This window comes from Miniopterus natalensis, chromosome X, assembly GCF_054644295.1.
Source record: "Miniopterus natalensis isolate mMinNat1 chromosome X, mMinNat1.hap1, whole genome shotgun sequence".
NCBI classification, from domain to species: domain Eukaryota; kingdom Metazoa; phylum Chordata; class Mammalia; order Chiroptera; family Miniopteridae; genus Miniopterus; species Miniopterus natalensis.
In genome coordinates this window covers 6,910,661-7,054,839 of record NC_142103.1, presented here as the reverse complement: position 1 = coordinate 7,054,839, position 144,179 = coordinate 6,910,661, and the positions used below count along the sequence as shown (strand labels likewise).

Below are 144,179 nucleotides of genomic sequence, written 5' to 3'. Positions count from 1 at the left end.
GAGTGGAAGAAGAAATTTTAAAGTAATGGAAGAAGCCAATTGATTTTATATTAAAGTTTGGAATATATTCTCTGTCAGCAAAAAGTGAAGTTGTTGGTATATATGAAATGGAAATACACACACACGCACACACACACACACACACACACACACTCACACACTTCTTTATCCATTCATCTGTCAATGGACATTTAAGTTGTTTCTGTATCTTGGCTATTGTAAATAATGCTGTACTGAATGTAGAGGTGCATATGTATTCTCAAGTTAATGTTTTTATAATCTTCAGATAAATACCCAGAAGAGGAATTGCTGATCCATCTCTTCACTTTCATTCTATTTGTATCTTTGAATATAAAGTGTGTCTCCTGTAGACAGCATATAATTGGACTTTTTAATCCAATTTGATAATCTCTGCCTTTTGATTGAGTTGTTTAATATAGATTATTAAACAAAACTTAATCTTGTTTTGATATAATGTTTTGAAATTTAAATTTCCATCAAAGTAGCTTGCTACTGTTATTTTAATAATACTAATATGTAAAGATCATTCTGCATTTAGATCTCAAATCATCCATTTCCAACCCACATTTTACTGCATACCAATATTCTTTGACAGAGCTGAGGAAAGCAAGGAAGGGGTGTGGATAAGAGGATTTGAGCCACAGGGGGCTCTCAATGAAGAGAAGGGTCTAGGATGTAAGGGGAGCAAGAGTAATAGAAACTTCTCGTTTATCCTTATATTGACTGTGAGAAACACTATTTGATGGATATTTGGGTTAATTTCAAGAGAATCCACTTGAAACAAACATAAAGACTGCTTTTGCTGCTTGCCAACCTAGTCAATTTCCATTTTAATTTGAAAATTTCAACTGAAATTATTTCAGTAGTTTCATAACTTCTACTTTTACCTCTCCCTCTTCACTTGGTACTCAGTAGTAACATTTCTGTTTTAATATGCCAAAACTTTATGAAAATTTACTTCATATTTTGGCTCTAACCTAATTAAATCTATTATCAAAATAGAGACAGAAGTAATTTAATGCAGTGATTTCAGCACAGAATTGATTCCCTCTCCTTCCATAGATTAGAGGAGAATAGTTTTGAATTGAGCACAAAAGGATGTTCTCTCTTTTCTGTTTTCTTCTTATCTTTTAAAACAGTCTTGTAAGAGATTCCAGGTGAAATAATAGTAATTAAGGTGGAAGTAAATATTAACTGGCTGTATGTCCAAAATATCATCCTGAACCCTGGAAAAACTGTTGATAACCCAAACAATTATGCTTTTCATCTTTCTAATGACCAGGATATCCAATACCAAAGCTCGATGTGAGCTTTCCATTGGAGCACAGAGAAGAGGCATGGGTGAAGGAACTACAAGATTCCAAAGAAATTAAACAATTACTTGAATCCAAGATAGGTAAGTAATTGTTCACTGATACTGGAGAAGAAAGAAATGAAAAATTCATCCTTAGTCAGGGTAAAGAGTTTTGGATTCTATTAAGTAATCTATATATCCCTACTGGTAGCTTAATATAAATCTTCATTTACCCTCATGTTCTTTTCTTTGTGGGACACAGTGACATCTGCAGTTTCTGTTTCTTCTCCCAGGTTTTGAGATCGGGATAGACAATGAAGAAGATACATCGAAACAGAAAAAACTGGAAAACATGTACCCATTTCTTGTTCCTTTAGAGGGGAATGCTCTCCCTGATCCCATTTTGCAAAAAGACTATGTGCAGTTAGAAAATCAATGGGAAAAATCCACAGAGGATTTACAGACAGATTTGACAAAACTTGTAGATCATCAGAATCCCTCTACAGGAGAGAAACCTGAGAGCTCTAGCTTGGAAGAACCTCTCAACCCTAGAACCCATAAGAAAAAGAGTCCAGGAGACAAACCTCACCGGTGTTCTCAGTGTGGAAAATGTTTTGCCCGGAAGTCACAACTTACAGGGCACCAGAGAATTCATTCAGGAGAGGAACCTCATAAATGCCCTGAATGTGGAAAAAGATTCCTTCGTAGTTCAGACCTTTATAGACACCAACGGCTTCACACGGGGGAAAGACCCTATGAATGCACTGTGTGTAAAAAGCGATTCACTCGGCGCTCACACCTCATAGGGCACCAGAGAACCCATTCTGAAGAAGAGACATATAAATGCCTTGAGTGTGGGAAAAGCTTTTGTCATGGATCAAGTCTTAAAAGACATCTGAAAACTCATTCGGGTGAAAAACCTCATAGATGTCACAATTGTGGGAAAAGTTTTAGTAGACTGACAGCTCTTACTTTGCACCAGAGAACTCACACTGAAGAGAGACCTTTTAAATGTAATTACTGTGGGAAAAGCTTTAGACAGAGACCAAGCCTTGTTATTCATTTAAGAATTCATACAGGGGAGAAGCCATACAAATGTAGTCATTGTTCTAAAAGCTTCAGACAGAGAGCAGGCCTTATTATGCACCAAGTCACTCACTTTAGAGGACTTCTTTAAGAATTATTAAAGGAAACAGGTCATACGGAAATTGGCACTAACTCAAAAAAATCTTAACCTGAAGCAGTCTGTTTGTCTTGGAAGAATCTTTTTTGTTTGAGCTTATAAGAACAGATTTTTTTTTTTTTTACTATTAAAAACCTATCTCCCAAGGCATGTGAATTCTAGAGTATCCACTTACTCTTGCAACTTTCCTAGATTTGATGTATTCTATCTTTACAACTCATTTTTTTAATGAAAATGAAAAGTTTTGTGTCTGAAACCAACCGTATCACACATGAAAGCATAAAGCATATAGGGTAGGGTTGATATAATGGATAATCTTGTCTATCTGGCATATCTATTATAGCAGAACCATAATTATTCTGCTGTCATTATTAAAGGTGGTTATATTAGTTTAAAGCTTTGTTTGTGTTCCAAGTGGCAAGAAAGGAGACAGTGTGTTTTGTCAAATAATAAAAATGTGTCAGGAACATATGGATAAAGAGGATTTTATTTGCCTCATAAGAGCTGGGTTATTTTCATTGACAATTTTTATGTTTAAGAAATTAAGATTTTAACTGTTTTGAATTTTGCAAAGTTTGCTAATCTGCTTATTTGGCTGTTTGGGGTAATGCGGCTTAGAGCTATTAATTTAATGATTTATTTTGTTCACAGAATGAGTAAGCTCTATGTGGAAGACTCCATTCGACAGTTGAAGTCATACAAGTACAATCTAATTCAAATTAGATTGACTTGGAGCCAGTGTCCATTGCTTTTTATTCTCCTTTGGTATTCAAACATATGTCTCTCAGTGCTTTTTAAATTTTACTCATTCTTTAATTTGATGTCTCTCTAAGTGTGTGTCATAGAACACTTAGTTCTAAAAGATATTCTGCAAATAAGTTTGGGGTCCCTTCCTGCTATTTCCCCTTTCTAAATTCACAGTGCACATCAGAGTATGAGAATCTCTGACAAGTCCTTCAGTAAAGGCAGAAAAAGCACCTCTGTTGGCTCAATGTTTTGACCCTAGAATCCTTTTTCATGTGCACCCAAGTAATAACCTACAGAACTAGTGTTCTGCAAATATTCCTTGGAATACATTGCCTTTAACATATATTTCTGTATTTATCAATATAGTCTTATTACTCCCAAGCCTAGTTATCTCCAGTCATTTGAAGGGTGTTATGAAAAAAATTTTTAGACATATATGTTTTTTATGTAATACACACATAAACATACATATTTTAAGGAGGTGAGGCTCACTCAGATACATTATAAGTTGCTCAGTGATTCTCAACCTCTTCGAATTTTACTTATAATCACATACACACACATTGCTACTTATATAAATGTTCTCATATAATCGTAGTAATGACTCAAACTCCTGTAGAAAGGGAAGAACTCTCTTTGTCAGTTAAAGCTGTTAATATGTGAAAATATTCATTCAGCCTAGTTCCTTGTTATAAAATATAAGAAATAGGACATTCAAGTATTTTCCCTTTATGAAGATACCAGTCATCCTTTCCTTAAACTAGAATTAGGGAAAGTATATTTTTTCTATTCCACTGAAGTTCTTGGAAGTCATATTTAATATAAGTATTTTGGGAGTATCTACTTTGTGCCTAACTAGTCCTGTCCTAGGCTTAATGGAAACTAGTGAAGAAATCAATTCATGGGCCAGGTTCATAAAGAGTTTATAATATCTTTAGTTAAACAAGAGTTGGGAAACAAATGGAGAACAATGCAAGAGAGTTTGTATTAAGTGCCAAATCATATCAAGTGCTCAAGCCAGGATGTGTCTTTAATTCTTGTCATCCCGGTCCCTGTATGATGCTGCTATAAATGTGGGGTTAAAATTGAGATCCTAGTAGCAATAAAATGTAACTTGGGAGGAGTCTGAATGTAGAAATGAAAAACACTGAATGTAATGGCTTCTCTTTTCTCTCTTGTGGAATTGCATTCCAATCAGAATAGTGCCTTAGAATGGATGTGCCCAACTGCTCTGTATCTATGCAATATTTTAATAAAGTGGAAATATATATGCTCTTTCTGCTTCAATCACATTAACTAAATTGTTTGCACAACTTAGAGCTGCTTCCATGAGCAGTGGCAACAGGCACCACAATTGACTCCTGTCCCTAAGCTGGAATCACTTTACTCTCTGCCACCATGATGCTGGGTTTATGTATCATCTTTAGCATTTAATACAGTCAATTCTTAGCTAGTAGGGTGAGTTGCAGTCATAATATGAGCTCATCCTCCCCCTCATCTATATAATAAACACACATTACTGGATTTTACAAGGTAGAGAACATCCCTATTTATTCGTGGCACTGAATCAACGAATATGTGAAATAGTTCTTGGAAAAAGAGATCATAGAACATTGTGTGGATGTCCCTAATTTTATTTCAAAAAGATAAGGACAAAATACAGTACCTACCTATCTCGTGATATGAAGAGCAAAAACAGTACCCACCTCATAAGTACTAGGAAGATGAAATGAAATATATTTTGCTCAGACCCTACACAGTGTAGGCTTTCAATAAATATCCAGCGTATTGTATTTTACTTTTGGTTGTTTAATGATGAAAGAATTTAAGGATATGGACTTTCCTCTAAATGCAGCATTGGTCACATTCCATAGTTTTTATATATAATGTTTGTATCAATATTCTCTAGAGAAACTGAAGCATATATATATATATATATATATATATATGGAGAGAAAGAGAGATTTTTTATAGGAATTGACTCATGTGGTTATGAATATTGAGAAGCCCCATAATATACTGTCTGCAAGCTGGAGAAAAAGGAAAGCCGATGGTATCCTTCAGTCTAGAGTCCGAAGAACTGAGAACCAGGGGATCTGATGGTGTAACTCAACCAAAGGCCTGAGATCTGGAGGCGGGGGAGGGGGCATGTAAATCCTGAAGTCCAAAAGCCAGAGAACCAGAAGCTCTGATATCTAAGGGCAACAAAAGATGATGGTCCCAACACAAGAATCGAGGGAATTCATCCTTCGCCTTTTTGTTCTATTCTGGCTCTCAATGGATTCGATTGATGAGGGCAGATCTCTGTACTCATCAAATGCTAATCTCTTTTGGAAGCATCCTCCCAGACATACCCAGAAATATTTTACCAGCTATTTGGGCTTCTCTTAGCCCAGTCAAGTTGTTATATAGAATTATTCATCATTGTTATTATTGATAATTTCAAAATTGTTTGTTATTATAGTTTTCATTAATACTTCTGACCCAAGAGCTGTACAATATTCCCATTTTCTACTTAGTTTTTGCTTTTGCTGCATTGTGATTAGAAAATGAGGTTCATTCTATTTCTGCTTTTAAAGTTCATTTAGTTTTATAAAGACATATTGGATAAAATTTGGTAAGTATCTCAAAGACCCTAGAAAATAAGGATTCTTTTTGTAAGGCACAAGTTTAGAATACAGCATTGGACCTCTCAATTAGGTTAATGTTTTTAGGAGTGTCCTTGGTGCTTATGAAGGGGCAGTGACACAGAATAGATGACCTTGCTCCCCATTCTGAACACCTGCATTCTTGTATTCCCCATTCCCCTCTTAAGAGTTTTATATTTTTGACCCATTTTATGGATGTTTTATAGTAATTACTAATAGCTTCCCAGCTATCAAAGCTGGCAGTTAAAGCTGGAAGCTAAAGGACCGAGGAGAGACCTAGCCTTTCCACACCAGACTGAGAAAGCTCTCCCTTGTGAGTTCATAGTGGTTTGTACTGAAAGCAGAGAGAACCTGCAACTCTGTAGCAGTGGTCCTCCTGAATCAGCAGGGGTTGTTTCATAGTGTGGAGGTTGTCTAGGCTAAAGTCAAGGTAATCAGGGAACATACAGGTGAACCAGTCCCCCAGTGGCTCACCATCAGGTCGGGTAGGAGAGACATTACACTCTGCCTTCTTGCATTTGCAGTCACCATGACATTCTGAAGAGAAACTTTCTGGGCACCTCCAGGAAACTGCATGGTCTTTGTTCCTGAAACCCTCTCTCATTTCTAGCCTCATCATATGAGCTGAACATTCTTATAAAGAACCAAAGCTCACACTTAAAACTTGGGCAGCCCCTGATTCTTTTTTTTTTTTTTAAATAGGAAGGGAGAGGGAGAGAGAGAGATAGAAACATCAATGATGAGAGTCATTGATTGCTTCCTCCTACACACCCCCTACTGGGGATTGAGCCCACAACCCAGGCATGTGCCCTGACCTGGAATTGAACTGTGACCTCCTGGTTCATAGGTCGACACTCAACCACTGAGCCACGCTGGCCAGGCCTCTGATTCTTTTCTAGTCCTCTGTGACAGATAAAGAACAGATGGGAAAGCAGCTCATCTCTTAGTTTTTCCTTAGTATTAGTAATCTGTTTACTTATCCCCCCAATTATGGATTTTTAACTACTGAGATTGGGCATGGTGGTAGATTCTTTTCTCACCAGAGTGATGTATAGGTTAGTCTCTATCTAGCCTTTCCCAGCTTGCATTTTCAGACAGGACTTCTCAGACGTCCAGGGAGGCCTAAGTTCACATTTTTAAGAGTCCAAAGATATTAAAATCTTGTATATATTTCTTCTGAATGAGTGAAACCCATTTCAATCCCCAACAGACATGATACACTGATTTTCTTTTCTTCTTCTTCTTTTTTTTAAATATATCTTTATTGATTTCAGAGAGAGGAAAGGAGAGGGAGAGAGAGATAGAAACACCAATGATGACAGTGTCATTGACTGGCTGCAGCCCACAACCTGGGCATGTGCCCTGGCCAGGAATCGAACCCTGATCGCCTGGATCCTAGGTCGACGCTCAACTACTGAGCCACGCCCGGCTGGGCAGACTGGTTTTCAAAAACAAAATTTTACCACCAAAGATTACCTGAAAAGTTGATTCATATATTAGACAACCAGTTTACATTCAAAAGATATGTAACTACTGAGTCACTGAAGAATTCCATTAGATTTTTGTTTGAAATGAACAATATGAGTAGTCCATTTTGACTGTGTGACCTCTTACTGCTGCACTCAGAATTTCCTTTCAACAGAGCAATGAATATTCCATCCATGATCTTCCCTCTCCTGGACACTCCTGCCACCACCTTCACCTTTCAATATGGTCTGCATTTTGAAGTGCTACATTCTGAAAGGAAGAATGTCCAGGATGAAAAATACTCTGTACTTCATGCCAGACTCTTATATTTCTTAAACTACTCGCTTCATACTCCCTTTCAAAACAAAATAACTTTACTCTCCAGTCTTACCCTGCTCTGACTCCTACATAAACTGACCCAGATTTCATGCTTCTAGAGAAGTGAAGAGCATGAAATAGAGAAAGCAAACCATTCTTCTGAATGCAACTTTGGCCTTATCCTTCAACTGCCCCAGCTGCCAAAGAACTATGGAAGTTGAAAATATCTCTCTGTGTTTGCAACACCTTGCATGAGAGTGATGAATTCAGACCTGGATGCTCCCTCTGTCTAGCTCAGCAATCTTCAGGTTCCATATAGGCCTCCTCCTTGACACACTGAGTTCTGAACAATAGAATCTCTAAGTTTTGGAGTCTGGTTTCCCCTTAGGGAGCATTATCTTAACTTTCTCACAGCACTACATTCTGATTTACCTCCTTAAAGGCACCTGATGTTCAGTGGAGTAAGTTTTAACGTTTGTTGTGAGACAACAAGAATGATAATACCTGGAATTGTTATTGGTCAGGATGTTACTGAACTCAAGGGGATTGCCACTTGGGGTGGTCTATTCAAGAATAAGATGTGGCTGTCATTGTTTTATTTATTTGTAATAGGTAAAGGAGACAGGGGATTCACATCCAAAGCTCTGCCTCTCTGAAGGTTAATTACATGTTGATTTCTTCTTTGCAGTTAGCTAAACTTATCCAGTTGCAATTCCAGTCAAGCTCATCAGTTTCAGCTGCATCTGCAAAATACCGCACTACATTTTAGCACTTAGCAAGAATAGCACTTCGTAAGAACTGCCCAGACCTTGAGACTCTTGTCCTATCTAACAAGGAGACAAGAAACATTAAGACAAAGACTCAAATAATGTTAGTGCCCAGTGTGTGTCATAAAAAATGACTGCTACTGGTCCCATCTAGGCAGAGAAGCCAGCTGCACAACAGAGGTGACTGGGGTCCATTTGGGGCCAACTGCAGTAGGATGCTGGGTGGTGGCGAAGCTCCCAAGGGGCAGTGGGCTCATCATCTCCACCCCTTCCCGTCTGTAATCAGTGGGGTGGTCCATTACAGAAATGACATAACGGAGGGTTATATGAAGGAGGAAAGAGGGAAGGAGCAAGGCATTGACTACAAATGTCTTAATATGAGCAAATGTGGCAGGAAAAAAAGTATTAAGACAAATGATCATGGAAATAATTGAATGCCAGCAGAATGGAACAAATTCTGTGTAACATTCTGTGATAGAGAGCAAATCTGCTCATATGCAGACTTAGACTGATCAAAATTCAATCTCTGATTTAGCTCAGGTTTCTGTAGCTAGATCAGGTACCAGAAGCGGCTTCCCAGCTATAACTCTAATGCAGTTGCCCTCAGGCCAAACCCAACAAGTCTGGGGAGTAACTGAGACAACATAAACATTGGTTATTTAGTTGCCACAAATACAAACTGTTCAGGTAGCAGCAATTGGAGAGACAGATGAATCTGCAGAATCAGAAGGTGTAATCAAATTTCATAAATGTAGAGGAATCATTTCATGAAGACCCTTTATAGAAAAGTACTGAATGAGCTTTCTTCCCATATGCCTCCTGTTTCCAAGATTGAAGAAGAAAAATCAGAGGAACAAGGAATGCCATCTAACCTCATTACCATGGCAATACCAACTAGCATATATCAGACTAGCAGGAGGTAATACAGTATGTATGTTGCAGTAAGATATGATACAGTGCTAGCTGTATTCTCCTCTAGTTATAGTAAAGCAACACAGGTTTTACATTCAATTGTCCTATTTAAAAATGTGTCATTAATACCTAACCTGTGTATTATAAAATGAAAAGTTTTTTTTGTTAAAGAGAAATTTTTACTGATAGCTGTCATATACTTTTGAAAAGTAAAAATTTTGTTACTGAATATAGAAGACAATTTGGGGTAAAAATAAGGGACAATTTTTCTGTTTATATGTTTATATTTGTGTCTTGTAAAAGTTTAAAACTTATTTTTTGTTATCTTTATGATGCATGCAAACATGATAAGACACAAATATCTGTATTTGATTCTTGTTGGGTTTTGTTACCAAAACTTATATATCATACTAATCTAAAGGAAGTGCATTTGTTTTCTAAATTATATTTTAAATGTAATTCTGTTTTCACTACTCTCTACTGAGTTCATTTGTGTTGCAGTTTTTTCCTAAAAGAAAGTGGGAAAATGCTTTTTTTACCATAGCAATCAGACAGATCATTTTTACTTAAAGTATTAGTCACTAAACAGAAGCAGCCACATTTGCTTTTTTAAATGACTTATATGAATTAATATTAAGATTCAGAGTGAGACAACAAGTACAGATGACACTTGGAATAAAGTTAGTGTTCAGTGTTTGATAACAAGCATATAGATCTGACTATGGAATAATTTTAGGTTCAAGCATGAAACAACACATTGGAGCAAAGTTAAGATTTTGTTTAAACCACAAGCACAAAGACAACTACCTGTTCCATGTGAGACAAAAACAGGAAATTTTCACCAGGAAAGGTTATGGTTCAGTGTGAGATACCATGCATGAAGGCTGACGAATCTCAGAGGGAAGGTAGGTGGGTCAGAAGAGATTAACTGAAGAATTTATACGCATATATACATAACCCATGGACTCAGACAATAGTGTGGAGAAGGCCTGGGGCAGGGGGTGGATGCCGGGTGGAGGGGATCAATGGCGGGGGAAGGGGAAAGGGGACATCTGTAATACTTTCAACGATAAAGATACACTTAAAAAAAAGACTGCTGGAATGAGGCTGTTCTCAGTATGAGAGACAATCCTGAACATGACTGTTGGAATGAGGGTAAGGTTCATGGGACAACACAAGCAATTTGATGGCTGCTCAAATAAGATTATGTTTCAGTTTAACACAACAAGCATAACGATGAATGCCAGAGTGAATTTATTCATCAGTGTGAGACAAAAAGCATCAAGCTGACTGCTGAATGAGGTTAGGTTTGGTGTGCAACAGGAAGAAAAGAAACCACTGGGGGAATAAGTTTAAAATTCAGTGTGACACAATAACCATAAATACGACTACTGGAATGAGGCAAAGGCTTAGAGTGTGACAACAAGCTAGAAGATCACTGTAGGAGTAGGATAATGTTCAGTGTGGCACAACAACCAAGAAAATGACTGACAGATTATGGTTAAAGATCAGAGTGAGACAGTAGTGTGACAATGACCACTGGAATAAGGTTAAAGTTTAGTGTGAGACAATAAGCATGATGATGACTGCTGGAATAAGATTAATGTTCAGTGTCAGATAATAACTATGATATGAGGATGACCACTGGAATAAGTTTGTTTCAGTGTATGACAACAAGCATGACGATGAATGCTGAAAAAGTCAATTATTAAGTGTGAGACAACAGGCACAAATCGACTACTGCAAATAATTACACTGCAGTGTGAGAACAAGAATGAAGATGACCACTGCAGTGAAGTTAAGAAATATGGTCTCTACTATGGAGCAAATCAGCAGTGCCCAGGAGTGACCCAGCCACTGGTGGTAGTCCCTGTTTCTTAGAGACCCAAGAAAGGGGTTTCAACACCATCTTTAATGATGGCACAGGGGACGAGAGAAGGGGGGCTGTCCTTTGCCAATCCCTCCACCTCACACTACATGGGGAGTCACTTACTTGTCTGGCTGGTCTTGACAATTAGTTCTGGTTCCACTCTCTTCATGTTACAAGCCCATGGGCTGACCAGTACTAGACTTTTCCCACCAACAGGTCTTAAAATAGATGACTGTTGTACATGCTATGCACATATGATTATCTCTACATGCTACATGCCCTAGAAGGCTGACACTTATAGACTGTATTACTTGGGCTCCCATACCCTCTGGCTGGTAGTTGGGTTTGACCAGTGGTAAGTGACTTCATGAAATCCAAGGTGGAAGGAGAGAGGCCAAGTTGTTTACTCCTTACTGCAACTCTGACTGGTCAGTCTGTCTCTGACAGTCACTGTGTCCCTCTACAACTGTACCTCCTGACGAGTGGCCCTTCCTCCATGAATCTTTACTGACAGAAATTAGATTAGTAGTTGCTTAGGTATAGAAGGCAAGAAAAGATGGGAGGAAAAAATTACAAAGGGGCATGAGGAGACTTGAGGGTGATGGATGTATTCACTTCATTGTACTGATGGTTTCAAGAGGGTATACCTATGTCAAACTTATTCAATTACACAATATAAATATGCTCCATGTATTGTATGCCAATTATTGTATGCTTCAATAAAGGTGCCTAAAAAATGAAATGAACATTGTCTCATCTCATGTTATACATACACAATTTTTTTAAGCTGGAGCAGGAAAGTTCTCTCTCTGTATGCAGACACTTCCTGCAGCTCCACTCTCCTACTCTCGGGCATTGTGAGCCAGAAGCCACCATTCTGACTTGTTAGAGGAAAACTAAAAATTATTTTGAAACAGACAACAAATCAAAATGTGAAACTAAAACCATAAGATTTCTAAAATAAAGCATAGGAGAAGATCTTGGTAACTTTGGGACAGGCACAGATTTCTAACCAGAAAGGAAATTATAATATAAGGAGGATGGGATTTCAGGAAGGAAGGCAAACTGATGGAGTGAGTAAAAGTCAGGGCAAATATAATAGAATAATCACCACATATGAGTTTTTAAAATCATGTTCTATGGTTAAAGCAAAAACTATAACATCATCTGATGTTGGTTCAATGTACATAGAAGAAATACTTGTTATTCATATAGGGTGGAGCAAAAGTAGGGAAAAGAGTTTATTCTTGTGTCATTATTTATTAATTATTGTATTATTTTCCCTATAAACAACTGTAAACCCACTTTTGCCCCACCCTGTATTTAAAAGGGAGGACAAAACGACCTAAATGGAAGTAAAATTTCTTTACTTCCCTCGAAGTGGTTACGTGCTGACACACCAGTAAACTGTGATATGTACATATGCATATTGCATTTTTTAAAATTATAAAATAAATAATGAAAATATAGAATAAAATAAAAATGATAAAAAGCTATACAAAGAGCTATATTCAGAAACATTATAACTAACTAAAAATGGAATTACTGCCTGGCCAGGTGTGGCTCAGTAGTTGAGCATCGACCTAGGATCCAGGCGATCGGGGTTCGATTCCCGGTCAGGGCACATGCCTGGGTTGTGGGCTCGATCCCCACTCGGGGACAGGCAGGAGGCAGACGATCAATGATTCTCTAATCATTGATGTTTCTATCTATCCCTCTCCTTTCCTCTCTCTGAAATCAATAAAGGTATATTTTTTTAAAAAAATGGAATTACTATTGGAAGGCAAGAAAAGGAAAACAGAGTAATGAGAAGCAGAATTAACAAACAGAAAATAATGGCTTTCTTATACTCTAACATATTAATAATTACTTTAAATGTAAAGGTTTAAGAATAGCAATTAAAACACAGAAATTGGCAGAGTAAATTTTTAAAAAACATCATCCATCTCTATGCTGCCTACAAGAACTTCACTTCAAATTTTTATGTGATTTTAAAGATTTATTCATTTTAAGAATAGTTTTCTTTTTTTATCCTCACCAGGGAATATGTTTTTGTTGATTTTACAGAGAGAGAAAAGGAGAGAGAGAGAGATCTATGTGAGAGAGGAATATCAATCCGTGACCCAGGATCAAACCCACAACCTAGGTATGTTCCCTGAGAATTGAACCCACAACCTTTCACTGTATGGGACAACACTCCAACCAACTGAGTCACACTGGTCAGGGCATCATTTTAAGCATAGTTTTATGCTTCTTTACAAAAACATTTTTTCCAAATACAAAATAAAATGACTTAATTTTATAATGAGCATAAATATTAGTGAACTTGGAAGCAAAAGAGCCTGGAATTGTAAAGGCTCTTTCAGGTCCTCTACTTTAATGGCTCCATCATGGAAAACTTAATTTAACAATATCCCTGACCAATAATTAAGTTCCAAGTGGTGCTAAGACACTGAAAATGACAGCAGCCTCATTGCTTCTCTAGGTTGTCCATTCCTTAAGTTGGCCTAGGACAGTTTCACCCGACTGGCCTAATTTCCAAACCACAGAATGGTACTGTGGTAGTTTAATCCCTCTCCAGCATAGTAGGCCTTCAAGTATTTGAAGGAGATCTCATATCTCTTTCTTAAGTCTTTGTTCTCTAAACTACAAATGTTTCAAACATTTATCACAAAGCATAGATCCAGTTCTTTCATCACTCACATCGCCTTCCTCTGGAATCACTCCAGAGGAATCCTCTTCTTAAAGCCATAAAACAAATCTAAAAATATCTAAAAGAATTGAAAGCATACAGAGTTTGATTTCTGACCACAAAGGGATCACACTAGAAATTAATAATAGAAAGATAACAATAAAATCCCCAGCCTGGCCAGAGTGGCTCAGTTGGTTGAGTGTCTCAACTGGTTGAGTGTCGTCCTATGCTCCAAAAGGTTCCTGGTTCAATTCCTGGTCAAGGCACATGCCTAGGTTGTAGGTTCTATACCTGGTCTGGGCACAGGTATGGAAGGCAGTCGATTGATGTTTTTCTCTCACATCAATATTTCTCTCTCTATCTCTATCTATCTCTCCCTTCCTCTCTCTAAGCATATCCTTGGGTGAGGATTAAAATAAAATCTCTGAACATGTGGAAAATAAACAACACACTTCTAATTAATTTATAGAATTTCTAAATAATAACAATGAGCATGTAGAAACTCAAACTAAAAGCACAATATCATGTATAATTGCTTTAAATAAAATGAGTACTTAGGAATACATTTATCAAACATATACAGGATCTGAATGCATAAAATTATATAAATTTTGATGAAAGAAATTGAAGATCTAAATAAAGAGACATAGTATGTTCATGGATTGGAAGACTAAACATAGAAATGATGTCAATTCTCCCCCAAATTGGTCTGTAAGTTTAATACTATTTCTAGCAAGGATTTTGTACCCATAGACAAACTTATTCCAAAATTAAGCAGACAAACACTAGTGCTGGGAGAGCTAAAGAAATGTTGAAAAACAAAAAGTGGGAGGAATCATTCTACCCAATATTAATATATACTATATAGCTACAGTAATCAACATAGAGTAGTACTGGAGAAAAGATAGACACATAAGTCAATGCAACATAATAGAAGACAGCAAAATAGTCCCACTGAAATATGCTCAAATATGACAAAGATGAAAAAGAAATTCACAGGAGAAAGGCTAGCCTTTACAACAAATTGTGCTCTAGCAACTGGACATTCATAGTCAAAAATTGAACCTGGACTGTAACCTCCAAGCCTTACATAAAAATTAACTCAAAATGGACCACAGACTTAAGTGGAAAATTGATCTTTAAAACTTTTAAAAGAGAACATAGGAGAAAATCTAAGGATTCATAAAAAAATTCTTACATATGATGCCAAAACCACAATCCATAAATAAATTGGACTTCATCAAAATTTAAAACTTTTGCTCTGAGAATGCCCTTGTTAGCAGAATGAAAAGACAAGCTACAGACTGGGAGGAAATTATTTGCAAATCACATATCTGACAAAGGATGCATAGCTAGAATATTAAAGAACTCACAAAACTTAATAAAAACAGTTCAATTAAAAAATGACAGGCCTGGCCGGGCATGGCTCAGCGGTCGAGCGTCGACCTAGGATACAGGCGATCGGGGTTCGATTCCCTGTCAGGGCACATGCCTGGGTTGCAGGCTCGATCAATGACTCTCTCATCATTGATGTTTCTCTCTCTCTCTCTCTCTCCCTCTCCTTTCCTCTCTCTGAAATCAATAAAGATATATATATATTTAAAAATGACAAAAGATATTTCACTGTAGAGGATATAGAGAAAGAAAATAAGCACAAAGATTCTCACCATCATTACCATTAGGGAAATACAAATTAAAACCACAACAAGGTATTGCTATATACCTGTCAGATGGTTAAAATAACAAAATAACACCAAATGCTAAGGAGGATGCAGAGAAACTGGATACCTTCACAAATTGCTGATGGGAATGTAAATGTTACAGCCACTCTGGAAAACAGTTTATGAGAGTTTTAAAAAAACAAAACATATAATCCATTTTATTCCTTTTCTATAATATTCTTGAAAAGCCAAAATTATGGTAATGGACAACAGAGTGGTGGTTGCCAGGCATTAAGAAAAGAGAATGGAAATGGGTGTGTTCAAAAAAGGGCAACATAAAGGATCCTTATGGTGATGGAACTATTCTGAATCTTGACTGTGGTGTCGGATTGAACCTACGCATGTGATAAAATTGCATAGAGCTCAATACACACACCTGCACACACACATGAGAACAAGTAAACTGGGGAAATCTGAACAAGATAGATTATGTCAATATTCTGATTTTGATATTGTACTGTAGTTTTGAAAGATACTATCACTGTGGATAATAGCATAAAATATACATGGGGTCTCTGTATTTTTTTTTCACAACCACAAGTAAATCTACAATTATGTCAAAATAAAAAGTTTAATTAAAAAATCAATTGCAGTTCTATATACTAACAATTTACAATGTAAAAACCAAAATTAAACACACACTACCTTGTACAGCCCCTGCAAAGAAAATGAAATACATATAACTCTAACAAAATATGTACAGGGTGGCTGAGTGAGAATAAAGAGGTATATATTTTTGTATCTTGATTGTAGTGGTGGTTACACAAATCCTGACATGGGAAAAAATTGGTAGAGCAATACATGTGTACACATAAATTAATGCAGGCTAGAAAATGGTAAATGCTGAATTAGGCTCTGGTCTAGTTAACAGTAATGTACCAATGTCAATTTCCAGGTTTTGATACTATACACATCTACAGAAAATGTCACCATTGGGGAAGCTTGGTGAAAGGCACAGGTCTTTTTTTGTACTATTTTTGCAACTTCCTGCCTATAATTATTTCAAAATAAAATATTAAAAATAAATGAGATGAGGCTAATAATAGGTTTCACAAATGATTGGCAGAAACAGGCTCTGCAAGTGAATGAGGCTGGATCCAGTGTGGAACAAAGGGTTTCTATGTGGCTCAAGTCTATATCCCTGTGGCCCTTTTATCAAATAATTAATATTTTCATTGTATTACACAAGTAAAACTTATATACATGTAGATATGCATACATATACACAGTAAAAAGTGTTAAGTCTTCCTTCCCACAGCCTTAAGCAGAGGTAAACAGTGTTGAGTAATTTTATATTTTTGCCCTGGTATTTTTTATGCATTCATACCCATGCATAGTGATGTTATTGATAAAATTATGATGCCACACAATAATCTAGTGTCTCTGAAACTTGTTTTTCCTTGACCATGTATGTATGACAATTGCTCAATATGAATGTGCTGAATTCCATAAATAGTTACAAGGATAGCATAGGGATATTCACTTGTGAGGAGTGAGCAGACATTTTGAGATGGCTTTAATACTGGGGCTAGTCCTCCTCCCGAAAACTCCGGTGAGGGCTTCCTAAATATACTTCTTGCAGATAGATTTTCAAAAGTCGTAACTATCATGATGCGTGAGGATAACTATCATGAAAATGTGATCAAGTTTGGGTTGGATTTAGTTTAGAATAAAGATGAGATGAAACCATGAAAGGGCTTTTAAGCCCACCAGTAAGAAAAAACACAAATGAAAACCTGAGAAGACCTTCTGCAGTATCCAAGGCAAAGAGAGACTAAGAGGAGTCCTTAGAAATCACTATGGGGTGAAAGGTAGGGGCAACGGGGCAATTTACGAATAAAGAAAAATACACATAACCAGCAAATGTACCAGAAAGGATATTTTGTGGATTTGGTGAAACTCCATAGTGCATTGGTACCAGATAACTGTGAATTAAAGAGAGGAAAGACAGGTTGGGTGGACAGATGTTCTGTGGAGAGAGGGGGAGAGGTGTGTGTGTGTGAATGGGCGGAGAGTTTTAGGTGGGCCTTCTGTACAGATTCAGTATACCAGTTCAGAGCTTCAGCCTTCCATTCGGTTCTAGGGCTTTCCACAAATCAATTCCTGGGGAGCATCGCCTTCTAATTAGCTCAGGCCCTCAGGCTCTGCTTTTAGAAGCCTAGGTATGTCAAATGGGCGGTCATGGGCAGGACTTGCCAAGGGGGCTGGTGCCACTAGTCTGGGCTACCTCGGCTGCTGCAGCTCTGTGGCTCTTGGCAGGAAAGGCGGAGAAGGTAGGGGCGGAGCTGCGCCCTAGGCCAACAGGCCCTGGAGCCAGCAAAGGGGCGGGGCTGTCTGAGGGCGGCAGCGGAGGGGCAGGGGCTGCCGCTGCCTCCGGAACCCTGCCAGGGGGAGACTGAGCTCCGAACCCCGCAGGAGGACGCCCCGGGCTGGCGGGTCGCTCCACTCCTCGCGTCCACCTGCCGCCCGCTGGAGCTCCTGCGGGTCGGCGTGGCGGGAGCCTGCAGGGCCCATGGCGGCGTCCGCAGCTCTGTCGGTGGCGGCGGCGGCGGCGGCCCTGTCGGGTCTGGCTGTACGACTGTCGCGCTCGGCCGCGGCCCGCGGCTCCTACAGCGCCTTCTGCAAAGGGCTCACGCGCACGCTGCTCACCTTCTTCGACCTGGCCTGGCGGCTGCGCATGAACTTCCCCTACTTCTACGTGGTGGCCTCGGTGATGTTCAACGTCCGCCTGCAGGTGCGGATCGAGTGAGCGCGCAGGAGGGTCCAGCGCCCGCCCCAGGCGGGACAGACAGCCGGGCCCCCAGGTGTCCCGGACGCAGCGCGGAAAGCAGGCGGGGCGGCCCGGGCCCCGGGACCCTACGGCTCCGCCAGAGGACGCCGGCCACTGAGCCACCGAGGCCACCGAGCCCCGGACCCAGCCGCGACCTGCGCGCACGTTCTGCGGCCGGGGCCGGGTTGCCCAGAAACGAGCCAAACGGGCCCTTCCCTTTGGGCTCGAGAAAATTATCTGAGTGCAGCCGACCTGTTGCCTCACATCGGCCGAAGGGGGGACCAGAAAGAAGAAATGCTGCTGCGGGGACTTGCTCTGACTGGCCCTGACCAAAAAGGTAGGCTGCCAGAGAAAGGCTGGACCTGAGGGCTGGAGGGAGGCGGTTGCCATGACATCTTAGGCGTCCAGGCCCCTTGGGGGTTTGGGGAAATGTGGAAGGGACCCGGGGAAGCCAGCCCAGAGAGCTCAGAGCCGAGCGCAGGCAGGCTGGGCAGCCACGGGCTCTTCGCAGTCCCTTGTCATGATTCTATGGGGGCTAGGGGGGACTGTGACTCAGGCATCACGCATCTGAGAGGTTCAGCCCGTCACCCATAGAGACAGGGTGTACCCTCCCGCCCACAGCCCCGTTCCCGCCCCCTTTCCCTGGAGGCCCAGGAGGTGTCACCTGAGCCTGAGGGAATGGAGGTGGATGGGCTGGGGTGGCCCACGGGAAAGCCCTAGAGGAGAAAAGATGCTGCCACACTTCCCCTCCACCTTCCTGGGTAGGCAGCCTGGAACCCCAGGTCTGTCCCCTTCTCAGCCCTCAGGCCCCTGGGCTCCCTGCAGCCCCCTGCATCCTGCTCCTGCTGTCCCTTTTGCTCCCCTCCTTCCTCTCTGAGGATGCATTTGGAGGAAGGGAAGAGGGGAAAGGTGCCTTCCTCCCTAGCCCTCCCCCAGTTTTGCTCTTCTGCCATCTGCAGCCCTCCCCATGCCACAGAGTGCCATCCTTTGGCTCAGACAACCTCCAGGAGCGCCCTGTGAACCCAAAGCGTCTGGGGAAACGTGCGTTTCCTTGAGCAGAGGGCAGCTCTCGGGCCGGGGTGGAGGAGCAGATGGAGAAGGGGCTTGTGGAGAAGGCAACACCTGGAGAAACGCGGACCTCCCTGGGTGGGAGGCAACTCTCAAGTCTCCATTTCTCTTGTTCAGGAACCAGTGTCTGTAGCCAGTGACTTGCCCCTTCTCTGGCCTCATCAAGAGTCAAATCTGTGCCCAAGGGGCCCCCTGCCCCTAGAGCTTCCTGGTAGCAGCTGAGTGCAGGGCCTGGCTGAGGAGGAGATGAAGGGCCTCCCAGGCAGAGGCCCCGAGGTGTGGGGCAGCCCCCTGGCCTGGTTCGGGCATGGGGAACGACAGGACCATGTCACCTGGGCGCTGAACTCTCCTAGCACGCCTTGAGGGTGTTCTATGCTCCCTACCTACGGACAAGGGAAACGGGTTATGGGAGAGGGGCTCAGGTGTGCCCTTGTCACACAGATAAGACGTGGAGGAGCTAAATCTTCCCTAAGGCCTGCACTCGCCCACCCATCCCCCAGTCTTCCAGAAGACCTGGCCCAGTGGGATGGGGCAGGGGATCACAAGGCTCCCAGGAGAGCTAGGGAGAGAGAGGGCCAGGGTGGGAATGTGAGGGACTGGCTTTCCTTGGAGTAGTATGGGTGGTCACGGGAAAGACCAGGGGGACAGCCAGAGCTGAGACGGGCACAAGAGACACGAGTCCTAGGATTCCCCTGGGTAGCTGAGGTCCTCACCCACAGAGCCAGGTCTTCCCAGCCCCACCCCAGGCTTAACCAAGGGCTCCTCAAAAACTGGACACAAACCTCTCAGTTTGGGTCAGGGAGGTGGTGGCGGCTCCTGGGGACATGATGTGACCAGGAGGGTAAAGGATAAACTGGGGGTGGGAGGGGACTGGGAACCATGCATGACCCCATCTCTCTGTCCCCAGGCTCAGCTCACCCATGCCCAGGATCACCCAGGAGACTCTCCTCCAGATGGGCTTGAATTGGTCCTGGAGGCCTGGGATGTGCTGCTGACGGGCGTACCAGCATGGCCGGGAGCAGCTCAGAGGGGATCCAGGAGAGACCCTGGCCTTCAACACCCGCCTCTGGTCCCACATCTGCTCTGACACTGGTTGCTGTGTGCCCAAGTACTCAGAGTTCCTGGGACTGAAAACCACACTAGTGGGGTCAGCCCCAGGGACTGAGTGGCCCAGTCTCACAATATCTGCCCTCCTCAGCTGTTCAGCTGGAGCCTGGGTCCTGGGTGAAGTACTCCTCCTGCCTCACCCCAGGGACTGGGGACTGAGGCTGGACCAAGGCTCCCACGTGCCCCCTGCAGTTTCCCACACACAGGGCCTGATGGCTTCCTGCTTTGTGCCAAGTCACCCGGGAGCCCCCGGTCCTGGCAGCCCCTCCTCCACTCCAACCCTCTCCACCCAGGACCACTTCTGGGAGCCTGCCAGCCTGCCGACTCCATCCGTACATCTCCGGGGACAGCCTCAGAGAAAGGAGAGCAACACGGGCTGTATAAGATGGGAGGAAGACCAGGGACCTCCTTGGGGATGGTACACTGATGTGCCCCTTTCAAGCCCAGGTCTCGCTCTCTGGGTGACTGGATCCCCAGCTCCAGCCTCCTCCAGGGCCAGCCACGGAGGAAGAAGGCCTGAGAATGGCATGAGGGAGGCTCCCCACTGAATGTGTGCTTGTGTCCCACAGAGAGAAATGTGTGCCTGAGCCTCAGGGGCCCCTGGCCTCATGGGCCCCTGGCCTCACAGACCTGCTCCCTTGCCAAGAAGCTCCTCCCCATCCAGAGGGGCACAGGAAGTCCTCTGTGGCTCTGGCTCTGGCTGTGTCTGCTCAAAGGGAACGGCTGGGGGAGGGGCCAGGGACTGGTCCTGAGCCTGTGCTCCTGCCTCTGCTTTTCTTACCATTTTGGCCTTGAGTAGTGCGAGCTGCTTCCGCTTTCCCACCTCCCCGCAACCCCACGGGGCCCTGGCTGCTAGACTGGCTCTCGATGCACTTTATTTATTTGCAGTCTGTTTTCCAGGCAGTGGAAATTCTGCAGAATCAGAGTCGCCAACCTGAATAGGATGACTTTCAATTTTGTGTGTGTGTGTGTGTTAACTCTGTACTGGTCAGAGAAATGTTCATGTTCCTGGTGTTGTCAAAACTTCTTGTCTACATTTAAAAAGAAGCCCTTAAGTTCAATAAAAGAAATAGAACTGGAGGCCTCCTGTTTCCGGTGTGGCGCAATAGCCTTGGAGGACAGAGGGGCCTTGGAGGACAGCGGGGCCAGTGCTGAGATCACCACTGATGCCCAGGCGCTGGGGGAGGGGAGCACCCTCAGAGGGCTGTACGTGGGAGGGCCTCTTCCGGAGATTCTGGAGACCCCACTCAACCTGGACCACTGCCCCCATGAGGAGAAGGCAGGAGCATAGGCCTAGCCCCACAGGTGACAACTGTCCCACTCACAACCTTTGTTTGAATAACCTAACACCTAAGTCTGGTCTTCATTTTAGAACCTGGTGTTGCAAAGCGCTTAATCCAGTCAAACCCCGAGGGTGGGCTGGGGGAGCGAGGTGAAATAAAAGTCTGTCTGCAGATCATTTTGTTTCACCAGAAGCGCCTCTGTAGCACCAGGTAGCCAGGTTCCCATCGCCTCCCTGCCAGCCAGGTGGGTGCAGAGTTTTGGAGAAGATAAACCACAGGGAGAGAAGCTTCTCTTCCCCCCACCTTAGACCCCAGCCGGCCCATCAGAGCTCCACTCCCAGCACCTCCCCAGAGAAGCCAGGCCAGGGTTTCTGAGGCATCTGCAGGGGTGAGGGTGGCAGGCAGGCAGACAGCTGAGTGCAGGAGGCCTGGGGAGGAGTGCAGCAGCCAGGATAGAGAAAAACAAGGCCCCAGGATCCAGAAGGGAGCCATCCTGAGGATGCAGGATTGTGGGCACAAGGAGGAACACAGCCTGGGTAGAGGCCCTGGGCGCACTCCTCACCTGTTGCCAGGAGCTCTCCCGGGGTCAAAGCACCCTGAGAGGACAGACCCTTTCAACATCTGCCACCACAGGAAGGAGGGGCCCAAGTCCCTGCCAGTGCCCTGAGCTTCCCTCCCCTTTGTCCAGATGGTCCTGTTCAGTCCCTGATGTCCTCACGCCCACTCCAGGGATCATGGAGCCCGGCACCACCAAGATGGGAGAGGATCAAGCCAGAGCTCCAAGGCCCCTTCCCGGCTAGGCGTGCCCTGTTTTGGTTAAGACCTGTGCCCTGAGTCCGGCCCCTCCACCAACTACTGTGTGGCCAGGCCTGGTGTGGTTGTGGGCATTCAAGGGGATGTTGTCTAGTCAACATTTGTCCTCAGGCCTTATCACTCTGAGGGCAGAAAACCAAATGAAGGGAACCGACATGTAATGAGGCCCTACAGAACTCCAGGCACTGCGATGGATGCTTTGCTGCCATCATTTCATCATAATTCCACAGCCATCTGTTGGAGGAGGTCATGGAGAGGATGTGACCGCCAGTTGACCCTTGAGCTGGACCTGAGCAATTAGAGACTCCTTACCCGCACCCCTGTCCTTGGAACGTACATTCTGCCACCTTTGCCACTTTGAATGGACAGGAGAGTCCGGGGCTTGGGTGGATGCAGGCCCAGCTCTGGTGGACACTAGGACTTCAGCACTTGGGGACTCCCTATGCACACAGGAGTTGGAGCCACCTCCCTATGCACACAGGAGTTGGAGCCACCTTCCAGCTTGCTCCCCCCCCCCCCCCCCCCCCCCGTCCACCTCCAACTGGACCAGGGGTGGCGGAGCCCCTCTGGGGAGGGTCACTGCATGGGGGATGAAGGGACTGAGAGGGGACCCGGAAGGGCCCTGGCTGCCTCAGGCACTGCCCCTCCTCGGAGTCCGCCCTCTCCCAGAAGAAGACCACACACAGCCTTGGTCAGAAGCTCGACCATGGCCTGGGCACTCACCACAGGAGACAAAGCACATGGCCCCTGTCTCAGCCGCTGCCTCTCTGACACCCTTAGGTGACAGAGGCCTCTCAGGGTCCCCTCCTCTTGCTTCAGTTGGCTGCTCAGCCTCTAGGGCTCCCTACCCCTCTGCCCCATGGGGACCTGCTGCTACCCCAGGAGCTAGCTCACCAGGACTGCAGGCTCCTTGCCCCTTAGTGCACCTCCTGCAGGGTCTGTCCCCATCAAGGCCAGGCCAATGGGGGTGCAGCAGGAGGGCAGGCTCCTGGGCCACTAATGGGCAGTGGGTAGAGCTGTCTTGGCTCCTCCCATCGTTGATGAAGGCACAAATCTGGACACAACAGTGCTGCCCCTACATAAATGCCTGCTCCCTCTGGACCCAACACTATAACATCCCACATTCCCAGCACTCCCAGCAGGCTGCCCCCAGCTCCTCCCAGGAAGAGGATCAGAATGGGCAAGCAGGACCAAAGCAGTAGAGAGAGAGCCCTGGGGGAACCGCAGTCACTCCACCGGACATTCCAGCTCTTACCGGGATGGAGAGCAGAGGTTGAGTCCCTCCAGCAGGGCGACCAGATTCTTAGGAAACACTGAGGTCAGGCCTCTGCAGCCCAGAGTCCTGCTTAAGTGCAGGTTTCGCAAACCCATGGGCTGATGTGCTACCACCCTAGCCCTGTCCCCAGGGGGCCTAACCTTCAAATACGCCCTTATTTTTGGTTGGCCAGGATGCACCAGGCTTTTCCTGGCATCTGGGTATTTGGCACACAGCCTCAGGACCACAGTGCTCATGGCCTGCACCTCCAAACGATGCCTCGGTACTGCTCTCCCTGGCTGCCTCCTGACTCTGACCACTTTTAGAGCAGGATCAAGGTCCACCTCCTCAGACTTCACCCCAGCATCTGCACCCATCCACCCTTCTATGAGCAGCTCCTGGCCCCACAAGAGCAAGCTGCCATCTTCTGTCCCTCCCTCATCTTCAGCCTTTGGTCTCAGCCAGGCCTCTTCTGCTGCCTGGCCCCTCCTCCTGCCTCCTGCTCTGCTCCCCCATTTCCACAACTCTGAGCTCAGGGCACACTCAGCATCCAGGCTCAGGTTCGGCCTGTGTCTTCAGGCCCAGTGCCTGGTGCCTCTGGCACCCTTCTTGGCACCCACCTTTGTCCTGGGCCTGAGGCTACCTCTGAGTCTGTGTACTGAACCTGGCTCACCTCCCTGTTCCCTGGGCCCAATTTCTCAGCCCACCATGGAAGCCCATTCTGGCCCCTTGGCTGACCTTCCCAACAACCCAGTCAGGAAAGGATGAAGAAAAAGTGTCTTCCCACAGAGGCCAACACAACGGGTCCCTCCCTCGCTGGCCAGAGAGCCCATGGGGGCCCGTGACTGAGCTGCCTGATGTCCCCAAACAGCAGGCCACCATGGCCCACAGTCTGCCCAAGGCAGTGAGACTACCAGCCAGAGCTTCCAAGGGCTGGCTGCCCACCCCCACCCCCAATCCCACACAGGCACACTGGGCTGGATTGGCTGCCTGCATGACAAGGGTAGATGCCCCTGCCTGCGCACCAGTCACTGTTGCCATCTCCAGGCTCTGTCCCACTTTGGCCACCTGCAGCTGGAACCATGCTGGACCTGGGGCCCTATCCCATTTCTGCAGAGCAGTCCCCAAGGCCACCCCAGTCCAGCCTTTCCCTTGCCCTGCCGCCAACCCTTTCTCGGAATCCTCCCTCTGTGACCACCAAGACAGCCCTCCCTCTCTCTGGCTTCCACGGAGTGCATCGGCAACAACCATTACTGCTCTTCCACTCAGAACACTCCCTTCCACAGAAATCAGGAGTCTCCCACATGAACACCACCTTCCCCCTGCTTCCCCACATACCAATTCATGCCACAGTCCCCAGGCAGGCGGCTCATTAAATGTTAAATGGGCTCCATGCTCCCAGGACAGGCCTTCAGGACACCCTACAGATGGGCTCACGGTGCCACCCACAGGGCCTCAGTGGAGGCAAAGACCCTTGGCCATTCACTTGGTAACCTGTCTTTCCTGGACACCACTCCATGCCCGACCCATGGTGGGCCCTGGGCACAGACCCCCAGTGGACCAGGGAGAGGATCCAACAGAGAACATCTGAGCGCAGAGCAGTTTTGAGGATTGCGTGAGGGCTCGGCCAGGAGGAAGGTACCCCTGAAAACCCAGGAAGTAATCTGGGGTGTGTGTTAACTCAGAACAACCAGACCGCCCAAGCCAGCAGAGCCAGAGGTGGGCTTCACAGTTCCCAGAGACGGACACCCAAAGACTGCTTTTAAAAATTGTGTTATGTTAAAAACAAAAAACAAGACAAAAATAACCAAAGTCAGAGCAAATGTGACAAGAGTCCCAGTGGGTGCACCTGCCACAACGGGAAGGTAATTCCACTGAAATCCCGAATGTGTTTTCAGTGCAATTTTTTTGGCAGGTCTTTGCTAAAGCCCTTTCCAGGTGATGCCCACATGCTTTTGAAAGCATGTTTTGTTCTGACGTGATGCAAAATCTCGCCCCAGACCCTGTGTAGTGTTTTCCACCCTCCACTTCCTACTTCCCTCAGTGGCAGGTTTTGACCCCCAGGAGGGCAGAGGGCAGAGTGCCGTCCTGCGAGTTCCAGCTCCACGGCTCACAGTTGTGGGGACATGGGCATGTCACGCCGACCCTCTGCACCTGTTTCCTCGTGTGCCCCCTCCCGCCCACAGGAGTGCAGGCCCCAGGGGAGCAATGTCACAGCTGGAGTCGATGTTTTGCAAAGAGCACACGCATTTCTCTTCTGGTCTAGTTTCTCATTTTCTATGGCCGCACCATCACAGCGAGTCTCCACATACATGCCCCGTGCGAGTCACTGCAGTTCGAGGATGCGCTGCTGAGCCAGCTTTTCCCCAATGTCAAATTTAATAAAAAGTCAGACCATATCGCCCTGAGAATCAAGTGAAATTGCTAAAGCACAGGCTCTACAACCTCACACTGACTCCACTCCGCCCACTCCCTTCCTGTGCTCCAGGACCTTCTTTCTCTCTCTCTTCTTGCCCCTTTACCAACACCTGCTGTGCACAGGTGACTCTGGCGCTGAGCTGTAGCCCGTGCAACCAACACCCACCTGGGCTCTCTGATGAAGTTCAAGGGAACAGCCAGTAGATGGCGACGCTCCACTAGCGCAGGCCAGACTGGGGCTGCAGGAAGGAGCATTTCGCCCAGCTCAGGCAGGCAGCTTCCTGTAATTGAGCAAACCGCAAGTATGAGGGGTACAGGTTTTCAAAAGTTATACGTGGTGTGAGCTCTCGAACAAATACGAACCTCTGAACTGATTACGTGCTTCTGATTTCTATGCACGTTACAGCAGTGATTGGCAGATACGACCAGGGAGCAGGGCCCCTCTGTAAGTCAGGGTCCTTTTGGAACACCAGTAATGCTGGGACATGGTCAGTCCCATCTTTAAACTCGGCGCAATGCTGTTTGAGCAGAGTTGGGAGGGGGAAACAGCTGGGGTGGAGCCCTGGCTCTCCAGGTCATGAGCAGGGTGACTATGGCCAGGTCCCTCACACTCTCTGAGCTTCACTTTCTTCACCTGCAAAATGATCAGTACTTGAGAGGTTCTGTGAGGAACCGGTGAAAGAGTGCACATGGCCCTATGAACACTGAGCACGCAGCCTGACTTGTGGGAGCGGTCAGTCAGGAGGACTGGTCTCTGCTAGCTACTAGCCTTATTCATCCTAGGAGCTGCTCAGTCTCAGGGACATCCAAAGGCAGCACTGCGTCACTGTGTCAGTGTCAAGGGCACGAACTTCGTCCTCAGATACAGCAGCTCTACCACCTGACAAGGACTGTGGGAACGCCGCTGGGCCTCTCTGAGCCCCAGCTTCCTGGCTGGTAAGACTAGCATGTGCAACACCCACCTCGCAGGCTGTCATGGGTTAAAAGACCACCCTGTGCCTGTGGAAGTGCCTGGCTCTTAGGAAGGGCTCCACAGGTGGCAGCTGCTGAGGAAGTCCACAAAACAGGAGCACTCCCCACCCCCCACCCCTGCCCCGCCACACACACGTGGAAACAACTCATTCCTTCCACCTTCTCTCAGCCTTGTTCCTCTATTTCTCACCTGCTCGCACTCAGTTGCACAGATCAGGTAGCAGATATCCACGGGGGGGAGGGGGGGGGACACAAAACCCAGAGGAAATTCTATCCGGCAACATTTTCCCCGATTTGGAAAAGACAGCCACTCCATGACTCTGGTGGTTGTACTACAGCTTAAATCCTCGGTGAGCCTCCCTGAAGCTCACAGCCTTCCTCTGCTGGCCCCCAGCTCTGCTGGAAACACTCAAGAGTCCTAGTATGCCTGAACCTTTGACCCTTCACGGCCACAGAGCAAGCTTCTTGGCACTGACTCTCCAGGAGAGTGCCTCTGGGAGGACAAGTGAAGGACCAGAGCCCGGTCACATTCCTGCCCCACAGTTTCTTCCTGTGAGTTTGCCTTTTCCCCTGCCAGGGAGAAGCATGCCTTGTGTAATGCTTTGCACAGTTTCCTGTCCTTGCTTCCTGAGAGCTCTTCTAAGCAGGCACACTTATTCCCCACTTGTTGCTTCAGTCTAGCCAGTGAGGCTCTGGAGTGAGGTTTGTTTATAGTGGAAAGAATTTTAAATCCCAGCATTTTAGAGACCAAACATAATCTTTATGTTTCTTTGTTATTGCTCTTTTTTGATTTGGTTTGATTTCATCGTCAGCAATAATAGTATTTATTGGATACTGAAGAGGAGCAAGGCTGTGGGCTAGGCGCCTTATAGTACTGGATTCCTCAATGCTTTTTATAGACAATATAGATGAAAGGAATGGCTGATGTCAGGTAAACATAAGGCATTCAAAAAAGAACTAAGTATCTTTGGTTGTAATTTTGAAAGCTTTTTTCTCTCCAATCTTTCAAATCTGGTTTTAAGCAGAGCAATAGAATAAATGCAATTAAAATCATGTCACAAAGATGGTAACGAGATATAGTTGGAGGGGAGGAAACAGGTGGGGCAAGGAGGGGCATTTTATAGCCATCTCCTCAACCACTTCCGGAGTCCAAGCTGTCCTCATGTCTTGCCTGGATGAGGGTGACAGCCTCCTAACTGGAAGTCTTCTTGCTTCTATTCTTGCCTCTCCATTCTATACACACAGCAAGTTTGAGTTTTTTCAAACATAAAGTATGTCTCTTGGTGCCTAAAGCCCTATAATCCCACACTTAGACTACGCAGCAAATACCATCTTTGCATTGTTCTCTTATGCTGTCCCAAAGATCCTACCTTGGGAGAAGCAGGATGTGCACTGGGAGAAGCCATCCCTTTTTAATGCAAAGCTTTACTCTGATTATCTCATGGGACCTCCTTCTTGCCATTCAGACCTCATCTTTTTTTTTTTTTTTTTAAATATATCTTTATTGATTTCAGAGAGAGGAAAGGAGAGGGAGAGAGAGAGCCAGGAACATCAATAATGAGAGAGTCACTGATAGGCTGCCTAACCCGCAACCTGGGCATGTGCCCTGACCCGGAATTGAACCCCTATCTCCTGGATCCTAGGTGGATGCTCAACCGCTGAGCCATGCCTGGCTGGGCTCAGGCCTCATCTTAACATGCCATGTCAAAGTGGGCATTCCTGACCACCCTCTGCCATGTTTCCTTATTGATTGTCTCTCGTTGGAGAATGTGAACCCCAGGAGTGGAGCATCCTTGTCTGTCCTGCACTCCCCACCTCAGTTATCCCCAACATTTAGAATAGTGCCTGGCACATAACAGGTGGCTGATAACCTGGAGGTCATGGTTGGATTCCCAGTCAGGGCATGTGCCTGGGTTGCAGGCTCGATCCCCAGTAAGGAGCATGCAGGAGACAGCTGATCAATGACTCTTTCTTTCATTATTGATGTTTCTGTCTCTCCCTCACCCTTCATCTCTCTGAAATCAATAAAAACATATTTTTTTAAAAAAAGATAATCCCACCATTTTCCCCCTTTTCCATGAACATATGGTGATTCTTCACCTGGCTATGTGACACTTTATGGTGACCTTAAGCTTGGAAGTGGAAAAAGGAACCAGGTATGGATTCCTGTCCTTGAGGGATTTTGGATAAGTGCTTCAGCTTTTCTAAACTTCAGCTTTACTTAAGCCCTACTTACCTCACGGGCTGTGAGAATTAGATAATAAATGAGAGTGAAAGCTCTTATGAACTGCAAACCACTGTGCTAGACCACAAGAATGGAAAAATGTTGACAAGGAAGCCCAAGAAAATTAAGTGATAACAAGTGAACAGAAATTTGTCCATTGCACCAAGCTGTAAAGCACAAATACTAAACAATATGTAAATGAATTGATTTTAAGTAGGTAAAATACCAATACAACACTCTGAGGAGAGGGAATAGATGTTGAACAACATTGAAAAACTTTTTTTAACAAAGTGTTTCCTTTTTAAAAATTTTCTCCCCTGTTTCTCAAATTGCTTTGCCTTGAGGATTTTAAATAAGCCTATAGCACCCTTGTTGATATGCTCTTTAGTCCTTCCCTACAGTCTACTCTACATGAACTGCTTTCAAACATACAATAGTGTTGTTTATAATCTTTTGTCTTCTATTTTTTTTAACATAGGATAGAATTTTCTAAAATTCTATTCAAGTGATCAATTACCCCAATTATTTTGAAATTTCAAGAGTGACTACAGAACTGTTTTTAGAATATAATGGAAGTGTCTTGACTCTTTTAGGCATTTGGGGCTTTACCCAGATAGCACAGCAGTTACAGCACTATAGTCTCTGGAGTTAGGTGCCCGAGGCTGGAGTTCCAACTCACCCTTAGTAATAGTAACTCTGATCAATTACTGAACTACTCAAAGCTCAGGTCTTCTATTTAAAATACAGGGCTAAAAAAAAAAAGTAAAGATACAGGGCTAATAAAAGTCTATCTCACAAGATTGTTGGGAAGATTCAATGAAAATCATATATGTGTAATGCCTCACACAGTAAATGTTCAGAATTTTGCCTCTTCTTAGAAGCTTAGATCAATAGAATGTATAATGTTTTCTTAGATACATTCTATATCATTCAGTAGTTTAAACATTTTTTTAAATCTTCACCTGAGGATATTTTTCTTATTGCTTTGCAGGGAGAGTGGAAGGGAGAGAGAGAGAGAGAGAGAGAGAGAGAGAGAGAGAGAGAGAGAGAGAGAGAGGCAGGGAGGAAGAGAGAGTGAAACACCAATGTGAAAGAGACACATCAGTTGGTTGCCTCCTGCACGAGCCCCAACTGGGTCTGGGATCGAGCCTGCAACTAAGGTATGTTCCCTTGGCCAGAATTGAACCTGGGACTCTTCAGTCTGTGTGCTGACATTCTAACCACTGAGCCAAACCGGCCAAGGATAGTTTAAACATTTGACTTACTAAAAGCATGAAAAAACAAAGGCATAACAAGTTTTTCATGCATAATAATGTTAAAGTGTACTAAAATTTTTGAAGGACACTGTACCATGTACATTTAAAAAATCAATTTTACCATGAAATCTGCATTACATGAAATTGAAAACCTGAAAAAACACTATCTCCAACTACCACTTATTTGTTTAACTTGCCACTATATTCCATTTGAGTCAGAATAATCTTTATTTCAAAATATCATTTTTATTATATGAAAATGTAAAAATTCAGCAAAACAACAAATATGGATATATTTTCCTGGGCTTTCACATCTATTGATTTTTATTTGCAATCTCTTTTTCAATACAATTTGCAACCTCACCCCCATTTCTAGTCTCATTATACAAGTGCTAAGTGGCAGAAAGATCTGGAATAAATGCATACCAAAAAAGGGCAAAGCTGTAAAATTAAGTCACATTCAACACATTCCATAAGGGTGGGGTAAGTATCTGGGAAATAAAATAGAGTAAGACACAGTAATTGAAAGTTTGTAGTTAAAGGTTTTTCAGTGATCTTTGTTTTTTGCTCCATGTTTAAGAATGTTCATGAACTCTCCTGGCAGGTGTTCTCGGTGGTTAGAGTGTCTGGGGTTCAATATCTGGTTAAGGGCACGTACCTGGGTTGCAGGCTCGATCCTGGCCCAAGTCAGGGCATGTGCGAGAGGCAACCAGACAGTGTGTCTCATATCAATGTTTCTCTCTCTCTCTCCCCCCCCCAATCTCCTTCTCTCTCTCTCTCTCTCTCTCTCTCTATCTCTCTCTCCCTCTCTCAAAATCAATGGAAAAAAATATCCTCAGGTGAGGATTAACAACAACAACAACAACAAAGAATGTACATGAACTCGATGTAATTGAAATTTCCCTTTTGTCAACAGTCTTTGTACAGCACATCTACTTCCTCATCTATAAACTGATCTCCCATTGTTGTCAGCAGCTCTGGTAATCTTCCTAAATGGTGCCTGTTGCTTCTTTATCAAAGCAAACAAAAGTATTTCTAATGACATCTTCTGGATCTGTCATTTAACTTTTCAAACCTGGCAAACATTTTCATTGGATGTTGTGTGCTGATGGCACTTCTTGGTGGTCTTTGTCTTTGCTTTTTTGCTCAGCATGATGGCTATTTAATTCTGGGAATCTGTCCTTCAGAAGTTGCACCTCAAAGACAGAAAAAGACAAACAACAATAAAAATAAACTGGGGAAAAAGAGAAAAAAACAGAAATTGCAGTTCATCTTGTCCAAACTCAGTCTCATTAACACAGTAACGAATATTGAGTCATCCATCATAGAAGTAGTTTCATTCAACAGAGCCTGAGGCCAGACACCAGAACTAAGGCTGCCCTGGTTTTGTAAGTTTCTATCAGTTGGATATGAAGTGAGATTGACAAAATGGTGGTACTTGTTGAAGCTGGTTAGTGGGTATGTGAGTTTCTTATGCTTTTCTTTCAAATCTGGTGTATTTTTGAAAATTTCCATAATAAAAATAGGTTAAAATATCTCTTTTCAAAAGGGCTGTAATCCAATGATTCTCAAGGTCTTTCAAAAAATAAACAAGCCAGGCCAGGCATGGCTCAGTGGTTGAGCATCGACCTAGGATCCAGGAGATCATGGTTCGATTCCTGGTCAGGACACATGCCCGGGTTGTGGGTTCGGTCCCCAGTCGGGGGCGTGTAGGAGGCAGCCGATCAATGACGACTCTCTCATCATTGATGTTTCTCCCCCCCCTCCCTCCCTCCCTCTCCCTTCCTTTCTCTGAAATCAATAATGATATATTTTTAAATAATAATAATAAAATAAAATAAACAAATTTACTCCTTTTACTTTTCAAAAAGACTCTTAGGTGGAACCCTACTATGCAAAACAATTTGAAAGCCAGCTTGCTCTGGCTGAAGCTGGGGAGGGGATGGTGACTAGAATCCTGCCTCTGGCCTCCTATCTGCACCAGCAGAGATAGCCTTGAGCTATTAAAGTGTTAAAGTGTGATCCAGGGGCCAGCAGCATCAGCATCACCTGGGAGCTTGTTAGTCTGAAGCCTCCACCACAGACCTACTGAATCAGAACCTGCATTTTAACAAGATGCCCCGGTGATTCAAGTGCGCATTAGAGTTCGAGAAGCACAGCTCTGTGGTAGCTTGAGACCCCAGATGTTGACATAAGTGAACTTCTTTATTTTACAAGTGAACTAAGGAAGGCTCACGATCATATGCACAAAGCCATACCACTAGTGAGTGGGAGAACCAACGTTAGTAACCAGGTTGTCTGACTTTCAGCCGAGGCATTTCTGCCCTAGTCTTGTCAATAGCACCCTATGGATCTCCTCTGATCCCAGAGGCCAGGTTTGTCCTTTGTTTCTGGGGAAAGCCCCAGCCTTGTGTCTGGTGTCTATAACAGGGCCCTTGTCTCATGTCTTTGCATCTAAATCCATGACTTGAGTTCTTACCTAATACCAAGTTCCTCCAGAACTGGGGTCAAAACTTGCCCCACTACTCCCCACTCCTGAAACGTTCCTCACTCTAGAACTTGCTAGAAATTGTTTTTGATGAGTCTGAAAGCCTAATGGGTAAAAATCTAAGAGGGTAGGCATTTGACATTGGGAAGTCCTCAGGTTGGTTGGAGTTCAAGGCTGGGATTAGAGTTTCTGGCAAGAATTAGGATGAGCAACATGGGGACTGCTGTCCACTTCTCCTGCTTCTTGGTTAGAGTACTATTTGGACATATTGCTTCTGCTGAAGCTGTCAAGTAGGGCAGCTGCCACCCATAACAAACATTTCAGCCTATTCCTTCTAAGAACAGTTTAAAACATAATGGATACACCATGATACTCAAATTGAAAGCCTTAGCTTCTTGGCTTCTGATCTCAGAACCACTCACACTGAGGCTGGGAATGCTCAACGTAGGCTTTGTCTTGGGCCACATTTGTCTGGGTAAAACAAGTAGTAGTTTATGGTGGTTACAGTGTGTCCCAGTGACCCAGGACTGCAGCAACGGATTTCTCTGTAAAGTCCTGGTACACTGTTGCCAGCAGCAGGAGGCTGGCACTGTGTATTTAATTGGATTCTCCATACCAGCGATTTTCAACCTTTTTCATCTCATGGCACACATAAACTAATTACTAAATTTCTGCAGCACACCAAAATACATTATATTTTTTGCCAATTTGACAAAAAATTAGGTATTGTTTTGATTCATTCACACCAGACGGCTAGTGTTGTGTTGGCTGCTGTCACTTTTTTATTTGACAATCTAAAGGAAAAGAGGTCAATGCCCCTGACTAAATAGTCAGATATTGCATGCTTTAAAGTCTTGCAGCACACCAGTGTGTAGTAGCACTCCAATTGAAAATTGCTGCTCCATACACATCTGAAATGCAACAGTCTACTAGCAGATGAGATAAGGAAGGAAGAAAACAAATCCCAGACTATGTTCCCTCCTCCTGGGCTTCACTCTATCATCTGAGTCATGCTATCTTTCCCTTAGGACTCTTAAAACCCACTGATTAGGTGAAGCTGGGGAGAACCCTTTTGCCTAGTACCAAGTTATATTATTCTCAGCACAAATTGGATATGGGTATGAATGAGGGGAGGAGCACCCTACATTTCAAAATGACTTCACACTTTTTTAGACATGATTTACTGGAGATGAATGATTTATATTAAAGAATTGAGCATTTCCACAACTCAAGTCCATGAACATATGCAGTTGTGGAAGGCTGGAAAAATGTGAATGTTCTTGGGTTCTTTCAATACCTTTCCTCACCAGAATAGGGCTGTCTCATACAGTATCCATGAATGGAAGATGCATTCTGCTGGGCAAGAAGGAAATGGTCCTTATCATTATGAGATGAACTGGGGTGGGTTATCACTAGACATCTTTTTTTTTTTTTTTAATTTATCTTTATTGCTGAGAGTATTACAGGTATCCCATTTCCCCCCCCCCCCCCAATTGATCCCCTCCACTTCGCTCCCACCCCCTCCCCAGGCCTTCACCCCATTAGTAACTGTGTCCATGGGTTATGCATATAACTTCTTTGGTTAATCTCTTCCCACCCTCCACCCCCCCTTCCCTCTTTCCTCTGAAATATGATGGTCTGTTGCATGTGTCAATGTCTCTGTATCTATTTAGTTCGTCAGATTCTTTTGTTCATTAGCTTCTTCTTAAAGAAGACCCTTCAACTTTTCCTGTAGTGCTGGTCTGGTGGTGATGAACTCCTTTAGCTTTTCCTTGTCTGAGAAGCTCTTTATCTGACCTTCAATTCTAAATGATAGCTTTGCTGGGTAGAGCAATCTTGGTTGTAGTTCCATGTTTTTCATCACTTTGAATATTTCTTGCCACTCCCTTCTGGCCTGCAGAGTTTCTGTTGAGAAATCAGCTGACAGTCGTATGGGGGCTCCCTTGGAGGTAACTAATTGCTTTTCTCTTGCTGCTTTTAAGATTCTCTCTTTGTCTTTAACCTTTGGCATTTTAATGATGATGTGTCTTGCTGTGGGCCTCTTTGGGTTCCTCTTGCTTGGGACTCTCTTGCTTCCTGGACTTGTAAGTCTATTTCTTTCCCCAGGTAGGGGAAGTTTTCTGTAATTATTTTTTCAAATAGGTTTTCAGTTTCTTGGTCTCTTTCTGCCTCTTCTGGCACCCCAATAATACAAATGTTGGGCCTCTTGAAGTTGTCCCAGAGGCTCCTTATACTACCTTCATATTTCTGGATTCTTTTTTCTTTTTGCTCTTCTGGTTGGGTGTTTTTTGTTTCCTCATGTTCCAAATTGCTAGTTTGGTTCTCAGTGTCCTCTACTCTACTGTTGATTCCAAGTAAATTATTCTTCATTTCAGTTCATGTAGCCTTCATTTCAAATTGGTACTTTATTATGTTATCAATTTTCTCAGTTATTTCCCTAATAGTCTGCTTAAACATCCTTATAAACAAAATTCTGAACTCTGTATCTGTTAGCTTGCTTGGATCTATTTCATTCAGTTACTCTTCTAGAGATTTCTTCTGTTCTTTCCTTTGTGACATGTTTCTTTGCCTCCATATTTTGGCTGCTTCCAGGTGTTTGTTTCTATATATTAGGTAGAGCTGCTATGTCTTCTGGAATTTGTAGAGTGGCTTTGTATAGTAGGTGTCCTGTAGGGTCCAGTGGCTCAGCCTCCCCAGTCACCTGAGCTGGGCCTTCTAGGTGCCCCCCTGTGTGGGCTGTGTGCACTGTCCTGTTGTAGTTGAGCCTTGGTTGCTGTTGGAGTCCCTGGAAGGAACTGAACCCCAGGCCAATCAGCTCTGAGGACCAGCTGCAACTACAGCCAAAGAGCTGCTGTGCTGGAGACACCCTTATGGATCAGGATTTACTTCAGTGGAGCTTTGGTGTTCACCAAGTGTGCCCCTTGAGTGTCACTAGTGGATGTGGTAGGGTTGTAATCCAGTGTGGTCGAGTCTGACCACCAGGTGCACTGTCTCTCGGGCCTCCGGGGAGGTGCAAAGTCAGTCTCTGCCAGTGCCCTGCACAGGGCTACCCAGCATGAGCTACACAGCAAACCGTAGTTGGCTGCTGCTTGTGCTGGGCTTGGAGGTGTCCAGGAGAGGCCAAGCTATGAGCCAATGCAGGCTGCCGCTAGTGCCAGGCCTGGGGCCACTTATCAAGCTGTATGGGGCCTGCTGCTGCTTGTTTGAGAGATTTTAGGAAAGTCCTAAGCATGCGGCTCGAGAGCCCACTTGCACAGAAAAGCCCCTGGAAATCGCCTGGATGAGCTTGCAGGTGGGGAGGGGCAGGGCCTCTGGGAATCACGGGGCGGGGACAGAGGTGCGAGTCAGGTGCTGGCGATTCAAATTATGGCACCTACCTGCTGGCTGTGTGTGGGGAGGATTCGCCAAAGGAGCCATGGCCTCTGCCAGTTCTTCTGCCTGGGAGGAAGGTGCCCCTCCACCTCTCACCCAGATTTCAGGCAGGTTAGTTCCTCCCCGTGTCCCAGGTCCTTTAAAGCTGCTGCCCAGTGCTGGGCTCAACGGGAGCGTGTCTGAGTGAGTCCGCGCCGGGCCCTTTAAGAGGAGCTGCTGGGGCTCCTGCAGCCTCCGCGACTCTCAGCCACAGTCCCCCGCTGGTTTCACAGCCCAAAGTTGTGGGGACGTCTCTTCCCGGCCCTGGAGCCCTGGGCTGGGGGCCTGCTGTGGGGCTGGGACCCCTCACTCCTCCAGGAAACCCCCACCACTGAGATTCCCTCCCGGGTTTCAACCTTGGCACCGGGTGTGGGCCCGCAGCATGTCTCCAATCCAGCCCCAATCTGCCCCCATCTGCGCACCTCCTACTGCTCTCGGTGCTTCTTCAGTTCCCTGGTTGTAGGGCTTCTGTTCAGCCAGATTTCAGGAGGCTCTGAGTGATGGTGGTTCTGTATTTTAGTTGTAATTTTGATGTGGTTGTGGGAGGCGGCGGGTGCAGCTGTTACCTGCTCCTCCATCTTGTTTCTCTCACTAGCCATCTTTGGCTGCTGATTAGCAGAAGTCCTCATCTATGCAGTGAGCTTTTGAGAGTATGAGATATTGCAGGGGTTCCTGTTGGATTTCAGTACACAAAGCGCATGTGACTGGAGGTGTGGACTATTGAGAGTTGTTTATGCCCCCTCAATGTCTGTGTGAAGTTCTTAGAACAACATGGAAATGACTGCTAAAATCTCTACAGCCCCTGGGTGACACTGAGGAACAATGACCCCCTAAGTAGAGTAATTTCTCCAGGCCTCTATAAATTATGTGAGGCCACTAGTATTCAGGTGGGGGATAATAAGTGCTACTCTGAAAAAATTATTTCCTCAACACCTGAACAATTTCCAAAACTACCAAGAATGAAAGACTCCTGGTTTCCATGGATCCTTAAAAGATATTTGTGAAAACTAACTCTATTAAATGTCTGTGTGTTCTGAACTGGGACCTTGGTGGGGAAAGGAACATGCCAGGGATAAGTAGGACAAGGGTCAGGAGTCTGGGAACAGGTTAGCTGAGTCCTCTGCTCTAGGTCTAAACCAAGCTGAAATTTTTATCTGAGGCTCAGGATCCTCTTGCAAGCTAACTGGCTGTTGACAGAATTCCTTTCTTTGTGGTTTTAGGACTTTCTTGCTGGCTATCACCTGGGGGTCACTCTCAGCTCCTAGAAGCAGCCCACAATTCATTGCCAAGTGGCCTCCATATTTCTTTTTTTTAAAAAAAAACAACATGTTTTTTATTGATTTCAGAGAGAGGAAGAGAGAGGGATAGAGAGATAGAAACACCAATGATGAGAGAGAGAGTCATTGATCAGCTGCCTCTTGCATGCCTCCTGCTGGGGATGGAGCCCACAACCTGCGCATGTGCCCTGACCAAGAATCGAACTGTGACCTCCAGGTTCATGGGTCGATGCACAACCACTGAGCTATACCAGCCAGGCGGCCCCCATATTTCTTAAAAAGAAAGAAATACAAAGGACTTGGAGAGTGGTGGGAAGTCGGAATGGCAGAGTGAAGACCTCCATAAGCCTGATCCTCCTTGAAAGCAACAAAAACACCGGCAGAAATTGTCATGTTTTAGAACTCTGTAAATTAACTAAAGACTTGCAACAGTCTGTGAGACTTGTATTCAATAAAAACTGCTGAATCTCAGTAAGAATAGCAGGATTTATGGCTTTTTAACTTGGACTATTCCCACCCCCTTCTCCCTAGCTTCACAGGAGCTTTAAAATCCAGCAGCCTCATAATCACAGTGGCCATGAAAACCATCCACCTGAAAAGTGAACCACAACAACAACAATACAAAGCCAAAATGGAAAAAGACAAAATGTTTTTCTTTTAATAGAGTTGACCCCAAGAATAAAAGTGCCTGTTGAGAAGGGCTCCTGGTGACTAACCAAGCTCAAATTTATAAACAGAGCCTAGAAGTCATTGCTAAAGGAGGGCCTCTCACTTAAGCCTGCACTGATTGCCTACCTCCCACACTGAACTTCCATCCTGCCCTGTGTTTTTGCAGGATGAACCAACCCTTATAAAGGAGTTCCTGGAATTGTATTTCAACCAATAGGACTGAGACTTGCCCCATCTGATTGGAGCTGCACAGCTATTTCCTCATTAGCATCCTCACCAACCAATCAGGATGGCTCCATTCCTATCAATCAGGACAGTGCTTTTTGGACCAATCAAACTGTGAGGATTTGGAGTCCTCATTTGCATGAGGACAAACCAATCAGGGATGGGGTGGGGGGATGCGGGCTTCTTTATATAGGTCAGCTCGCCTCTGATTTGGAAAGCATAGTTTATCTTTACACCTAAGACTGAAGACAGCATTTCCTTGGAGAGGCCTTGTCAGAGGGCCATGTCAAAGCCATCACAATTGCACTGTTTGCACTGAATAAAGTTTCCTTCTTCACTGCATGCCAAATTGTTGAATCCAGTTGGCATTAAGACCGTCAGTTGACAATAGTAATTATCTCTGAGTGGGGAGTGAGATTGGAGAGATTTTTGCTTTTATACTTTATAGCACTTCTATACAATTAAATTGTTATAGGAATATTACTTTAAAAATAACACAATAAAGATAAAACAGAATAAGAGAGAGTTCCTGAAAATGCCCTAATGATTAAGGGATGATAGATGGACATTGTAAAGAACTATTTATGACTATTTCTAATTTAAGAACTATAAAATATATTGACATTCTTTTTCTGATGTGCCATCTTTAACATTCCATTTTAGTGAAAGCCAAGAAGCATTTCTTTAAAAAAAAAAAAAAAAATTATTGATTTCAGAGAGAGAGGAATGGAGAGGGAGAGAGAGATAGAAACATCAATGAGAGAGAAACATCAACATCAATTGGCTACCTCCTGCACAGCCCCTCCTGGGGACTGAGCCTGAAACCTGGGCATGTGCCTTGACTGGGAATCAAACCAGCGACTCCTGGTGCATGGGTCAATGTTTAACCACTGAGCCACACCAATCGGGCCAAGAAACATTTCTAAGAGCTTGTATAAACTCACATTTTACTTTTGGTTCATGCTTCTACTTTCTCCATAAGACTCTAAGTTCATCAACTGTAAATTATCTTACCATGATGGTTTCTAGGGGCATAACCATAGCAAGTGGGGAGAGAGTACAATATAGGCCTTTAACAAGATTGCTCTATTACACTATGCAAAAATAACTGTGACTTAATTCAGCTATAATCTTAAAAGCTAAAAAGAAGCCATCATAAGCAGCTTTTTGTTCCCAATGTTATAGCCTGACCTGGAGCCTGGAACTATTTTTGACAGTGTGGAATAATGCATTCTGTGCCCAAGAGGTACATTAGCAGGAAGACTTTAAGTAGTCACCTACTGTGACAATGTCTTCACAATTATTTAGGAGGCCATCTGTGTGAATGAGCCTAGAAAAAAAACTTACAGTAAAAAAATCCTCTACAGCCCACTCCAGACACAACAATTATACATGTTTTGTTTTAGAGAAGGAATTAAACTGCAATGTTCAGCTTCTCCCCATAATTATTTGAAAGTATGTCTGCTGAAGTCCAGGAAGTAACTACTGTGATGAAATCTTCTACAATTATCTATTGACCCTGAATGGCATTCAGATGGGTTTTGATGGCCCTGAAGTCACAGGTATAATTTTGTGCTAATGTGGATTTGAGTGTCCATTGCTTTCACCAGTTGCCTAAGGTGGTCTGTGGCCAAAAGAATTATAAGATCCACTGATCTAAAGGCTTCCTGGATTGAGACTGATGAAAGACCTTCCATCATCCCACCTCCCGCTAGAGTTTTCAAAGACAGCTCTGAGTCTGGGGTAATCCCTGTACCTGCAGTTTCTTTGACACTATATTCAGGCAGAGGATGAAAGCACTGAGGGGAAAGCTGAAGGCAGAAAAACCTGAAAAGACAGAAGGCTGCTTCCAAGCTCCTAACCCAAAAGGGTCTTCAGGGAGGAGGATCTGTACCTGAGAGTAACTCCAGTCTTAACAAGGGGTCTAGAGGAGGAGGAAGCTGGATGTTTCTGGATGTGAGGACCAGGCAATGAGTAACTGCCATGTTAGGAACTGTCATGATCCAGTTTCTAGTTGGATTCGGGGAAATTGTTCTTAGAACCCATACAAGATAGGACCAAGGGCCAGGGCTGAGTGAGATAACCTGCTCAGCCCAGAGTGAAATAGGCTGGTACTAAGCAGCAGCATAATATATAGAGAGAATTGAGTGGTGTCACAAGTCCAGAAATCTCAGTCCTTGGCCAACTGTGTACTCTTGAGCAAGACATTTTACTTTGTGAGATCTCATTTCCTTCTCTGCAGACTGTAAGTTTTGGACTAATAACACAAGCATGTTTCATCTAGAGTTTCAGATCTGAAATATGTGTTTATGTTTCCAAAACTTAGAAAAACCTGACTTAAGAGCTCATTTCAGCCAAGTAACAACTGACTCAGCTGATCACATATGTAGTGTACCTACCTGGGACCCTGAGATGCCTCACACCACAGCAGATTTTTATGTCTCAGTTGCTATCTCAGAGTGCTTGGAGTTGAATGAAATGCTAAAGAGGAAAGGGCTGGAAGTGGAATGATGCTTAGAGCTGTAACCAAAAAATTCCTATTCTAACAGGAGAAATAAATACATTAATCTCTCTGGTGGAGGCAGTGTTCAGTAGCCCTAGAGTAAAAAGGCAGAAAGAAGGCAGGTGCAGTTGGATTGATCCAGGACTGAAGTTCTTCTGGAGAAATAGAATGGAATTATAAGGGGACAAGGAGTAATTGAATGATGTATGGTCTGGTCTGGATTGAAAAGGAACTGAAGACAGAAAGGGAGTAATTGACTAGGAAAACATGGAAGGGTCAGGGACTGAAATCTGGTGAGATTAAAAAACCAAACCAAAACAACAACAAACAAGTATATTATGGGTTGAATGTGTTCCCTCCAAAAAAATATATGATGAAGTTTTAATCTCCAGTAGCTCAGAATGTGACCTTATTTGGAAATAGGATCTTTACAGCAGTAATCCAATAAAAATGAAGTTATTAGTATAGGCTCTAATCCAATGACTTTATATGCCCTTATAAAATGGAGAAATTTGAACACAGAGACAGACACATATAGAGGGGGAACGATATGAAAACACAGGAAGAATGCCATGTGAAGATAGAGGACTGGAGTGATGTATCCACAATCCAAGGAACCCCAGAGATTGCTGGCAACCCACCAGAAGTTGGTAAGAAGTAAGAAAGGAATACCTTAGAGGTTTCAGAGGGAGCATGACCCTGCCAACACTTTAATTTCAGACTCCGAGCCTCCGGACAGTGAAACAACAAATTTCTGTTATTTTAAGTCATCTAGTTTGTAGTACTTGTTGCAGTAGAGCTAGGAAACTAATACTAGGTATATGGAGAGTAAGGGAGGCAAAAGGCCTGAAGTATAAGGATTGATTAGCGAATAGACTCCAACTGAGTCCAGACCCCTGAAAAAGTTAAGAAATCTTGAAGGGGTGTACAGAGTAATCAGTTCCCCCAGAATTTCTGAAAACCCCAGATTTTACAGGGTAATGCCAAATAACTAGGGGGCTAATTGGAGTCACTGGACTTTGTCTTATCTCAACCCAAATCTCCCTGGTGGTCCTAGGGCACATTAGAGCAAACCAGGGGCTCAGAATGTAGAACCTCCCCAAGGCAATTGTTTGAGGTGAAGGAGCCCTATATTGCTTTTATCAAACATTGCTACAAGGCCATTTTGTGTGAAACTGTAATGGCAAACAGACTTGCAGTTCACCATAGGGTGACTTCCTTTGGCTGTCACTAGGCAACAAATCAGGATGTGTCCATCTGTAGTCAATTACATGCTCTCCAGGAAAACACATTTCTTTAGGGAGCAAATGTAAAAGTCCTATACAATACCACACTCACAACAGAAATCCTTTACTTCGCTAAACACACACCTTTTGGGATTTCTTCAAAACAAAGGTCAAAGGTTTATGCTATACATTGGGTTATAAGTTGTAGTTGAAACACTCGTTATTGTATGAGAGTGTCTGGTTTTATTTTATAAAGCTAGGATGGCAGGTGACCCATTTCGTTTACCTACTTTCAGTCTAAATAGAAAATGCCAACTAAAATCCACCTCATGTCAGTTGCAGAGATCTTTCAAAAGCAATGCATTAAGGAAAATGATTACTTCGGGTTTCCTCATAATCAACAACAAATTTCTATTGGACATCAACTTCAAAGATGAATAGGACCCAGTTCCTGCCCTTACTGATATGCCACAACCTAGTTGGGGAGAGAGTACATAGACAATAAATAGAAAGATAATAGTGCAAAGTAATATAGATTGTCTCATTTAAGGCTCACAACAATTCTAGGAGGGAGGTGCCGTTATTGTGGCCATTTTACAGATGAGGAAATCAAGGTACAGAGAGGTTAAATAAATTGGCTAAGAAAACATAGCTATCAAATACTACTTCCAAAATTTGAGTCCAAGTAGTCTGGTTTCAGAATCCACACTTACTACACTAAAGTAAAAATGAATAAGTCTTTGAACAGTAGCCTCTCAGGTATTCTAAGTCTTGAACTAGGGCAAGAAGATGGGCAATTAAGGAAGACAAGCCCTTTGAACAATTTCATATTCAGGTCCATAGTAGCTTTATAATATGGATAGCTTTTTTAAAGGACACGAGGTTATTATAGATGGTCAGCCAGTACCAATCAATTATTATAAAAATCCCTGGACATAGGTGAGCATGATAAAGGCTCTAGATCATCCCTACCTCAGTGGGCTCCTCTCTGGTTTCTTGCATTAAGCATTTCCATCATTATCCTCTGACTCCACTGTGATGGTCTGCCGTCCGGCCAGTTGAGAAAATACTATCACTGATAAGGGACATACAACCTTACGTTTGTATTTAAAGAGAAATTGCCATTATGTATTGGGCACTAGCATATATCAGACTGTTTGTCAATCTTTATAAAAAATATATGAAATTATTATTATTACCTGATTCAGCATCTGAGGAAACTGGGGTACAGAGAATAAAGTCCATACAGCTAGCCAGTGGTGGCTGGGACCAGGTCTGACTGACTGTGGTCTGTTCTCTTAAATGCTTTGCACCCTAATAAGTTCCATTCAATATTGAATGAGAAAATTATACCTACATGCCAATTGACTGTACTATTTTATATTCTTATTAATATTTACATGTTTATTCTGGATACCTCTTCTTAGCTTATTTTTAATGTGATTGCTACAAGATTCCCTGTCATTAATTTATGCAAAGAAACCAGAATCCTCTATTTCTATATTGTATGGAAAATTTCTCTAATTTGGGCTAACTCATTCAATTCACTCACTCTTCCTCTCTAAGGGTGCACATATGTATGTGCATGCATGTGTGTGCATGTGCACACGTGTGTGTGTGCATTAAGCAACAACTCAGTTCGTGATATCTATCAAATGAAGGGCCTTACCTATAACAACCTTGCATGCCTAGATGTTATTACTGTGAGGCAGCTCACACACACACACACACACACACACACACACACACACACACACGCGACTTGTGTCAAGTCAGAAGAATCAACCCTAGCTTAAGGCCAATTGGGAAGGCTACTTTGGGAGCCCCACCTTAATGGAACTCATGTAGAGGGAGTGCTGGGAAAGGGAATAAATCCCGGACATAAAAAAATAAAAATGACCTCCCCCACCGGCATCGCTCAGCTGTTTAGCATCAACCTATGATCCAGGGGATCATGGTCTGATTCCCGGTAGGGGCACATGCTGAAGTTGTGGGCTCAATCCCCAGCTGGGGGCATGAGAGAGGCAGCTGATTGATGATGACTCTCTCATCATTGAAGTTTCTATCTCTTTCTCTCCCTCTCCCTTCCTCTCTCTGAAGTCAGTGGAGACATATTTAAGTAATAAATAAATAAATAAATAAATAAATAAATAAATAAATAAATAAGACCTGGAGTTTGTAAAGTGAGACTGTAAAGTGGTGAGAGACTGGCTTCCCTGGCAGCTACTATTCAGCAACCACCCTGAATCATCCTGATCTCTGACTTCTTTTCCCTGTAGAGTATCTTGATGTGCATTTTAACTTGATTTGATCTGGATTTGAAAAATAGACTACAATGATCAGAGAAAGCATTGTGAGGTGATTTTCCCAGGCTCCTGTTAATGATGACTTAAAAGGTTCCACCACCATCTATTCTTCTCCAGTCCCACCACCTCCAACCTAGCCCAGGCTCTCATTTTCTCCTGCTTGAATGATCACAAGCTGGGTGAGATAACGACAGTGACTCCCCCCTTCAATCCATCCCACATACCAATACCAAAGTAATGGTCTTTCAGCATCACATATGACACTCATTCCCCAGTGCTAAATTTTTCAATGCCTCCCCAGATTTTCAATTGTAAAAAATCTAAACTTATCAGTTAGCTTATTAAGACCCTCCCCCATCAGGCCTCATCCCAGGCCCCACCCATTCTTATTTCCCACAGCTTCTAACATGCCTCTTCCACTCTGCTCAGGCCTGTCCCACTGGTGCACCCAAGAACTTAGTAAGCTTATTAATTCAAAGATTGTCGTATTACAATGAGATACTGTATTTGTTTCATTCAAAAACATATTGTAAGTACTCTGTGTCAGGATCTTGATGAGGTGCTAGATCCCAAAGGTTAAAAGGACAGTCTTTAGCCATCTGGTAGAGGTGACAGACAGCCAAAAAGACAATCATATTATTACAGCATCATAAGTGGTGTGATGAAGGAGGCCCAGGAAGTTGTGAGGGCCCAGAGAAGAGGCACCTAACCCAGACTTGGGAGAGCAAGGAAGAGTTCAAGAGGAAGTAGTGTCATACTCTTTACACATGAAGGATGAGTGAGAGCTAGGGAAACAAGGAACTGGGGAGGGAAAGTGACTTTCCCAGTAGAAAGAGCAGGAAGCAAAGAAGACCACAGAGACAGTTAGAGTTGGAATATGTTTCAGACATCTTTGCATTGTACCTGCACCTAGCACTCTCTTAGGCACATAGGAAGCACTCAAGAATTGATTCTTAATTGACCATTCTGCCTCTTCACCTTTTAGGCTATTTAACAGATTCATTTTGACCAAGGGATAATGTATTAATTATTCTGTGGTAACAAACAATGCAAAAATCTCAATGTCTGACTACAACATTTAATTTCTTACTCTCACAAAGTCCATTTCAAATCCAGGTGACAATCTAGGGCAGCTTTCCTCCATGTGGTGACTCAGTGATAGCTGTTGCTCTGATTTTGTGGTACCTACATCTCCACATATGCCTCCACAATCACTGTGGGAGGAGAAATAGAGAGAGTGGAGGGTCTCACACAGGCAATGAAATGCCCCAGCCATGAAATATGTCACTTCATCTCACAATTCATTGGCTAGAATGAGTCACATGGCCCCTCCCAACAGCAAAGGGGCATGGGGTAGTGGAATCCTTCAATGTGCCAGGAAGAAGAAAATCTGTTAGACTAGCACCAGCAAGGTGAGTGCTAGATTTAGCTCAATTAGATATTACTTCTGATTATCCTGTGCTAAGTTGGTCTGTTGGTTATTGTGTTCAGAGAATAAACTACTCAAATTATTGGTCTTAGATGGTTTTGTTACAGTTGTTGCTTTTCCTGACTGGAAATTATGCCATCATCTCTTCTTGGGTTTGAGCCAACAATGCTAAGGCATCTGGCAAAGTGATTACATTACTTGAGCCACAGTATTAGTGATGCTTTTGTCACCATTTAGAAAATATGATTTATACATGGTATGAGTGAAATAAGGCGAACAGCCAAGTGGCAGACCCAGGACAGATCCACTACACTCTCTAGGTCTTTGTTACCTGAGATTTTCTTCATCTGTATCTTTGATGGGTGATTTGGCTATTTCCTTGGATCAGGCTAGTGTGCAACCTAAGTCACACCTATTATTCATTTATATCTATATTTCTTATACACACACTCTATGAAGTAATATATACCAGACAAATGTCTTGGTGTGTGTGCCCAGAGTGGGCATCTAATATACCAGACCCTGAAAAGTGGTCCTAATAACTTCTGAAGATATTTTCAGGTTATAGGAAAAATTATAAAGGCCAGCTAATACTAGCTTCCTTATTCATCCTAAATATAGGGTGTTAAACATCATAGTAGAAAGGTTTTAATGTTTGATGGTATTGAAGAGGATATGAACAAGCCAGCACACTCTTACTGAAAGTGCAAATTAGTACAACATTTTCAAAGATAGATATTAAAGATATCTTATTAAAGGATAACTTTTCAGACCCTGTCATCTAACGTCTCCAGTGCTAGAAATTTATCCTATGGAAATGTCACTTTAAATGTGCAAAGATTTATGTACAGGATGTTTGTTACAGCATTGTTCATAATAGAAAAAAAATGGAAACAGCCCAAATGCCTATGCAAAGAGGAAGTGAGAAAATACACAATGGTGCATTATTTTCTTAGAAAATTAGATGGATGTACATGTACTGATATGGAAAAATTTCCACTCTGTATACTCAGTGAAGAAAGAAGTTTAAAACAGCATGAATAGTTTGCCTTAAAATTGCTTTGTCTTAATAAATGCTATTATTACATACAAGAAAAAATGTTTGAAGGAATAGATAGATACCAACCTAATAGTCATTATCTCTGTAGTGCTGGGACTATGGGACAATTTCCCTTTATACAATACCTGTATAGTTCTGTAATGTTAGAAAATTTTGTAATCAGAAATGACATTATACTTTTTCTCATTTACAAACCAATGTAAACCCTTCTTCCATAAAAACTTATAAAATTCTTTGCATAAAACCTAACTTCCGAGAAAATCCTGGTTTACTCTGCAACTCAGGGAATAGATTTGACAGCTCTTAACTTGACCAGCCAAGTGTAACAGAGTAGAGCTTAGCAAAAGGCTCTGAGCAATCAAAGCTGTAGAATAATTACCAGTCCTCAGAGCTTCTGATGGAACCCAGGCCTTTGCACTGTCGTCTTTGATCTGTTCTCAGGGCCTAATGATCTAAGTGCTCAGCGCTTTTGGGATAAGAGCACAGTTCTCATCAGACCACACGCTTTAAAACTTCCCATGGCTACCAGTTGTCTACAGAATAAATCCAAATTGTTTAGCATGGCATTTAAGGCCTTATGCTATTTCCCACCTTAAATCCCAACCTAGTCAAAGGGCTTATACAGCATGTCTGAGATGAGGCTTTAGATCTTTAGCCAGATCTAAGATTGAATTTTCTGCCCCATCTCCATTTCAACAAACTCTAAACTATTTGTCCTTCAAAGCCAAGTTCACCTGTCCTTTTTCCATACCTCACCCTTCCCAGATCCCTAACAGAAAGCATTAAACTGCCTCTCTCCTAAACTCCTGCATAGCCATATTTATATTCTTTCATGGCACTCACTTACACTTTCTTACAAACGATATCCCTAATAATATGTTAGCCCCATGAAGGTGAGAACCACCCCAGAGTGCACAGCATCTTGCTTGCACACTCCAGGCTGATAGTGAATATTTATGGAATTGAATGAGTAAAGAATGAATAAATTCCATTTTCACAAAAGCCCTGACAAATTACACATGCTGCCAAACAGTGGCAGTAGTCTCCTTTGGCTCTTCTGTCAATCAGCACACTGCTGCTTCTCAGAGCCCCAAATCATTCTGTAAGTGGAGAGCAATTCCCAGTTTAAGATAGTTTGGCAGAGTTGAAAGTGCTGAACTCAGAGGCAGGTACCTGGCCTTATTTAGCCTCAGATCTTCCACTAACTACATTATATATGTGATTTTCAAGCCACTTCCTTCACTTTCTGGATCTGTTTCCATATCTTCGAAATGAAGGAACAGCTGGGATGATTTCCAGAGTCTGACATTCTATGGTTTTCATGCTCTGCAAATTCAAGATAACTTGAGCTATGAGATCCTTGGATAGTTGCCACCATCATTTCTCATCTATTCTAGAATGTGCTTATGATAACAATATGGACAGAGGCATTTCCTTAAAAATCCTCTCCAAATGCTCTTTCCTTGTTTGGATATAATGGGACACGTCAGGGCCCGACCATCTCAACTGCCTGACTAGTGTTGACTTTCAGGAGGAAACTGGGTAGTAATCCTTAGAAGTGGGGGTGGGGAGGATAAGGGGAGGAAACTCAGTTTTAGAACATGGAGTCAGCCAAAGCCTCTGATAGTGGGAAAGAACCCTGTTGTATTTATTTTGAAATCTCTGCTTTTTTTCCTGTTAGAAATGTGTTTTAAAAAGTTATATCTGGGGAAGAGGAGTAGTTACTTTTTAACATTGCTATTTTAATTAAACTATTTAATTTATTTGAAAACTACAGTTCAATATCAATAAAACACTGTCTTTGCCTTCCCAGATGGGGAGTAGAGAGGAGGCCAACATAAGGGCAGGTAGGCATAAGGAGAAGAGAAATTCTAATAGTCTAGGTCAGGTTTTAAAGGCAAGAAAGAACCAAGGACTGCCAAGTTACTTAGAAAAAGATGTACATAGGAGGGTTTTATATTTGCTTAACAGATTCATTGGGTATTGCATTTAAAGTTTTGGTACTTACAAAGTTACAAAAAGGGATATATTATTTTTTTATGTTTTGTTATTGATTTCAGAGAGAGGGAGGGAGAGGGAAAGGGAGAAACATCAATGATGAGAGAGAACCATTGATCCGCTGCCTCCTGCAGCTGCCTCCTGCATGTACCCTGCTGGGGATTGAGGCAACAACCCGGACATGTGCCCTGACTGGGAATCGAACCGAGACCTGGTTCATGGGTCATGCTCAACCACTGAGCCACCCTGTCTGGGCAGGGATATGTTTTTTGATAAAAAGTTGAACTTGGTGTAGAAGTCTGATTCTAGCTCCAAGAAAAATATTCATCCTTTCTCCAGAGGGTGAAAATTACAAGAACAATGATGAAATTTGGAAGAAAGATCTCCCCTGAGAAGGAAACTGCCAAATTGGGGAAAAAAATGTTTCCTAGTTACAAGGAACAACTGCTTTAACTTTTGCTGAACCAATGTTATAATGCATATAAAGAAATAGTATCTACAGAAGACAGTGAGAGAGGGGGAAAGGGATGTGAAGGGAGAGGTACACACATACCACACACTCACACACAAACCTGAAATAAAATGTTCACAAACAATATCTGAAAATCAGGGCCAGCTTTCTGGGCATGTGACCTGTATGGCAGCAGAGCTCCGTGTCCTGGCCCCTCACTGTATTGAAATTCTTAATAATTTTATTTTAGAACTTGTGTTTTGCAAGTGAAGTCAGATGGAACAGTGGAGTATGCCTGTAAGCAGATGAGATTCGGGCAATATGTGTGTCTGCTGCTATTTCTTGCTGCCCCATTTGCATATAGAGTTCGTGATGCCCCATGAGCACAGAACTCCAGTGCACTCATGATGCCTGAGAGTTCAGCAAGACTCAAAGCAGGGACAAGTCCAGTGTGTTGTAGCTGCAGTTGAGTAAGGCAGGGAGTGGGGTCGGGGAGTGGTGGTGGTGACAAACCAGAGGCCACACTTTCATTTCCAACCAGAACTTGTCTCTTGAGCAGAAAGAATGCAATAGAAGACCAAGGAACCCTGTCACATTCTATTGTGTTACTTTCCTGTATTAGCTAACAGGTTATGCTGAAAATGATGACATCAAAGGAAAGGTAAAGAGGAGCCAACCTGTTCTCTTTCTGACTTAGAAGTTAGAGCATATGGTTAATGTTCCCCCATGCATTTTTCTCCTCAACTAAAGCAAAGGTCTTAACAGCCAAGCCTGGGGTCAATCAGAGGTGGTATTGGTCCCCTTGAGGGAGATAATCAGAGGTATCAGAAAAGTCCTGCCAGCACATTCACAGGACTGCTTGATTAATTATTGCCATGGCTTCTAGAACCAATGAGATGGGTAATTTGGTCCCTCAAGGCCTTATACATATGTCTCTTTGATCTTACCTCAGGAGTCTCTGTAATCCATCAAAGTAATGCTTCAATTATGTTTATCCCAAAGCTATGCCAGGTACTAGGTCAAGAAGTCAGTCACCCCTATGCTATTTCCCATCTAAAGTCATGCATGACTCTGTTATCCTAATAAGATCTAAAGACAAAATTATACAACATGTGCCAGATATTCACATCCTGCAGAGGAAACTAGTTTTAACAAAATTAATACTATGGGAGTTCAGAGCATAAGTTTAGGAGTCAATTACACACAGATACTAATCCCAACTCTGCCCTTCTCTCTCTTGGGCATTTGGCTTAATCTTTCTGAGTTTTTATTTATTCATATGTAAAATGGGAATATTAATACTGACCTTGTATTGTTGCTGTGAGGATTAAATTAGTTAATGTTTCCAAAGTGTCTAATAGCACTTAGTAAATGATAGCTGTTATCATTGTTGTTGTCATTTGTATATCCAACAGAGAAATTTAAGTGAAGCTATCTGCAAATACATTCTTCCTTACACAACTTTTATCCTGAATTGTTTGGTCCAGGCAGAGGGGTCTTTCTTGAGTGCCTCTTCAGTGGTTCTTTTTCTTCTTCTTCTTTTTTTTTTAAGTATGTTTTTATTGATTTTAGAGAGAGTGGAAGGGAGAGGTATAAAGAGGTAGAAACATCAATGAGAGACATCGATCAGCTGCCTCCTGCACACCCCCTACTGGAGACAGAGCCCGCAACCAGGGCAAGTGTCCTGACAGGGAATAGAACTGGAGACCTCTTTGTTCATGGGTCGACACTCAACTACTGAGCCACACCGACCTGGCTCTTCAGTGGTTCTTAACCAGGGTTGACTTTGCCTCACCAGGTGATATTTGGCAATGTCTAAAGACATCACTAGTTGTCACAACTGTGGGAGACATGCTACTGACATCTAGTGGGTAGAGATACTGCTAAACATCCTACAATGCACAGTACACCTCCTCCCCACACACAACAAAGAATGGTCCAGTGCAAATGTCAATAGAATCAGGGTTGAGAAATCTGCCCTGGTTGAAGCCTGGACTAGCATCTGTAGGAAAAGTGCATAGCTCCTTCAACACCTCCAAAATCGAATTCCTCCAACCCCATGACTCCTATCTTCCAAAGTTATCAAATTACCTGACACATGGTGTAGTATCCATAACTATCTGAAAAAGTTATTAAAATACTCCTCTTTTTTCTAAATGCATATCTATGAGTCACGATTCTCTTCACATACTGTAACCAAAACAATATATGGCAGTCAATTGAACACAGAAGCAGATATGAGAAATTATCTTTTATTATACCAGACATTAAAGAGAATTTCAAAAATGCAAAACAATACCACTTTTCTCACTTTTTTGTTTTGGAAAATGTAAGGTTTTTAAAAAATTCATTTTACCAGTTCTGAGAAATACCTATACTTGATATGAAATTAAAATTGCAAATGAGACACAGCCCTCACCACCTCTCTGTATTACTATCACATCTACTAATTATTATTCCAGAAAGAAATATATTCTAAATAAGAAGCTAGTTGACTTTTATCATCTGTTTTCTAGGGATAGACATAACTGGAGTGAGAATATGAGGACTCCTGAAAAATGTATAACTGGAACTGTTTTGGATAAAAACAGAAAAGTATTCCCATAGAAAGGGTTAAAAGATTTTGAGGAAGGGAACTGATGAATAGAAGGGTGAATATGTAAGAATGGGTGGGAATTTAAAGTAGAAAACGATGGGATAAGGCTAGAAAGTGAAAAGTGAATTGAAGCTGTATCTTAGTCTACTAATGAAACTGGAGTCAGAATGAAAGTTACCAATGGGAAACTATTCAAATGCCCATTAACAGGAGACTAGATAAATAAATTGTGGTGTATTCATACAATGGAATGCTATTAAGCAATAGAAAGGAATGGACTGCTGATACACACAGAACATTGGATGAATCTCAACAATATTATGATGAATGAAAAAAGCCAGACACAAAAGAATATATACTATATGATTCCATTTATATAAAGTTAAAGAACAGGCAAAAATAATCAATGGTGATATATTTCAGTACAATGGGTACCTATGAGTAGATAAGAACTGCCTGGAAGGAGGCACAGGGGGACTTTCTGGGGTTACTAATAGTAACATGGGTATAAACATTTTTTAAAAAATAAAACCTTATACTGAAGATCTGTGCCTTTAACTGAATAAAGTTGTACCTCAATAAAAAAAGTAAAGTAAGTTAATGAGCCAGTGGATCAGTTGTGATTTTAAAGAACCTGTTTCTCATTGGTTTCACCTAAGGTACTTGTTTCTTTCCATCTGAAATGGTTGAAGCAAGGCTGCCACCACCTGCGGTCTGTTCTGGTGCACCTGAGATAATCCCTCCCACCCCAGAGTATTCCTACCCTTAGGTGTATGTGCCCTGGTGTCCTAACATGGAGGGAGCTTCATGCAATTTCTCACTCTTAGAGTACAGAGAGCCAGAATGGGACAAAAGACTCAATTCACTGTCGCAAGTCATCCACTTCTCCCCACCTCCACTACTCCACCTGGAGTACATTAGGAGCCTCTTGTGTGGACACCCTGTTTTCCAACCTGCCCTGCAACAATCTTTTGTCTACACAGCAACTGCGTCAATCAGATGATGCCATTTCCCAGCTCAGACCTCTCTATGGCTTCCCACCACATTCAGAAAGAAATCCAAGCTCTTCCCTTTCTCTTACAAAGCCTCACACAAACTGGTCCTGCCTTTCTCACCATCTACTCTGCCACTAATTATTGTATTCTTGCTACCCTGGCCTACTTTCAGCTCAAGAGCACCAAATCCTTTCCTAGCTCTGGATACTCATGCAGGCTGTTTCTTCTGCCTAGAAAGTTCTTCTCTGCCCCTCTTCACCTGAATAACTCGCACATATTCTACAATCTGCTGGAATGCCACTTCCTCAGAGAGGCCTTCCCTGATTCTCTAGTCTATTAGATTCTCCCGTTACTCATTCTTTATAGCACATCATATTCTTTTTTTTTCATGACACTTCTCGTGATTTAAAGTTATATACTTACTAGTTTGTTCATTTGTTTATTGTCTGTATTCCCTACTAGATAGAATGCTATTTCTCCAGGGTCTAGCACTTATTCACCAATAAACATCTAGTGAGTGAATGAATGCTCTCATCCAACTACCTACCTTGAGAGGGTTTTGTAATTAGTACTTTGGAGGATGCTATGCTGACTGGCCTAACAAAAAAGACAAAGCAACTCTGGATAGAATAGAGAGAAGAGCAATAGTGCAGTAATGAAGGATATCTATTGTTTTAAGGAGCACCCCAGATGATTCTGAGGCAGATGGGCCCCAAATTGGACTCGTGCTTTAGTTGGTGCTACAAATACTTAATTGGTACTGTGTGCTGGGGATACAACAGGAAACAAGATGAACAGTTCTTCTCTCACAGAGTTTACATTTTAGTGGAGCAAATGACTGTGTCAGGGCTGTGGCAATGATCTAGAACTTAAGCTGTGGCAGCGGCTCTACCTACTCTGTCTCCATCCCCACAATTAGAAGCCTAGCAAGTACAAAGATGTACCATACCACCCTGACCTTATCACATTGCTTCTCTCTGCCTTCTCACTATTTTACACTAAATCCTGGTCAGGTCACTGCCCTTTTTATTTTTGCTGTGTTTCCTAACCATGGCTTCTCAATGGAATTATTTGGGGAGTTTTAAAAGCTATTAATACCCTGGGTTCCCCTCCCCCAGACATTTGGTTTGATTGTTCCGGTGTGTGGTCTGGGCATGTGGATTTTTTTAAGTTCCCAAGATGATTCTAATTGTGTGGCCAAGTTTGAGATGCTGCATTAGAAAGAATACTGCCAGACACACGAAAGCTTGGACACCTGTGGTTATTTATAAGTCCTTTTCCTTGGCTGAACCCTTCAACCCCAACCAGAGGCTCTCAATGTTCGGTCCTCTGAGTGCCTGAACCTGCTGCGGAGCTTGTTAAATGCAGACTTCTGGATTCTACGCCCAGAGTTCTGAGTTGAATTCCATGGATTTTCACTGAAATGAGCATCCTCCATGGCTCTTAGGAACACTACATTCTGAGATCCATTGGTCCTAGAGATGGGCCACTACCAACTAGTGGGAGTGCAAAACCCTGTTTTAGGTGATGCAGTGGGTTACAAAAAGAAAGAATAAATTAAGGAGATCACATCCTAGTAGACTGAATATCAGCAATTTCATATTTTCTCCCTAAATATCTCTGCTATGTCATCCCCTGTATTGTACACTGATGTTTAGCTATTAATATCCAGCTTTCCTCTCCCCTACAGGGATGTAATGCAAAAATACTCAAGAAAATATAAGCATATAGAATCCAGCAATATGTAACAATTCTATATCATAACCAAACAAATTTTATTCCTGAGATGCAAGGCTGAGACAGTAGTTTTTTTAAAAAAGAACCAATAGAATCCACTATAATAATCCAAACTTATTTATAATTACTTTCTTGAATATTTTCACATCTAAATTCATGAGCGAATATTAGTCTATAGTTTTTGTTTTTGTAATGTCTTTGTCTTGTTTTGATATTAGAGTAAAACTGGCCTAATAAAATGAGTTCAAAAATGTTCCCCTCGTTTATTTTCTGGAAAATATGGTAGATTATTATTGTTAATTGTTCATTAAATGTTTGGTAAAATTCTTTAGTGAAATCATTTGGGCCAAGAAATGTCTTTTTTGGGAGATTTAAAGTTGAAATTTCAATTTCCCTCATTGTTATAGTGCTATTCAAGTGATTCATTTCATATTAGGTGAGTTTTGGTAGTTTGTGCTTTTCAAGGAATTGGTCCATTTTATCTAGGTTCTCAAATTTATGTGTGTAGAGTTGTTTGTAATATTATCTTATTATCCTTTTAATGGCTTCAGTCCTGATATTAGTCATTTTTCATCTCTCTTTTTACAGTCTGGTTAGAGGTTCATTGATTTTATATACTTTTTCAAGGAACTGGCTTCTTGTTTCAATAATTTTCTGTAATTTTTTTTCTACTTTCAATTAATTGATTTCTTCTCTTTATTATTGCCATTCTTCTCCTTGCTTTGGGTTTATTTTGCTCTTTTTTTCTGGGTTCTTAAAGTGAAAACTTAGATTATTGATTTGATACTTTTATCCAAAGCAAGCAAAAACACTATTTCAAAAGATATATCACCACTATGTACATTGCAGCATTATTTATGATACTTTTCTTCTTTTCTAGTGTAAGCATTTAGTGCCATAAATTTCCCCTTTAACACTGCTTTAGCTGGGTCTCAAAAATCATGGTATGCTGTATTTTCATTTTCATTCAGTTCAATGTATTTTTAATTTCCCTTGAGACTTCTTTGATCTATGGATTATTTAGAAGTGTGCTCTGTAGTTTTCAAGTGTTTAGAAAATTTCCTATTATCTTTCTCTTATTATTTTCTAGTTTGATCCCATTGTGATCAGAGAACAATCTCTGTACGATTTCAATTCTTTTAAATTAGTTGAGGCTTACTTTCTGGCCCAAGGTATGCTCTACCTTGGGGTTATGTTCCATGCTTGAAAAGAATATGCATTCTGCTATCATTGGATGGAGTATTTTACAAATGTTGATCAGATCCTTCGGTGATGATGTGCTTTGCTGATTTTCTGCCTGGTTGTACTATCAATTGTTGAGAAAGGAGTGTTAATATTTCAACTATAAATGTGGATCAATTTTTTCTTTCAGTTCTATCAGATTTTGCTTTACAAATTTCTCAGCTCTGCCATTTGGTGCATACACATTTAAGATTCTTAGCAAATTATCTCTTTTATCATTATGTAATGATTCTCTGACCATGAAACTTTTCTGTTTTATTGTTTCTGTCTTACTGTAGATTGTTCAAACATTTTTTAGAATTCTATTTTGAGTTATAAATAACTTACCTTTTGTGACAACATGGATGGACCCAGAGAGTATTATGCTAAGTGAAATAAGCCAGTTGGAGAAAGACAAATACCATATGATTTCACTCATATGTGGAATCTAATGAACAAAACAAACTAACAAGCAAAATAAAAACAGACTCATAGATACAGACTGATAGCTGGATAGCTGTCAGAGGGGAAGGGGTTGAGGGGCTAGGTAAAGAAGGTAAAGGAATTAAACAAAACAAACAAACAAACAAACAAAAAACACCCCATAGACACAAACAACAGTATGGTGATTACCAGAGGGAAAGGGAGTGGGGGGGGGTAGAAGAGGGTAAAGGGGGAATAAATGGTGAGGGAATAAATGGTGAGGGGGAATAAATGGTAAGATTTAACTTTGGGTGATGAATACACAATGAAACCTATATAATTTTATTAACCAATGTCACCCAAATAAATTCAATTTTTAAAGGTTTTATTTTAGTGTATCTCTTCATACGGCTTTTAAGTAGCTGCTTTAGGTGTTACATTAGGTATTCATGCATAGCTTATCATAGTTTACTAGTATCATCACTTTACCAGTTCAGATGAGTGTAGAAACTTTATCCCCCTTTATGTCCTTTTTGCACTCCCCTATTTATCATATAACTGTCTTAAATAAATGACAACCAGGTCAATTATGGTTTTTGCGTCAACCATCAAACAATTTAGAAAACACAAAAAGAGATTAAAAGTTTTTTATACTTGCCTATATTTTTGTTCATTCTCTTATTGTTCCTTCCTGATAATCTGATATTGATACTCCTTTTATTTTTTCCTGCCTATTTATAGAAGTTCCTGTAACTATTCTTTTCTGCTGGCATCACATTCTCTTAGTTTAACTTCATTATTTTTTATTTTTCAATTACATTTGACATACAATATTATATTAGTTTCAGGTGTACAATCCTGGTATAACTTACTAAGTGATCATCCTAATATATCTCATGCCCACCTGACACCATACATAGTTATTAGAATATTATTGACTATAGTTTCACATGTGTCTGTTATATGAATTTGTATAAAAGGAAATGTTTATTGCTCTATTTTTAACTTCAAAGCTCCTTTTCTATGTCCTGTCCATTCTGCTCACAGGTCATTCATTGGATTTTTTAGTTTTATTTTTAATTTTTCAATTCTAAAATTTCAATTTGCTTCTTATTTATATCTTTCATTTCTTTTTATGGGGCTTTTTATTTGTTTCAAATGTGTCCATAATTGCTCCTTGAAACATTTTTATGCCTTCTTTAAAATCTCTGCCTGCTAATTCTAACATTTCTGTCATCTTGATGTTAGTATCCACTTATTGTCTTTTCCATTGTTAGAGATCTTCCTGGCTCTTTGTATACCAAGTGATTTTTTAATTGAAACCTGGACATTTTGTATTATGTTGCAAGACTCTGGCTCTTATTTAAACCTTCTTTTTTAGCTGTTTTTTGCTGACACTGATCTGGCAGGGGATGACACTGCCTCCTTACTGACAGGTGGAGGTAGAAGTCCAGGTTCTCTCCACTTGGGCTCCATCAACACCTGGGGTGGCTAATTACCATTATGAAGGGATGGTAGTTCTGGCCCCTCATATGGTCTCCAGTGATATCTGCTTGCCTGGGAGAGGTTTCAGTGCCTTATTACTGCTCCTCCATGGCCTTCATTGATGTTGGGGAAGTGTGGGTGATGTTGGGTGACCTATTTTCCACTGGGCAATGGTAAAGTCATAACTCTTCACTAGGCCTCCCCTGACTCCACCCTAGCATAGGGAGTTCAGGACACCTTATTACAGCCTGCTGAGGTTGGAAGTTTAGGTTCCACACTAGGACTTCACTGGCATGGTTGGGTTGGGGAACAACATTTTCTGTGGAATTTGACTGGAGTAGAGTAGTTATTGTCTAAAAGGTTTCTGTCTTGGTTATAATAAGATTCATGTTTGGGGTGGTTCCTGAAAAATCTGTTATTTTAACAGTACATGGGGTGATTCTGATGTTCAAGCAATTTTGGGAAACATAGTCTTACGTGATGGGGGCACTGAAAGTTTTTTTCTCTTTAAATTGAAAATTATGTTATTTTTTTAAAATGTCTCACTGTTTTAGTAGCTTATTAGAATAGAGCTAATCAGAATTTTAATTTACCATAGATGTTTGCCAAAGAACAATTAAGTGTTCTTATATTTGAGCTATGTTTAACAAAGAGAAATGGCCTATGTATTTTTAATCCATATGATTAGACATATGATTTCATAAATCTAATTATGTCTCTTTAGTCAGTTTGCACAGCTAACAGATGTGAATTGATGTCAACTGTAGATTTCTAACTGCTTTTTCATTGTTTCCCCCATCTTGTTCTTTTGTTTCTTTCATCCATGTGTAGCACATTTCTAACATTTACATCATTTATGCAATGTTTTCCAAAATGGAAGACGTCTTTCTTACTGACAGTAAACATTTTTTAATTATAAAGGAAAAAATTAAAGTTGTCCATGGACTTACCTGCTTCCTAGAAAAAGCCTCTCTTAATGCTTTGGTGTATATAATTCCAGGCACTACATTTGTACAAAAATGGAATCACACTATGCCTTCTCTCTTTTTCACTTAATATGGGGAACATCTTTTCATGTCAGTACTTTAAAGATCTACCATATACATCTTTTTAAAAAAATATATATCTTTTTTTATTGATTTCAGAGAGAGGAAAAGAGAGAGAGAGAGACAGTTGAAACATCAATGATGAGAGTCATCATTGATTGGCTGCCTCTTGCATGCCCCCTGCTGGGGATTGAGCCCGGGTATGTGCCCTGACTGGGAATTGAACCTAGATCTCCTGGATCCTAGGTTGATGCTCAACCGCTGAGCCACGCCCAGCCAGGCTACCATATACATCTTAATGACTGCATGGTATGTATGCATATACTATAATTTACTTAATCACTTCCCCTTTGAGACACTTCATTTGTAATCCATTTTGTTGTTAATGTGTTTTTTTCCCCCTTTGGAATAAAGATTTAAATGTTAGAAAATAAAACCATAAATGTACTAGGAGAAATATAAACATTTTTATAATGCTAGATTAGGGAGAGCTTCTTAAACCCTGACAAAAACCCCAGAAACCATAAAGGATATTTTGATCAAACTTGACAGCAGTAGAAAAGTTAAAACGTTTTTAAAAAGTTTTTTTCTTTCTTCAATATTTCAATTGCAGTTGACATTTAATATTCTATTAGTTTCAGGTGTACAGCATAGTGGTGAGACAGTTGTATAACTTACAAAATGATTCCCCTGATATTTCTAGTACTCACCTGGCACCATGCATAGTTATTACAATATTATTGACTATATTTCCTATGCAGTACTTTACATCTCTGTGACTACTCTGTAACTACCAATCTGTACTTCTTAATCCCTTCACCTTTTCACCCAGTACCCTAACCCCCCTCCCACCTGGCAACCATCCGTATGTTCTCTGTATCTATGAGTCTGTTTGTGGGGTTTTGTTGTTGGTTTATTTTGTTTTTTAGATTCCACATATAAGTGAAATCATATGGCATTTGTCTTGCTCTGCCTGACTTACTTCACTTAGAATAATACCCTCTAGGTCCACCCATTTTGTTGTTGCAAATGGTAACATTTCATTCAGAAATACAGAACTTTCCTTTTTCCTAATGGGCCTATTTCAATGTCTCTCACCATCTCACCCACCTCACCATTTCCTGTCTAGAGCACTCTTCTTCTTCCCCCACATCATTCTTCTCTCCCACCAGTCCTCCTTCACCAGGATACTTCCTACATTTCCTGTGAATGATGGCTTCAAAGTCATACCCTTCAGGAAATCCCTGCACGTCCCCTGACCTCTCCACCCCTTAGAATGCATGTTCCTTCTCAGTGCTCCCATAATACCATGTATTTCCTCTTCCACAGCACTTATATCACATTGCATCTACTCTTGGTTATTTTCCCTATTAGAATGTAATCTACAAGAGCATGGACTATTCTTGCTTTTATTTAACACTTATATAGAATTTACTCTGTGGTAAACAGTTCTATAAATTCTACAAATATTAATTAAATATTAATTCACTTAATCTTCATGGGGAATCTTCAATTCTGTGAGGAACCATTGTTATTGCCATTATACAGATGATGGAGCTAAGGCAGAGAGAGGTTAAGTAACTTGCCCAAGGCCACATAGCTAGTAAATGGCAGAGCTGGGATGTGAACCCCAAAATCCAAGCTCTTAACTACTACAATACACTATTCTCCTTGTTCACCAGTGTATTCTCATTGCCTGTCATACAGAAAGTCCACTCAAGAAATTTTTGAATAAAAGAAAGAATGACTAAATGAACAAAGATAATGGAAATATCAAAGTCCTTGGTGGGAGCAGAGGGAAGAAAAAAATGTAGCCACATACTGACACAGAGATTAAGGCTAGGAGTCAGAGAAGTTGAAAGCAAATAGTCCAAGGGGTAAGGAAGACACCAGGAGAAGTGGCAGGTGATGAAAGGCAAGGTAGCAGAGGCAGAGGCAGCTCAAAAGGGCAAGTGACAAATAGCTCTGCAGTCAACAAAGGAAAAAATAGAACCAACCATTTGATTTGGCCAGGAGCTGGCCCCTGGGGACCTCAGAGCAGTTTCCAAAGAGTGCCGGGGAGAGAAACCAGATTGCATGGGCTTGAGGAGGGTGTGGGTTAGATTTTACTCCCCTCCGAGCCATAAAAGGAGGAATTTGGGAAGGGGTATTAGTTAGGTTAAGCAAGGTCTTTTTTGCCAAGATGTGGTGATTAGGGTCTGCTTCATGGCAAGAGGTAACAAAACTGCAGAGAATAACTCAAGTCAAACCAAAACAAAGAGTCTGCTGTACAGTGGAGGGACCACACCGCAGCCAACTCCATAAAATGTAAACATGGGTAAAGTATGCTAATGTCTGTGATGAAGGTCTGGACAACAGTGCTTGGTAGGAATTTTTTCCTGAGAAATGTCTGGTAACCCTAGACGTGAGCTGGAAAGCTCTGGTATGGGAGAGTTTGCTGACTTGATTTAGAGGCTACTAGTGAAAGGAAAGCAGATAAAGAGTAGAGACATGAAGAGGAAAGAGAAAACTATTTTCAAGAGTTCAAAAAGCATGAGAAAGCCAGAAAGAAGACAAGATGGGTCATGTAACTGCAATGAAAAAAGAATTTTGTTAACTGGCCAGAGGCCTGGTAGTGAAAACGGGCCTGATATTTGGAATCAGTTGGAAAGAGGTTTTGGCTGAGGGAGCCAAACAGTGAGCAGTTGCCCAAAGGAGGGTCATTTCAGAAGGGCAAGTGCAGAGGTTCTGGAGGCTGTTATCAGCTCGAGGGCTTGGCCTGAAGGGGCCTACTGGGACCCAAATCCAAGAGACCTTGCATCCACTGAGAAAGGGAGCTGCACCTACAGCCCTCTTGGGTATGGGATAGCAGGCAGGGCCAATACACAGGGCTGGGCAGCCTGAGAAAAGGAGCTCTTGGGAAGAGAATGAAAGAATGGCAGCCACAGCATATTCAATGATTTCTTCCAAAAACATTTATTGAGCATGTACTTCACACCAGGTATTGGTTAGAGGCTCTGCCTGCTCTCCAGGAGTTTACATTCCAGTGAGAGAAAGCCAAAACATAGCTTACCCTATAACACAAAGACGCTGAAGCTCAGTGACGGAGGGCTTGGTGGTTTTAGTGTTGATATGTGCCAAAGGGCTGTGGTGGTTTTAGTGTTGATATGTGCCAAAGAAACCCAATGAAAAAGTCTGCACACACTCGAGATAATGCAGGGTCTACTTTCCTTCAGGAAGTAAAGAAGAGAGGCTTCATGCTAAAGTCTTGGGGTTTGGTTTAATCCGAATAAACTCATAAATCTACCAGATGGTTACTTTTTGTATATTGTCGCATTTTCTGTTTTATAATGAGACAAGTATTTTTCAGAGTCTATATTTACATCATTTCAATTCCATTTGAGGGCATATCAAAAAGGATCAATAGCATGCCCTGTTAGAAAAAAAGTAAACACTTTAAAAAACATTCACCTGCCTGGGGAACACATCCTAAGGCCCTATGGGTGCTGCATGCCCTCACCCTCAGAGCACTGTGTGGCTAAAATCATTTGTGCTTCCCTAATACAGGTGAATCCATTTTAAAACTGTTTCAAGAGTATTCACCTTGCCCTAGCTGGCTTGGCTCAGTGGTTAGCCCATCAGCCTGCAGACTGAAGGGTCCAGGGTTCAATTCCAAGGGCACACATCTCAGTTGCAGGCTCAATTGAGGGCTCATTTGAGAAGCAATCAATTCATGTCTCTCTCTCACATCTGTATGTGTTTTTCTCTCTCTCTCCCTTCCACTCTCTGAAAAGCAATGGGGAAAATATCCTTGGGTGAGGATTTAAAAAATAATAAATAAATAAATAAATAAATAAATAAATAAATAAATAAAAGATAATTTTTTAAAGAAGAGTATTTGCCTTGGAATGATTTTTAAAAAATACTTGGTATCTAATTTTTAACATAACCTCTTCTCTGATTATAAAAAGAAGGCATACTCATTGTAGAAAAGTTGGGGGGAAAGAAGGTTTTTTAATGTAATCTTAAAATGCCATTTGTGACCTAGGGAATATATATGGTGTCCCCCATAAAAGTATACACACTTAACAGCTGATAGTTCAATTGATGGTTCTTTCTTGTATAACTGAGCAGAGAATTCAGCTACACTATGCCCAGAACTCAGACTCACAGCAACTGTAAGGTAATAATTGTGTATGTTGCTTTGAGCTGCATAGTTCATTGGTAAAGTTTTCTATTTACACAGAAATAGAAAACTGACACATCAGCCCCCACTAGTCCTGCACTTTTTAGCACCACAACCCATGTAGGCATTGCCCTTCTCCAATATTTGTATCAGAATGGAAATAGGGGCTTCTAGTGTCTATTTCCCCATTAATTCCCACCAGGTGAATCCCACTAGACTTGCCTGAAATGCAGCATGTGTATTACTATCTCTGGCTGAACTTTTGTTTACACCATTCCTTCCAACCCAGAATCCCTCTTTTCCCCCTTTGTGCCTCCTCCCTTTCATCCATGAAACCTTCTGAACTTCTAAACTACTGGACCATTGCTTTCACTGCATTTTGTGTTTGCATCACTTGTTTGTCCCTGATTCATATACTGCCATGTGGTCTCTTCAGAAATCTTATTTTTCTGAAAATATTATTGAATGTGTTCTCATATCTATAATATATTATACAAAGAATGTATAAAAGATTACATAAAGGTATATCAATAAAATGATAAACTCACTGAAACTCAGGTTTACACATTGTGCATAGTATCCTGCTAGGAATACGCACTTCTGCATTTAAAAATCATGTTATATAAAGTAGTCAGCCAAGTGTGATTGGCCTCTTATTGAGCCTTTTTTGGAGCCAGACCTGAGAACATCCCTCATCCTTTTACTGAAAAATGCCATCTACTATAATCATTTCAGGGATTAAATGAGGCTAACGTAGGTGCCTGACAGTTTGTAGGTGCTCAATAAATGTGAATTGAATCAGAATCTTGGCTGGCAAATCTCTCATGTGCAAAGTCGGCGGATTTATCACAAGCAGGCCAATACTTCCAAGAGCTCAGTGAAACTGAAGAAGCTTGTGCACACAAAAGGCAGTTTAGGTAACTGTGTTTAAGTTTTAGTTTCCTTTCAAAGTAGATATATGTGGAATGCAAGGCCAGGAACTGACTAATAAATACTGATCAAAAGTGGGGAGGGAGCTAAAGGAATGTGAGTAGGTCTTGCCAGGAATGAAGTTTGATGCTTCTGAAATGTTTTGGGCTTAGCCACTAGCAGGATTGATCTATTGCAGTTAGCAAAGCGTTTTTTGAGCAGCCAGTCTAAGCATCTGGTTCTGTATTTCTGTACAACTGTTGCTCCAATTCACTCTTCCTTTCGAATGAGTCATCATATTTGGAGAGCAAGAGAAAAATCCATGCAACCCCCAAAATATCCTAACACCTCCGGAGGCCTTTAAAGGAGGGTCTTTAATATTTCCCCTACCCCGCCTAGGTTCAAACTTCAACTCCCAGGGTTCGCCCAAATCCCTCCCCTTGCTGTCATCTAATGAATATGCAAACACAACATAATTGGCAGCCAATGGTGTGGGTTCTGGTCACATGGTGCCGGTGGTAGGTGAGCGAACAGAAGTTGTGTGTCGGTGAACAGAGACAGCTCTCAGTCTGGGGCGAGCGCTTGAGTGAGCTTGAGCGGATGCTAGGGCTGTAGTCTCTGCGGCAGGGGCGGCGGCAGTAGTGGTGGCAGAAGAGAGGAAGGGGGAGGGCCCCGAGGGCTACACACGCTCACACTTTCAAGTTCCCCTGGAGGGAAAGGAGGTGGGGCTGCAGAAAGAGGAGGCCAGGAGCAGTTCCATCCGTCCAGTCCTGTCTCCCTCTCCCCTCTGGCTCCCTTTGCCCTGGCTCTGCGAGAGTTGAGGGTTCGGGTGGCAGTAAGCAGCAGTGAGGCCAAGAGGGCCAGGAGAGCGGGGAGTGGAGCCAGGGGTGAGGGGGAAGATGCCCATCCTGCTGTTCCTCATAGACACGTCCGCCTCTATGAACCAGCGCACTGACCTGGGCACCTCCTATTTGGACATTGCCAAAGGCGCTGTGGAGTTATTTTTGAAGGTAAAGGGAGGGGAGGGCAGAGACAGGGAGAGCTCCCGTGGGGGTGGGGGTGGATTTAGGTGCTTCTGTAACGTTTGTGTCGTCCCCTCCTCCCTCCTTCCCCTCGCGGCCCCCTCCGTCATCCCTCGTCCCGCAGCTGCGCGCCCGGGACCCAGCCAGCCGCGGAGACAGGTACATGCTGGTCACCTACGATGAGCCCCCGTACTGCATCAAGGTAAAGGGGCTATCAGGGAAGTGGGGCGGCCAGGGATCGGGAACCCTTGGGCTGGGGCGGCTTCGCCTTGCCCGTGCCTGAGTGGTCCTGCGTCGCCTGGAGAGGCGTGCGGGGCGGGGTGGGGCGCGCTGGGCTGGCGGCGCGGTGCTGGCGGTGGCTTCACAGTCGCTGTGGCGCCGGGGGTCAGAGGAGGGGCAGCCCTGAGGAGAAACCACAGGAGATCCTGGCCGGTGGCGGCAGCGACCTCAGTGGCCTCGGAAGATGGCGGACATTTTGCTTTTGTATGAGCCAGAGAGGGAGACTGTGGGCGCTGCTGAGATGGAAAGGAGGGAGAGGAGGGAGGGGAAGAGACCCGCCCCTTCGGGGTGCACCCCGCGCGGCTGTGGCCAAGGGGAAGGGCGAGCCTGCGACTCCGCCCCAGGTGCTCCAGCCCCAGGGCCGGCTCCTCCTCTGGCCCCTCCTTCCTCCCCCTCCCCTGCTCCCCCTGCTCCCCACTGTTTCTCCCCGCCCCCCCTTCCTCCTGCTCCCTCCTCTCTCTTCCTGCTGAGAGCATGGCAGCGCCTGCCACCGGCCTTCAAAGATTAGACTACTGCTTTAGGACTTCTAAGGTCTTCAACCCACCGCTGCCCGAAGGAAAATGTGTCCGCTGAGCCAGCCTCTCTACCCCCAGACCAGAAAAACTCTTCTCGTTTCTTCTTCGGAATTGGCCCGGCTGTCGGTTACCTTAGCTACTGTTAGTGATTCATTTGAGACCTGACAAGCTGCAACGAGGTGGGAAGGGGGATACCCAGTCCGAACCGACAGGAGGCAGAGCCTTTTAGGGACCTGGCCTACCTATTTACATCATAAGTTTGGTTTGTGTTAGCCTCTTAGGGATTTCTCCAGTGAAAAAGGAAGGAAGGAAGGAGAGGACTCAAGTGCAGTTACAATAGTAAAATAGTATGATTTGACCCAAAGGATTCTGACCGACAGGAGAAAAGTGGGGAGGACTTCACCTCCATGGGGTAATTTATTCTACTAATAGAGAGGACATAAAGAACCGCTTTGCCTGCAGTGACCCGATGAAATACAACTCAGACTATTAAATCAACCTGCAGAAGAGTCCTTTTGCATATTGAACCTTAAAAAACATATTACCCTAATCCTTGAAATCTTTTGCTAGAAGCCCTCATTTTCTTAGAATTATCTCAGTAGTGCTGAGGAGGGGCCATCTGGATGTGTTGTTATTCATTTCACCCAAGTAAGGTATTTAAAAGAACGGAAACTACCAAACTGAATAGTTAACTGGTCAAGGAGAGTGCTTCTTCAGAAATAAAACCAAAGGGGGGGGGGGGGATAGAAAAAAGAAAGAAAGGCTTTAACTTTGTAACTCTGTTTTCATGATCAGTTTGATTAGTAGGTTTCCTTTAAAAATCTCTGGTTTCGATACTTTGTTTTCAGTTTTTGATTTGTCTATTTAGAAAAATGGAGCAAGTAGACATCTTTCATAATGCCCTGATCTTTAAAAAAATGTCTGTTTCCCAAAAGGGTGTGACCATTTCTTCCACTTAGAAGAGCAGATATTTGTACATCTTAAGTTTAAAGTTCTACACCCCTTGAGTACTGATACAGATAAGAACCCACCATTTATACTGTAGCCATTTAAAGTCCTTTAATTTGAAGTAGTAAAAAGGATAAGCTGCAAAAACAGTGTGCCTTTTCTTTAAAGGAACCACTCACTTATTTAGCACTTTTCTGAATGCCAAGACTCATAATTTAAAATTGGATTTTGAACAAATATAAACAAACTCATACATACAGACATCAGAAAAAAAGTTTTTAATAAAAATGGATTTTGACCTATAAAACTTTCATGGCAATATTTACAGAATCTTTGGAAAGGAAAAAGAAAGTCTCACAGCCCCCTCCCCCCCTTAATCTTCTCATATCTTTTTACCCAGCATTGTAATCACTGTACATATTACTTTGTGTTCTGCTTTTTCCACCTATAATGTCCCATGAATTTTTCTAGGCTGCCACATAGTCCTCATACTTAAAATTTTTAGTGGCTGTGTAATTTATCCATGGTATTTTAGAGGCTCAAGATAGTTCTATGAACAGAGGGGAAAAGTTGGATATTTTTTTTAGTGGAAATTTCATCTGTTAGCTCTTTTAATCCTGCCATTTTATATACTACATTTTTTCCTAAAGTAAAAACAAAACAAACAAAAAACATTCTTTCCATTTGAGTTTGATCTTTTTTCCTTATGTAGACCAGGTATGGGAAGATACTTTCTGTAATACCTTTAATTACTAATCATAAGTTCTTTTCTTATTTACTCTTTATGCTTTTCCAAGGTCAGGTTTTTCCTTTTAATCTTACATGATAATTATATGTTCTAGGAAATGGTTAATGATCTTAACTATGTTCTTGTCATGTTGTTATATATACCTGAATTACTAATGATATGCCCTAGGTTGGGAGCATTTTCTTTTTCTTAGTCTCTTCCAGCCATTCCCTACTGCTTACCCACAACCCTCCCCTCAGCATGTGGTAACTATTTGTTCTTTTGCTGTTAGGTTCTAGCCATTTTGGAAGGTCTGAAATTTTAGAACAGCTGGTGAATTTTCCTTAAAACTTAGTCTTTCATTTGCTCATATATGGGAGCCATAAATGTCTGTTTTCTGTCGCACTGATGATTAAATAGTTTTCTTTGATTGTCAGCAGACATCTTAGTTCCCCAGATCCTTTCAGCAAAGTGATGTTAGGGTTTAACTTGCAGCTTATTTTTATGCAGAATAAAGTGAAATGTATTTTTCAATTCTCTACAGCTGGAGGGCAATTGTTTTGATCTCTTCTCAAAATAACTGCTTATTTCTCTGGTCTCTGTTATATTCAACTTGAAACACTGCAAAACAAAAGTTTTTTTCCTGCTAGATGATTCAATTCTATTGGTGTTGCAACAGGCATAAGTTGTGCATTTGGTTGGGAGGTTTTTTTCCCTAATAGGCATGGAATCATTCCCAGTATATCCACTTACAGGCTCTGACAATAAATCTTGTTGTGAAAAGTTTCTGTGACTGGAACTTTTCACTAATGTATACTGTTGAGTATGTGAATATAGTATTTCACCTAGGACTTAGTGACTTCTTACTGCACACCCCTTAGGTCATGGATATGTGCTCTTTTAAAATTAGTCATACCTGTTACTTGCAGTCAGCTTTGGATAGATGGAATTAAGTTTGAATCAAGGACCATATAAAAATCATATGAAATTCAAGCATTTGTGCTATATCTGTTTCAAGTGTTCCTTTGCAGACAAGTTTTATATACATAGTGTCATAAGTGTTAATACTACATTTATACAACGGTATCTTTAGTGTATACTAGGATGGAACTCTAATATTTTAAAATGTCCATGTATCCTTATAAGACAAAAACATGATTTTTAAAAGTGGGGTGTTTTTGTTTTTTTGTATAATAGTTCTTGATAGTTTTGTCTGTGTTCTGCTATTTTCTTGTATGTTTTGTTTTGCTATGAATCAAAATTTCCTCTTATTCAGTGAATAGCAGAGTAAGCTTGTCACTACTACTAAATCTGGGTAAATTAAGGGCATCAAGGAGAAAGTGAGCCATCGCCCCAATAAGTTCAATAAAAAATAAAAAGATTCAAAATAGTTTTATGTTTGAAGTTATTTTCTTAAAATGAATTTTTTATTGAAGGAAATACTTTTTAAACATCAAAGCAAGTCACTTTTCTAGCTATAGCAAAACACATGTACAGATAGGGAACAGAAGGATTTTTTTAAAATAAGAAGAGTTGTTTCAATGAAACACCCTAAGTCTGTAATTTAAAATCACAGAGCATTTGAAAAAGTGAAATTTTCCCTTGAGTGTTGCTTTTTCACGTCCTATAGTTAGCTTTGCTTACTGGTATCTGCATGCCTCTGCCAACATGTATCAGTAAAAGGTAATATTTTGGCTTACAGATTTAGGAAGTAAACTTATGCTTTTTTATGACCTGTGTTCCAAACATTTATTGGTATTTTAACTAAGGCATAACCTTTTCATATGTCCATGAGTATATTTTACAGGTCTAATTTGGAAAAGGAATGACTTTTAGGGGAGTCTTTAATTGTGGTTGGAAGCTAAGGAAGTGCTTTTGGGTGAAACGATAGCAACATCGCCTGTGAGAGAGCAGGCTGAGAGAATGGAAGGGGCATTTAATACTCAAAATGCCACAAAAGCAGTGCATTGACTTCTATGATGAATTGTTTCTTTCCTGATCTCCCTTCCTTTTCACCTTTCTCATGGGCCATTTGAAGCATATGATGATAGTTATTTTGAAATAATAAAAGGGGACAGAAACCATCAACAAAATTAAAAGGCAATCTACTGAATGGGAGAAAATGTTTACAAATCATATATCTGATAAGCGATTAATATCCAAAATATCCAAAGAACTCATACAACTCAATCAGTAGCAAAAAACAATAACAATCTGATAAAAAAAAAAAAAATGGGCCAAGGATCTGAATAGACATTTTTAAAAGAAGCATACAGATGCCCAACAGGTACATGAAAAGATGCTCAACATCACTAATCATCAGAGGAGTACAAATCAAAACCACAGTGAGATATCACCTCATACCTATTAGAATGACTATTATCAAAAAAACAAGAGATGTATTGGCAAGGATGTGGAGAAAAGGCACCCTTGTGCACTGTTGGTGGGAATGTAAATTGGTTCAGCCTCTAAGGAAGAAAATATGGAGGTTCCTCAGAAAATTAAAAATAGAACTACAATACAACCCAGCAATTCCACTTCTGGGTACTTATCTGAAGAAAATGAAAACACTAACTTGAAAGCTACATGTATTCCCTTCTTCAGTGCAGCATTAATTACAATAGCCAAAATACGGCATCAATCTAAGTGTCCACTGATGGATAAATGGATAAAGAAAATATGATTATGCTAAAGTTCCTACATTTTTATGCCACTAAATTGATCATTCTTAAAATACAATAAAGTAAAATAGAAAGTCATTCCCCTACAAAAAATCGTTTAGTAGCTTTCCATTACATTTCAGAATAAAATCCAAACTCCTTAACCTGGCTTCCACGGCCTTCATGATCTTTTATCATACTTTTCCAACAATGTCTCCCCACTTTCTTCTCTTCTCCTGTACCTCAGGAGCGAGCCACAACGAGAAATTAGGCCATCTTCTCCAAACTCATTCTGCTTCTTGCTTCTTTGCCACTGCATATGTTATTCCCTCTGCCTGTGACACACTGGTTGGCCTGATGTGCCTCAACTCTTCATTCTACATTTTCAAAAGGCATCCTGCTCCTCTGCCCTACCCTTACTCCAAACAGTGTAAGAACTCCCATTGTGATTCCTTAACACTTTGTCCAGACCTTAACTATAGCAGTTAGCATGTTATATGGTGATAGTGTTCATGTTGGCCTCCCTAATATGAGCTCTTTAAGGGCACACATTTGAACTTCTCTATATTTGACCCCAAGTACTTAAGGGAGTGTCTGGATTTTAGTAAGTACTCAATAAATATGGGGTGGGGGGAGATTTCAGGTAATATGTAAGTGTGAAAGGTACCCAGTTCCCCCTCCCATTTTCACTACTCTTCTCCAGAGGGTGATCACCATTAACAGTTTGATATGTTTAATATTTATTACAGCTAGCATTTTCACTTAGGTTGAGGTTTACAATGTAGTAGAATCGTATTTTTACAACAGCAATGTATATGTGTCCCCTTTTGTTTATTGAACTATAACTTATATACAGTAAAATACATCAATCTTAACTACCTGGTGCATTTTTACATCTTTGTACATTCATGTAACCACCACCCTAGGCCAAGGTACAGAGCATTTCCATCAATCCGTAAAATGTGTTTTGCTTCTTTGGGCAATCCTTTTCTCCACCACTGATAACTGTTGGCCTGACTTTTATCAGCAGTGTAGAGTTATGATTAAAATGGTGTTTTTTGGAAGATAAGTCTGACAGTGGCTGTACAGCATTCTAAGTATTTATTTACCGTATGTTCATTGAGCACCCTCTCTGGACCAGGCTTTATTATGGGGCCTAAAGTGGCACCAAGAAAGACCTTGCCCAAGGAGAGATCAGAATAGTAAAATTGTCCTATTTATCAAGAGTGTTGAGAATAGTCATTAGAGATATGTGACAAGATGTGAATCAAGGTGGGGGAGATGTCAAGAACAGTGGACTATGAACCAACAGATTGGAGGTGGGGGAGGGAGGACGGGCAAGACCCAGTGAGAATTCAGTTTATCTAGTCAAGACTGTAACTAGTTGAGACTGGACAACAAAAGAGCTTTGAAACCTACAAGCTATAGTTTGTACACCTCTCCCAGGATAAAGGGCTATGATGGACTTGAAGAGAAATAGGGCAAGGCTTGCTGTCTGTGTACTTGTTTGGTTATTACATAGAAGCATATGTTGAGGTGCGCTGGGGAGAGGGAAGAATGAAAGATGGGGGAGATCCAAAAGATGTAGTTGAAATTGCCTAGTTTTGCATTAGTGTTGGACACGTGAGAGGTTTTGGCCTTGAGTTTGGGATTAGGGTGTGTGTGGAAGTGGGGGTTAGCAGGGCAAGGCCACACGCAAGGAAAGGGCAAATATTGTACTTTTCAGTTGGCCTTTGCTTCAGGAAGATAATTAGAACTGTTCACGAGACAGAGTTCTTCATTTCAGAGTGGCCAAACATCTCAGCTGTTCCACATCTCAGGGAGCAATGTGCTTTCCAGAGAAAGGCATGTTTGAAGGACCCTTTGTATGGGCAGGAGGGGGAATAGGGATGAAGAGAACCCATTAGTTTAAGTCCTTAAATGAAAAACTGTTAAACAAGGCTTCCAGTTCCCATTCACCGATAGTTTATTTTATTTTATTATTTTATTTATTTTTTAATCCTCACCCAAGGCTATTTTTTCCATTGCTTTTCAGAGAAAGTGGAAGGGGAATAGAGAGAGAGAAACATCGATTGGTTGCCTCTCCCATGCACCCTAACCAGGGCCAGGGATCGAGCCTGCAACTGAGGTACATGCCCTTGACTGGACTCTAACCTAGGACCCTTCAGTCCGAGGGCCGACGCTCTAACTACTGAGCCAAACTGACCGATGCTTTCACTGACAGTTTAAATGAGAGATCCAGGCAAGTCCCTGTGTGTGCATATTGGAAGCTGGGAACACACTTTCACCTGGATACAATGTTCTACATGGTGATTAGGTTCCCAGACCTTCCTTCCCAGGAAAGCTTTTTTACCCTTAATGTCACTTAGCCATAGAACTATTGTGTTTGTTATTGTTTCTACTGGGAAATGGATTTGGGTTTCCAAGGTGATTTAATAACACATCCTTCCCCCTTCCTCAAAACTCTGGTGGACTAGTGGTCCCAGTGAGGGGTGGGGACATTATAAGGGTTCAATCAAAGAGGGTGAAGGGCTGAGGTGGCAGTGAGGGTAGGCATGGCTCTTCAAATATAGCAGTCATTCATATTTTAGATTGGCTGTATTTGCATGTTCGGTACAGCATCCACTAGCCATGAGTGGTTATTGAGCATTTAAAAGGCAGCTGGTCTGAATCAAGATATGCTGTAAGTGTAAATTAAACACTTGAGTTTGAAAACAATACACAAATATATAAAATATATTTTTAACAATTTCTATATGTTGATCACAAGTTTAAATAATTTTTTAAATATTGGGTTAAATCAAATATATTATTAATTTCACCTGTTTGCTTCTATTTTTTAATGTGGCTACTTGAAAATATAAAATTACATTTGTGCTTGCACTATAGTTCTATTAGACAGATGTATTGGTCTATATTCTTTCTTAAGATATTTATGATGTTCATATCCTAGAAATTGCTTCTGAAGGAGGACCCTTTCTCTTGAAGTTCAGTTTAAAATGAATAGTGCCATACTGGACTCATTTGTGCATAAAAGGTTATCATACAGTTAAGAGTTGATGGATTGATAACCCTTGGCCCTGAGGCAAAAATATGAAAGCATCCCATTCTTGATTGTATTGAATGCCAGTTTGGTTGCATAGACTTTTGGATGTAGTTGGTGATCCAACTGGTTGGGTTAGAATTTTTTTCCTGTGCTAAGTACAGTAGAAGATATATGTGAACTCCTAATATAACTATAGTAATTCAGAATAATGTTTGTAATATATGCTCACCAGTTGCATTAAATGTTTCATGATTTTAGTGTTATTAGAAATATGTAGTATATCCCTTCATAGATTTACATAGCTACTTGGCTCAAGCATTTCCAGGAACAGTATTCATCAAGAAAGTAGACTAATGGATAAATTATCCAGCTTGGCATAATGTAAAACCTATAAAACAAAGGGGAATTTGTATCACTGCTCTTATTGAAGATTTCATTGATGTTCCCTAGCAGAGCCCTTGTATTATATCATGGGAAGTCATCAGTAGCATTAAAACCAAATCCACACCACAGGAAGTCTGCCATGATTATTACTTTCTCTAAACTCAATCCTCATAATGGGGATTACAGAAGTGACTGTGTTATTTTTTGTTATTGTAATGGCTCCCATTTAAGGAATAGTACTGGTGTTTAATTCTGAGGTTGGGCGAAAGTAGAGATTTGCTGATGAATAACATACATAGGAGGTGCAACCATTTTATGCCCTAGTTTTGGGTCCTCCTAAAACCATCTTAGAGTCAAGGGTGTTATCTGGTGTTTACCAATATGATTTCACTTATATCTGCTTTCTTGTAATAATGAACAATAATGTAATAGCATTCTAATGAGAGTAGCTAACATTTATCGAATAATGCTTATGCACAGGGCAGTGTGCCAAAGAATATAAAGTGCTTATTTCATTTATCTTCCCTACAGGCCTAAGTTGTAAGTACTATTATTATCTTCATTTAACAGATAAGGAAACTGGGGCCCAGATTGGTTAAATAACACAGCTGAAGAGTAACCTAGGTCTGACTCTATTCCAGTCTTAAGTAATGAGCCACTTCATTTTTCCTATCAGTCATGGTACAACATTCCTTTCAATAACTTCTCACTGGTATTTTCTCATTATCACAGATGCCCTGGAGACATGTTTTTAGACAGAATTGTCGTGCTGTTGTTTATAGTTGCTTTTGATATGAGTGCTCAGTATTATAGGAAGCATTCAATGAATGAAAATTATTACTGCCAATGTTACCACTTTTAGTATTTCTCTATTCCTAGGTGAGTATCATGGTGCATTTGTTTGTGAAACATTTTGGCCTTTGATGTCCCACAATTATGCCCCTATTCAGGGACAGATGTGGGATTTTTGAGACTCTAAGCTGATTGGAGCTTGAGATAATATGTATATTTTGGGGGTAAAGTTTGAGGACTATGGCTTAAGATGAATAGGCCCTATAGGAAGGGTGGTAGTAGGCTTGAAAAAGCAACACATTGGCTATCACAGTGGCCTGCAGAAACTGATTTGCCATCTTCCCTTTATCAATCTCTTGATAAATATTTTTCTTGTAGGGAAAAGGAGGATATTCAATGTACTCCACAGTAACCATTTAGTTTCTCCTAATCCACAATCTGTGGGGGAAACAGAAGTGGTTATGTATCAGCCTGTGCCTCACCTAATGGTGCAGTCTTCATTTCATCCAGATCTCCCATTTTCCTCAAGCCACACCCCTGCCATGGCCAGATAGCTTTTTTTCTTCCTGCTTAGTTAGGTTGGTAAGGGGTGGGTTTCAGAGAAGGAATGGAGATGCTGCCAAATCAGCCATTAGGGCCTTAACCAGAAAAAGTTATATGTGAGACTTTTGTGTTGATGTGCCAGATGTTGTAGGAAAAGTAGAGTTCTGGATCTCAAACCATATTCACCTGATTAGATTATTCACTTGTGGCAGTTGCTCTTTCATTACTTATATCCTGCCCTGAAGTTTGAGTAGTTCAGTAAACTTAGTACAAAGAGCCAGACTCTGGACTTGAATGCTATTGGACAAAAGACTTGAAACATTTATATGTGTGCAAGTAAGGAATAGTACTAGTAGAAAAAGTAAATATGATTTATTAAGGTCTTTGGATTTATCATATAGCTACTTGGGCCAACTTACTAATGTTTATTCTCTTTGCCCTTCACTACATTTGAAACTGTTAATACTTCTTCCTTCCTTCCAGAAACTTATCACCTCTTCTATTCTGTTTCTCCACCCCTCTCTCTATGATAAACCTTTCCCTGTCTTCCTAAATCTTTCCCTTGTTGAACCCATTCTACCTCATCATGGTTTCAAATAGTCCTCCTACACTGATGCCTCGCCACCTTCAGCATCTCTAACTAATTACAAAACATCTCCACCTGCCTATCTATCCTGCCATCAGTTCATACATAGTTAACACATCAAGACCTCCTATGACTCTAAAGCCTATCCCCTCACCCATATTCCCCATCTTTTAGTCATCCAGGATTGAAAGCTAGGCATTATTTAGCATGGTTCCTGTCCTTGCTCTTCTTCTAAGGCCTGTCATTCCTTTGAAATATCTCTTACATATGTTCCTTCAACTCAATTTTTGCTTCTATCACTTGAGTCTGGGTCCTGACCTTTCATGCTTCAACCACTATAACAACCTTCTATGTGCTCTCCCAAGTACCTCCCAAATTCATACTCTTTACTCACACCAACTGTTAACTTTCTAAAAAAGCTGGTTCCATCAAATCACTCTCCCCTCCCAACCCTTCGAAGACTCCCTATGCCTAATGAGTGCCATTCTGAGCTCTCTGGGATCTGCTCCATATGTTTATATAAACTTATTTCCCATCATTTTCCCACAGGAGCCCTGTGCTTCAGCCAGACTTGTGTCTCCTACCCCCTGAGTTTGTCTCCTCATTCCTGATGCCAGCCCTTAGAACATCAGTTAACTAGAGGAAGAGGAAATACAAAGCCAGGACAGCTGGAGGCCTGGGGGAGGAGAACAAGCAAACTGGAAGCATTCCATTAAGGGTGTGACTTGAGAGGGAGGTGCTATTTTAATGATGAGGAGTTGCTGAAGGAAGTGGGAGGGAGCTGGTTATGACCTTAGTGGTTGATTAGCCTGAACTAGACCAAGACATTTTGATTTAGATTGGCCTGAAGTTGCCTGGAGGCACTGCTGTTTAATCAGAAGCCCAAACCAACCTCTCTTTGCATTGTCTCTATAGAAGAAAACCCACATAACTAGACAGTAGAAATAGGATTCTAGGGAAAATATCTAGGCTTTAATATAGCCATGGCATTGGAAAGTTGGGAGTCCCTCTTGTTTTGCTTTTGTTTTTTGTTTTCTTGTAGGAGTTCCTCTTGTTTTATTTCTTGTAGGAGAATACTGAAGATATGTGGAGCAAAGCTCTCCACTTTTCTTTTTTCTTATATTTTATTATGTGTTTACCACCCCAAGTCAAGTCTCCTTCCATCACCTTTTATCCATTTTTCTTAAAAGCATACGCATGTGTATAGACATTGTAAACTCCATTTCATGGTGATGCTTCTGAGCTGTATGTTAAGTCTAGGTACTGTTATTCAAATTAGATTTTTAAAAAGTGGTCATACTACAGTCTATCTGTAGTATGGATCACACCATCCACTACCATGTAAATCTGGCAAGTTCTGTCCTTTATCAGCCCCTTAAAGAGTGCTGGGTTGGAAGGCCGAGAACCAGGGTTTTTAGCCACAACCTGCTACTGATTAGATAGATACATGGCCCAAGGCAAGTCACTTAACTTTTTTCTAGATATCAGTTTTCCTATCTGTAAAATGAAGGGATTAGACTAGATTATTAACACTGTTCCTTCAGGAAAAGTACTAGAGAGAACTGTATAACTGAAAGGCAGGAAGTGGAATAATTGAGGCATGAAATTCAGGGTGATTTCAAAATTGCTTTAAATTTTAGAAAACAGTTCCTATACATGCTTTATGTGCTATATCTCACACTGGTTAAATTAGTAAATGTCACTCCACCTTATTAATGTTGTTTATTTTTGCTGATAATTGTTTAATATTCAGGACAGAGTCCTAGCAATGGTTAACTCTGATGGGTGGAACTGAGAGTTTGGTGAAGAGATACACTAACCTTGTATTTCTTTCTTTTTTAAAAAAAATCTTCACCCCCCAAAAAAAAAATCTTCACCCAAGGATATTTTTTCCATTGATTTTTGTTGTTGTTAGAGAGTGGAAGGAAGGGAGGGAGGGAGGGGGAGGGGAGAGAGAGAAACATTGATTTGAGAGAGAGACGTCTATTGGTTGCCTCCTGCACATGCCCGGACCAGGGCCCAGATGAAACCCGCAACCCAGGTACTTGCCCTTGATTGGGAATTGAACCTGTGACCCTTCAGTGCTCAGGCTGACGCTCTAACCACTGAGCACACCGGCCAGAGCAACTAACCTCATATTTCTGTTGGGATTTTTAATAATGAATGCGTGTTACTTTTATGATGTAAAAAAAAACAGCTCATAAAATTTTTTGAGAGAATTATTTTTAAAAATTAGGAGGAAAGAAGTGCTATATCATCTTTAGAAAATGATGAATGGCCTTTCTGCTATCCCCTCTGTTCAGCTCTTTCTGCTGTGTTTGAATGGTTTAGCCTCACTCCTCCTATCCTTGTGTATTTTTCCAAGATCACCTTAAAAAATTTTCATTTTGTGTATGTGTGTCTCCTATCAGAGCCCAAAATCTAAATAATTGAACATATGATCTACACAATAGCATTTTTTTTTTCTGATAACAGATATTGATCAGTAGCTACCATTGAAATGGTCTGAGAGTGAGAGAGGAAACAACATTTTTATCTGCTCAAGTTTGGCAAATTCTTTGCAACTCTAAGGTATTTTTCCTTCAGTAGCAGTACGATTCCAGAACAAAGGAGAAGAGTTTCTAAAATTCAGTTTCTGCATGTTAGCATCCTCTGGTAAAGACCAAATTTCTTTTGATCCTGTCATGCTTTCAAGTGAGCTCAGAGAGGTGCGTTACTTCATAATTTTATCCTAATTCCCTGTGGTAAGAATGGAAAACTCATAAATGCATTTTGCAGATATTTTAGACTAATCCTTATGATTGTATATCCAGTAAAAAATCAGACTAGGTATTTTAAAGAGACAGGTAACACAAAATGGTGAACTCTGTGTCAGTAGAATCAAATTGTGAATTATTTCTTTGTCCTGTTTATTTTTTAAAATTTATTTTTCAATTATAGTTGACATACAATTAAGAAAGAAGACGGTTCCATTCTTTCAATGACACAGCATATTCCTGATGTGCACTTCACAATTTTAAACTTGTTTTTTAAAAATATATCTTTATTGATTTCAGAGAGAGGAAGGGAGAGGGAGAGAGAGAGATAGAAACATCAATGATGAGAGAGTCATTGATCTGCTGCAGCCCCAACCAGGGCATGTGCCCTGACCGGGAATCAAACCCTGATCGCCTGGATCCTAGGCCGATGCTCAACCACTGAGCCACGCCCAGCTGGGCACACTTTACAATTTTAAAAACCTCCTTATAGGTGTGCTAGCCGTAAACACAATTTAAAAAGACATTTGAACATTTCAAAGTGATTCAGCTCTCACAGTGTTTCATTTACCTAAGGAGGCAAGTAAACCTTGCCTTATATCTATCAGAATTGGGGTCCATTTTAATTGTGAGAAGGAAATTCTTGAAGTTGGAAAGTTTTAACTCACACAAATATTCCATATAAAGCCAAGGGGAAAGACCAAGGGGAAAGTAATTTGTCTCCTTGGGAGATAAGAGTTGATTGGAAAAGCAGGGCTTCTTATTTTTCATCTCATTCTGTTTCACAAAAGAACAGTTTGTGATGACAAAGATGATAGAATGTTAAGTTAGAGAAGAAAGTAAGTTGGTTGAAAAATGCTGTTGAGATTGATTTATTCAAATTGTCTGCGTTGTTGCAGAACATGTTTCCCCCAACCTTGTAGAGAGCAGATGGAAAAAGAAAAATAGTTTATCTTTCAACAAGAGAAGTAATGGCCCTACTAAATTTAGACTCTTTGGCTTTAACTGGAGACATCTGGGAAAAAACTCACATCCGTTAATCATCTAGTTTATAACCACCTAGAAGAAGAGCCCAAGGTCCAGGATGGCCCCCTATATAGGATAACAAAGGGCAAATATTATCAGGCTGATTTAATTTCCTTTGATAAGAAGTCTCGTCAAAGAGAGGGAAGCAACATGTATTGTCTACAGATTCCAGCAAGGCTTTTTATTCGGGGCTTGCTAACAAGCTAGGAAGACTTGGACAGAACTGAAACTACTGTCCAAATAGACTCTTGGGTGTGTGTGCCCCAAATGGGTTGGTGCAGTGGCTCAGCACCAAGTCAGAGGGACACAGTAAGTGGTGCCTGGCTTGTGACCATCTATAATATAGAAGGCTTATTTTTCTCTTTGAAAAGGTTCACTGCCATTCTCCTTTAATAGCTGTCATCCTAGATAATTTTAATTATTCGATTAATTTTTGATTTATAAATATCTGATTTACTTCTCTTGTGGACAGTTAGAGGCAGCTGCCCTAAATGTGTTTTTCAATGACCTTGGATGGGGAAATTAATAGCATGTTCATTAAATCTGCACATTATACCAAGTCTGACCAGATCATATGTTGTTTTGAAAAAGGATTACAAGTGACCTTTAGAGATAGTGCAGTGGTTTTCAGAACACCACTGGCTCTAATACCACTCCCACATCCCCTTAAAGGACAGTTAATCTGCCTTTATCTCTTTTACTTGTTTTATACTTCCTGGCAACTTTTTGATGGCGGAAAAAGTTCTTCTATTTTAAAATATAAAAATAAATAGAAATAAATGAATCAGGAATGGTCCATCCAAAATGGGATGAAGTTCAGGAAGACAAGTATTAAGATGTTGAGGTTTGAGAGGCTAACCAAACAACAATCCCACCTTTCCCTCCTCCATTGAAACCAATGGAGAAATAAGACACAGGAGCTAGCTGGAGTTCTAAATAACAGCTTCATTCCTGTTAAAAGCCAGAGTGGAGGATATACCCTAGATGTGTGTTCACAAAAAGCTCCCAAATAGTTGACATATTTACAGACCTCCCCTATAGGTCTTTTAGAGGGGCAAAGCCTGCCCCTTCAGCATCATATGTCAGAGAACATACCAGAAAATTAGAAAAACCTTCAACAACAGGCTTAGAGGGAGCATGCCGGTTTCCTGTTCCCAAAGCCAACCCTCAGATAAGAAGATGGAAATAAGTGTGAAAAGGGTCAGAAACAGCCCCAATGAGGAGTAAATGACTTACTCTAGACTACTTGCTTTGCTAGGTAGTTATAGCGTGGAATAGGCTAGGGTTTTCCAAGTCTTAATCCACTGTTCCCACACCCAATTTGTCTGCATTTAGACATCAGGAAAAGTAGGCTTAAATTAAACGAATTTGGAAATATCGTTAAACTTACAAACTTTTAAGCTGATATAACAAGACATGTCTGTGATGTGACTATGTGGAATATGTAGTAGAATCTCTAGTACAGTGGTTTAAATTGGTGGGCTCTCAAGTGAGGTCACCTGGATTCACATCCTAGTTGTATCATTTACTAGTTGTTTTACCTGGACAAGTTGCTAATTCTCTCTGAGCCTCAGCATGCTCATCTATTAAATGGAAATAGTAATAGTTCCTACTTCGTGGGGTGGTAATAAGGCTCAGATGAGAAGGATACATATAAAATACCAATGCTTCACATAAATGAATTCCTGACACATAGGCACTGATAAATATTACCTAGGGCTATTATTTATCATCATCAGCATCACTTTTAAAATTTGACCTGTGAAGACAGTAAACTTCTTACTTTAGGATTTCACCCATCCCAGGTTACTCCTTTGTCCTAAACCTCCATTTTTTTAGGTATCCCAGGCTAGAAGTTTTGTAATCATCTTTTACTACCTCTCATTTAAGCCCATAGTCTCTGTCACCAAGTACTACCTTGTTTGTTTAAAATGTTTCTCTGTTAACCCCTTCCTCTTCATTCCCATTCTGACTCAGGCCCTGCTTCCCTCTGGCCTGGATTACTACTAGCCAAGCCTCTTAGCTTCTTTTCCTGGCTATAGCTTCTCCTTCTCCAGTCTGTCCTATATGTCACTGCCAGGCTGACCTTCCTGAGACAGTGCTTTGATCCTGTTTCCCCCTGCCTTGGGATCTGTAATGAGTCTATTGTCTGCCAAAGCAAGGCCAAGGTTTCCTGACTGACTTTCAGGTCCTTCTAGAACATAACTGTCCAATGGATATAGGATACCAGCCATACACAAAACTAAAGATTTTCTAGTAGCAACATTAAAAAGTAAAAAGAAACAGGTGACTTACAGTAATATATTTTAACTGAAAACAGTCAAAACATTGTCATTTCAACATGTAATCAGTATGAAAATAAAATATATTTTTTATTCTCTCTTTTCTTTGTTGCAAGTCCTTCAAGTCCCATGTGCATTTTACACTTACATCCATCTCAAATCAGACTTTTCATGTTTCAAGTGCTCAGGAGCCATATGTGGCTAAGGGATACTGTGTTAGTGCAGCTGTAGAGTGTGACTCACTACCACTCACTTCCATAAACAAGACATACCTAAATCTTACTTCTTCCTGGTTTGTTCAAACAAAATAGGGATGATAACACCATGCCTATTTTGTTGGTTTTCCCAAGCAAATGTGAGGTGTGGAAGTGCTTTGTGCTTTGTAAGCTGTGAAGATCCATGAGAATGTAGGAAGTTATTATCAGGAGTAAATGCTTTGCTGACATGAGAATAGGATATCTTTGAATAATTTGAAAGAAAATACTCTATTAAGAAGGTAAATGGGCTGGCCAGAATACATTTGTGAAAAAAATGAACTTCAAGCAATGAAAGAATGTAAACGTATACTTTCTCCCACTAGCTCTTCATAATGATCTTTTTGAAAGAAATTTGTCACATTAATAAGGTTCTCTAAATATTTAAATTAATCTTAGGCCTTTTTCCCCCTTCAGTATTCCGAGGAATGGATTTAGGGACATTTAGTTCCTCTCTTGAAGGAGCCAGACTGCTACCAAAAAGCTGATTGCTTTGGGTAGTAAATGTAGCCCATGTGCTTTGTATTACCAAGGTAGGAGAAGCACTCAAATTTCATTCAAATTCATCCACTTCATTACAAAGAATTGGAATCGACCTAAAAACAGAACACCAGTGATTTGGGTGGAGAAATGATTTGTAAAATGTCTTCAACCCATATTATAAAGGAAATTTTAAGTAATAATTATTCTGGCAGGTTGATTAGTAAGATTACACAGTCAGAGAACACGTTATTTTAAATAGTGTTGAGTTATAGGGTGCTTTCTTAAGTGATGCGCAAATCTTAACCCAGCTCTTTACCAAATCAAGTAGTCTACTAGTTTTTCTTTAGCTATGACTTGAGCTATCTTGTGGCTCTCCAAGAGTTCAACATTTGCTATAGATGTAACTCTTAAGTTTACAGTGTGGGAAGTAAAGTCAACTTTATAAAGTGGCTTCTGGGCAAAGGACCCCTACCATTTATAGGTTTTGTCCAAGCCAGAAACCTCAACCTAATGTATGACCCTTTTCCTTTCATCTATCCCTCTAATTAGATGCTAAATCCTTATGACTCCACCTCTGAAATACTTCTATCTGCAACCTCCTCTCCATCCCCACTGCCCTCACCCAAGTTTTCATCCCTTTTCTAATAAGCTATTGCACCAATCTTCAAACCAGTTTCCCTGCCTCAAGCTTCAGCCTCCCCTCCACCCCACAATTTATTCTCCAGCTCACAGCAGAATCAACTTGCTAAAATAGAGATCTGATCATGCCACTCCTCTAATTAAAAACCTCAGGTTATTCCCAGGGCCGACAGATAAGATCCAAACTACTGAGCACAATGTACAAAGCACATTACAGTCAGAGCCTGACTTATCAGCCTTGCCTTCTGCCATATACCCAGAAAAATGCTAATCAAATTACTTGTGGTTCCCCATGACTCCCTATCCTCTTATGAACTCTGTTCTCTTCCCTTGGCTTGCCCACTGCACTCGTCACTTCAGTGTGGGGAGTCCCATGATCTTCATGCCGGTAGGCTTCCTCAGACACTCCATGTTCTTCCTTAACTCTTTGATCTTTCTGACTCCATAACTCCATTCCTTATTCCTTTGTGCCAGGAACTCCTCAAGCCTAATTACTCTATATATCCCCAGCACATAACATTCTTCAATTACACAGAATCCCAGGATCTTAATTAAGACCACCTTTACCTTGTATGGTTATGCAGGTTGTGTACTGTTCAGCCTTAGGGGGCACTATGCTCATTCACCATTACAATGTTAATGACTCCTCCAGGGTTGTATCATGCACAGCCTTACACAGTATCCCAGCTTACCTAATCCTCTTCATTTTCAGATAATGAAATTTAGGTTCTAGGAGCCAATAGGTTTGCTCAAGGTCACCCAGATACTTCATGGGAAGGTACCATCAACAATCTGCCCCCTTTCTGCCTCTCAGTCATTCTGATCCAAATTGCTTGCTTCAGGAACCTGAAACTAGAAAAGATAGTATTTGCTATAGTTATATGGATATGGCCAGTATGCATTCAGCTAAACATGAAATTTGAATCATTTAGTTTATTTCTGCATTATCTGCTCTTGCTTTCCACCTCCAGCTGTGCTGGCCTGGTCACATGACTTCAGCACCTAGAATATCACTGCTGCCCTCAGGGCTACCGAGACTCAGGTGGTTGTTTTGTCCTACCAAGATGCCAAACTGTGCTGTCTGCTCTCTCCCTTGCTGGCCTACTCCTTTGTGACCTTACTGTTAGTTGCCTCCTTTTAGCTTCTCTTCTAGGCCTTTTGTGTTGCTTTGTTTTTATAACCATCACTAACCAGTCAACATGACTCTTTCTTCTATTCTATGAACCATTCACTCACATTATGTTGGCTATTGACCTTGGGTCTTTGTTTTTTTCTGCTGTTTAAAGCTGCTGGGTGTGCCTAGGTGATGCTGCTTCTTTGCCAAAAGTTGTTTTTTTGTTTGTTTCTTTTCTTTCTCCCCTTATTCTAGATTTAGGGCTTTCTGAATGCTTGAAGATGCCAGCAGAGTTGTCTCCAAATAGTCGTCATTCTATTCCTTTACCCCCACCTTTACTCTTTTTAAAAAAAAAAAAATATATATATATGTTTTTGATGATTTCAGAGAGAGGAAAGGAGAGAGAGAAACATCAATGATGAAAGAATCATCCATTGGCTGCCTCCTGCACGCCCCTTACTGGGGATCAAGCACAGAACAGGGCTTGTGCCTTGACTGAGAATCGAACTGTGACCTCCTGGTTCATAGGTTGACTCTCAACCACTGAGCCACACTGGCCAGGTCCTACCTTTGTTCTTGCTTGGGAGGAAGAATCTTGTTTAGAAAAGTTCATGTAGATCAGGCACCCAATAGCTGATTGTCTCTTTCAAGGACCAATGGATTTTAAAAACTACTCCTTCCTCTACCCCTTACTCCCCATTATTGTCAAACTAAGGTAAATACTGAGGTGTTTTGGTGGGTGTGTTTGACCCTGAATAGAAAAACTGGATTTCTTGAACCAAAGCCCTCCAGCCTTAATGGACAATGCATTGTTTGTGTCTTTGCTCTTGATCATTAACGCTGGAAGATCTTTCTAAAACTGATGAGCTGCCTTAGTTGCACTTGTTTGGTCCAGATATAGAATAGAATTAGATTAAGGAACTATTAATTTGTTAGAGGTTTGATGCTTGCTGTTTAGTGGTTGTTTGCACTTTATATATATATTGTTCACTGTATAATTGGGAATTTCTTTGTAAATGTTTGGTTTTCAGGCTGGTTGGAAGGAAAATCATGCAACATTCATGAGTGAACTAAAAAATCTTCAGGCTTCTGGACTGACTACTCTTGGTCAGGCTCTAAGATCCTCATTTGATTTGTTAAATCTCAATAGATTAATATCTGGAATAGACAATTATGGACAGGTAAAAAAAAAATTTGGAGTGAGTACAACTAATTTATTTTGGTGACTTGGGGTAAGAATTTAAGATTGGGCATGGTTACCAAGTTTTCTGCTTCTTTTCATAACTTCCAAAAAGAGGTCCATATATCTTTTAATTACTTTTTTTAATTACCTTTTTTAGGGGGGTCTTGTATGTGGTTTGATCATAAAATAGTTAAAATTGCCTACCCATCAGATCATTAGATAGATGAGAATGGGTTGAATAAAATGCTGAGAAATACTGGGACAGGACTAATGAAACTTTCAGTGCCTTTAACTCCCTCATCCCTCCCAATTCAATGAAAAAGCTCTAGAAGGAGAGGAAAGCAGAATAATATTTGCTGCTGCTACTATTGTCCTTTCCTACTTTGAAAGCTCTGCTCGCAATGAATTAGTAACTGTCCAGGTTGCAGAGCCTAAGTCACTGATGTCTCCTTGTCTGTGCCAGGATTTCAACTCAGGCACTTGGTGTGGGTGATGCTGACATTATAATCTCTTTAATATCTTTTATGATCACTTGGAAAGCAGAGGGAGAGGAGTATTTGGATGTATACTTTGGGAGTTCCTGAATTAAAAGAATTCCTCAGTTTATTCTGAATGTTACCTCTTCAGGGATTGTTATTTTCATTCCCACCCACTCAGTCCCTAATCTTTTCCTTCTTATTTATCCAGGCAAATTTTATCACACTCTTGGGAGATCACTGGCAAGGCAAATGTAAAAGTTTAAATACAATTGTATTACCTTACATGGCTCTAATACTTTTTAAATGTATTTTAGGGGAGAAATCCATTTTTTTTAGAACCATCTATTTTAATTACTATCACAGATGGAAACAAGCTAACAAGTATGGCTGGTGTTCAAGAAGAGGTGAGATTTCATTTTTTAAATTTTCGTTTGAATGGCAGGGAACATGCAGCTATTTCTGTGGAGGGCATACATTTCTAGTTAAGAACAAGTTTAATGAAATCTTCCATCCTGGTAATCCCTGAAAGAGTGCTTCATTTTATTGAGTACACGAAAGAAAAGTGAATCCTTTAATTCTTTAACTCTTTCTTCTTGTCTGGGTTGTTATGATGAAAACTTTTCAAATTTTGCCTTACCAGCTTCATCTTCCTTTGAATTCTCCTCTGCCTGGGAGTGAACTAACCAAAGAACCTTTTCGTTGGGATCAAAGGTTATTTGCATTGGTGTTGCGTTTGCCTGGATTAGCTTCTACTGAGCCAGAGCAACTAGGGAGTGTACCAACTGATGAATCTGCTATCACACAAATGTGTGAAGTCACTGGAGGTATTGGCAATATTCACTATTTCAAGAATTCAAGGCAGCAGAGTGTAGTTTTTCTTAAATGCCATATCCAGCCTTTACTTGTTTTTCCTCAGAATTTTTAAACTCTGCTGCTTAAGCTCATTAACAGTGTGATGTTTGCTGCCAATGTAGCTATAATTATTTCAAGTTGTATTTTAGAATTTCAAATGCTTCAATTATACTCTTGTGAAATAGTATTTGATTTGATCGAACTTGTACTCTTTCTTTTTCCTTCCGGTATAGGTCGCTCCTACTGTGTTAGAACACAAAGAATGTTGAATCAGTGTTTAGAATCTCTAGTTCAAAAAGTTCAGAGTGGTGTAGTTATTAACTTTGAAAAAACAGGACCAGATCCGCTTCTTATTGGAGAAGGTACAGTAGATAACTTTGCTTTTACCCTATAGCGTTATTGAGTAGAACCATCTGTGACAGGGAAGACATTAAATTAATCATAATAGACAACAATCTTCACTATCCACATGCATTCAAGTGGTTACAAACATCCATCCAAAAAACTACCATTTATGCATCACCTACATATACATGCCAGGTAGCCAGATTCTAGCAACTTTAACTCACTGTCAAATCTTCTTTAGAAAATTCTTCCTTTTCCTTACCCATTTCATGTTCCCTGGTCCCAGTCTTGGAATGACACTGAATTATTTCCCTCTCTATTCATGAAATATCTGGACATTCACTTCAGAGTGCCAGTGCCACTTAACTAGTTTGGGTCTTGTGAGCACCAAATGTGCCAACCTGTCTTTATGAAATCTTGTTTGTTACCACGTGTCAGCAAGGGATTGTGAATGTTTATGCAGGAATTGCTAGCATTCTCTAAGATCTTACACCAGTATTTTCCTGGACTCTTTTTAACTGCAGAACTTTTTCCCTTCAAATGAGATTTTACTGAAAGTTCAACATCTCAAAATAGATGAAAGCAGAGCTATTTTTGTATAGAGGAAGGAGCTTCTCCCTCAACTCATACCTGCATGGTGAACCTTCTCCTCATTGCTGTCAGTTCACACACCTACACACTTGTTTGCACCTCATTACTGAAGTGCTTGTCTGGTCTGATCTATACATTTTAGTTGCTGTGGCCACAATCAGTGGTAGCTAGCTAGCTGCCTAGAGAAGAAAAGGGAGCAAGTGCATAGGGACAGAAAAACATACATTTCTGTATGAAGCAGTCAATCCTGTGATTATTGACCTTTTTGCTGTTTAGTTCCTGGAACCCTTTGAGAAACTGTTGGAGCAATAGAGACCCTTCTCCCTAGAAAAATGGATATAGGCTGCACACACACAATTTTGTATTTAATTTCAGGGGTTTCTTGGGCTCTAGTTTAAGAACATGTCCCATAGAAGACAGGCCTCACAGCCTACTTTAAATTAATGAAGTTAATCATAAAGGAAGGACATGTTATACTGCTAACAATTGACTGCTCAATCCACAATGTTGTGTTCATTACCTTAACATGCACTGGGAACTTTCATACTGAAACCCATTGGACTTGGTGTCATATAAATAGCTCAGATTTTCTTTCTAGCTCCATTTCCCCTTTGTCCAGAGTTGTTACCCGCTAAGATTCTGATAAAAGCAAAGAACTCTTTCTTTAGAAAAATGCACATCTCCAGAATTGTGAGCTCAACAACTTCAGGGGGGTCTCCTGTTCCCCTGAAGCCATTACATATGTTCCCTAGAGCCCTAGAGACCCCAAGAAATGTCTTGGTCTAAAGTAGTTACTTGTTTAAAGGAACGCTTAAATAAATAAATCAAATTACCTGTAATTTAGAAAAAAATAAGACTCAAATAATTAAAACATATATTTTACAAATATAATTTAGATTGATGAATGATCACGTTAAAGGTTATGTAAGTCTACCTTGCCCTATTTCGGGGGAAGCAAATGAAATATGCTAGTTTAAAGAATTAAAATGCACTCAGTATACATTATGCAGCATTATACAATATCAATTTTCCTCGGAATTTTAGTGGTGATGGGGAAACTATACTGAATTAGTCCACAATAAACTTGACACTTTTGGTTTTTCCCTCCCCCAACTATGTACATAGATTTTTTGGTAAACATTCCTTCTACTTTTAAGTGAATTGGATAGTTTTTATTTTGCCTTTGTGGTGTTTAGTAAAGGATAGTTTTGTCATCTAATTGGTATTATAAAGAAAATATAAATGGAATTTATGACTTATTTTGTCAGATTTGAAAAATGTAAAGCTATACCAGGGAATGAACAGTTTCATTAGCTTAATTTGGAAAAATAACTCTACTGGTTTGGTATGTTTATGTGTCCAAATCTCAGAAAAATGTAAAACTAATTTTACAATAGTTTTTTATTTTCTGCCTATTTTGGTCTTAATTAAGGACAGGTAGTGTGGGATGTTGGATTAGAAGGGATGGATTAGATGAAAAGAGATGGTAAGGAGAACATTCAAAAATCCTAGTAGAATTGCTTTTTTTCTTCCATTTTTCAGGAATCACTGTTTTGTATTTTGTTTTTAGCTAAAAATTTTGTATGAGAAGATCAGCAGCTTTAAAAAGAAATCCATGCCTTATTTGGGGAGAAAAAGGGACATCTGTAATATTTTAAACAAAAATAAAATTTTAAAAATTAATTAATTAAATTAAAAAAAAAAAAAGAAATCCATGCCTTAGTCTGTCTTTTGTTTAACTTTTAGATGGACTTATAGATTCATCAAGGCCAAGCAATTCACTTGCTGCTCAACCATGGCATAGTTGTCATAAGCTCATTTATGTGCGACCTAACTCTAAAACCGGTGTTCCTGTTGGACATTGGCCAATTCCAGAATCTTTTTGGCCAGATCAGAATTTACCTTCACTAGTAAGTATAAAACAAAAGGGAAACAGCCTTCTGGATTTTCAATTTGCTGGTTGATTTTAAATAGCTTTGAAGCTTTTAAGCCACCCAACCCTATTCTATCTCTTGCTGGAAGTCTAGCTTGTACCAGAAGCAAGAGAAGACTTTCTATTCTGGCATTCTCTCTTTCAGCTGCCTTTACCACTTGAACTGCCCTCTTTAGAGGTTAAAGCATGGCTATTTTTGATGCCGTTGCAATCTGTGGCTTGGTTTTTATTTCAGAGCAGCTGAGTTGATTTACATAGTAAAAACAATGGCTAATGGCTGGCATTGGTTTTCATGTATATTCTCAGGAAATTAGGACTAGTCTACACCTTGTAAAGGTTCTAGAAACATACTCAATTCATGACTTGGGGTGGTGAACACACAAAGCAATATACAGATGATGTATTATAGGATTGTACACTTGACGCCTATATAATTTTATTAACCATTGTCACCCCAATAAATCCAACAAATAAAAAAATAAAGTTTAGAAACATATTCAAATCAGAGGTCATTTTACTTCCGCCTAGGGACTCATTAGACAACTAGTGGAACTTTGTGGACCTACTTTGCATCTTTTTGTAATCAATGGACTTGTGTTCCTTAGCAATGTACCTTTAAATGATGGGTAATTAAACAATATTTTTAAAATGATCTCCAAGCAAGAGCTTGCCTTTTGTTGACTGCATTTGGTAGACGCGGGTTTGATATTGTAGTTGTTTCTGGTACTAGATGAATTGGCTTTGGGGGTAAGGGTGGTGTCTAGTAAACAGGGACATTATATGAATTTAGTTCTCCTTTTCATCTTCCTTTCTCCCCCCAGGAAGGGAGGGTGAGGGGCACGGAAGGATCACTACTCTTTCAGTTTGAACTGATCTGTAGTCTAAGTTTTAGAAATTTCTGACATGAACTGCATTTTTTTCCTGATTACTATTTTTAGGCTCCTGCATTTTTTTCAGCAATGGCCATGAAAGGACTGAATGTACAATTGAAGAACCATTTCAGCCCCTGCTGTGGGAGAGGGTGAATCTTTTCTTCCTTCCCTCAGGGCTCCAAGGTGGCACACTGGTCAAATCTCAATGTTCAGCTAACTCTCAGCCCCTTCAAACCCCAGAGTGAATGTTCTAGTTACGAAGTCACTTCATCATTACCAGTGACAGGCCTTCACTCATGTCTTTATTGCTTTCTTACAGGTTTAAATCAATAGCCTAAAAATATTTGTTTAATTAAAATGAAAACCAGGAAAAACTGGAATAAAGAAATTCCAAGTAACTCAACATAGCTCACATTACCATGCCTTTAGCTTTAAAAGCACATTTGAGGCCTATTTTTCTCAGCTCCCAAAACATCTTGTAGGTTTGTAAGTCATAAGAGCAAGTGGGCAGGTTTTCCTTTTTATAAAGGAAACAGAGATGTTTCGTTATTCATATTAGCCTTATAGTTCTCAGCAAGAATAGGTGAACCCATGCCTCACCTTTGTTCCTGGGACTTGTCCTATCCCCTTATCTCTCCATATTGCCCTTGCTGCCACCATTTCTGTCTCTGGTGCTCTCCATTCCCACAAGCTCCATCTGTTAATAAAATGGCTGCTCCATCAATCTGCTCTGACACCCCAGGCACACAGGCCTTTTCAGCCCAGCCAAAAGCACCCCCAGCTCTAGCTATTCAAGGTAAATGGGAGAAATGCTATAAAAATTCAACTGGAAAAAATTCTACTGGACCCTGGAGTTTTGACTGGCTCCTTTTCAGTCTCTATTTTGCCCTTTATAAGCCTATACAATTTGTTCATCTTGCTTGTTAGTGGCTCTAGCTCTTTCATTACCTCCTTAGAAAGCTTCATGGATTTCTTCTTCCTTAGCAGTGTTTGGGCTATCTGTAAGTTCATGGTACAAAGGAATGAATAAAGCCTAGGGTTCATCCTACAGATTGTAATGACTTCTTAAAAATATTCAAAGAAGTTTTGTTTCACTGAAATTGTAGGTATGAGCATTATAATTTACATTTCCCTTTCTCATTGCCAAGTTGGTGGTAGAGATAAAGAATCTCAGTGCCCTTCCTGCATTGAAGCCATTGGTGATGCTTAGAGATCAGCAGCCCTGTTTCTCAAAACACAGGGATGGTTTATAAAAGGGGTTGCAGAATTGTTAGAAATGTAAGCTGGCTCGTAACTGATGATATTTCCCCCTCTTGTTTTTTAGCCTCCACGAACATCTCATCCTGTTGTGAGGTTCTCCTGTATAGATTGTGAACCAATGGTAATAGACAAACTTCCCTTTGACAAATATGAACTTGAACCTTCACCTTTAACTCAGTACATCCTGGAACGGAAATCTCCCCATACTTGCTGGCAGGTACTTATCCTTACCTGTTAGACAAGTATTAATAACCACTCTTGGGTTTGGGAATTGTTTAAGAAATTTCAAAAGTTAATCTGGGAATAATTAGGCTGAGTCTGTTAATAATGTTTCTCCAAAATGTTATCAAATAAACAACAGAGCCAAGCAAATAATTTCACACTGATAATGAATCATTAGCCACTTAAGGTAGTCAAATCTAATGAAGCTTGTGTATTTGAGAATTTGGAAGCCTATCCAGAGACCCCAGGTTTAGAATCTCTAACCAAAGGGATGTAATTCTATTCAGTTATGGCTTCTGCAGGGTGAAGCAGAACAGATCGGAAGTAAAAGATCTGTTTTTTCTTATTTTAAAAATATGTTTTTATTGATTTTAGAAAGACAGAGGAAGGGAGAGGGAGAGAAAAACGTTGATGAGAGAGAAGCATCAATTGGCTGCCTCCTGCATGCCCCCTACTGGGGAATGAGCCCCAAACCCAGGCATGTGCCCTGACCCAAATCGAACCTTCGACCTCTCTGTGCATGGGACGCTGCCCAATAAACTGAGCCACACCAGCCAGGGCACAAAATATTTTTGACAAAAAGCCAAAAGCCCTGAAACTACTTTCTGTATTAGTGTAATGTAATCAAACTCTTTTTGTGGTACCAAGCATATTGGTGTGTATAGTGTGGATTTTACTTGAACAAAGCAAATGCACACCATTGGCTCTTCCAAGTGTGATCTTTCAACGAGAATGGATTGCTGATTTGTTACTGGATTCACCTTTGGATTTTGATTTGTAAAAATCCAGACATGGCAGTCACAGCCTTTTTATTTGTATGTAATAAGGAAGTCTTACACTGTAAGGATGTTTGTTCTGTTTCTAAACTATAGCACCATATAGCAATCAGTAATTGTTAGGTTCTACTTCCACAAGGAACACTTTCAGACTGCCATATGTTTCATGCTAAGTTGCTACTGGTTTTCTTTTAGATACTTAAGTTCTCCAAAGATGCTAAAACTGGGTAGAAAAAAAGGAACAGGCTTAAAGCAAGGATGTAAAAGTGCAAGAAACAACAATCTCATAAATATAACATTGAATGAAAGGAGGCAGGCTTAAAAGGTCACATATTAGCCCTGGCCGGTGTGGCTTGGTTGGTTGGAGTGTTGTCCCATGCACCAAAAGGTTGTGGGTTCGACTCCTGGTCAGGGCACATGCCCAGGTTGCCGGTTCAATCCCCAGTCGGGGGTGTGCAAGAGGCAGCCTATGGATGTTTCTTTTTCACATCAATGTCTGTCTGTCTGTCTGTCTGTCTGTCTGTCTGTCTGTCTGTCTCTCTCATTCTTTCCTCTCTCTCTCCTCCCTTCCTCTTTAAAAAAAATAAATTAAGAAAAAAAGGTCACATATTGTATGATTTTTCTTTATATGTGTTCAAAAAGAGGTCAAACTGACCTACTCTGTTAGAAGTCAGGATAGTGGTTTCTCTCGGGGATGCAGAGTAGTGACCAGAAAAGGGCATGAGGGGGCTTCTGGTTGTGTTCTATTTCTTGATCTGGGTGCTAATTACACATGTGCATTCACTTTGTGAACATTCATTGAGCTATATACTTATAATTCATGCACTTTTTTGAATGTTTGTTTATGTTTCAACAAAAAACACCCAAAATGTACTAGAAATATAGACATGTGGGTTATAGAATGGTAACTTAAAGTCAATATAAGACATTTGAATTTATGGGTCAAAAAAAGTTTGCAAAAAAAGCAAATAAAATTGTAAATTATACCTTTTTTCTAAAAACTCTCTTTTCTATGTAGCACATTCCTTGTCAATGTTCTCCAAAGAAACTGAAATCCTGACCTTGCTCCCTGCATCACCCCTCAAATATGATGCCATATGCCTTTCTCCTTACCTTATGTTACTTTGGTTTAGAGTAGTTTTAATGTGATTAATTATTGGGTGTGAAAAAGAATAAGATGGACCAGGAACCAGGAAATTTGGGGAAATCATAATGGAGGCTGGATTTCTGCTGTACAAACTATGTGGTCTTGAACTAGACACTTACTTTTTTTAGACTAGATGGTCTCTAATGATTGCTTTGAACCACTAAATTCTGTGAATTCGCAGGTGATAAGGAATTTGGAAAAACTCAAGGGGCTTATTGGAAATAAAGGAAGGTAGGAAGGGAGTGAGGGAAGAGAGAAAGGAAGTGAGAGAGGAACAAAAACAGTGTTTTTCCTTTCTCAAGAATCATAGGTCTGACCCTTGATGGCTTTGTGTAAGTTTTTTATCCTTTATGATGATTTCCCCCCCTCTTCTATTGTTCGCAATTAAGGAAATAGGGGGGAATCCAACATGGTTTATTGCAGTTTTCTGTTTCTATTAAGTTTCAAATTAAGATATGAAATCTAGTAGATGAGTCATGTTTTAGCACAACTCATTGTTCTGTGGAGTCATAAATTACATAAGAAGAATTTATTCTTAGCTGTAACTAAATATTGCAAAAATTTAGTTACCTGCTAGGTGATATTGCTGGTACCAAGAATTAGCAAGGGAAATGAATCTTGTTTACCATCAGGATTTGACTTTTGTGTTAAGTAATCCTGTTGAAAGACTCATGAAACACAGAGAAAACATGGTAGCTAGAGGACTCCAGCACAGCATAGCAAGTGTATGGGACCTAACAATATAATATATATCAAATCAAGAATATCAATAATGAATAAGGTGATAGTCATATGTAATAAAGATTAATGTTTTGATCATCATTGAATGTTTCTTCTACCAGTGTAACTTACAAGAATAAGTGACTTCCAGAAAAAATCCAAAGCATTTTCTTGCTGCCGCAAAATAATTAGCACAAATGTACCAGTGCCTGACTATTCAGTAAATACTTATTGGATGAAAAATGAATAGTGGGTAGGGGAATGGGGTATCAAAGGGAAGTAAAGCAAGATTTAATAGTAGTACACATGAAGAGTGTTAGCATAATCCTTTAAAAGGGCTGTGTTTTATAATTGCCTGCTTTAGGCAGGGGACCATGTTCCATTTTCCTAAAAGTCTTTACTCTGGTCACCACTTCTTCCTTTGAAAAGTCACTTTGTTTTAATGGCTGGTATTTCAGCCATATTTTCCATTGTGCTAGCCAAGTAAATATTCGGGCATTGTTGATGTAGACTGCAAACTCTGAATGGTTATTGCATAGTACAGTTTCATTTCTTAATACAAGTTACAAAAGAATTGCAATCTGAACATTCTTATTTAGTATGATATATTTGACATAACCATAGGCCAAAAGCACTATTTCCATTTTTAAATTACAATTAAATTGTGCCATAGGTATGGCTATGGAATATTGCTGTGAGTTTGCTTTTACATAAAACCCTCATTGTCATAACTGTATATTACTTCACGTTATTCTCAGGTATTTGTTACTAGCAGTGGAAAATACAATGAACTTGGATATCCATTTGGTTATTTAAAAGCCAGTACAACCTTAACTTGTGTAAACCTCTTTGTGATGCCCTACAACTACCCAGTTTTACTCCCTCTTTTAGGTAAGTAGAGTATGTCCTATTTAGTCATCTTTAAAATACAACCAAAAATACATGACGGTCTAAGCACCTTAAATCTAGTCAAAGAGTAATTAATATCTGGGTATATAAAAATCTAAAAACTGATTTGAAAGGATAGAATTTGCATACTGTTCTCTGTTTGGTCTTCTTTTTGTTGTTTTTACATCAAATAGGAGAGGCACTTAAATTCTGGTATGTGATTCTTACGCTGTTCTTCAGGTTGCAAGGTCCAATGCTGCCACCCCTCCACTCCAACTCCCAGTTTTTTGTGTGCATTTTAAAAATGTGTTTTATTGATTTCATAGAGAGGAAGGGGAGGGAGAGAGAGATAGGAACACCAATGATGAGAGTCACTGATAGGCTGCCTCCTGCACACCCCCTACTGGAGATCAAACACACAACCCAGGCATGTGCCCTGACCCGGAATCGAACCACCATCTCCTGGATCATAGGTCAACACTCAACCACTGAGCCACGCCAGTCGGGCGCCAACCCCCAGTTTTAAGTGCACTTGCCTTTTTCATAGACTTGTTTGAGCCAAAAAACCCAAAACCATGGATTGGGTTTAATACTACAAAAATATGATCCTTTTCTTCAGAAAATACAGCTTCAATGGGGAGTATTGGCTCACACTAATTCCTCCACAAAAGAATATTCAATGCTCTTGCGGCATCTGTTTTAGGCACAGTAGCAAGTTATGGCAATCAGTACAAGAGTAAATTCTGCAATAACTGTAGTTATAGAAGCTGTGGTTTCCATGGCAATATTCTAAAAGGAACAACTCCAGAAGCTATTACTCAGGTATCACTGAAAACGTGTGTAGAGACTTTTTCTTCATTTAAAGAGCCACATCTGTTTTAGAGTAATATAATACCACATGGTATCCTTCTAGTTGTAAAGTTGTGAACATTTTTATTTGGTGGAGCCTCTTAACTTTTGCCAAAAGAACCAAGCCTTTACTGAATTCTAATAGTCATTAAAAGCATAATGTTTTTTATTATGGTAAGTGAAATAAGTCGGACAGAAATAGACAAATACCATATGATTTCATGTATATGTGGAATTTAATGAACAAAATAAATGAACAAACCAAAAGCAAACTCATAGATGTAGAGAACTTTTTATTTTTACGTATTTATTTATTTTTCCTTTTTATGGTTGCCAGATAGGAGTGGGTTAGGGGGATGGGTGAAAAGGGGGAAGGGATTAAGTTGTGCAAATTGCCAGTTACAAAAACTGTCATGAGGAAGTAAAGTACAGCATAGAGAATATAGTCAATAATATTGTAATAGCTATGTATGGTGTGAGATGGGTACTAGACTTATCTGGGTGATCATTTCATAAGTTATATTATAAATGTCTAATTACTATTTTGTACACCTGAAACTAATATAATATGGTATGTCACCTGTTATTGAAAAATAAAAATTATTGAAAGAAGCGTAAGATTTTTAGTGCTATAAGTACTATATATATTAAATGTACTGAAAAGGCAATTCTTTCAAATGTTGCAAGTTAAGGTTAAGAATGGGTGATCATAAATATATTAGCTTGATTGTTCTGTATAGCCTATCTACTTTATTTCTTAGTCTAATCTAAAAGTATCCTTTAAAAGGTGATTGCCCGGTCAGGCGTGGCTCAGTTGTTGAGCATCGATCTAGGATCCAGGCGATCGGGGTTTGATTCCTGGTCAGGGCACATGCCTGGGTTGCGAGCTCGATCCCCAGTCGGGGGCATGCAGGAGGTCGCCGATCAATGACTCTCTCATCATTGATGTTTCTATCTCTCTCTCCCTCTCCTTTCCTCTCTCTGAAATCAATAAAGACACATTAAAAAGAAAAAAGAAAAAAAAGAATTATTAAAAGGTGATTGTCACTGATATAAGTTATGTCTTTGAGATTAATAAGACTACCAACAAAAAACAACCTGTATTTTGTGGATTTACTTACCCCCCCCTCTCCCACACACACCTTTTTTAAAATATGTCTTTATGGATTTCAGAGAGAGGAAGGGAGAGGGAGAGAAAGAGATAGAAACATCAATGATGAGAAAGTCATTGATCGGCTGCCTCATGCATGCCCCCCACTGGGGATCAAGCCCACAACCCGGGCATGTGTCATGACCAGGAATTGAACCAGGATCTCCTGATCATAAGCTGATGCTCAACCACTGAGCCATGGACCTATTTCTGTTTTTTAAATATTTTTATTTTATTTTATTTTATTTTATTTTATTTTATTTTATTTTATTTTATTTGAGAGAGAGAGGAAGACAAGGGAAAGAAACATTGATCGGTTGCTCCCTGTTGTACCCTGACTGAGGATTGAACCCACAACCTAGGCATGTGCCCTGACTGGGAATTGAACCAGCAACCTTTCAGTGCATGGGACAATGCTCAACCAATGGAGCCACAACCGGCAGGGCTCACTTTCTATTTCTTTGCTGAGGTTTTCTGGTTTTTTTTCATTTGTTTCAGGCATGTCTATAATTGGTTGTTGAAATATTTTTTATTATGGTGGGTTCTTTAAACTTTTATTGAATATTTTTAACATCTCTGTCATTTTGGTGTTAGTATCTTTTTTTATTTTAATCCTCATCTGAGAGTGGAAGGGAAATAGAGAAACATCGATGCGAGGTTGCCTCTAGCATGTGCTCCAACCGGGCCCAGGGATCAAGCCTGCAACCAAGTTACGTGCCCTTGGCGGGAATCGAACCCGGGACCCTTCAGTCCGCAGGCTGATCCTCTAACCATTGAGCCAAACCACCTAGGGCTGGTGTTGGTGTCTCTTGATTGTCATTTTGAATTTGTTGTGAGATCTTCCTGGTTCTTGATATGGTGAGTGAATTTCAATTGAAACCTGGACATTTTCAGCATTGTGAGTGTGTGGATCTTTATTTAAACCTTCTGTTTTAGCTCGCTTCTTCTCACACTCCTCTGGCAGAGATTTTGAGTTACTGCCTCATTAGTGCTAGAGGGAGGGAAGTCCAGGTTCCCCACTTGGCCTCACTAGAATACCTCCCTGGCTGAGAGAAGTAACAATTCTTTGTTACTCCTCCCCACATGGTCTCCACTGACACCATAGGGGTGGAGGTGGCCTCATTACCGCAGGGCAGTGGAAAAGTTCTTTAGAACTATTAGGGGTTGAATTCCAGCATTTCATCTTTGGTCTAAACTCAACCTGTCTTCCAAATTCTTGCATGAAAGTGCCCCTAAATAGAGTACCTCGTCTTCTATGAGAAACTGAGATACATAGCACTTTTATAATAGCAAGACCCACCCTCTAAAATTGGTCTTTGATGGTCTTAGGTAATAGAGGTCAGATGTGGACATGGCATAATGGTTAAGAGGAAGCATTCAGTTCTTCCTTTGCCTCAGACCTTCTCTGCCTAAGTTGCCACATTCCCAGACTCCATAGTACTATGTAAGGTCAAATCCTGACACTGTTCTGGTTACCTCTTAGTCTATACCACTCTATTCCTTAAATGTCAAGTTCTCCTTCTCTCTGAAATGTCTTCTAACACCAGAGAGACATATGTGGCATTTGCTCCTGGTCCTTCTTAACCTACAACACTGAGAATCCAACCCTGCCTAGAGCATCATGATCCCTTTGCAAATATCCCAAACCAGAAACCCCAGAGGCATCTTTGATTTCTCCCCCGTCCCTAACCTCACATATTCATTTTGAGGTCATCCCATCCTTGACTCAGTTCCCATTATGCCCTTTTGCCTCAAATATCTATTTCCAGGCTTTTCTATAATCTGCATCTTCTAAGAAGCGTGGGGTTTTTCACACACCCTTTGAGGCTGAAGGTCGGTGTACTCATGTATCCCGAAGTTGGATTTTATGTTGAGGTTCTAAAATAGACACTTCTTACATTTCCACCATTACTTCATTTTCTGGGTTGTGTAGCTTTCATAGTGCTTAAGTGTATGAACTGTATGGCATAGCTACCCTGATATGAATACTGGCTCTGCTGTTTGCTAGCTTTGTGACCTTAGATAATATACTTAACCTCTCTGTGCCTCAGTTATTTCATCTATAAAGTGAGAATAACGATAGTACCTACCTCAAAGGGATTTAGTTGGAATTAAATGAATACAGTTAATTGCCTACAACTCACCTGACGAATAGTAAGTGCTCAATAATGCTATTAGCATTATTAATAACTATGTTATCTTAGCAGCTCTTAAAGGCACTATTTCATACTAAAGATAATATGAAGTTACAGGATGGTTTCACACTTTTAGTGGACAGAGCATTTAGTACAAATGAAAGTTAAGTCACATACACTTCATAACGCCCAGAAACATCAATGTATTACTGCACAGTACGATAACTGTCCAAGAAGGTGACCTCTGTTTCTTTATCAATTCAAGATTGCCATCAAAAGTAGTAAAAGGTTTAATTATTTAAACACTAAAGTGTACCTGGGATAGATAAGTGAGGCTTAATTGGATCAATGCACTATCATAAGAATCACATTAGTAGGGCTGTAACCAGATTATAATAGTTGGCGAACAGACTATCTCTCAATTAGGAAATTAAGAATTTTTTGTTGTTGCTGAGAACTAATAACTACAGAAATTAAGGAATTTATGGCAACTTTTCTTTTTCTTTTTTAAAAAATATATCTTTATTGATTTCAGAGAGAGGAAAGGAGAGGGAGAGAGAGAGAAACATCAATGATGAGAGAGTCATTGATCGACTGCCTCCTGCACGCCCCCTACTGGGGATGAAGCCTGAAACCCGGGCATGTGCCCTGACCAGGAATCAAACCCCGATCGCCTGAATCCTAGGTCGACGCTCAACTGCTGAGCCATGACTGGCTGGACAACTTTTCTTTTTAAAAATATACTACATTCAGTTTGCCTGGTTTCTTTTTTTAATTAAGAACTAGGGACTTGTGTAAAAAATAAAATTTAACTCCATGTTGAGACCAGGAGGAGCAAAAGAGAATAAATGAAGGAAGATACTTTGATGTGTACTAATCAATGTATACTCAGTGCTTTACAGCTTGCACCATTTCTCATTTTATACGGTGTTTTCATGTACATAATCTAATTCTCAGAACAATCTTGTGTGGGAAGGAAGTTAGCATTAAATGGACTTTGTAGATGGAATGGAGGCACAAAAAGGTGAAGTAATTTCTCAAAGCTCACTCAGCTAAGAATGTGGCTGATCTTGGACTCAAACCCACATCTTCCTCCTCTTTGAAGCTGGAAATGGGGAGAAAGGAACTGGAAGAGGACATGTCAGTAATTTTTGAAGTGTTGGCAGTATCATTTTAATCTCGTTCTGTACTCTCTTGTCTTTCAACTGATTGTTGATGACATCTTTACTGTACCCTCTTAGAGACTCCATGTGAATGGAAATTTAATACCATGGAAACTATTTTCTGAGCTATAGAGATAGTGACTACACAGCACTGTCACCCTAACAGATCTCTACCCTTAATTTCAACTGTGGAAGATTTTCTTTCTTCCTCACACCCATTTCAAAAAATCCTATGAAAAATAATTAGACTAAATTAGCTCCTGAGCAGAATCATTGCAATCAGCATTGTTAGAAATATTAAAACTATTATTGACTCTCATTATCTAATCTATTTACATTCAAATATCTCTCCAGTCTTATGGTATTTAAATTTGTGTTAGTTTCCAAAATATGCCTAATTCCCAACAGACTTCACATAAAGACACAATTCAAGATATGAATGGTCTCTAAAAGACCTGCATGCTATAATGAGTCAGCAGTCTCTTCAGATCTTTTTTCTTTGTTCTTTCTACCCTGTTCCAAAAGAACAAAAACCCTACATTTTATGACTGTGTAAATTCATTTAAATTAGTTTCAACAGGAGTGAATAATTTATTGTAGCAATAAAAGGAAGAAAATACATAGTTGCTTTTCTTACCTAAAGTAATTCAGAATTTCAAAGAACAGCCTATTTGTAGAGAAATTATACATATGGCATAGAAATGGTCTTGTCATTGGAAGTAAAAGCATTTGTTTTGGGATAAGAGCCAATAAAACCCAAAGAAACAAAATAGAGGTTGAATTTTTATCTTTCATATTTATAGTAAGTGTGGCAGGCTCATGTTGATGTCTGGGGATATCAATCTTGAATTATGTTAGAAAAAAATATTTTTTCTTATCCTCGGAAGGAAATAATGCGATGTTTTAGAAATTTTTGTGTGCTGTATGTAATGCATTTAGATTATTAAAATAATTAAGGTTAAGTGTGAAACCATAGGGATATCAGCTTATTTAACCAAAATATCTTTAGTTGTGTCAATGTACATGGTATTAAAGAAACATATTTAGTTGTGCAGAATTTAAACCAACCTAACATCTCTACTTGCTTTTACTAGTGCCATCACCCAATTTTTTTAAATAATTTTTTTATTTTTCAATTACAATTGACATACAATATTATATTAGTTTCAGGTGTACACCCCAATGAATAGACATTATATAACTTAGTAAGTGATCATTCCGATAAATCCAGCACCCATCTGGCACCATACATAGTTATTAGAGTATTATTGACTATATTACCTATGCTGTACTTTACATCCCCAGGACTATTTTTTAACTACCAATTTGTACTTCCTATTCCCTTCACCCTTTTCACCCATTCCTCCATCCCTCTCCCATCTGGCACCCAATTGTTAACTAACACTTGAGAGGCTCAAAGTTTGGCTTAAAATGCCTGACTACTGAAATCAAAGAAATGAAGAGGGGGAAAATATGACTAACAATGTATATGCTGATTGTGGAGAATCCAAAACATAATTCGAGCTTGCCATCATTACCTAGAAATTAGAGGCTTAGCTTTTGTTCTCATATACTTTGTAAAGTCCATTCATTACCTTGGCCTTTCAGCAAAAAGTATAACACTATTTTTTATTATTGAAATATATTTGATATATAACATTATATTAGTTTCAGGTGTACAACATAATGATTCAATATTTGTATATGTTGTGAAATGACCACCACTAGAAGTTTAGTTAATATCTATCATCCTACATAGTTACAAATTTTTTTCTTGTGATGAGAACTTCTAAGATCTACTCTCTTACCAACTTTCAGATATGCAATACAGTATTATTAACTATAGTCACTGTTCTGAACCTAACATCTGCATGACTTATTTATAACTGGGAGTTTGTACTATTTGACCACCTTCAGTCATTTCACCCACCCACCCCCACCCCAAGCCCACCTCTGGCAATCACCAATCTGTTTTCTATATCTATGAGTTAAGTTTGTTGCTGTTGTTTTTCACATCCTCTATTTAAATAAAGGGAATATTCCATCAACCAGTGACCATGGATTCCCTCACAGGTGGAAATTAAGACAGTAGAGTTACCAATATGTAAAAGGTCAAAAAAATATTTCACATGGATCAGAGTTAGTGTTGCAATATTATATTTTATGTAGCTTCACAGGCAAAAGAGAAATATGTAACTTGAGATTTTACTTCATTTTCTAGAAAAATACTATATATAATTTTGGGAAATAGTACCAAAAAAACAAACAAACAAACAACAACAATCAAATAAACTCTAATGAAAGTTTCATCTAATGTAATTAAAACTTGAGATTTCTAGGAAATGATATAATAGATGTGGGCTGCTTGATTTAGATCTTGGTATTTGAGACTGAAATAATATAATATTTGGTTTGATTTTCTCTTACAGATGACTTGTTTAAAGTTCACAAACTTAAGCCAAATCTGAAGTGGCGACAGGCTTTTGACAGCTACTTAAAAACTCTGCCTCCATATTACTTATTAGTATGTATTTATGTGTATATATGTATTAACTCTATCAGTGATGATTCTTGTCACAAGAAATGTCAATGAACCAAAAACTTTACCCCTGAAATGAGATAGTTTTTTTAATTTATAAATATTTGTGTCACCATTGTTTTCTCAAATTATGTGTAAGAGCTTGGAGATGTCATAGTGGCACAAAAAGAACTGTTTTATTTTATTTCCTTTAACTGCCATGGTTATTTTTATAAAGCACATCTGTATTTCTCTTATTAAAATTAACCTTATGAAATCGTAATTTTGGAATTTAAGAAGACTAGATCTGGATTCATGTATTATATCAACCTCCCTTTTTAACTCTAGAAGTTCTCAATATGGAGTTTCCCTCTGAAAAAAATTCTGAAGACATTATATTTACTTATAGACTATTAAATGTGTCCTAGACACAGCACGAAGCAGAGGCACTAATGCGGCGGGGGGAAGGATCCAAAAAGAGTAATAAATTACTTGGCCTCATTTGGATTTTTACAATTGGAGAAACATATTTGTGATGATTTTAAACTGGTCACATAATCTAAATCAAGATTTATCAAAATCATTTCAGAGGTGGATGTGTTAAATTTTAAATCAAGTTTCTAGAGGTGAAAAGGCAGAGCCATGATGTCTGGTGTCACTGGGAAGAGAAATTGGGGTGTGTTATTATTTACCATGGCAGGAATGGGGTGCACAATAAATTGCAATATGAACTAATTTTATGACTTGGGAATTAAGACCAAAAGCAATTTACCTGTTTGACTTTGTTACTTGCTCTTCTTACCCCACTCTCTTCTGATTTTTTTTACTTTCTGCTCCTTACTTCTCTGCTATTTTCATTGCCACTTTTTAATGTTCCATGTTTGGTTTTATGTGCAGCACCTTGACTTCTAAGAAATGAATCATGTCCCTTTGCCCCTTATAACTGAACTTTGAGTATTTTAAGATTTATTCTATTCTTACTGTTGTGTATTTTGTTTCCTTATAGCCATTAAAGAAAGCACTAAGGATGATGGGAGCTCCAAATCTGATATCAGATAATTTAGATTGTGGACTTAGTTACAGTGTTATCTCTTACCTTAAAAAACTCAGCCAACAGGTAGTATTGGTAAAAAACAAACAAACAAAAATCCTTTGCCCTCAGAAGTGCATTTCCTTATTCTCTAGTGTAATTGTAATTTTTCCAATTAAATGTGTATATATTTCTACACTTTATGGATTAGTACTAATGTGATTCTCTATGGCTTCTAGCTTCACCATTAAACTTCAGTTAAGGGTCTGTCAGTATCATCTGATGCTGTGCCATTTCTCCTTTTGCTTGCCAGTTTGTCCTACCCACAAGCTGGTTGATATTTTACGGCCTAAGAGGGACAGAAACTTAATAGAATTATTTCATGGGTCACATTTTGTCTATCTTCAACCTAGTTCCTTCTCAAATCACATTGGGGTATTGCATCCCCCTTTTTAGGTCAGCATATTGAGGCATGGTGTGATTAAATTACTTGCCTGAAATTTGTTTTTCAGGCAATAAATATTCATATGCTTTTTCTTGGAGAGGGGGAGATGAAACCAGTGTTCCTCACACTAGAGGGTGGTAGGCCTCAAGGGGACCTGAAGAGCGGAGTTCAATCTTCTCTCTTCTTGCCCTCCATCTGTTACTTTATACCCACACCTCATTTACCATTATTCACCTTGTCCCTTGCCTGCCCCTCTCTATTAGTACCTCATACTCCACTCACCCTTACTTATCATACCTCTCACCTCTACCTAGCCCATTCTTGCAGGATGGAAATGTTTGAGAACTACTGAGTTAGAGCTTTACTGACATACAAATGTGTTATGTTTTATGACATTCATGCAGCAGCTTTACTTACGCACAAATGTAATCCCAGGGAGAGAATAGTAGTAGCATTTGCAGGGACTATAATGCTTCAAGTTCCACATGTTTGGAAGTTGGACCTTTAAAAAGGGTAGTAAGCAAAAAAGTGGCAGATTTCACTCAAGACCCAAAATGCCTCCACAATTTGGGATGCTGACACACCTTACAGGGAACTGGTAAAAACTTAAGTATGCTCTGGAGTTAACCAGCTCCCACCAGTCCAGTGTGCTCATAAATACAAAGAAAGGAAGGGCAAACCCAGATATCTGGTCTATTAGGTGTCCCCTTAACCCCTTTTCCTCTCTGCTGATATGTTTTTGTTGTTAATGTTTTTTTGTTGTTGTTGTTATTATTTATTTATTGTTCTATTGAGTTATATATTTTTATTTGATGTTTACCTTAGGCCTTTAAGGCTGTGTCAGCAGGGTGTGGCCACAAGGAAGAATAGTGAACAGAGTTGAAACTCATGGAAGTTCTGGGGTCTTCTGGGACACATTGCTTGTATAATTTTATACATGAGATTTCAGGACCATTTATGAAACAGACCCTTCATTTGCTCTTATCCCTTATTTCTTGAGTTAATTTGTTTTAAAAAATTAACATACTTAATTCCAATAATTAGGAAAAATTAATGAATATCTGTAATCAAACCACAAAAAATTCAAAATTATTTTGAGCTTACTGGACATTGGTGGAATTCCATCTTTTACAGAAAAATAAAAGATCATTACTAATTTAAAATAGCTCTAATTACTCATTAGTAACTATGCCACCAACAATTTTTGAACTATCTCAAATGTATGTAAATCACAACATATGCCCAATATATTGTTACAATGCACTTTCAAGCACTATTTATCGCTATGGTATTTAGCAGGAGGATTTTTTTGTTGTTGTTGTAAGAAACATTGAGCACATATTACAAATAATTTACTTGGTAATATTTATTAAATTAGGCATTAAATTTTTGGATGGTTCAATTTTAGAACTAAACAGTTGGATTTTTTTCAGATATAATACCAATCTATGTAATCTGAATTTTAGCACTAGTTTACATTTATAAATACAGAGCCCAAAATGAATATGTAGACTCGATTTTTTAGTAATAAAATGCAATTTTAAATGTCTATGAATGTAATTCTTACCCATGGTTTCCATTCCCTCCATGATTCAATCATAATTTTGAGACAAGATAAAAAATGTATTGTTATTTGTCTTCTAGCCCCCCCCTCTCTGTTTGCTGTGGTAGTACAGAGAAGCACAGGAAAATGTTTAATTACCCGTTTTTCTGTGATTTGCAATTGAAAATTGTTCTGTGGGGTTCTTAAAGTATTATCTTTCTTAAGTAGTAAAAATGACAGTGAGAATATAAATCTTTTAATAACATACTATGTACTTTCATTTTAGACCAAACTAGAGTCAGAACGAATTCTAGCATCAGTGGGGAAGAAACTTCCCCAAGAAATTGGAATCAAAGTGAAAAATCATTCTGGAGGTGGTGTGTCTTTGACTCACAGTAAAACTTTTAGAAAACTATTGAAAGAAATCATAGGGGAAACTTCACCAAGGCTGACAGAATTGAATACCAAAGAATTTGCTGGCTTTCAAGTAGGGCTTTTAAACAAAGTAAGTTACATAAATAGTTTGTTTGTTTGAACTTATTTGATACACTTGTGTCTTCCATATTACTTTAGTTTCATAATAATTACAATCCCATCTTGGACCTTATAGTTATTGATGGACCAGTTTAGACATTATCCTGCCAGCAGACGCCAATATGGAATTAAATGTACAAGATATGTTTAGGGGGTAATGTCTGTGAAAGATACAGGGGAGAGGGAACAGGAGTAAGCACAGACAGCCTTCAGATTACACTGCTGACCTAGCACCTGTGACAAGAGGGGACAAGGAAGGAGGAATGGTTATGAAGAGACTCAGACACTGGTGTAGCTGGGAGAAACTCTTGGCCAGCCCAACACGGACCTCTGGCACCAAGATTTGCCATAGAAGAGGCCCACATTGGGCAAACTGGCCAGGGCCTAATACCTCCCACCATTCTCAGTGACTGGTGGGGGGCAGCCTGGGAAGAGCATGGCCTCAGCTCAAATGCTGCAGCAGATCCTTAAGCTCAGCTAACTACACTCCCTTCAGGATCAGCCATTGCTTCCTGGAAGGAAATCCTAGTGGTTCACCTCCATGGTGCCACAGGCATGAATCTCAGGCTTTGGTGTTTTAAATTACACACTTCAAAAATAATATTCCCAGTGGCTTTGAATGCTTTGTGGGAGTATTAGAATTCAGAACAAGGCCAGCGAGTATAGATTTTCCACTGGGAAAATTTTATGGTAGTCAATTTTAGTGAATGCTTAGTCCTTTACCATGATTTTAAGAGGGTTAAGAATTGTATTTCTATATTAAAAACCTCAAGAGTAACTGAAGTTATTTGTTTCATTTCAAATAGGATTTGAAACCTCAGACATACAGAAATGCTTATGATATTTCACGTAGAGGTCTTTTAGACCAGTTAACTAGAATGAGGTCCAATCTGCTGAAAACACACAAGTTCATTGTTGGACAAGATGAAGGTAAGTGAACACAAAAGTCATTTTTGTTGATTAGGAAAATGTCAAGCCCAATGTAAATGAAGGTTTGGGTAGGTTATTTTTGTAATGTCTAGAATCCATATTTTCACTAAATCCCTATATCTATCCAGGCACAAGTTGATTGTTCTCAGGTTTAAGGAAAAGTATACATTAATCAGTGCATGTATTACACTCCATGATTTAGCTTCTACAAGCCTCAAAATAACTCCATGAGATAGATCATATTTGATGCCCATTTTATGGATATGAGAACTGAGAGTCAGGATTTTAGTAGTTAGCACAGGGTTAGTGAGTTGGAAAGTGACAGAACCTCAGTCTGTTGGATTTCAGAAATTGCATGTTCCAACGCTATATCACTCAGCCTACTGTGATGGATTTAATCCATAATTCCTCAGTTACATGAAAAGAATGAGCCAGATAGTGTCCAGGATAATTGGCAACAGAGTACAATTCCTCTATACTGCCTTTTATTCATTTTAGAGAGTGTCACTTTTCCATTTATTTATTTATTTATTTATTTATTTATTTATCTTTATTATTGAAAGTATTATAGATGTCCCCCTTTTTCCCCCCATTGACCCCCTCCACCCTGCATCCACCTCACTGCCAGGCCTTCACCATACTATTGTCTGTGTCCATGGGGTTATGCATATATGCATATAAGTTCGTTGGTTAATCTCTTCCTGCCCCCTCCTCCAATTTTCCATTTAAATGCATAAATCTTAGCCTGGCCAACCTCCTGAAATCATATACTAAGTTTTGTGGGGAGGGCAGGACTTTTCTATGAAGAGAGCCTATAGATGTAATCAAATTCTCCAAGAGGGTGAGACCGACAAACCAAGGTTCTCTGGATGTTAAGAGAAAATCATGGAGCCTAAGCTCTTTGAAACACAGAGCAAATATGGTGTTTTGAGTTGAGATGGTGGTATAAGAAATGTCAGCCCATTGCCAAACCTGGTTTGAAGGGTAAAGGAGTTGTTCTTGAACTAGTGATTTGAGCTTCTAGGCAGTAGTGATGGTAGAGTGGTAATGAGTGGGATGAAGAGAGATGATTTTAGAACCTAGAATGCTGGATTCAAGCTTTTAAACTATCAGATGTCAACATACATAGTACTAAGGATACTATGATCATGTCCTCTCCAAAGGATGATACCCTTAACCTTTAAAAGACGGCATTTAAATTCCCGTAGTGGGGTCTCCCGGCCAGAGCTTTTTTGGGCATTTAAATTCAGCTCTGCAGGCATTTACTTTTTTGCCTCTATCTTATCTATTTTTTGAGTTATTTATGAAAAGTAAAAACATTTATAAAGAAAATGTATTGTTTATTATTAAAGTTATCTTTTAACGTATGTTACTGATGTTAAAAAATATAAAAATTACATTTACAATTTAAATTACATTTTGCCGGGAACTAAAGTTCCCTTTCGTCCGATAAAGGTTAAGCTATATAGCATGTTTCTTTTATGGTGATTTTGCAGATTCCCTTCATAGTGTTCCAGTTGCACAAATGGGCAACTATCAGGAATATCTAAAGACATTGCCTTCTCCACTTCGAGAGATTGATCCAGATCAACCCAAAAGACTGCATACTTTTGGCAATCCATTTAAACAAGATAAGAAGGTAAGATAACTATTTCTATGTCTGCCTAAATTGTGCTTTTCTTGCTATAATTCATTTCTTCTGGGCAAGGTGAATATAAATCAGAAATTCTCCTGTTAATTTAAAAGATAAAATATGACACCAGGGTTCTTTGTGAATGGAAAGTGGGAGCCTACTGATGCAAGATTGTTTTGGTTGAAGAAAATAATAGATGGCATTTATTGAGTACCTAGTAGGGGCTGATGTTTGAAATGATCACATTTAATGTTTACAACCATTCTGCAGATGAATATTACTGTCTGTCCTTTAATAAGAAGTCAAAGTTTATGGTGGTAAAATGGTTTACCCTAAGTGAAACAGCTGATAAGAGCCAGGATTTAAAGCCATACCTTTCCAGCTGCAGAGTCTGTATTCATTCCCATTTCCACATACTAATTCATTTAATATTGAGATCACCATTTATTTCCTCTGTTTTCATTATTCAGATGTCTAGTGCTCTATCTAGATAGTGGCAAAGTACTCCTCTTGAAATATGAAGCACAAGGTGATGTTGCTTTATTTGGATTATCCTACTAGAAATCTCAATATGAGGGGTGTGTGTGTGTGTGTGTGTGTGTGTGTGTGTGTGTAAGAGAGAGAGATTGACTTGACCATTTAAGCATGAAGACAAAGGAGATTATATCTGCACTCACGGAGGAGACCATTAAGGTGCAGAACATGCAATAATCTCTTCTGTAACAAAACTGGACTGAAAGGTATTCCACTTGATCCCAATCCTCAATTAATTGGTAGTTTTTCTGAATCTTTCTGTGTCTTGGTTTCCTCATCTGCAGCACTAGGAATAATTATCACACCTAACTCACAGAGCTCTGTGGAGGACTGAGTTAGTACATCTGTACCATTTAGAACATTACCTGACATGTAGTAAATGCTCACAAATATGTTTTCCCCTTTCTGTACTGTTTTGCTTTGGAAAATGCTTTGGAAAGGTCATTTATCGTGATATTATTCAGATGATGGGAGCATATATTCTTTGGCTGTCCTTGGATGAGAACAGCTTTTAGCTAACCTTCTATACTGCTACCTTTTATCTTTTATCCATCCCCAAGAGTAAAAAGCCCTTCATCTCTGTCCAGTACCAAAGTGGACATATTTTAATCTCTGAGGTTGCTGTTAGGGGAATTACAGTTTTTGCCTGCCTGCCCTTCACCATCTGCATGCAGCATTCTGTACGGTGACAATCAGTATTTCTTAATGATGAGTGTGAGGCACAAGAGCACACAAAAAGGGATCATCTCCCTTAGCAAGGGTTGATTCTAAATGGTTTGTACTTCTTCGTAAAGTCACTGTGTGTTTATTCCCATTTTGGTTGCTGAGAGTTGCTCATTCTTCAAGCTTTCTGGTTAATCATGATTGTATTTTGCTTGATCTTGGGCAACACCTTATATTTTCCTTCCTTCCTTGTTTTACTTAGATCAGATTAAAATTGAGTAGCATTTTATGAGAACAAAGTCTGTGTGGGGGGGTGATGAATATTTGGCCCATGATTAAGACCTATAATGATGATGTAATACATGATTGTATATGCATATGAAGAGTGCTTCCACTGTTGTCTTTAATGGAATGTAATCATTGATGTTTTTTAGGGAATGATGATTGATGAAGCAGATGAGTTTGTAACAGGGCCACAAAACAAAGTGAAACGTCCTGGAGAACCCAGCAACCCTCTGTCATCTAAGAGAAGGCGGAGTATGTCCCCGCTGTCAAGGAAACCACAAACACCACCTACTGTAACTAACCATGTGGGCGGAAAGGGACCATCCTCAGCCTTGTGGTTCCCATCTTATCCAAACCTCATAAAACCCACTCTTGTACATACAGGTATAGAGTAGTGGTTGTGATTTCCTTATGGCTCCTAGAGGACTAAGACACTAAACAATTTTATTTTTCTTTGTATTTCTTTTGTATTCAGTTTCATTCATTAAGTAAATCAATAAGAAATCATCAGTGTGGTAGGTACAGGGGACCCAGGGGAAGCAGAGACCCTGTTTCAAGGATCTCAATTTCTATGAGGAGGAAGAGATCCATATGTACATAGTAATTAACAAAAAATGGAGAAATGGAGAGCTATATGTGTTTGTCTTGCCAGGGCAAGGCATAATGAGGTGGAAATATTTGGCGTTGCTGCTCAAGGCAGAGTGATAAAGCAGGTTCCCAAGGCACCAGGAGCAAATGGGTTCAATAAGATGGACCTGCACTTGCTCTCGGTGTCCTCATCTCCTCTTTATGCTTCAATGCAGTGTAGTCTGGCTCTTCCTCCTCCACTCCACTGAAACAGGTCTCATCAAGGACCCCAGTGTCTCTGCACATTGCCATTATTTCTAAGCGTCATTTGACACAGTTGTTCACTCCCTCCTCCATGAAAACTTCCTTGGGTTCCCAGACACCACCAACTCCTGGGTTTTGCTTCATTTCATAATGACTGTTTTTCATCCTTTTCTCTGGATAGTGTAGGGACTCAATGCTCAATTCTGGACCCTCTCCTCTTCACTGCATTCTCTTCTAGGTGATCCCATGCAGTCTTGGGGCTTTAAATAAGATTTACATTTCAACAACTCAGATATTTATACCTCTAAACTACAACTTGCTCCCAACTCGAGTCAAATTTAACTGTGGACACAGTATCTCTACTTAGGTGACTAATAGACATATAAAACCCAGTAGGTTTTGCTTGTTTCAACTGAACTCCTGACCTCTGCTTTCTCTGGAACAGCTCTACTTGCAGCCTTCCCCAGTGCAGTTAAGGGCACCATCCAGCAGTGTGTTGGTAAAGCTGTGACAGCCAGCTTTCCATGGGTGCAGCAGTTGGGAGGGTGGAGAAGCCCTGGATCACAGTGTTTGCAGATTTCCACAGTGTAACTAATGGCAACATTGTCAATGTCATGCTATCAATATGAGGTCACTGAGCTAGGTCAGGAAGAGGCACACACAATCCACTGTCATGAGCAGTTGTGCACCGGCACCTGCACACTCTGCCACTATTTACCCAGCGGTTCAGGTGAAAAACCATAGAATCACCATGATCTCTCTCTTACTCTTCTCTCACTTCCATCCATGAGCAACTCTAGGCAACTTGATGACCCATATAATTACTGCATCCCACATTTCTCTGTCCCTTGGTCGGTGATGCCACCATCTGTCTGTCACCAAGCTACAACAATAGCTTCTTATTTGATTACCATGCCACCCATCTTCTATTTCTGCCCTTCAGCCAGAGTGATCATGTCAACATGGAAATCAGATCATGCCATGTCCATCCTGAAAACTCATTATCAACTTCCTTATGCACTCACAACAGAATTTGAACTCTGAACTCTAGTCTACAAGATCTTTAGAACTTGGCCCTGCTGTCCTTTTTTTAAAAAATTGAATTTATTAGGGTGACATAGATTAAAAAAATTATATAGGTTTCAGGTGTAAATTCTATAATACATCATCTGTGTATTGTATTGTGTGTTCACCACCCCAAGTCAAGTCTCCTTTCATCACCATTTATCCCCCCCTTTACCCTCTTCCTGCCATCTTCTCTTAACACATGTCCTATCTGTCTCTTTGCTCTCTCTGCCTCTGTCCTTTACTCTATGGTCCTCGCTCGAAACCCTCTAGGGGCCCTGCACTGGCCTCACCAAGCCTGGAGCTTCCTCTGTCTGTACACAGGGCTAACTCTTTGTCCTCCTCCAGGCTCTGCACAAAGGACACGTCCTCAGAAGGCCTTGCCCGACCACCCTATCCATTGAGAATCCCCCTTCTGCTCTGTGTCACATCCCTGCTTATTTCTCCCTAACACAAATTCAAACTGTTGTTATTTCATTTGCTCATTGTGCCCTTACTGTCTGACTTCCCCATCAGAATGTAAGTCCCAGAAGGGTACAGATTGTTTCTGTCTGTCTTTTTTCTGCCCCATCTCCTGGCATGGGGCCTGGCACATAGAAGGATGAGAAAAGGAAATATGGATGTCAGCCTTGGAAATAAATTCACTTTTTTTTGAGACAGAAAACAGACAAGGAGGATCATTTTTAAAGAATATGTTTTTATTTATTTCAGAGAGAGGAAGGGAGAAGGAGAGAGAGATAGAAACATCAATAATGAGAGAGGGTTATTGATCAGCTGCCTCCTGCATGCCCCCAACTGGGGATCGAGTCTGCAGCTCTGGCATGTGCCCTGACTGGGAATCCAACCGTAACCTCCTGGTTCATAGGTCGATGCTCAACTACTGAGCCATGCCAGCCAGGCAAGCATGACATTTTATAGGTAAATTTTAGAAATCATGACATCAAGGGAGACTTGCTGCTTTTCAGCTTGTAAAGCATAAGCTGCCACTAAACCACAAGTGCCAGAGATCTGAGGATGCTTATTAATTGTACTGTCTTACTTAGTTTCCACGTGAATTCATAGTGCCATGAAGAAAAGAAAGCAGTTGAGTTGTATTATCTTCCTGACCTCAATTTGAGGGGTCTCAAACTCCATCTGGTAACATCTTCTTGCTTTATGAAACAACTAATTTCCTCAGGACTGAGGAACACTGATATTTGCCTGTGGAGCTAGTATAACACACTGACCTTACAGCTCAGCTGCTTAATTTGGTTTCCAGATGCTACTGTGATTCACGATGTCCATGAGGAGAAGATGGAAAATGGCCAAATCCCACCTGATGGCTTCTTGTCAAAATCTGCTGCACCAGAGCTTATGAATATGACAGGAGATGGTGTTCCACCCAACCAGTTGGATTCTCTGTCTGATGACTTTACTAGTCTAAGGAAAGATGGCCTGATTAACAAACCTGGAAGTAATGCACTTGTTGAAGGAACCAAAAACTGCAGTGTCCCTGCAGATGATCGAAATGTCTCAGTAATCTCTTTTGGAACTGTGTCAAATACATTGCAAATAACGCCTGCTATGGCACAAGGAATAAATGCTGATATAAAACATCAGTTAATGAAGGAAGTTCGAAAATTTGGACGAAGTAAGTAGTGAAAGAACATGTATGAATCACATAATGGAAGGTCCTTCTCATTGTATAATTCAGAGTAGATTCAAGCTCTCCCTTGAAGTGAATTTTGGGGAAGCATTGGGCTTTCACATAATTTAAAGTGACTCTCTTTAACTAAAAAGATCCAATATACCTTTCTCTCTTTTTCCCCCTTTCTTATCCTAATAGTTTCCTTTTGCTGCTATAATGTGTTACCACAAACTTTGTGGCTTGAAATGATATTATCTTAGAGTTATGGAAGTTGGAATTCTGAGATGATTTCCACTGGGCTGACATGGAGGTGTTGGAAGGCCAGCATTCCTTCTGGAGGGTTTGGGGAGAATCTTGTTTCCTTGCCTTTTCTAACTTCTACAGGCTGCCTGTGTTCCTTACACCATGGCCCCTTCCTCCACTTTCAAACCAGCAGTGGTAGCACTTTCTCTCATCTCTAACTTCTGCCCCCATCCTTATATCTTTCCTCTCTGATTCTAACTCGACTGCCTTCCTTTTAGAAGGATATGTGATTATTTGTGCCTATGTGCACAAACCTGGGTAATCTCCTCATCTCAAGATCCATAACCTAATTACATCTGCAAAATAAAGTCCATTTTACCATATAAGGTAACGTATTCACAGGTTTGGGGATTAGGACATGGACAGTGTTGGGGACCATTGTTCAGCCTACCACATCTGAGTGTTTACAGGCATTTCCTTATCAGATATGCACAGATGTTTTGATTGGAGTGTTTAAAATAAAAACTATATCTAACTTTCCACCCATAAAGAATAATTACTTGAGGATGTGTAAAGATTGAATTGTATTTCCCTTTCATATTTTTTACAATACTGAAGTAGTTTTAATATCTTCAGAGTATGAAAGAATTTTCATTTTGCTCGAAGGAGTGCAAGGACCTCTTGCGGTCAAGAAACAATTTGTTGAATTCACCATCAAGGAAGCTGCAAGGTGGGTGTGAAGAGGAGCTTGTTTTTTTTAAGCACTGGGGCCCAATGCAGGGCAGGGGGAGAAATAGGCTCTGCTCAAACCTGGTCCTCACTTGTAGTTGAAGCTGTCTCCAGAGGCATTTAGATATCATCTGAGTCCAACTCATTCATCCAACTCTTTGGAGCCTTGAAGGCTCACCACAGTTTGAGGTGGGCTTACGCCCTCAAGTGGCACTGTTAGTATTGCTAAACCCTATCTTTATATGTGTACACATTTCTCTTCTATGTCTATTTTCAGTTCCAATTGTACCCCACATAGTGCATTTCATATCATAGTACTTTAAGGTTAATAACATTTCTCTTTATTTTTAGGTTTAAAAGACGAGTCTTAATCCAGTACCTTGAGAAGGTACTAGAAAAAATAGATTCCTACCACCTTCTCAACAGCGTTAATCACATCAACAGCAGATCATCATGTTAATGCAAAGACCAAGGAGAAAAAAAAGGACAAGTTTTCTGTGCTTCAGGATGGAACAGGATACTGTTGAAGCTTCCTAGAATGTTGTAGCCAAGGGAATTGCTTTCCAGAAGCTAAGCAAAAGCAGTGGAAATTTTTTATGTTATGATTCCCTGGCTGTAAAACCTGGCTTTTGCCCTAAGAATTTTCTCTGAAAGTATCAATTTGTTTTCTTTTTTCTTTTGCCAATTGAGGAAGGTTATGCTATTAATGCAGCAGGTTAAATTCAGTAAACCCTGTTGCCCCTGCCACAAGTGATAAGGGTTCAGTCATCTGGGCAATTCCAGAGTGACTAGGGCCCACCTGCAAGTGGAGTACTACTTGGTGCTCTTACTATGTCCTTTAGAAAGAATAGATGTTCAGAATCCAACTGGTAATCTTGTGTGTGCTGAACAATGTTTTCAACAATTTCCAGCTGTGCCTTTTAAACCATGACATATTCAGGACAGTTTGAATCAAAGAGTAAGAAAGCTGCTATTCAGGTAACTTATTTCTCTGTAGGAGGGGGACAGGGAGAGTCACCAAACAATCTACCTCCAACTCTCTTCTATTTTGTCTAGGACATTATGAAGTGCACCTGAGGCTGCTCCAACCCCTGACATTTGTTCTTGCATGTGATGACAGAAAGCCTTCAGGTGGACTTGTACATTTTGTGCTTTGAAAGCACTAAAGGAAAAAATGATGTATATATTTCCTTTAATGTTTATACAAAGGTTTATATGGAGCAGTATTGTTATGTTTGTATTAATTTGCAAAAATTATGCCTACAAAGAGATTTTGACTTTGAATATATGAAATAAATCATTTTATTGATTTTCACAAGTTTATTAATGCTAGAGAAATTTCTAGTTTTGTCTTTCTTGTGATTTGTTACTCCTTTCAGAAAAAAGTGCACACGATTCAATTAAGGTGTTAACATAAGAATTCAGACTTCAAAATATCACTCACAGAACTGAATGATGTTGGTGAAGATGGTGGAGTAGGGGACTCTGGAGGTCAATCACTCTCCAGAAACACTAAAAACACTGGGTGGGAGGAACTGTCAGCATCAAGTTTACTGGACCTCTGAAAGATAGTCAAAAGTTCATAGCAACCAAGCGAATCCTGAATCAGGAGAAAAGCCAGTGAAACATGATAGAGTTTTGTGGCATTTTAAGGTATTCTTGTCCTTTCCACTCCCTGGCATAGAAGTGGAAGATGGCAGCCTGTACTCCAAGTGTGGGTTCCTGGTTCTGGAGGGAGGAGGGCAGACCTTATTCCCAAGGAATTATGTTTGTTTGAACCTGTCTGGGAGGCTCCCTGAAGGTCTGACACACGGGGATTGATTGCTTTTGTTTCACCTAACTCCTAACTCTCTTAGGGTGGAAAGTCAACTATATGGAGAATGGTCCTCAAAAATATTGAAAGGAGAGTGAACAAGCTGCCTCTATGTATAAAAAACAGTAGACATGACAAAATCCTGGGAGGAAAACCTGGGGAGTGAGATACTTTGGAGAATAAGGGCTTTGAAATACTCCCATGTATACCTGGGTCTCTAGAAAACCATGTGCGTGTCCCTGGGCAAGACTCAGTGTCAGAATAGACCTGAGAAGACCATAAGATTTCACCTCTGCCTCATCTTTAGGCTTAGCACAGTGATGGATAGAACAACTAGTCAGAAGACCAATAAGGAAATAGCAGACTTGAACAACACTATAAACCAATTACATCTAATAGACACCTACAGAACACCTCACCCAACAACAGCAAAGAACATTCTTCTCAAGTGCTCACAGAGTATTCTCAAGAATTGACCATATATTAAGCCACAAAATAAGTCTTAATAAATTTTCAAAGTTTGAAACCATGGAAAGTCGCTTCTTCACTGTAGTGGAGTCAAACTAGAAATCAATAATAGAAGTTGGACCCTCACCTCATACCATATACAAAAATTAACTGTCAGAATCAAGCTTATTGGACCTCTGGAAGATAGTAAAAAATTCATGAAAATGAACCAATACCTAAATATATATGAGCTAAAATCATAAAAATCTTAGAAGGAAATTTTGGAGTAAACATTCATGACCTTGGATTTGGCAATAGTTGTGTGTGTTTTTTGAGATTTGGTTTGATTTTTTCAGAGAGTGGAAGGAAGAGAAAGAGACAGAGAAACATCGATGTGAGAGAGACACATCAAGTGGCTGCCTCCCATTTGAGCCCCTACCAGGGCCAAGCCTGCAACTGAGGTACACACCCCTGGCCGGAATCGAACCCGGGACCTCTTGGTTCGTCGGCCAATGCTCCAGCCACTGAGCCAAACTGGCCAGGGCGGCTATAGTGGGTTTTTTTGTTTTGTTTTTTAAATATATCTTTATTGATTTCAGACAGAGGAAAGGAGAGGGAGAGAGAGAGAGATAGAAACATCAATGATGAGAGAGTCATTGATCGAGCCCACAACCCGGGCATGTGCCTTGACCGGGAATCGAACCCCGATCGCCTGGATCCTAGGTCGACGCTCAACAGCTGAGCCACGCCCAGCTAGGCAACAGTTTTTAAAATATGACATAAAATCACAAGCAACAAAAGAAAAATATAATTTGACTTCAAAATGAAAAGTTTTTGTACATCAAAGAATGTTATCAGAGAATGAAAAAACAACCCATAGGATGGGAGAATATTTGCAAAGCATACATCTGACAAGACTCTAGTATCCATAATAAAGAAAGAATTTGAAAAGACTTATAGCGAAAGAACATATACAAATGGCATACAAGCACACGAAAATATGCTCAACATCATTAGTCATTAGGGACATGCAACTCAAAACCACAATAAGATAGCACTTCACACCTACTAGGATGGTAATAATCAAAAGAAAAAGAACCAGTGTTGAAGATGTAGAGAAATTGGGGCCCTCATACATTGCTGGTAATGAAGTACTAATATGTGCTACAACATGAATGAACATCAAAAGCATTATGCTAAGTCAAAGAAGCCAGACAAAACAGGGCACATATTGTAAGATTCCATTTATATGAAATATCAAGAATTGGCAAATCCAGAGAGACAGAAAGTAGCTAATAACTGTTTGCAAGGGGCTGGGGAGAGGGGGAAATGGGGAATGGCTGCTAATGGAGTTTCCTTTTAAGATAGTGAAAAAGTTCCAGAACCAAATAGTTTTGTGGTGATTACACAACATTATGAATGTACTTTAGTTATTGAATCGTACATTTTTGAAAGCTAAATTTCATGTGTTATTTACAACAACAAAATGCTCCAGAGCAGTCTAGCTGCCACCTGAAGCCACTTTATGCCATATGGAGCAGAATGATTGCCCATCTCAGCCTTGCTCAAATTCTTGACATACAAAATTATGAGATATAATAATGTTTAAAAAACAAACAAACACTGACTTTGGTTTCCAGAGCCGCATGTAAGGAGCTTGGAAGTCTCCATTCCATCTCAACAAGTAAAAAGCTGAGCAGGCTGAAAAATCAACTCTTGTTAGATCCATAAGAGAGGATACAGGGTAAACCATTGCCCCCAATAATGCAGAGACAGACAAATAACAGGGAGTTATAGCTTACTGGAGCAGAGACTCATGACCGGAGACCACCATGAGAACCAGTGCTGGGGTAGGAAAACCTGAGCTATAATTGGCAAATTGCTTGATGTTCAGTGTGGACAAGTCTGATAGAAAAGCTCCACCTTTAGTTGTCAAGATGTCAGTTCTTCCCAACTTGATCTATCAATTCAATGCAATCTAAATCAAAATCCCAGCCAGATATCTTGTGGGTATCAATAAACTGATTCTAAAGTTTATACAGAGAAGCAAAAGATCCAGAATAGCCAACAATATTGAAGGAAAGAACAAAGTTGGAGGACTGACACTACCCAACTTCAAGACTTCCTATAAAACCACAGTAATCAAGACATGTGGTATTGGCCAAAGAATAGACAAATAGAAAAATGGAACAGATTAGAGAACTCAGAAGTAGACCCACATAAAATAGTCAACTGATCTTTGACAAATGGTGCTGGAACATCCACATGTAAAAAAACAAACGACAACAACAAATGTAGACACAGACCTTACACCCTTCACAAAAATTAGACCTAGATGTAAAATGCAAAGGTATAGAACTTCTAGAAGACAAGATAGGAGAAAACCTAGATGATCTCGGGTATGGTGACAACTTTTTAGATATGACACCATAGGCACAATACAAAATCCATGAAAGAAAAATTGACATGCTGGACCTCATTAAAATTAAAAACATCTGCTCTGCGAAAGACAATGTCAAGAGAATGGGAAGTCAAACCAGAGACTAGGGAAAATATCTGCACAGGACATATGTCATAAAGGATTATTCTTCAAAATAGTCGAAGAACTCTTAAAACTCAACAATAAGAAAGCAAATAACTTGACTAAAAAGTAGGCCAAAGATAACAGACATCTCACCAAAGATGACGCACAGATAGCAAATAAATATGAAAAAATGTTCCACATTATGTCATCAAGGCTAATTAAAACAACAGTGAAATACCACTACACTCCTAATAGAATGGGACAAATCCAGAACACTGATAACATCAAATGCCTGTGAGGATATAGAGCAATAGTAACTCTCATTCATTGCTTGTGTGAAAATCCAACAAGAAATCAAGGACTTCAGTCCCACATGGCAAGAAACTGAATTCTGCCAATAATCTGAACGGATTTGGAAGCACATTCCATCCTACATCTTCCAGATGAGAACACAGCTTGGCTAAAATCTTCATTTTGGCCTTTTAAGACTGAAGCAGGGAACCAACTGAAGACTGTTCAGACTTCTGCGCTACAGAACTGTGAAGTAAGAAATGGGTGTTGTTTTAAGCCACTAAGTTTAGGGTAATTTTTTAAGCCACTGAATTTGGGTAATGTACAAAAAATAAAAAATGAATACACTCTCTGAATCTGCACCCATATTCTCACATGGATTTCACTAAAACCAGTTGGCTACAGAAGCAACATGTGAGGCCTTTCTTTAGGTATTTTTTTACAGTATACAGATACTGCCTATGTTAGTTTTCTTCTAGGACAAAAAGAGAAGCAGTATAAATAATTTACAGTCTGATTCATTGGACTTATACTTAATTTAAAATGTAGTATATATGGCCCGGCCGGGCATGGCTCAGCGGTTGGGTGTCAACCTAGGATCCAGGCAATCAGAGTTCGATTCCCAGTCGGGGCACATGCCTGGGTTGCGGGCTGCAGCCGATCAATGACTCTCTCATCATTGATGTTTCTATCTCTCTCTCCCTCTCCTTTCCTCTCTCTGAAATCAATAAAGATATATATATATTAAAAAAGTAGTATATATGAAGAAGCACTTCTGGATTGGTGGAGCAAGGGCCTGTGAAAATCCACTCTGGCATGAAAGCAATGAGAACACTGGCAAATGTCACAATAAATGTTTCAGAACTCTGGAAATTAACAAAAGGTTTGCAACAACATGAAGAGTGTTTAATAAAGAAAAAATGGCTATATAACAATACAAACAGTGAGGGCTGGGATGCTGTAACTTGCACTATTCCTACCCTCTTCTCTGCTCCGTTGTAGCCTTGAAACCAATGACCTCAATTCTAGAGTAGCTCTGAACCCCAGCAGCCTATCAGCCACTGGAGGGGACAAAACTGATTGGAGTTTCCCAGCATCTCTATTCCCAGAAAACTGTCACTAGTTGATGTGCCTGGTGACTCCCTGGCACTATTCTTGGGATTTGTCCATAATTCAACAGTCTGAGAGCTCACTCTGGATGGACAGCCCTATGCACTACCTGAAGGTACAAGGTAGGAATTCCTGTAATGCAATGTTGAATAAAAGGGATGACAGTGGACTTCCTTGTTTTATTTTTTAATCTTACAGGAACTATTTCTAATTTTTCACCTAGAAATATTGTATACTATAGATTTCTGGTATATACCCTTCTCAACAAATACTTTCAATTTTTCTTCATAAATATATTGTTTTTTATCCCATGTGTTTTCTGCACTAACTGGGATGATTGCATGACTTTCTTCTTTTAATATGTTAATAAAGTGTGCTGGTTATATTGCCCATAAGCTTCAAATTCACTTTTTCCTGCTCTGTGCAAATGTTCTGGGTCCTTTAAATTTTTCCCTTGTGGCAGTGGTTACTGAAGATTGTCAATAGAGGGCGGCAGAGACAATGAAAAGGAAAAGTATTGCTTACTGTATCTGGGAAATGCCAGCACAGCTGACTTCCTGAGCACCAAGGCTTCTGCAGCACCAGGTTCTGTATCTCACATGGCTTCTCAAGAGCCTGGCTCGTGCAGCGCCTGGTGGCCAGCATCACCCCATGGCCAGCAGCTTCCCTTACACCTTCCTTGGACAGTAATATATCCAAGTGCTTCTGGGGAGACATTTCCCTGTGTGCAACATTCCCATACACTTTGGAAGCAGATTTCCAGCAACTTCCAGAGGGCAGATTTCTAGAAAGCTCCACTGATGTGGCACAATGACAACCTTACTGACATTCTGAGAGTTTCTGCCAGGCTCCTCCAGCAAAGTGAGAATTTCAACACTGGGGGTGGGGATACGTTTCCTTGAGTGCTCTATCTCCTGTGTGGGTTACTTGAGTACTTTATTTTGGCCCAGTGGTGAGGTGCTCTCTCTAGTATACTCTACCTGAGCCATGTTTTTGGAGGGACTATTCCTTGGGTGAACTCTCTCAGCCCTGGGCAAACAGATTCTTCCTTGCATGATATATCTCTAATTACAGACAGTGGGTTTCCAGCAAGTTCCACTGGTGTGGTACCTCAAAAATTCTCTGCCATCCATTGAATCACACCTGGGCTGCTCCAGCAAGATCTAGACTTCAACCCTTATGTGTGCTTGTTGGGGGGGCGGGGTCCTTGTAAGCTTGCTCTAAGCCTTTGGAGAACTTCCATTGGTCATCAAGCTCAACATGAATGCAGTGGCCCTTCCTGGGAGAGGACTCTCACATGGGTGCACTACCTCAACGCTGCAGTGGTGGTTCCTCAAGGGCTCAGTCATGTCCGTGGGGAGTGGGGTTATTTCTGAGGTGCTTTATCTCAGCTCAGGAAATGAACTTTCCACAGGTTGTCTCCTTCAGTCCTAAGGGGGAGGGATCTTTTCCTTGGGTACACGATTTCAGCCCTAGAGGGATGTCTAATTCAGATGTTCTTTTTTTAAAAAGTCAGTTTTCAATTACAGTTGACATTCTATTAGGTTTATGTATACAGCATAGTGAGGGGAAATTGTGCCTGATTTTCAGTTGTTACTTCACAATATGCATGCACCACCTGCATTAGAGTTCTATTGCTGCATACCAATCAACACAAATTTAGCAGCTTAAAACAATACGAATATATTATCAACAGTTCTGTAGGTCAGAAGTCCAGGCTGGTTTGATTGGTTTCTCTGCTTAGGGTCTTACAATGGCAAAGTCAAGGTGTTGGTCATTAAGCGGAGACTCAGAGAGAAAAACTGCTTTTGAGCTCTTTCAGGTTTTGGGCAAGTCTAGTTTCTTAAGGCTATAGGACTGAGTTCTCCATTTTCTTGCTCTTTCAGCTGAAGCCACTCTGAGCTCCTAAGACCACACCCATACCTCCTTAAGTATAACCCTCCAACTTCTAAGCAGTGATGGTGCATCATGGGTCATGGGGGCAGGGATGTAGATTACGCATGGGCCACAAACACAAGCTTCCACTTACCAAGACTAATCTTGCTACACACGCTGCTGACAGCTCAATCCCAGAGTGCTCAGTCAGCTACCAGTTGATTATTTTGGTCTGCTTCCATTGGGGAAAGGGAGGTTTTGTTTGCACTCAAATAAACATTTATTCTGGATATTGATCTTCTTTCCCGCCCATAGTACTTTGAGAAAACCATTTGTGGACTTAGAAAATGCCTTATTTACCATCATGCTATTCTACATAGCATCACTTATAAACAAGGAACTTACTCCTCAGGGCACATGTTCATGGAATTCACTGGTTTTATTATCTACCCCATCACCTAAAGTGGCAGTTTCAATGAAACAATGGAAGGATCTTTTTAAGCCATAGCTATGGTTCTAACTTGGTGGGGCTGGGGCAATATAATTTAGGAGGTGGCAATGCTCTCTCTATCTCAGCATCCAGTATATAGAACTATTTCTCCTATAGCCATGATTAACCCCTTCATTAATGAAGGGGTGGCAATAGGAGGGCTTTCTCTCACTATCACTCCTGTGTATCCAGTAGCAAAATTTTGCTTCACGTCCCCACAACTTTAGACTCTACTATACTTGAGGTCTTCATTCCAAAAGAGAAACATTTTCAACAGGAGCCCTAACAATGGCTGAAATGGAAGTAGACAATGCCAGCTGGTCGGGTTGGATTGCTTATCGCTCTCAATCAGCAGGCAAAAATGGGGTTCCTGTACAGTCTGGGGAGATGGAACCTAACTATCGAAGGAAATTGGCTTGCAACTACACAAGATGGTAGGGAGGAATATGTCTGGAATTTTTGGAGCTCTTCTATCTAGTATTCTCATGTTTTGTGATTAAAATCAAAATTATAACAACTGAACTCAGGCAGGACATCGAATGGTCCAGATCCATCGGTAACTAAGGTTTGAATCATCCCCCAGGCCAAGCCCTCCAGTGGATTAGGTGCTGTCTCAGGCAAAAAGAATAAGAAATGGGTAGTGTAGAAGGTAGTTATAAATTCCATCTACAACTCTGTGACCTGCTGTAGAACTAGGGCTATAGTGTAATCTGATGAGTTAATAATATCCTCCAAGTCAGGGGAGAAAACAAACAAGCAAACAAACAATCAATTCAAATGCATTATTAGGGCAACTGCCCATCTTTTACTAACAGGAATTTTTAACAGTCAAGTTTCAATGCTTTTCTTAGCCTCTGGGAGATAATTTTCTTAACTAACACATGCTAGGAGGCTTCAACAATATCCTGATCCATTCTAGACCACAGCAATCTGGTTCTTGTTTCTCAAGGATCATTTTGATAACAGGATTACATGTTTGGGGTGTGATTACCTTTGTTTTGAAAATGGTAGCAGTGCATTTTTTCTAGTAACTCCTCAAGGTGCTGAATTAAGTGTCTTCTTTTAAATCTAAAAATAAAGAGACAAGTCATTAGCCAAAAGAAGTGCAAAGAACCTGTGATGCAGGAGGCACTGTAGGGAATGGAAAGAGGAGCATAAATTTACGTGGGAATAGAAGATGTATTTTCAGGGTAAGAGACAATCTAGCAAATGCACAGTGTGTCAATTCAGGATCATTGCTCATCTCAAACTCTGGTGTGAATAGAAATCTCCTTGAGCTTGGAAGAATGATACCGACTCAGATAATATCAATCCTAATAACTGTGGTGACAACCTTAACTCTGAGTAAGGACCAGGGTTTGAGAAAAGCAAGTCAGGGCCTGTTCCCACCACTCACCCCAGCTGTTAAAAAATTGGAGAGTTCCTCCTTTACAACCTACCTTGCTGCTTCCTTGATGGCAAATTCAACCAACTGTATCCTCACTTCTAGAGATCCTTGTACTCCTTCAAGCAATTTGAAGATTTTTATATTCTGAAGATATACTTAAAAATAAACCTTCAGCATTTCTTAAATATGAAGAAGAGATAAAACTCTCTCCTAGTAATCATTCAAGGGCTAGAATGTTACATAGTGCATGCATTTTAAGAGTTTAAATCAAGAGCCCTGGCTGGTGTGGCTCGATTGGGCATCATCCCATGCACTGAAAGGTTGCTGGTTTGATTCCCCATCAGGGTATATGCCAGGCTTGTGGGCTCAATCCCCAGTAGGGGGCATGCAGGAGGCAGATGATCAATGACTCTCTCATCATTGATGTTTCTATCTCTCTCTCTCCCTTCCTCTCTCTGAAATAAAAATATATTTTTAAAAAAGAGGTAGAAGGACTGTTTAAAAGAAACTAGAGAGACACAATAACCAATGTAATTTGTGAACCTTGGTGGAGGCAGCTCTAAAAGTCATTCTGGGTACATATGGGCAATTTGAATCAGATAATATTGGATGGCTCATCATTTTCTTCAGTTTGAGAACTGTATTCTAGTTTAAAGGGAGAATGTCCTCACTCTTATAGGAGAGGTACACTAAAATATTTAATGTCATGATGTTGTGAAGTGTGATGATGAAGTTTGCAACTTACCAAAAACAATTCAAGAGAGGAAAAAAGCACATTTAGGGAGAACAAAAGCAAAAGTGGCAAAATGTTAGGAATGGTGACTAAATGAAAGTATATAGAATTTCATCACACTGCTCTCTTAAATTTTCTGTAAGTTTGATATTTTTCAAAATAAAATTTAAGAAAAATATCTATTGGATTTTAAAATTGGAAAAAATGATACTAAAGTTCATCTGGAAATATAAATATGCCAGAATAACTAGGAAAAAGTCCTGAAAATAATAATAATGAGATATGGACTAGCAATGCCAAATATGAAAATATATAACAACTTAAAATAATTAAGACTGGTAATTTTTGCAATAGACTATAGAGCTCAAAAAGACAATGCAATATATAGATCATGTTTCATAGAAATGTACACTTGAAACCCATATAATCTTATTAACCATTGTCACTCAAATAAATTTAATTTTAAAAAGATCTAAATACATATGGAGAGAACAAAAGCAAAAGTGGCAAAATGCTAGGAAATTCTGTGGAAATTCAGTGCATGACCGAGGATGGCTTTTCAAATCATCGTGTAAAAAAGTCAATATATTGGAATAACAATATAGCTATTTAGAGGAGAAAAATGTTGAATCCCTTCCTCACTCCTTCTATCTAAATTAATCCCAAATGAATCAAAGACTTAAAGGTTTAAAAACCTTAAAAGTACCGGGAAAATACATTAAATTCATTCTTAAGTGTAAAAAAGGCCTTTCTAAGCAAGGCACAAATCCCAGAAGCTATAAAGACTGATAAGTTTAACTACATAAATAAATAAGTAAATAAATAAATCTCAGGAAAATATTATTAAACATATGACAATAAACCAATTTTCATAGCTTACAAAGAGCACATACAACTCAATAAAAATCATACGATAGAAAACAGAACATGACCACACAGAATGAAATGTAAGAAACCAATAAACATGAAAATGTGGTCAGTCCATCTCCTTCATTAAATTGCATTACAGCTTCATTAAGCCGCAAGATACCCTTTACTCACTTTCAGATGAACAAATTTTTAAAAGTTTAGTACCCAGTATAGGCATGGGCCTCATAAATAATTATTATGCATTATATGTGGAAGTATAACTGGGCAAAGATTTCTAGAGAACAATTTGGCAATAACAACTGAAATAAAAAATACCCTTTGACCCAGCAACTCTATTGCAAGTAATGAACCCTGTTGGCATAATCTCATTATGTGCACAAGTATGTTCGCTGCAATATGGTTTAGCAATAGGAAAATGTTGCAACATTTACAACACATTCATGCATTGGAATACCACACAGTCATTAAAAAGAATGAGGCATTTCTATATATACTGATATTGAAAGGTATTATAAGACAGCAAAAAAGCAAGGTACAGAAGAGTATAATACCGTTTGATTCTATTAATGTAAACTTTTTAAAAAGTATATATTTGCTGGCAAATAATTTTTTTCCTGAAAGAATATCTAAGCCACTTTAAGCTGGTTACCATTGGAGGGAGGCATTAGGTGCAAGAAGAAAGGGGCAGGTTTTCATTTCATGCCTTTCAGTATCATCTGATTTTTTTTTTTTTTTTTTGCCATGTTCATAGATTATCTTCTTTCCTTTTTAAAGAATACTTGATTAGTAGGTTGAGGCAGTCCTAGGTGGATTTAAATATAGCCAAACCCTGGTTCCGGACCATTATTCACAGAAAAAAATGTGCTCCTGACAACCCTTTCATGCTGATACATCAGCATGACAAAAAGCGTCTCTCAGGCTACAAACCAAGGAGAGAATGGGCCAGTAAAGTCAGTTTACAGCTAAGCCTTGCCTTGCTAACATCTCAGTTAATTGTGCTGTGAATATTTTAGGGGTTTGTTTTTATTTTGCTTTTGTTGCTGGTGAAATGGACGATTAGCACAATTTTAAAACATAAAGAGGTCATCAAGAGTGCTGATGTTGCTAAGGGTGCGAAAGAAACAATGATCACAGGCAATTGAAGAGGTAGAAAAACTGTTGTTGATTTGGATAAACGAAAAGCAGTTGGCCTGTGACAGGGTTTTGGAGGCCGCCATATGTGAAAAAGCCAAGATGCCCAATGCTGACTTCCTAAAAGACACCCCTGGACCGAGTGCTGACAGTGATTTGTTTAAGGCTACTGGGGGGGGGGGGGGTCCATAAATTTAAGAAAAGAAGCGTTTGTTTATAGATTAAACAGTACATTAGAGATGTACTGCATATAAGAAAGGTTAAAACGGGGAATCATTTGGGGGCCTGGAACGAATTAATTCAATTTACGTTATTTCTAATGGGAAAAAATGATTCAGTTTTCAAACAAATAGCTTCTTGAACAGCCTTCCAGAATGAATTAAGTTCAAGGACCGAGGTTCCACTGTACTGGTAGTGCTATTTTTAAAAATACTTGCAGATAAGTGCCAAGTTTTGCAAACCAGAACTTCCTTTTGGATTTTCATCAAACTTTAGATTTGCCCCCTACTGCTTTAATCATGATTTCCTATTAAGTATAAAGTGACATTTTGTAAAGGCAGTTTGGCTATATAACAAATTTAAGATGAAATCTTTAGACACTGCTACCCAAGGACCGAAATTCTTATATCCCAAAGGTTGTTTGACAATTTACAAATGTAAATGAGATTACACATTCTATTTTTGATTCCAAAAAGCCATAAAATTGCAGTAAGACTACGTATACAATCAAAAGTAAAGTATCTATTGAATTTAGTAAAAAAGCACCACACTGGAAAAATTAGTCATAAAATTAGCTCTTAATTTTTTCTGGGGACAGAGAAGCAGAAGAAAATGAGATAAAAAGTAAAAAACCACTACCCAAAACAGGGTGAAGGCAAGACAATCATTTATTTATTAGACAGGGCAGGCCATTAAAAGAGGAAACATATTCAAAAGAATGTGCTTTGCTTGGTGTTACAGGCATTGATGCTCACAACAAACAACACTACTCAATACATCATGGAAACAGGCCACATACAACCAAGAAGATGCTGTCATGCCACTGAAAAAGAAGCTACAGTGCTTAGGAAATGATCACTAGGGAGTTACAAAGCATCATAGTCTCCATTTCGCTGATCTACATTTTCTGCAGCTGAGCCATTAGCCCATAGCATTTGGCTGGTTCCCCGGTTATTAAGAAGTGAGTCTTCCCTTATTCTATAGAGTTTTCGATAGTTCCAACTTCTGAATGGTACTGAAATATAGTCACCTGCAGGCTGAACAAGCTCACATTACCACATTTTTGGGACTTATCCCTATGTAGTCATGGACTGTTTCACAGTATTATAGATAAAATTTGGACCTAACACATTTAGCATTGTAATGATGCACCTTCAGTCCTATGGTACATACTTGAAAAAGATAGCAGACATTCACTGGAGGAAATTAAAGAAATTTGGGGAGTTCATCAGGCCCAAGGCATGTAAAGAAGCTGTTAGCCAAGTGAGACACACTTGAAAACTACTATGTCAATTTGCCAAATTATTTGGCATCATTTTTAGCAGGACTTTCCTGACTGAGCAGGCAAAGACTTCAATATCCACTCTAGAGACTAATCAAAATATTATTAGTATATCATGAATATTTGGTTATGAGGAAAAACTATTCAGCATAAGATTGACTGAGAAAGCTGTTAGGTATCTGACCCTCTGTCCTTACATCTACTGATTTCACCAACCACTTCCTTTCACAGCAGTCACAGTTCTCAGGATGAGATATTCTCACTCCACATAAGACAAAACCCTACTGGGGAAGCCAGTCATGAAAGACCAGATATTATATGAATTCATTTATATTAAATGACCAGAATAGGCAAATCATAGGGATTGAAAGTAGATTAGTGGTTGCTTGGGGCTGGGAGGCATTGGAAGAAAATGAGATATGAATGCTAAAAGGTACAGGGTTTCTTTTGGGGTGATGACAATGTTCTCAAATTGGCTGTGGTCATGGTTGCACAACTTGTGACTATATTCTAAAACCGCTGAATTGTACCGTTTAAATGGGTGAATTGTAAGGTATGTGAATTATATCTTAATAAAGTTGCTAAAGAAACATATTAGGAAAGGAAGACAGCCCCAGGGGGGAAGAAAATGAGGCTCTTGCGAATCCAGTCATATCTGAGGAAACAGTACTCAAGCCTGAGGTAAGGAGCTGGTTTCTCACACATTATTTTGATTTTATTACCACCACTTTTAACTCCTGACCACATTTTTAACTCATTTCTAAATTATTTTAGGTTATCAGAAGCTTTCTAACTTTGTTCTCCTTACAGAACCAAGTCAGTGTTCCACAGAAAGACTAGGTTGGCAAAACAAAGCTAAACAAAACAGAAAAACAATGAAAAGATAATCTCCTGCTTTGGGGCTGTGTGTTACCAGGCAGAAGAGCCGAGGTTCATTTCTAATGGAAAAAAATGCCATCAAAGTAAGGGCATCATATGACTCTTGCCTAAAGCACGTTGCCTTTTCAAATCTGCATAGTTATTCCCTTTACATCTATGCAATTCAACATTAGCAATGTTTATATATCTGTAGAACTCAATAAAAGCAATGTGCTCCACAAAGAAATGTTAAACTTTCTGCAGATCAAAGACCTAGCCAAATTTCCCTAAAACTAAAATTATTTCTAAAAAAGTCCTACTCTGTATCTTCATCCATCAACATACCATGATAGAAAACTCTAAGCCTGCTAAAAGACAGTAGCTACAAAACAATTTCTTGAATGACCTGAATTTTTAAAAAAATATTAGGCCCTGGTCAGTTTGGCTCAGTGGTTAGAGTGTTGGCCCATGGACTGAAGGGTTCGACTCCAACCAAGAGCACATACCTGGGTTGCAGGCTTGATCCCTGGCCTGGTCGGGGCACATGTAGGAGGAAACGAATCAATGTGTCTCTCTCACATTGATGTTTCTCCCTCTTTCCCTTCCAGTCTCTCTGAAAAGCAATGGAAAAAATATCCTCAGGTGAGGATTAAAAAATAATAAAATATATATATATATTAGTTCCAAATATTTAGAACATTTTGGGCCAAATTCCTTTGAAAACTACCCTTAATGAGTTTATTTTTACTAATTCACTAGTTTAGTATGCAATAAAATAATAGACTTTGAATAAGTTAAACTGGCTAATGACAAGTAATCAGTTTTCCTCAGTGATTACTATCCTTCTACACAGGCAGGGTAATTAAATCACTAAGGGTCTTTTTGGCGTACCTTCAACTCTTCTTACACTACATAACCAATTAGGGAAAATTTTACAGTTAAATGAAGAGAACACAAGTAGTTTTACAGCAAGTTGGGTGTGTTAAATATATTTGTTATGAAAAAGAATTTCTGACACAAAAATTGCTTACTGCACACAGAACCCTTGACAAAACAGCTGATGTTAGATGGTACATGGGAGTCAGGTGGAGTGAGAAGTCATGGATAAATTAAAAACTGGCAAGTACTGAAGCAGAGCCACTTTTTAGGGGGCATAAGAAAAAATGATGTCACCTTTTTATATCTCTTTAGAGAAATCCATTTGCTGTTTAAAAATGAAGACCATTTTACTATCATTCATGCTGCAAAATGCAGTAGTCACACTCTTTCCAAAAGGATCCTAAAAACTGTAGCGCAAAACAAAAAAAAAATCTAAGAAAATAAATAATTTCAAAAAAACATTTTTCCAAAGAAATGTGTTCAAATCAGTGACTTACAAAAGATGTCAATTTGTTGTAAATGAAAAAAAGAATTCTCTTTATGAAAGATCAAAGACTCATTTCACAAACAATTTATACTGCATCAATAATTTGATGTTCATAGCAGCACTATTTACAGTAGCCAAGATATGGAAACAGCCCAAATGTCCATCAGTAGATGAGTGGATGAAAAAAAAAGCTGTGGGATATTTACACAGTGGATTACTACTCGGCCAAAAAAAGGAGGAAATCTTGCCTTTTGTGACAGCATGGATGGAGCTGGAGAACATTATGCTAAGTGAAATAAGCCAGTCAGAGAAAGATAAGTACCATATGATTTCATTTAAATGCAGAATTTAATGAACAAAATAAACTAACACAATAGAAACAGACTCATAGATACAGAGTGACAGCTGTCAGAGGGGAGGAGGGTTGGGAGGCTGGGTGAAAAGGTGAAGGGATTAAGGAAAAAAAACCCTCATAGACACAGACAACAGTATGGTGATTATTAGAGGGTGAGTGGAGTGGGAGAGGTAGAAGAGGGTATGGGGGGATAAATGGTGATGGAAGGAGACTTGACTTGGGGTGGTGAACACACAATACAATATACAGATGATGCATTATAAAAGTGTACACCTGAAACTCACATAATTTTATTAACCAATGTCACCCCAATAAATTCAATTAAAAAAAATAAATAAATCTTGAAATTCTCCAAAAAAAATAATAATTTGATTACAGTGTACAAACAAGAGCCACAGACTTTTTAGTTAGGTCTAAAAGATCAATATAAATACTGATAGGGGAGTGTTTTATACTCCAAACCCCAATATTCCAACTCTGTGTCCTATACTGTTATGATCTGTAAAAATCTTAACGACGCAGTGACTCAAGTTTTCGTAACTTCAACGATGTGTTAGAAGACAATGCATCTTGGTTTGAAGAATTTGTTGTATCCGAAGGCCGGAACAGTACTCTACCACGATGATTAAATACATAAAATGATGGGTGATTCCTTAATGTGTCAAATGTCCTTAAAAGAAAAAAAATGCATCAATTTTAGACAAACCCTTATAAAAGCCTATTTGAAAATAAGCAGGCTTCTGATGAATTTGCTATGGGTTATATTTTAAGCTAAGATTAAATCCATGAAATCAGACCATAAATGGTAATCATACTATATCCTATATCTCATTTTTTTCCTGTATAAGGAAAATAAGAAACCTGGAAAAGCAACATATAGCCTTAGAATTTTCTTATACATCCAGTCCTTCCAGTGTGCCTAATAATAACACAGGCAATTGCTCAACTTTAACCACCTCTGTAGATCTAACATAAGCCCATCCCAAATAGTCTTTTTAAAAAATCAGTACAGAGATTGTACCTTTGATTATTCTCATTTGGCCCTCACTATCCAAGCCCTATGATCATTTGAAAGGTCTGTTTTCTGAGAATCTTTCAAGTATAACGAAAAAATTCCTAAAATTTCTTTGGTCCTTCTGTACCTGCTGCTGTCCAAACTCATACATTTTACTACCACCTAATAAACTCAATATTTTGCTACCATTCTGTTTTACTTCTTTCTTTCCTGGCCCTTTGCCTGTGATTCTTAGTAAACTTTGTAAGAACCCAAGTGGATGATGACAGTAGTGTATCATTTCTTCTTCTCCAGTGAGAGATATGTGGTCTAAAAAAGGTTCACAAACACCTAAGTGTATGGCTTTTACTGTTGGTTTGTTTCTAAACATTATTTTCCTGGGCGGGAGGGGATTCTTCTTTTGATAAAAACTCAAATCTCAAAGTCAGCCTACCTAAAAATCCAAACATATCCCCACATAAAATAGGAAGCCTGAGATGTGACTATTTAAAATGTAAAGTAAAAAGAAGGTGAGTTTCCTTTAACACATAAATGTTTATTGTGAATCCTCCTAAAAGGATATTATAAAGGGTTAAATTTTCCAGAATCAAGAAAGTGGGTAAAGCACAGAGATGGAAAAGAACAAAGCTAAAGGATGATTTTATAAAGGTAAGAAATATTGCCCTGGCCAGTGTGGCTCAATTGGCTGGGCATTATCCCACGCACTGAAAGGTTGCTGGTTCAATTTCTGGTCAGGGCACATGCCCAGGTTGTGGGCGGGGTTGTGCAGGAGGCAGCTGATCAACGTTTCCCTCTCACATTGATGTTTCTCTCTCTTTTTCCCCCTTCCTCCCTCTCTCTCTAAAAATCAATTTAAAAATCTTTTTTTTTTTTAAAAAAAAGAAATATTGAAAAGAAAACCAAGCAAAGCACATGAAAATAGCTTAGAAGTAATACAGAAGAAAAAAAGGAAGCAGAATAACAAATATACTTTAATCCAGGGATAGAAAAGGGCCTGAGAACAGAGTTTATGTCACAGACTAGGTTCAAGTGATAGAGGAAACAAGAAATCCCTTATTCTTCCAAAGACTAAGCTGGGACAGAGGACAAAAAGAGGAAAAAGGAAAAAAGGAAAGAAGAAGGTAGGAAGGAGAGGGAAGCAAAGAGAAAAAAGGAGAGGGAGGGAGGGAAGGAAAACGTTTCTGAGAGAATAGCTTCCTATATATCTATTTCTGTCTACTTGTCCACCCAACCATCCAATAAGTAATTTTAAACAATCATAATATATCATCTGATTTTAATGTCAATAACCTGTCATTCAACTTCCATTTTTCCTATCATATCAAACAGTGCCTCAATATTTTTATTTCATTACTCAGATTGTATAACCAAAATGTAAAAGCCGACTTTTAAATACCAGAACACATGCATTTATGTAAATGAAACAAAACACCTAAGAAATTAAATGCCTATGAAAAGTGAAAAACTTACTTATTTTTTAGTTCTGAAGTAGCATCCATCTCTTTAAAATCCCCTGCAATATGAACTATACCATAACAGGTAACTGCAAAGGCCAGAAGTGTCTGAAGAACTATCTGTGAGTATAAAGATTAAAGATTACTAAATAAATATAAATCTTATTATAAAAATTTACAATTTTTTCTCCATCTCTTTTTAGCCTCTAACAGGTATTTCTCCCAGATCCTATCAAAGAGTCAATTCTCAGTTTAAAGGATTTGGACTTAAACACAATAAAATCTATAAATTCTGCAGATTGGCTATAAAAATACTTGTGGGTTTTGCTCAAATAGCAAAAACAGGTACTGAGCCATTCAAAACTCAGTTATCAACTACTATTTGCTTCTAAGAGCAATTAAGAATTTTTTAATGTATTCTTGTTAAATATAGAATATAAAAAGAACACCTCTTACCCACCACCCAGCTTAAGAAACAGAACATTACCAGTACCTTTCAAGTCCCATACATCCCTCTGCAATCATATCCTTCACCCTCTCTCAAAGTTAACTACTGTCCCAAATTGTGTATTAATCTGTTCTTTGCTTTTCTTTATAATTTTACCAGCTATGTGTGTACCTCTAAAACATATATTGCTTACTTTTCCATATTTTGAAAACTTGTGGGTGAAATTCATCCCTGTTGTAGTATATAGCTGTAGTCCATTCCATTACATGAAAACACTATAAATTTATCCATTCCATTTTTGATGGTTATGTGGGCTGTTTCCTGTGTGTTGCTTTTATAATGTCAATGGATATCCTTTGGTGTATATCTCCTGGTGTATGGGAGTAGAATCACTGGTGTAGAGTGTATGCACATTCAACTTGATTAGGTAATACTAAGCTGCTTTCCAAAGAAATTGTGCAAGCAAAAACTTGCATGCTTGATATTAACCAACATGAGATTACAGGCATATTTTATTTTCCTGATTGTGATTTTTCTCTATTTAAAAAATTTTCCAATTCATAAGCAGAAGAAAGTTATTTTAAATAGATATAAATGAATGTGTGTGCATCTACCACAAAGCACAAGTGATGGTAGTATGAATTAATAGCTACATCTACCATATCCTTAATCATAGACAACTAGAGGCAAAATTAGCCACAAGCTATTATTCTTTCTAAATTAAACCTAATGTCATATGTTATACCAGTTTACATTCCCACCACCAGTGTACCATGACCTTTTTCATACAATGCAATCATAGGCACTATTAACAAGAATGTGGTAAATCTATAAGTAGTCATGAAAATATGTTAAGTGATAAAAATCTAATTATAAAACTATACACAAACACACACGCGCATAATAACTTTTTTAAAGAAAGCTTCTGTGTTTTGATTAGCTAAAACTATACAGACATAAAGATAATGTTGTTTATGCATAGGAAGAAAACTGAACTACTGGTACACTACAAATTGTTCAGAATTGAAGTAGAATTGTTGAGCAATAGAGTCAGGTTTTTTCGGAAGGGGTCTGTTTTACTTTTCACACTTAGTGTTTGATTCTGTTACAAAGAACTTACTATTTTGTAATTTAAAAATCCAATAAAGATAAAAATTGTGTGTGAAGCTCACATATTATTTTAGCTTAAAAGAACATTTCTTTGTTTTTCTTTAATTTTACCTCCTATGTATATGTTCCTAAATAATATTTTATTAGTTTTGCTTGTTCTTAAACTTTTTATAAAAAGAAAAATTTCAAAAAATGAAGTCAAAGCCCTGGCCGGGGTGGCTCAGTTGGTTGGAGCCTCGTCCTGTACACCAGAAGGTTGCGGGTTCGATTCCCAGTCAGGACACATACCTGGGTTGCAAGTTTGATCCCCCATCAGGGTGCTTACGGGAGGCAACTGACCAATGTTTCTCTCTCACATCCATCTCTGTCTGTCTGTCTCTCTCCCCTGCCCTCTAAAATCAATATAAACATATCCTCAGGTGAGGATAAAAAAATGAAGTCAATCAATCAACTTTTTAAGTGCATCTCAAACTAGGGAAGAGCAACTTCAAGAAAGACTATTTAAAGTATAGTTCTAGAAACCAAGCAGAGTGACAAAAAATAGAGAACAGATGTAATTTCATGTCTGAAAAATTTTAAGAGAATAAAAAACAGTAAAAATATTATAAAGCATATGGTTAATTTTAAGAATATATGTTAATAGAATATAAATGACCAACTTACATCTATTGGCAGTGAATCATCTTCCTTTTCTGTTAATCGCATATAAGAACGATCTATAAACCAGAAGCATACCATTAAGGAAATTGTAGCTAATTTTTCTTCCTTAAAATATAAGCAAATCAATATACCAAAGAAGCAGCTGACTTAGATGCTACACAAAGTAATGCTAATCCTGGATTCCTCAAAAACCTCTATCTTCTAAGGCAATCAGCCTGAACTTGAAGTATTTTATTCCCATCATGACCTGTGTTTTCACTTTATAAAACGAGGTAAGAGTAAAAGGTAAGCAAGTATGAGAAAGAAACACCTATACATAATTTCTTTCATTACTACAGGAAAACCAGAATCCTCTGAAACGAATCATTTCTTTCACTCACTAACTGGTCAAAGAAATCACAATTATTTTGAAATTAATAAGCCTACAAAAAATATCCACTCTGAAGTAGCACCACCATCACATCGAGTTGGTATGGAAACGTTTTTCCTGAGAGAATAAGCTGTGACAGTGGTGGAATAGGAAAAATTCCAGGACATCAATTTCTGCCTCTGTGATTAAATTATAATTCTGCTTCTGCCTTAGTCTCAGGAAGTAGCAAGGTATGAAGGAAAAGAATCAGGATTTGGAAGCTGATAAGCTTGGATCATAAAACCAGCTCTTCAACTTACTGTAACCGATGTTATCTCATTTAACGCAAGACAGTCTCATGTAACATTTACCTCAATTTCAGAGTGTTAAGATGGAGATGTGGGAGGTCAAAAGTGTCTTAGACTCAAAGGAATACAGTGCCTATCTTTTCACTCACTAAGTTTCTGCAACAGCAAAATGTGAATAATGTGAAGATTAAATGACATATGTGATAGGCTCTCTGCCAGGACAAAGTTCATTATAGCAAAGATGAGCATGCCATGGCACCACAGGATGCTGCCTGCTGCCACCATCTGACATGACACAATTAGCTTCAAAGGTAAATATTAGTCTCTTTCCAACATGAACATTATAAAGAGGTCCCACAACAGTAACAAATGCCACAAGGCATTTCATCTCACTGGAAACATAAAAACACAAAATCCTAATTCTAGATGAACTTTGCACAATCCCTATTTAATAATGTATTGTGAACTAAAAAAGCTAAATTGTTCAGTGTAAATGTATATTGACTCTTAAAAGAGAATTTGTTTAGAGACATTTCCAGAGTTTTTTTTCTTACAGGGTTTATCATAAGGACAAATGTAAAAGAAAAATCAAACCAATACCAAAAATAGGTTTTGCCTAACTTCCTATTGTCTGTTCGGATCCCAGCTAGCTTTCTTCTTTGCCTGAAGTCCAATCTGACTCTAATACCTTTAACCAGGCATTTCCTCATTTGTAAAACTAAGGGGTTGAACTTCAATGACCTTGCTCTAGGACCTTAACATTTTACAGCTGAAGGCTACGGTAGAAATTGCTGCAGTACTCCACCGAATCCTACCCTCCCCTAAGGCACTGCATACAAATCACCTGGGGATCTGACTGAAATGCAGATTTGGTTTCAGGAGACCTGGAGTAGGCTTTTCTAACAAGCTCCCACGTGATTACAATCATGCTGGTCTGCCCCACCACGTATCTTTACATATTTTTAGCATGGCACTTATATAATTTTATTGTGATTATTTCTTGATCTATTTGTTTCTCCACTTGCCACTGAACTCCCTCAGGGCATCATTCACTGTACCTCTAGCACCTAAGCACGGTGCAATTTCAACCAGTTCCCTGAGACTGAATTTCATAAAGCCGTGTAGCACATAGGCTCTAGAGTCAAACTCCTCATCTTTAAATCCTTGGCCCTTCTCATCTCTGTACTTTTGTGCAAGTTTCCTAGCTGTGTGTCTCAATCTCTTCATCTCTCAAAGTCGGTAGTAACAATAATAGCTACCTCACAGGTCTTTTGGGTAGGACTGAATTATATAATACAAGTAAAGTGCTTAGTTCAGTTCCTGGCACTTAGTAAGCACTTAGTAATGTTAGCTATTATTATTACTGTCATTAAAGCTTGGAGCACAGAACAGGAGACTGGGGAAACATGACAAATAAAAGTAACGTGATACCTTGGATTGATTCCTAGAACAGAAAGAAGACACTAATTGAAAAACTGGTGAAATCCAAATAAAAGCTAGACTTCAGTTAATAGTAATATGCCAATGTCAGTTTCTTATTAGTTGTGACAATAAACCGCGGTAATGTAAGATGTTACCAATGGTGGAAGCTGGGTGAAGGGGTGGGTATATATAGTCACTCTCTGTAGTATCTTTGCAACTTTTCTATAAACCTAAAACTTCTAAATAAAAATTTATTTAAAAAAAATAAGTTGCATTTCCTTCAGACAATGTCACAATACATGTATGTAATCAGTAGTTAAAATAATTTGATTACTTAAATTATATATAATAAACAGAACAAAAGGTTTTAACATTAAAAAAATGGAGCTTTGAAGGAATTCACATTTCATTTTCTATTTTATTCCTACATAAGGAGAGCAATCCAGCAAATAAAGGAATAAAGTTCAAGTTTGAATTCATTTCCTGTGAGGAAAATTATGCTAGGCACTGAGATTACAGCAATGAACATAAAATACACATTGTCCCTGCCCTTGTGAGCTCTATAGGCTAGGACAGGGGTCAGCCAACTTTACCTGTAAAGGGCCAAATAATAAATATTTTAGGCTTTGCAGGCCATTCTGTTTCTATTACAAGCTCAACTCTGCCCTTAGAAAGCAGCCAGACAATACCTAAATGAATGGGCGTGGCTGTGTGCCAATAAAATTTCGCTGATGGACATTGGAACTTTGATTTTATATAACTGTCATGGATCATAAAATGATATTCTTTTGCTTTCTCCCCCAACAAATTAAAAATGTAAAAACATTCTTAGCTCACTACGAAAACAGGAGGGAGGCTGCATTTGACCCACATGCCAGAGTTTGCTGACCCTTGGTCTAGAAGAGAAGGCGTCAGAACAGATCAGCTGTCTTAAGATTGTACTGCATCCTCTGCCGGAATCCAAGTTTCTTCTTGATGATACAGTTTTATCTGTACGATCAAGTACTTCTACTTTTTTTCTCACTTAAACTTTATAAGTCACTCTCTGTGACATGACTTACCCAAGGTCACAGATTTAGCGGCAAAGCAAGATTTTAAGAACCTGCCCTCCAGACTGCGGGTCCATTACTCTTTCCCTGTACCACAGTCCCTCCCTGAGGCAAATGGTCACTTAACTTCTCAGTCACTGCCTAGACAACCCTGGACAGCCCAGGAGTGCCCAAGATACTGTCCACCTAGTTGTCACAGGACCACGAGCATCCGAGGTGCTCAATCTGACACTTTGCCTGCTCAGCCTCGCGCTGGCTCTGACATCACTTGTCCTGGATTCCCAGATAGACTCCCTCTCTGCTCACCTTGCAGTGCGTCCATCACGCTCTGAGCCCTCTCCCAGACACCCCCTTCTAACGCTGTTTCAGTCTTCCTCCGGGGAGCCCCGCGCCATTGAAAACAGGAGGGAGGCTGCATTTACCCCAAACTCTAAGGTCCCTAGTGACCCTTCCTGGAACCCTCGGTCTGACACTCCCTCTGTGGTGCGCCCACACGCCGCCCCCGAGGTCCCGCGCCCGAGCGGTCCGCGTCCCCCAGGCACTTACGCTGAGCAGCGGAGAAGGCCGCGTGTGCCAGGGCAAAGAGACCGATGCCCACCAGCCCCTTCCACAGTGACAGCGCCATTATTCCGGAGGAGCGACAGCCGGAGGAAAGCAGCGAAGGGCAGCGAAGCAGTTCCCCCTTCCAAAGGCGGTCGTCCACGCAGCGCAGAAAGATGACGTCACTGGACCACTGGGCGAGAAACGCCTCACGGAGGTGGGAAAACCAAAGAGCCTTCGGAAAGCGGAAACGGGAATGCCGGGAACGAGTGGAAAGCACGCGGGGAAAGGTCTGCGAGTGCCTGGGAGACTGCCCGCACTGCCTCTGGGAGAGGGGTGGGGCTGATGGGAGGAGGGGGCGTAAAAGAAGAGGCAACAGCGGACCAATGGGGAAGCGAGAGGGAGGACGCCAGCAAATGAGCGCTAGCAGGGGGCGGGGCCTGTGGAGAGGAGGCTGCCCAGCCTGAGAGGAGAGGCGAGGGTGGGGCTGAGGAGCGGGGGCCTGGAAGCTGCAGTTAAAGGCGTTTGGTGCTGGGTTTCTGTCGCCCGCAGGGGATTTTCGGTTGATTGGTTGGTTTGTTGTTTTTCCCTCAGGCTATGTCCTTTGTTTTGTGTTGGCTTTTCCTAATCTTCAGCCCTTTGCGGACTGACACTACGGGAGGAGGCAAGAGTGTGTAAGCGAGGAGGGTTGCAAAGGAAATCGCCCTGGGTATTTGGAGCCCAAAACACGTGGCTCACTCAGGGGGGTGCTCACCAATGTTAGCGCCCTTCTCCTTACCATCTAAATGCCTTCTTTAAGAAGGACTCACGCCCGAAGCGGTGTAGCACAGCAGGAGAGTTTTGTCATGGAGAGAATGAGTTTACTTTAGGGAGAAATGAAAGGGGAGGAATCTAAGGCTGCTAACAAGGCAGGCCCATCTTGTCTCGGTCTCTCTCTAATCAGAATAAAATGCACACTCCTTTCACGGTTTTTCTTTGTCTTTGTTCCCTAAAATGTAAATATTCAATACTGACGTTCTCCCCTTGAACTCTTTTCACTCTGCTCTTCTTTGGCGAGCTCACCTATTCATTCCCACCGCTTCAGCCATCGGAGATACTACAGTGATTCCAAATTGACGTCTCTATCTCAAATGTATCTCCCCAGCTCCAGACCTGCATTTCCTACTACCTGTTGGTCATTTATTTCTATCCTCTGGCATTTTGAACTTAATATGGCCAAAGCCGAATTCATTGTTTTTCCCCAAACTCTGCACCAACTCCTCCAGTACCCACCATTAGCACAGGGTTGTAAACTGCATATCACAAGGTAAATGCACACCATGGTCAACATACTTTCTCCTCAGCCCAGTCAGAATTCTACCTTTTAGCTGCATCACTTTAGCCTGAAGATGCCTATCCTGATCACCTCTTTTAAATTTGCAGTCTTCTGATTGCCCATTCCCTTAACCTGCTCTATTTTTATCACTTAACATACTCTATGATTTATCTATTTTTAGTTTTAGTTTTTTAAATATGTTTTTATTGATTTCAGAGAGAGGAAAAGAGAGATAAAAACATCAATGATGAGAATCATTGATCGGCTGCCTCCTGCCCCCCCCCCCCACTGGGAATGTGCCCCGACCAGAATCCAACTGCAATCTCCTGGTTCATATGTCGACACTCAACCACTGAGACACAATGGCCAGGCTGATTTATCTATTTATTATATTTGTTGTGTTATTAGTGTTTACTATCCTTCTTGCTGTACTGGAATGTAAGTTCCAAGAGGACAGAGATTCCTGTCTATGTCTAGAACACTGCCTGTCACATGATAGGCACTCAAATAAATGTTTGCTAAGTGAATTAATTATAGAAAAGAATGAGGGAAGGAGTCCTTCCATTACTTTGAATGGGTTAAAAAATCTCTGTGAGCTTGTACACTCTTAAATTTTGATAACCATTTGATTGTTGATTAACATTTTTTATATTCTTGAGATTCTTCAAGGATGAAGAAAATAGAAAATAAAAGGTGTCCAAGAATTATCAGATTTCCTCAACTTTACCTGTAAATTTTTTGTTCTGGATCTCATTTTCCAAGCCTTTAATTACCATCATTATTTTTCTCTGGGAACTCTTCAATTTCTTCACCTCTAAGCCAAGATTTGACACAGTACTTGATCAATGTCAAGTACAGTATAAAGTATTCCTTACAAATGCAGTTCTATTTATAAACCTCACAATCAGGGAGAACCAGGAAATAATCTCTCTTTTCGGGATGGGAAAGTACTTCCTTCTCCACCCCTAGGAGGTTACAAGATAGAAAAGATAGTTGACAAAAAAACATAAAAAAAACTCTTAAAATTTTGTTTTGGTTTTGATAATGGTCAAATTGAAATTACCTTTCTCGGGTACCCTATTAAATTACCTTTTCTAATATTAATTTATCTGAAGCAAAACATTATTAGAAGTTTTCTGAAAGGAGTTGAGCTCTTGTTTCTTTTAAAAGGATGAGATTATTTAAAAAAAGAAAGAGCCAGTAAGGAATCTGATATTTGTATAAGCCAGTAATATATATTATCCAAGTCTTCAGGGAAGTGACCTGTGTCCAGGCATTAAATTTTGTTCTTGCCATTACCCTCTTAAAATGCATTCCCCACTCTCTTCCTTTGAATCTCTTACCCATGTACTGAGGGCAAAATAAACTAGGCTAGTTTCACATTTTCTAGAAATACGTGGTTAACTCATATTAATGGAGTGAGATTTTAATTGTCTTATCTGTGGATTCCAACCGGAAGGGAAGCCAAGGTATTCATTATCACAGTTACCACAGACCGTATCATTCAAATAAGTACCTTGAATCCACTCATACATCAGTTGAAGTTAATCCCCAAAGCATAAAGTACATCTACTGGCAGCACCATTTACGTGGGCTCTTAGAAAAAGAGTCAAACCTCACGAGAAAGAGCATTTAAATCCCTAGGTGACCACAGAAGTGCCTTTAGTTTTACCAAAGAAACAGCCATTTTCCATATGCCCAGTGGATAAATGATGTGAATGTTATTAAAGGTAGGCACAACAATCTTCAAAGCGTTTTCTACCCAGATGTCATTTATGAAGACTCATCTCGTTTCCCTAGGATAGCCTGTTGAACAGAGAAACCACTGCAATTCTAGAATTGTCAAGTTAATGAACTTTGTTGCATTCCACCCAACTAAACAAGTAACTTCATACACGACTCATCCACCTCTCCACTTCCCACACATATTCTCCCTCCATCTAGCACACTCTGTCCTTTCCTAAGTGGTTAAGAGCTCCACTTTCCCTAGGAATACATTCCTGACTATGATAGGTATCTATCATATCTATTGTGGGTACTAAACATCTTTTCAAGCTATTTATATTTATTACAACCTCCCTGGGTACCAAATTCTAGTAGT

General features: G+C 40.2%; 4 protein-coding genes and 1 pseudogene across 8 annotated transcripts in view; 4 read left to right on the top strand and 1 right to left on the bottom strand.

The window, feature by feature from the left end:
* Positions 1-4,520, top strand: part of LOC148090393 (zinc finger protein 449-like) — a 14,925-nt gene extending 10,405 nt beyond the window's left edge. For both annotated transcript variants that reach the window (XM_087829292.1, XM_087829291.1), the window contains exons 4-5: positions 1,304-1,417; positions 1,609-4,520. In XM_087829292.1, coding sequence (XP_087685418.1) covers positions 1,304-1,417; positions 1,609-2,492 — 998 coding nt within the window. In that variant the 3' untranslated portion in view covers positions 2,493-4,520. The remainder of the gene's footprint in view (positions 1-1,303; positions 1,418-1,608) is intronic.
* Positions 4,521-8,859: 4,339 nt separating this feature from the next.
* LOC148090392 (cAMP-responsive element modulator-like) lies at positions 8,860-9,181 on the top strand (annotated as a pseudogene).
* Positions 9,182-18,016: 8,835 nt separating this feature from the next.
* Positions 18,017-18,530, top strand: LOC107545994 (small integral membrane protein 10-like protein 2A). The gene has a single exon (XM_016224244.2). It carries the CDS (start codon positions 18,153-18,155, stop codon positions 18,387-18,389), a length of 237 nt encoding a protein of 78 aa, XP_016079730.1. The 5' UTR covers positions 18,017-18,152; the 3' UTR covers positions 18,390-18,530.
* A 46,693-nt stretch (positions 18,531-65,223) lies between these two features.
* Positions 65,224-116,975, top strand: LOC107544723 (integrator complex subunit 6-like). Of its 4 annotated transcripts, none has more exons than XM_087829372.1 (18): positions 65,224-65,436; positions 65,573-65,650; positions 85,514-85,663; positions 86,459-86,548; positions 86,785-86,968; positions 87,230-87,358; positions 89,679-89,842; positions 92,062-92,214; positions 95,621-95,753; positions 103,477-103,571; positions 104,572-104,682; positions 106,870-107,088; positions 107,924-108,047; positions 109,544-109,686; positions 111,312-111,546; positions 114,317-114,688; positions 115,565-115,658; positions 116,009-116,975. In XM_087829372.1, the coding sequence occupies exons 1-18, from the start codon at positions 65,326-65,328 to the stop codon at positions 116,115-116,117; spliced, it is 2,694 nt and encodes an 897-aa protein (XP_087685498.1). In that variant the 5' UTR covers positions 65,224-65,325; the 3' UTR covers positions 116,118-116,975. The 4 variants fall into 4 exon arrangements, with proteins under 4 accessions (XP_087685498.1, XP_087685499.1, XP_087685500.1 ...); XM_087829374.1 differs by having other exon boundaries at positions 65,228-65,436; positions 111,312-111,414; XM_087829373.1 differs by lacking the exon at positions 104,572-104,682 and having other exon boundaries at positions 65,226-65,436.
* A 12,222-nt stretch (positions 116,976-129,197) lies between these two features.
* On the bottom strand, positions 129,198-141,000 carry MMGT1 (membrane magnesium transporter 1). Its single transcript, XM_016216538.2, has 4 exons — positions 140,770-141,000; positions 137,099-137,151; positions 134,894-134,997; positions 129,198-133,078 (listed from the first exon to the last, which is right to left on the bottom strand). The coding sequence occupies exons 1-4, from the start codon at positions 140,846-140,848 to the stop codon at positions 132,919-132,921; spliced, it is 396 nt and encodes a 131-aa protein (XP_016072024.1). The 5' UTR covers positions 140,849-141,000; the 3' UTR covers positions 129,198-132,918.
* Between the last annotated feature and the right edge of the window lie 3,179 nt (positions 141,001-144,179).

Bases quoted from the DNA above. Each gene is read 5' to 3' on its own strand.
- LOC107545994 (XM_016224244.2), top strand. From the start codon at position 18,153: ATGGCGGCGTCCGCAGCTCTGTCGGTGGCGGCGGCGGCGGCGGCCCTG.
- LOC107544723 (XM_087829372.1), top strand. From the start codon at position 65,326: ATGCCCATCCTGCTGTTCCTCATAGACACGTCCGCCTCTATGAACCAG. The intron at 104,683-106,869 runs GTAGTATTGGTA...CTTTCATTTTAG, and splicing joins TTAAAAAACTCAGCCAACAG to ACCAAACTAGAGTCAGAACG. The intron at 107,089-107,923 runs GTAAGTTACATA...CATTTCAAATAG, and splicing joins AAGTAGGGCTTTTAAACAAA to GATTTGAAACCTCAGACATA.
- MMGT1 (XM_016216538.2), bottom strand. From the start codon at position 140,848: ATGGCGCTGTCACTGTGGAAGGGGCTGGTGGGCATCGGTCTCTTTGCC. The intron at 137,152-140,769 runs GTAAGTGCCTGG...TCTGGTTTATAG, and splicing joins GGCCTTCTCCGCTGCTCAGC to ATCGTTCTTATATGCGATTA. The intron at 134,998-137,098 runs GTAAGTTGGTCA...TTATACTCACAG, and splicing joins ATGATTCACTGCCAATAGAT to ATAGTTCTTCAGACACTTCT.